At 39.2% G+C, this 123653-nt stretch overlaps 7 protein-coding genes across 16 annotated transcripts; 4 read left to right on the top strand and 3 right to left on the bottom strand.

Annotated features, from left to right (window-relative positions):
• Positions 1 to 16530: 16530 nt before the first annotated feature.
• On the top strand, positions 16531 to 66492 carry LOC139935734 (cytoplasmic FMR1-interacting protein 2-like). Of its 4 annotated transcripts, XR_011785846.1 has the most exons (6): positions 16531 to 16906; positions 17168 to 17276; positions 18416 to 19820; positions 20005 to 20257; positions 25699 to 25762; positions 66357 to 66492. XR_011785846.1 is itself a non-coding variant. In XM_071930287.1 (3 exons), the coding sequence occupies exons 1-3, from the start codon at positions 17061 to 17063 to the stop codon at positions 19689 to 19691; spliced, it is 372 nt and encodes a 123-aa protein (XP_071786388.1). In that variant the 5' UTR covers positions 17006 to 17060; the 3' UTR covers positions 19692 to 20679. The 4 variants fall into 4 exon arrangements, 1 of the variants encoding a protein (XP_071786388.1); XR_011785845.1 differs by lacking the exons at positions 25699 to 25762; positions 66357 to 66492 and having other exon boundaries at positions 20005 to 20679; XR_011785844.1 differs by lacking the exons at positions 16531 to 16906; positions 25699 to 25762; positions 66357 to 66492 and having other exon boundaries at positions 17006 to 17276; positions 18416 to 18535; positions 19656 to 19820; positions 20005 to 20679.
• LOC139935733 (uncharacterized) lies at positions 20729 to 22634 on the bottom strand. Its single transcript, XM_071930286.1, is given in 3 exon segments — positions 20729 to 22154; positions 22156 to 22375; positions 22512 to 22634. Coding segments are annotated over 2 exon segments (891 nt in total). The 5' UTR covers positions 22353 to 22375; positions 22512 to 22634; the 3' UTR covers positions 20729 to 21460.
• On the top strand, positions 29161 to 30925 carry LOC139936413 (melatonin receptor type 1B-A-like). The gene has a single exon (XM_071931235.1). The coding sequence runs from the start codon at positions 29319 to 29321 to the stop codon at positions 30432 to 30434; it is 1116 nt and encodes a 371-aa protein (XP_071787336.1). The 5' UTR covers positions 29161 to 29318; the 3' UTR covers positions 30435 to 30925.
• On the bottom strand, positions 49450 to 71467 carry LOC139935732 (uncharacterized). 2 transcript variants are annotated; one of them, XM_071930285.1, is made up of 17 exons: positions 71306 to 71467; positions 70303 to 70390; positions 68585 to 68628; positions 67281 to 67440; positions 66335 to 66564; positions 63583 to 65159; positions 62766 to 62972; positions 62217 to 62285; positions 60997 to 61128; positions 60217 to 60396; positions 59870 to 59910; positions 59106 to 59326; positions 57634 to 57695; positions 57153 to 57296; positions 55929 to 56109; positions 55126 to 55214; positions 49450 to 54484 (listed from the first exon to the last, which is right to left on the bottom strand). In XM_071930285.1, the coding sequence occupies exons 1-17, from the start codon at positions 71376 to 71378 to the stop codon at positions 54377 to 54379; spliced, it is 3606 nt and encodes a 1201-aa protein (XP_071786386.1). In that variant the 5' UTR covers positions 71379 to 71467; the 3' UTR covers positions 49450 to 54376. The 2 variants fall into 2 exon arrangements, with proteins under 2 accessions (XP_071786386.1, XP_071786385.1); XM_071930284.1 differs by having other exon boundaries at positions 59106 to 59329.
• Positions 71468 to 71827: 360 nt separating this feature from the next.
• On the top strand, positions 71828 to 91558 carry LOC139936257 (protein Jade-3-like). 3 transcript variants are annotated; one of them, XM_071931047.1, is made up of 15 exons: positions 71828 to 72195; positions 73401 to 73533; positions 74871 to 75064; positions 76640 to 76794; positions 77464 to 77522; positions 77852 to 77941; positions 78891 to 78953; positions 79986 to 80104; positions 80536 to 80641; positions 81915 to 81980; positions 82395 to 82493; positions 82950 to 83083; positions 83853 to 83979; positions 84726 to 84845; positions 86795 to 91558. In XM_071931047.1, exons 2-15 carry the CDS (start codon positions 73477 to 73479, stop codon positions 88214 to 88216), a joined length of 2811 nt encoding a protein of 936 aa, XP_071787148.1. In that variant the 5' UTR covers positions 71828 to 72195; positions 73401 to 73476; the 3' UTR covers positions 88217 to 91558. The 3 variants fall into 3 exon arrangements, with proteins under 3 accessions (XP_071787148.1, XP_071787147.1, XP_071787149.1); XM_071931046.1 differs by having other exon boundaries at positions 71828 to 72186; XM_071931048.1 differs by lacking the exon at positions 71828 to 72195 and adding an exon at positions 72224 to 72304.
• An 860-nt stretch (positions 91559 to 92418) lies between these two features.
• LOC139935719 (kynurenine/alpha-aminoadipate aminotransferase, mitochondrial-like) lies at positions 92419 to 110208 on the top strand. Of its 2 annotated transcripts, none has more exons than XM_071930265.1 (13): positions 92419 to 92522; positions 95184 to 95333; positions 95827 to 95926; positions 96900 to 96968; positions 97784 to 97916; positions 99044 to 99118; positions 99800 to 99915; positions 100941 to 101100; positions 101982 to 102064; positions 102986 to 103082; positions 104346 to 104472; positions 105651 to 105859; positions 108153 to 110208. In XM_071930265.1, exons 2-13 carry the CDS (start codon positions 95267 to 95269, stop codon positions 108207 to 108209), a joined length of 1293 nt encoding a protein of 430 aa, XP_071786366.1. In that variant the 5' UTR covers positions 92419 to 92522; positions 95184 to 95266; the 3' UTR covers positions 108210 to 110208. The 2 variants fall into 2 exon arrangements, with proteins under 2 accessions (XP_071786366.1, XP_071786365.1); XM_071930264.1 differs by having other exon boundaries at positions 95188 to 95333.
• A 191-nt stretch (positions 110209 to 110399) lies between these two features.
• LOC139935720 (methyltransferase-like protein 27) lies at positions 110400 to 120188 on the bottom strand. 3 transcript variants are annotated; one of them, XM_071930267.1, is made up of 6 exons: positions 119726 to 120188; positions 119371 to 119550; positions 118510 to 118632; positions 118011 to 118149; positions 117683 to 117775; positions 110400 to 115853 (listed from the first exon to the last, which is right to left on the bottom strand). In XM_071930267.1, exons 2-6 carry the CDS (start codon positions 119497 to 119499, stop codon positions 115660 to 115662), a joined length of 678 nt encoding a protein of 225 aa, XP_071786368.1. In that variant the 5' UTR covers positions 119500 to 119550; positions 119726 to 120188; the 3' UTR covers positions 110400 to 115659. The 3 variants fall into 3 exon arrangements, with proteins under 3 accessions (XP_071786368.1, XP_071786369.1, XP_071786367.1); XM_071930268.1 differs by having other exon boundaries at positions 110401 to 115853; positions 119919 to 120187; XM_071930266.1 differs by having other exon boundaries at positions 110401 to 115853; positions 119371 to 120187.
• Positions 120189 to 123653: the final 3465 nt, after the last annotated feature.

The following is a 123653-nucleotide window of genomic DNA, read 5'->3' on the forward strand; positions in this document are numbered from 1 at the left end:
CTGGAAGCCGCTCTAAAACTTTGAAATCTGAATTGGGGGACATGCCAGAATGACGCAGGTACAAACTGCGTCTCTCTATCGTTTTTAGTTCCAGAATAATTCAAAAGTATAGCTGAAAGTTTTTATAAGTCCGGGCTTTTTTTCAACGCATATATTTGTTTTCTCCAATAATCACCACATGCCGTGTGTATCATGCGTTAAATATCAACAATTTACGGTGTGTGTCGGGTCTACTCCCCGGCCTCTAGCTTCACTTTGAAAATCCCCATAGCAGTAATTTTTGTACGAGAGGAAAGCCCTTGAAATTGTCCATCCAATGGTGCTAAACTTGTTTAGATTGAGCAATGATTTTGGGTCAAATTGACCCGTTGTACTTTTGATTTTCTCTGTGCACAAAAATGTTTCGGAGCACAGCCGCCTACTTTTAATTTTCGGTATCAAGAAGTCTGGAAGCCGCTCTAAAACTTTGAAATCTGAATTGGGGGACATGCCAGAATGACGCAGGTACAAACTGCGTCTCTCTATCGTTTTTAGTTCCAGAATAATTCAAAAGTATAGCTGAAAGTTTTTATAAGTCCGGGCTTTTTTTCAACGCATATATTTGTTTTCTCCAATAATCACCACATGCCGTGTGTATCATGCGTTAAATATCCACAATTTACGGTGTGTGTCGGGTCTACTCCCCGGCCTCTAGCTTCACTTTGAAAATCCCCATAGCAGTAATTTTTGTACGAGAGGAAAGCCCTTGAAATTGTCCATCCAATGGTGCTAAACTTGTTTAGATTGAGCAATGATTTTGGGTCAAATTGACCCGTTGTAATTTTGATTTTCTCTGTGCACAAAAATGGTTCGGAGCAAAGCCGCCTACTTTTAATTTTCGGTATCAAGAAGTCTGGAAGCCGCTCTAAAACTTTGAAATCTGAATTGGGGGACATGCCAGAATGACGCAGGTACAAACTGCGTCTCTCTATCGTTTTTAGTTCCAGAATAATTCAAAAGTATAGCTGAAAGTTTTTATAAGTCCGGGCTTTTTTTCAACGCATATATTTGTTTTCTCCAATAATCACCACATGCCGTGTGTATCATGCGTTAAATATCCACAATTTACGGTGTGTGTCGGGTCTACTCCCCGGCCTCTAGCTTCACTTTGAAAATCCCCATAGCAGTAATTTTAGTACGAGAGGAAAGCCCTTGAAATTGTCCATCCAATGGTGCTAAACTTGTTTAGATTGAGCAATGATTTTGGGTCAAATTGACCCGTTGTACTTTTGATTTTCTCTGTGCACAAAAATGTTTCGGAGCACAGCCGCCTACTTTTAATTTTCGGTATCAAGAAGTCTGGAAGCCGCTCTAAAACTTTGAAATCTGAATTGGGGGACATGCCAGAATGACGCAGGTACAAACTGCGTCTCTCTATCGTTTTTAGTTCCAGAATAATTCAAAAGTATAGCTGAAAGTTTTTATAAGTCCGGGCTTTTTTTCAACGCATATATTTGTTTTCTCCAATAATCACCACATGCCGTGTGTATCATGCGTTAAATATCCACAATTTACGGTGTGTGTCGGGTCTACTCCCCGGCCTCTAGCTTCACTTTGAAAATCCCCATAGCAGTAATTTTAGTACGAGAGGAAAGCCCTTGAAATTGTCCATCCAATGGTGCTAAACTTGTTTAGATTGAGCAATGATTTTGGGTCAAATTGACCCGTTGTACTTTTGATTTTCTCTGTGCACAAAAATGTTTCGGAGCACAGCCGCCTACTTTTAATTTTCGGTATCAAGAAGTCTGGAAGCCGCTCTAAAACTTTGAAATCTGAATTGGGGGACATGCCAGAATGACGCAGGTACAAACTGCGTCTCTCTATCGTTTTTAGTTCCAGAATAATTCAAAAGTATAGCTGAAAGTTTTTATAAGTCCGGGCTTTTTTTCAACGCATATATTTGTTTTCTCCAATAATCACCACATGCCGTGTGTATCATGCGTTAAATATCCACAATTTACGGTGTGTGTCGGGTCTACTCCCCGGCCTCTAGCTTCACTTTGAAAATCCCCATAGCAGTAATTTTAGTACGAGAGGAAAGCCCTTGAAATTGTCCATCCAATGGTGCTAAACTTGTTTAGATTGAGCAATGATTTTGGGTCAAATTGACCCGTTGTACTTTTGATTTTCTCTGTGCACAAAAATGTTTCGGAGCACAGCCGCCTACTTTTAATTTTCGGTATCAAGAAGTCTGGAAGCCGCTCTAAAACTTTGAAATCTGAATTGGGGGACATGCCAGAATGACGCAGGTACAAACTGCGTCTCTATCGTTTTTAGTTCCAGAATAATTCAAAAGTATAGCTGAAAGTTTTTATATAAGTCCGGGCTTTTTTTCAACGCATATATTTGTTTTCTCCAATAATCACCACATGCCGTGTGTATCATGCGTTAAATATCCACAATTTACGGTGTGTGTCGGGTCTACTCCCCGGCCTCTAGCTTCACTTTGAAAATCCCCATAGCAGGAATTTTAGTACGAGAGGAAAGCCCTTGAAATTGTCCATCCAATGGTGCTAAACTTGTTTAGATTGAGCAATGATTTTGAGTCAAATTGACCCGTTGTACTTTTGATTTTCTCTGTGCACAAAAATGTTTCGGAGCACAGCCGCCTACTTTTAATTTTCGGTATCAAGAAGTCTGGAAGCCGCTCTAAAACTTTGAAATCTGAATTGGGGGACATGCCAGAATGACGCAGGTACAAACTGCGTCTCTCTATCGTTTTTAGTTCCAGAATAATTCAAAAGTATAGCTGAAAGTTTTTATAAGTCCGGGCTTTTTTTCAACGCATATATTTGTTTTCTCCAATAATCACCACATGCCGTGTGTATCATGCGTTAAATATCCACAATTTACGGTGTGTGTCGGGTCTACTCCCCGGCCTCTAGCTTCACTTTGAAAATCCCCATAGCAGTAATTTTAGTACGAGAGGAAAGCCCTTGAAATTGTCCATCCAATGGTGCTAAACTTGTTTAGATTGAGCAATGATTTCTGGGTCAAATTGACCCGTTGTACTTTTGATTTTCTCTGTGCACAAAAATGTTTCGGAGCACAGCCGCCTACTTTTAATTTTCGGTATCAAGAAGTCTGGAAGCCGCTCTAAAACTTTGAAATCTGAATTGGGGGACATGCCAGAATGACGCAGGTACAAACTGCGTCTCTCTATCGTTTTTAGTTCCAGAATAATTCAAAAGTATAGCTGAAAGTTTTTATAAGTCCGGGCTTTTTTTCAACGCATATATTTGTTTTCTCCAATAATCACCACATGCCGTGTGTATCATGCGTTAAATATCCACAATTTACGGTGTGTGTCGGGTCTACTCCCCGGCCTCTAGCTCCACTTTGAAAATCCCCATAGCAGTAATTTTTGTACGAGAGGAAAGCCCTTGAAATTGTCCATCCACTGGTGCTAAACTTGTTTAGATTGAGCAATGATTTTGGGTCAAATTGACCCGTTGTAATTTTGATTTTCTCTGTGCACAAAAATGGTTCGGAGCACAGCCGCCTACTTTTAATTTTCGGTATCAAGAAGTCTGGAAGCCGCTCTAAAACTTTGAAATCTGAATTGGGGGACATGCCAGAATGACGCAGGTACAAACTGCGTCTCTCTATCGTTTTTAATTCCAGAATAATTCAAAAGTATAGCTGAAAGTTTTTATAAGTCCGGGCTTTTTTTCAACGCATATATTTGTTTTCTCCAATAATCACCACATGCCGTGTGTATCATGCGTTAAATATCCACAATTTACGGTGTGTGTCGGGTCTACTCCCCGGCCTCTAGCTTCACTTTGAAAATCCCCATAGCAGTAATTTTTGTACGAGAGGAAAGCCCTTGAAATTGTCCATCCAATGGTGCTAAACTTGTTTAGATTGAGCAATGATTTTGGGTCAAATTGACCCGTTGTAATTTTGATTTTCTCTGTGCACAAAAATGGTTCGGAGCAAAGCCGCCTACTTTTAATTTTCGGTATCAAGAAGTCTGGAAGCCGCTCTAAAACTTTGAAATCTGAATTGGGGGACATGCCAGAATGACGCAGGTACAAACTGCGTCTCTCTATCGTTTTTAGTTCCAGAATAATTCAAAAGTATAGCTGAAAGTTTTTATAAGTCCGGGCTTTTTTTCAACGCATATATTTGTTTTCTCCAATAATCACCACATGCCGTGTGTATCATGCGTTAAATATCCACAATTTACGGTGTGTGTCGGGTCTACTCCCCGGCCTCTAGCTTCACTTTGAAAATCCCCATAGCAGTAATTTTAGTACGAGAGGAAAGCCCTTGAAATTGTCCATCCAATGGTGCTAAACTTGTTTAGATTGAGCAATGATTTTGGGTCAAATTGACCCGTTGTACTTTTGATTTTCTCTGTGCACAAAAATGTTTCGGAGCACAGCCGCCTACTTTTAATTTTCGGTATCAAGAAGTCTGGAAGCCGCTCTAAAACTTTGAAATCTGAATTGGGGGACATGCCAGAATGACGCAGGTACAAACTGCGTCTCTCTATCGTTTTTAGTTCCAGAATAATTCAAAAGTATAGCTGAAAGTTTTTATAAGTCCGGGCTTTTTTTCAACGCATATATTTGTTTTCTCCAATAATCACCACATGCCGTGTGTATCATGCGTTAAATATCCACAATTTACGGTGTGTGTCGGGTCTACTCCCCGGCCTCTAGCTTCACTTTGAAAATCCCCATAGCAGTAATTTTTGTACGAGAGGAAAGCCCTTGAAATTGTCCATCCAATGGTGCTAAACTTGTTTAGATTGAGCAATGATTTTGGGTCAAATTGACCCGTTGTAATTTTGATTTTCTCTGTGCACAAAAATGGTTCGGAGCACAGCCGCCTACTTTTAATTTTCGGTATCAAGAAGTCTGGAAGCCGCTCTAAAACTTTGAAATCTGAATTGGGGGACATGCCAGAATGACGCAGGTACAAACTGCGTCTCTCTATCGTTTTTAGTTCCAGAATAATTCAAAAGTATAGCTGAAAGTTTTTATAAGTCCGGGCTTTTTTTCAACGCATATATTTGTTTTCTCCAATAATCACCACATGCCGTGTGTATCATGCGTTAAATATCCACAATTTACGGTGTGTGTCGGGTCTACTCCCCGGCCTCTAGCTTCACTTTGAAAATCCCCATAGCAGTAATTTTAGTACGAGAGGAAAGCCCTTGAAATTGTCCATCCAATGGTGCTAAACTTGTTTAGATTGAGCAATGATTTTGGGTCAAATTGACCCGTTGTACTTTTGATTTTCTCTGTGCACAAAAATGTTTCGGAGCACAGCCGCCTACTTTTAATTTTCGGTATCAAGAAGTCTGGAAGCCGCTCTAAAACTTTGAAATCTGAATTGGGGGACATGCCAGAATGACGCAGGTACAAACTGCGTCTCTCTGTCGTTTTTAGTTCCAGAATAATTCAAAAGTATAGCTGAAAGTTTTTATAAGTCCGGGCTTTTTTTCAACGCATATATTTGTTTTCTCCAATAATCACCACATGCCGTGTGTATCATGCGTTAAATATCCACAATTTACGGTGTGTGTCGGGTCTACTCCCCGGCCTCTAGCTTCACTTTGAAAATCCCCATAGCAGTAATTTTAGTACGAGAGGAAAGCCCTTGAAATTGTCCATCCAATGGTGCTAAACTTGTTTAGATTGAGCAATGATTTTGGGTCAAATTGACCCGTTGTACTTTTGATTTTCTCTGTGCACAAAAATGTTTCGGAGCACAGCCGCCTACTTTTAATTTTCGGTATCAAGAAGTCTGGAAGCCGCTCTAAAACTTTGAAATCTGAATTGGGGGACATGCCAGAATGACGCAGGTACAAACTGCGTCTCTCTATCGTTTTTAGTTCCAGAATAATTCAAAAGTATAGCTGAAAGTTTTTATATAAGTCCGGGCTTTTTTTCAACGCATATATTTGTTTTCTCCAATAATCACCACATGCCGTGTGTATCATGCGTTAAATATCCACAATTTACGGTGTGTGTCGGGTCTACTCCCCGGCCTCTAGCTTCACTTTGAAAATCCCCATAGCAGGAATTTTAGTACGAGAGGAAAGCCCTTGAAATTGTCCATCCAATGGTGCTAAACTTGTTTAGATTGAGCAATGATTTTGAGTCAAATTGACCCGTTGTACTTTTGATTTTCTCTGTGCACAAAAATGGTTCGGAGCAAAGCCGCCTACTTTTAATTTTCGGTATCAAGAAGTCTGGAAGCCGCTCTAAAACTTTGAAATCTGAATTGGGGGACATGCCAGAATGACGCAGGTACAAACTGCGTCTCTCTATCGTTTTTAATTCCAGAATAATTCAAAAGTATAGCTGAAAGTTTTTATAAGTCCGGGCTTTTTTTCAACGCATATATTTGTTTTCTCCAATAATCACCACATGCCGTGTGTATCATGCGTTAAATATCCACAATTTACGGTGTGTGTCGGGTCTACTCCCCGGCCTCTAGCTTCACTTTGAAAATCCCCATAGCAGTAATTTTTGTACGAGAGGAAAGCCCTTGAAATTGTCCATCCAATGGTGCTAAACTTGTTTAGATTGAGCAATGATTTTGGGTCAAATTGACCCGTTGTAATTTTGATTTTCTCTGTGCACAAAAATGGTTCGGAGCAAAGCCGCCTACTTTTAATTTTCGGTATCAAGAAGTCTGGAAGCCGCTCTAAAACTTTGAAATCTGAATTGGGGGACATGCCAGAATGACGCAGGTACAAACTGCGTCTCTCTATCGTTTTTAGTTCCAGAATAATTCAAAAGTATAGCTGAAAGTTTTTATAAGTCCGGGCTTTTTTTCAACGCATATATTTGTTTTCTCCAATAATCACCACATGCCGTGTGTATCATGCGTTAAATATCCACAATTTACGGTGTGTGTCGGGTCTACTCCCCGGCCTCTAGCTTCACTTTGAAAATCCCCATAGCAGTAATTTTAGTACGAGAGGAAAGCCCTTGAAATTGTCCATCCAATGGTGCTAAACTTGTTTAGATTGAGCAATGATTTTGGGTCAAATTGACCCGTTGTACTTTTGATTTTCTCTGTGCACAAAAATGTTTCGGAGCACAGCCGCCTACTTTTAATTTTCGGTATCAAGAAGTCTGGAAGCCGCTCTAAAACTTTGAAATCTGAATTGGGGGACATGCCAGAATGACGCAGGTACAAACTGCGTCTCTCTATCGTTTTTAGTTCCAGAATAATTCAAAAGTATAGCTGAAAGTTTTTATAAGTCCGGGCTTTTTTTCAACGCATATATTTGTTTTCTCCAATAATCACCACATGCCGTGTGTATCATGCGTTAAATATCCACAATTTACGGTGTGTGTCGGGTCTACTCCCCGGCCTCTAGCTTCACTTTGAAAATCCCCATAGCAGTAATTTTAGTACGAGAGGAAAGCCCTTGAAATTGTCCATCCAATGGTGCTAAACTTGTTTAGATTGAGCAATGATTTTGGGTCAAATTGACCCGTTGTACTTTTGATTTTCTCTGTGCACAAAAATGTTTCGGAGCACAGCCGCCTACTTTTAATTTTCGGTATCAAGAAGTCTGGAAGCCGCTCTAAAACTTTGAAATCTGAATTGGGGGACATGCCAGAATGACGCAGGTACAAACTGCGTCTCTCTATCGTTTTTAGTTCCAGAATAATTCAAAAGTATAGCTGAAAGTTTTTATAAGTCCGGGCTTTTTTTCAACGCATATATTTGTTTTCTCCAATAATCACCACATGCCGTGTGTATCATGCGTTAAATATCCACAATTTACGGTGTGTGTCGGGTCTACTCCCCGGCCTCTAGCTTCACTTTGAAAATCCCCATAGCAGTAATTTTAGTACGAGAGGAAAGCCCTTGAAATTGTCCATCCAATGGTGCTAAACTTGTTTAGATTGAGCAATGATTTTGGGTCAAATTGACCCGTTGTACTTTTGATTTTCTCTGTGCACAAAAATGTTTCGGAGCACAGCCGCCTACTTTTAATTTTCGGTATCAAGAAGTCTGGAAGCCGCTCTAAAACTTTGAAATCTGAATTGGGGGACATGCCAGAATGACGCAGGTACAAACTGCGTCTCTCTATCGTTTTTAGTTCCAGAATAATTCAAAAGTATAGCTGAAAGTTTTTATAAGTCCGGGCTTTTTTTCAACGCATATATTTGTTTTCTCCAATAATCACCACATGCCGTGTGTATCATGCGTTAAATATCCACAATTTACGGTGTGTGTCGGGTCTACTCCCCGGCCTCTAGCTTCACTTTGAAAATCCCCATAGCAGTAATTTTAGTACGAGAGGAAAGCCCTTGAAATTGTCCATCCAATGGTGCTAAACTTGTTTAGATTGAGCAATGATTTTGGGTCAAATTGACCCGTTGTACTTTTGATTTTCTCTGTGCACAAAAATGTTTCGGAGCACAGCCGCCTACTTTTAATTTTCGGTATCAAGAAGTCTGGAAGCCGCTCTAAAACTTTGAAATCTGAATTGGGGGACATGCCAGAATGACGCAGGTACAAACTGCGTCTCTCTATCGTTTTTAGTTCCAGAATAATTCAAAAGTATAGCTGAAAGTTTTTATATAAGTCCGGGCTTTTTTTCAACGCATATATTTGTTTTCTCCAATAATCACCACATGCCGTGTGTATCATGCGTTAAATATCCACAATTTACGGTGTGTGTCGGGTCTACTCCCCGGCCTCTAGCTTCACTTTGAAAATCCCCATAGCAGGAATTTTAGTACGAGAGGAAAGCCCTTGAAATTGTCCATCCAATGGTGCTAAACTTGTTTAGATTGAGCAATGATTTTGAGTCAAATTGACCCGTTGTACTTTTGATTTTCTCTGTGCACAAAAATGTTTCGGAGCACAGCCGCCTACTTTTAATTTTCGGTATCAAGAAGTCTGGAAGCCGCTCTAAAACTTTGAAATCTGAATTGGGGGACATGCCAGAATGACGCAGGTACAAACTGCGTCTCTCTATCGTTTTTAGTTCCAGAATAATTCAAAAGTATAGCTGAAAGTTTTTATAAGTCCGGGCTTTTTTTCAACGCATATATTTGTTTTCTCCAATAATCACCACATGCCGTGTGTATCATGCGTTAAATATCCACAATTTACGGTGTGTGTCGGGTCTACTCCCCGGCCTCTAGCTTCACTTTGAAAATCCCCATAGCAGTAATTTTAGTACGAGAGGAAAGCCCTTGAAATTGTCCATCCAATGGTGCTAAACTTGTTTAGATTGAGCAATGATTTCTGGGTCAAATTGACCCGTTGTACTTTTGATTTTCTCTGTGCACAAAAATGTTTCGGAGCACAGCCGCCTACTTTTAATTTTCGGTATCAAGAAGTCTGGAAGCCGCTCTAAAACTTTGAAATCTGAATTGGGGGACATGCCAGAATGACGCAGGTACAAACTGCGTCTCTCTATCGTTTTTAGTTCCAGAATAATTCAAAAGTATAGCTGAAAGTTTTTATAAGTCCGGGCTTTTTTTCAACGCATATATTTGTTTTCTCCAATAATCACCACATGCCGTGTGTATCATGCGTTAAATATCCACAATTTACGGTGTGTGTCGGGTCTACTCCCCGGCCTCTAGCTCCACTTTGAAAATCCCCATAGCAGTAATTTTTGTACGAGAGGAAAGCCCTTGAAATTGTCCATCCACTGGTGCTAAACTTGTTTAGATTGAGCAATGATTTTGGGTCAAATTGACCCGTTGTAATTTTGATTTTCTCTGTGCACAAAAATGGTTCGGAGCACAGCCGCCTACTTTTAATTTTCGGTATCAAGAAGTCTGGAAGCCGCTCTAAAACTTTGAAATCTGAATTGGGGGACATGCCAGAATGACGCAGGTACAAACTGCGTCTCTCTATCGTTTTTAATTCCAGAATAATTCAAAAGTATAGCTGAAAGTTTTTATAAGTCCGGGCTTTTTTTCAACGCATATATTTGTTTTCTCCAATAATCACCACATGCCGTGTGTATCATGCGTTAAATATCCACAATTTACGGTGTGTGTCGGGTCTACTCCCTGGCCTCTAGCTTCACTTTGAAAATCCCCATAGCAGTAATTTTTGTACGAGAGGAAAGCCCTTGAAATTGTCCATCCAATGGTGCTAAACTTGTTTAGATTGAGCAATGATTTTGGGTCAAATTGACCCGTTGTAATTTTGATTTTCTCTGTGCACAAAAATGGTTCGGAGCAAAGCCGCCTACTTTTAATTTTCGGTATCAAGAAGTCTGGAAGCCGCTCTAAAACTTTGAAATCTGAATTGGGGGACATGCCAGAATGACGCAGGTACAAACTGCGTCTCTCTATCGTTTTTAGTTCCAGAATAATTCAAAAGTATAGCTGAAAGTTTTTTTAAGTCCGGGCTTTTTTTCAACGCATATATTTGTTTTCTCCAATAATCACCACATGCCGTGTGTATCATGCGTTAAATATCCACAATTTACGGTGTGTGTCGGGTCTACTCCCCGGCCTCTAGCTTCACTTTGAAAATCCCCATAGCAGTAATTTTAGTACGAGAGGAAAGCCCTTGAAATTGTCCATCCAATGGTGCTAAACTTGTTTAGATTGAGCAATGATTTTGGGTCAAATTGACCCGTTGTACTTTTGATTTTCTCTGTGCACAAAAATGTTTCGGAGCACAGCCGCCTACTTTTAATTTTCGGTATCAAGAAGTCTAGAAGCCGCTCTAAAACTTTGAAATCTGAATTGGGGGACATGCCAGAATGACGCAGGTACAAACTGCGTCTCTCTATCGTTTTTAGTTCCAGAATAATTCAAAAGTATAGCTGAAAGTTTTTATAAGTCCGGGCTTTTTTTCAACGCATATATTTGTTTTCTCCAATAATCACCACATGCCGTGTGTATCATGCGTTAAATATCCACAATTTACGGTGTGTGTCGGGTCTACTCCCCGGCCTCTAGCTTCACTTTGAAAATCCCCATAGCAGTAATTTTAGTACGAGAGGAAAGCCCTTGAAATTGTCCATCCAATGGTGCTAAACTTGTTTAGATTGAGCAATGATTTTGGGTCAAATTGACCCGTTGTACTTTTGATTTTCTCTGTGCACAAAAATGTTTCGGAGCACAGCCGCCTACTTTTAATTTTCGGTATCAAGAAGTCTGGAAGCCGCTCTAAAACTTTGAAATCTGAATTGGGGGACATGCCAGAATGACGCAGGTACAAACTGCGTCTCTCTATCGTTTTTAGTTCCAGAATAATTCAAAAGTATAGCTGAAAGTTTTTATAAGTCCGGGCTTTTTTTCAACGCATATATTTGTTTTCTCCAATAATCACCACATGCCGTGTGTATCATGCGTTAAATATCCACAATTTACGGTGTGTGTCGGGTCTACTCCCCGGCCTCTAGCTTCACTTTGAAAATCCCCAGAGCAGTAATTTTTGTACGAGAGGAAAGCCCTTGAAATTGTCCATCCAATGGTGCTAAACTTGTTTAGATTGAGCAATGATTTTGGGTCAAATTGACCCGTTGTACTTTTGATTTTCTCTGTGCACAAAAATGTTTCGGAGCACAGCCGCCTACTTTAAATTTTCGGTATCAAGAAGTCTGGAAGCCGCTCTAAAACTTTGAAATCTGAATTGGGGGACATGCCAGAATGACGCAGGTACAAACTGCGTCTCTCTATCGTTTTTAATTCCAGAATAATTCAAAAGTATAGCTGAAAGTTTTTATAAGTCCGGGCTTTTTTTCAACGCATATATTTGTTTTCTCCAATAATCACCACATGCCGTGTGTATCATGCGTTAAATATCCACAATTTACGGTGTGTGTCGGGTCTACTCCCTGGCCTCTAGCTTCACTTTGAAAATCCCCATAGCAGTAATTTTTGTACGAGAGGAAAGCCCTTGAAATTGTCCATCCAATGGTGCTAAACTTGTTTAGATTGAGCAATGATTTTGGGTCAAATTGACCCGTTGTAATTTTGATTTTCTCTGTGCACAAAAATGGTTCGGAGCAAAGCCGCCTACTTTTAATTTTCGGTATCAAGAAGTCTGGAAGCCGCTCTAAAACTTTGAAATCTGAATTGGGGGACATGCCAGAATGACGCAGGTACAAACTGCGTCTCTCTATCGTTTTTAGTTCCAGAATAATTCAAAAGTATAGCTGAAAGTTTTTTTAAGTCCGGGCTTTTTTTCAACGCATATATTTGTTTTCTCCAATAATCACCACATGCCGTGTGTATCATGCGTTAAATATCCACAATTTACGGTGTGTGTCGGGTCTACTCCCCGGCCTCTAGCTTCACTTTGAAAATCCCCATAGCAGTAATTTTAGTACGAGAGGAAAGCCCTTGAAATTGTCCATCCAATGGTGCTAAACTTGTTTAGATTGAGCAATGATTTTGGGTCAAATTGACCCGTTGTACTTTTGATTTTCTCTGTGCACAAAAATGTTTCGGAGCACAGCCGCCTACTTTTAATTTTCGGTATCAAGAAGTCTAGAAGCCGCTCTAAAACTTTGAAATCTGAATTGGGGGACATGCCAGAATGACGCAGGTACAAACTGCGTCTCTCTATCGTTTTTAGTTCCAGAATAATTCAAAAGTATAGCTGAAAGTTTTTATAAGTCCGGGCTTTTTTTCAACGCATATATTTGTTTTCTCCAATAATCACCACATGCCGTGTGTATCATGCGTTAAATATCCACAATTTACGGTGTGTGTCGGGTCTACTCCCCGGCCTCTAGCTTCACTTTGAAAATCCCCATAGCAGTAATTTTAGTACGAGAGGAAAGCCCTTGAAATTGTCCATCCAATGGTGCTAAACTTGTTTAGATTGAGCAATGATTTTGGGTCAAATTGACCCGTTGTACTTTTGATTTTCTCTGTGCACAAAAATGTTTCGGAGCACAGCCGCCTACTTTTAATTTTCGGTATCAAGAAGTCTGGAAGCCGCTCTAAAACTTTGAAATCTGAATTGGGGGACATGCCAGAATGACGCAGGTACAAACTGCGTCTCTCTATCGTTTTTAGTTCCAGAATAATTCAAAAGTATAGCTGAAAGTTTTTATAAGTCCGGGCTTTTTTTCAACGCATATATTTGTTTTCTCCAATAATCACCACATGCCGTGTGTATCATGCGTTAAATATCCACAATTTACGGTGTGTGTCGGGTCTACTCCCCGGCCTCTAGCTTCACTTTGAAAATCCCCAGAGCAGTAATTTTTGTACGAGAGGAAAGCCCTTGAAATTGTCCATCCAATGGTGCTAAACTTGTTTAGATTGAGCAATGATTTTGGGTCAAATTGACCCGTTGTACTTTTGATTTTCTCTGTGCACAAAAATGTTTCGGAGCACAGCCGCCTACTTTAAATTTTCGGTATCAAGAAGTCTGGAAGCCGCTCTAAAACTTTGAAATCTGAATTGGGGGACATGCCAGAATGACGCAGGTACAAACTGCGTCTCTCTATCGTTTTTAGTTCCAGAATAATTCAAAAGTATAGCTGAAAGTTTTTATAAGTCCGGGCTTTTTTTCAACGCATATATTTGTTTTCTCCAATAACCACCACATGCCGTGTGTATCATGCGTTAAATATCCACAATTTACGGTGTGTGTCGGGTCTACTCCCCGGCCTCTAGCTTCACTTTGAAAATCCCCATAGCAGTAATTTTAGTACGAGAGGAAAGCCCTTGAAATTGTCCATCCAATGGTGCTAAACTTGTTTAGATTGAGCAATGATTTTGGGTCAAATTGACCCGTTGTAATTTTGATTTTCTCTGTGCACAAAAATGGTTCGGAGCACAGCCGCCTACTTTTAATTTTCGGTATCAAGAAGTCTGGAAGCCGCTCTAAAACTTTGAAATCTGAATTGGGGGACATGCCAGAATGACGCAGGTACAAACTGCGTCTCTCTATCGTTTTTAATTCCAGAATAATTCAAAAGTATAGCTGAAAGTTTTTATAAGTCCGGGCTTTTTTTCAACGCATATATTTGTTTTCTCCAATAATCACCACATGCCGTGTGTATCATGCGTTAAATATCCACAATTTACGGTGTGTGTCGGGTCTACTCCCCGGCCTCTAGCTTCACTTTGAAAATCCCCATAGCAGTAATTTTTGTACGAGAGGAAAGCCCTTGAAATTGTCCATCCAATGGTGCTAAACTTGTTTAGATTGAGCAATGATTTTGGGTCAAATTGACCCGTTGTAATTTTGATTTTCTCTGTGCACAAAAATGGTTCGGAGCAAAGCCGCCTACTTTTAATTTTCGGTATCAAGAAGTCTGGAAGCCGCTCTAAAACTTTGAAATCTGAATTGGGGGACATGCCAGAATGACGCAGGTACAAACTGCGTCTCTCTATCGTTTTTAGTTCCAGAATAATTCAAAAGTATAGCTGAAAGTTTTTTTAAGTCCGGGCTTTTTTTCAACGCATATATTTGTTTTCTCCAATAATCACCACATGCCGTGTGTATCATGCGTTAAATATCCACAATTTACGGTGTGTGTCGGGTCTACTCCCCGGCCTCTAGCTTCACTTTGAAAATCCCCATAGCAGTAATTTTAGTACGAGAGGAAAGCCCTTGAAATTGTCCATCCAATGGTGCTAAACTTGTTTAGATTGAGCAATGATTTTGGGTCAAATTGACCCGTTGTAATTTTGATTTTCTCTGTGCACAAAAATGGTTCGGAGCACAGCCGCCTACTTTTAATTTTCGGTATCAAGAAGTCTGGAAGCCGCTCTAAAACTTTGAAATCTGAATTGGGGGACATGCCAGAATGACGCAGGTACAAACTGCGTCTCTCTATCGTTTTTAATTCCAGAATAATTCAAAAGTATAGCTGAAAGTTTTTATAAGTCCGGGCTTTTTTTCAACGCATATATTTGTTTTCTCCAATAATCACCACATGCCGTGTGTATCATGCGTTAAATATCCACAATTTACGGTGTGTGTCGGGTCTACTCCCCGGCCTCTAGCTTCACTTTGAAAATCCCCATAGCAGTAATTTTTGTACGAGAGGAAAGCCCTTGAAATTGTCCATCCAATGGTGCTAAACTTGTTTAGATTGAGCAATGATTTTGGGTCAAATTGACCCGTTGTAATTTTGATTTTCTCTGTGCACAAAAATGGTTCGGAGCAAAGCCGCCTACTTTTAATTTTCGGTATCAAGAAGTCTGGAAGCCGCTCTAAAACTTTGAAATCTGAATTGGGGGACATGCCAGAATGACGCAGGTACAAACTGCGTCTCTCTATCGTTTTTAGTTCCAGAATAATTCAAAAGTATAGCTGAAAGTTTTTTTAAGTCCGGGCTTTTTTTCAACGCATATATTTGTTTTCTCCAATAATCACCACATGCCGTGTGTATCATGCGTTAAATATCCACAATTTACGGTGTGTGTCGGGTCTACTCCCCGGCCTCTAGCTTCACTTTGAAAATCCCCATAGCAGTAATTTTAGTACGAGAGGAAAGCCCTTGAAATTGTCCATCCAATGGTGCTAAACTTGTTTAGATTGAGCAATGATTTTGGGTCAAATTGACCCGTTGTACTTTTGATTTTCTCTGGTGTGTTCGTTTCGGAGCACAGCCGCCTACTTTTAATTTTCGGTATTTTGAAGTCTGGAAGCCGCTCTGAAAGTTTTTTTAACGCCCAACCTTGCACTAAATTGACCGAAGATGGCTCCCTCTATTGCCGGCTTGCATCGGCTAGGTCTAGGCCCATAAATTCAAACAAATACATGAAATTGTAGCCCTTGATTGGGGCTCTCCGGTGGTGTATAGTATGTGCCAATCTAAAATTGTCTCGGGTATGAAAAGGGCCTCCGTGTGTTGTCATTATTTCCAGAAAAACTTACACTTTGGTCAATGTTGTCGCTTGGGGTGAGGGGTAGCTCTTTCGCCGCCCTCGTCGCGCAGACTTGTGCCACATACACACAACATTTTCTCTCTGGCATGCCAAGTTCAGGAGTTATGGTCAAGTGCACAGCGAACTTGTTCTGCCGACCATAATGTTGACGTCCGGGTTGCAATCTTCATAAAATTTGTTAATAGTCTACATAAATTGTTAATAACTGCAAATTGATATAGAAAGTTTTCGTTTTTTAAGGAAAGATTTCACGAAAATTTTATTATCCTTTCAGACCACTAAAGCATAATATTTCTGTTTAGTTAATGTGCACGACAGCCGTTTTGATTTTTTGCCAAAACAAAACAAACACGAAAACACTTTCCCGAACCGACTTGCCGCCAGTTTTCATGAATAAATTCCCAACGTAAATAGGACCCACTTTGAAGGCCTAATTAGTCAAACCTCCTCTTAAGTTGAAGCCCAGAACATCTGGTTGTGATGGATCATCATAATTAAACAATCTATTAGCTGCATGACCTCCAAAACGTCCTAACTAAAAAAAAGTTGTGGGTTTACAAATTATGATAATGAGCTCGGCGCATGAATAATTTGCGATGGTCGATTTACAATAGTGCACCCCCTCTATCGACGACCTAAGGACGTCCTCCTTAGTCCATGTTGTGTTTTGATGGTGGTTAGTTTTAACATAAGATCAAGAAGTTGGCTTGAACACACCATCTGATAGTACCCTTCAACACAGCTGTCGTCGATAAACCAGTGCTGTGGATACTAAACGCCCATATTATGTGAACGAAGGGTAGACATCTACAATTAATTTCATGTGTTGGAGGGATCAAAAATTAAATAACCGGAGATAATTTGTGTGTCTCTATGGACTATCTGACGGAGGCTAAAGGAAGGATCGAGTGTGGTTTGCTTTTCTTGAGTCGAGCAAGCGACCGCGAAAACAACTACTGACTGAAGAAACAACCACAGCCACGAGAGCAGCCATTACACAAGCCTAACTGTGATTTGACGTCGTTTTCCGTTGCACTGTCACTGTGGTAAGCATCTTTCATTTCTTCATTAATTCTTTTGGATAAAAAGGCAATTACAAAAACTTGTGTTAGCATTTATTTCTTTATTTATTTACTTGTAACCATTATTCCTGTAATTTTGTTGTCGTTCAAATGGAATTAAAACAAACAAACAAACAATATGGAACCAGACTATTTTCCCCATCTACCTCAATTTGAACTTATATATTTGATAGGAGGGGATTATTTGTTCATTTTACGAAAAGTATTGATGCCTTCTTTTTACAGCATTTTGTTGAATGAGCCTTTCCGTACTGAGTGTGAGATCTACGGTATTGGCATAGCCTACCCTCCTGCTAACAGATATGAGACTCTATTCAGACAGAGACATATACAGGTAGGCCCCTAATTAGTCATTCTATAAACATCAATATAAACCACAAGGGAAACTGACTGGGTAAATTTTGTAAATGATTTTTGGGGTTGAACAAAGAATTGACTAGAGTGGGATTCGAACCAACGACCTCCGGATTAACGTGCCGGCGCTCTACCAACTGAGCTATCTAGTCAATTCTTTGTTCAACCCCCAAAATCATTTACAAAATGATCATTTACAAAATTTACCCAGTCAGTTTCCCTTGTGGTTTATATTGATATCTGAAACAAAAAGTCGCATCCCCTTAAGGTGATCCCCTAGCTGCCGCTTCCCAGGTTGTATCGTAATTTGGGTGTGATCCCTGGCTACACGGCAGTTAACGGTTGTATGGCTTCTGACTGGCACCCCCGAACAAAGATATTGACAAAATAGGGACACCGCCAATATAGGGCTAGATAGCTCAGTTGGTAGAGCGCCGTCACATTAATCCGGAGGTCGTTGGTTCGAATCCCACTCTAGTCAATTCTTTGTTCAACCCCCAAAATCATTCTATAAACAGTTACATTTTGACTAATGTCTGATACAGTGGCTTGATCGGTCATATTAAGAGAGCACTCAAATTGGATTCCTCAGACTAAATACAGTGCTGCTGCATCTCATGGTTGAAGGCAGGCATTCTGTAAAGCAGCCTTCAGAATCGTACATTAGGTGTTCACCGTCTCTATGCAAAAAGTTGAGCTGAACCATGTGTCATAGTAACTGTCTCTAGTCTGGGGAACTTAAATGATGTGTAAGCGCTCACTTTTGGCTGAGTACCCAAGGCCATTTCCATTTTCCAAAGGACACTACCATTGTCTTAAAGTGAATGGGAAACATTTGGAGGGCATCAAGGCCAAGAGCGTGGGCAACAGAGGCCATGCCCTACTTGGCCTGCCTGTGCGTAATCACACGCGTGCAAATGGCTTACTATATCCCTATTGTGAATATATAGGTATGAGGTTTTCCACACCTTTAAGAAATTGTGCTGGATGTAACCTTTGATTTAAAAGGCAAACATCCTCTGTATCACATTGTTTTTTGGTGCCCTTTTAGACAAAAACTGTCAACCGTACATGCTTTGTCTGAGTTCTTACACTCTTGAATTGTTGTTTGTTTCCTAGCTGTTGGGTCGCTCAATTGATTTGAATCGTCTGATCACTCAAAGAATCAGCACAGCTATGTACAAGAGTCTGGCGATTGCCATTATTGGCTTTGAGAGCAGTGATCTTACAGGCATTGTGGTAAATACCTTTTTTAAAGATAGTGTTGTTTTAAGTCTTGTCTAAATCAAATACAAGGCATTTTAGCTAATAATTATAAGAATTGCCTTATGTTGATACAAACTAAGGTAGGCTTTATAAGAAATACTATGTTTTTAAACTTTGCATAACAATACAGTTTGTAGCTGCTTTACATTATGTGGGAGCCAAAATTTTTGCGACAATTGGACACTCTCAAGGTTAATTTACACAGTCTAAAGCCTGGTTCATGCTTCCTGCAAATGCAAAGCGCATTTTAATGTCACATTGCTGTTTTTCGCAGCAATTATTTTGCAGGAATTTAACACGATTCAACTGTTTTGTATCATTGTGTATTTGTGACGTCACAATTTGTTTCGCATTCGCAGGAATTATGATCTGGGCTGAACCCTCCTATTCATTTATAATTGAATCAGTTTTGAAACGTATTTGGGAGGGCAGTTGCACCCTGCTAGCCTGTGGCAGTTTTACAAACATTCTGCCTTTTGATAGCAAAAACTGTACTTTACCCATGAACCAAGTAATTGACTATCCCATTACATCAAATGTAGGGCCTACTAATATTACCCATAGCAACAGCAGCTTCTTGGTACTTTGCAAAGATTTGCGTCAAATTGGTATGAGGGCGCACTCCTGGAGTCGCCACCATCACCTGTTCTCTTTCAATCGCTGCTCTTCTCAGCTCATCTACACTTCTACCACTCCACTTTGTCACGTCCAGCGCAGCTTAGGGTGACCTCTGCCTAGAATTGAAGTCTGGGCACAAATTATGTACGGGGTTGTTATACAGTAGGTATTGACTGCTTTTACTTCTGCTATGGTAAAACCACTTCTCCTTTGGTGCTCCGCGGAGCTGTCTAGTTTCTCTTGACTTCATCTTATAGGTAAACAAAACAAGCGCAGCATGACTTTGGGAATCACAGTTTTAACCATGGCTCTTAAACCAGTCAATATTTGTATTCTAGTCAATATATGCCTAAGCTATAGTGTTAAGGGAGTGGCCTGGGCGTTCTCCACCGCATCAAACCCTAGTCATTTTCTCAAGACTTGTTTGATATATCTACCTCCATGATATTATGAATTCCCATCTTTGCTCCTACAGTGTGAAAACCCAGGGAGAGCTATGGTGAAGGGCTGAACTGGGCCGGCTGTGCCTTGATCACTCTGCTTGGACAACAGAAACGCTTTGAAGCACTGGATTTCTGCTACCACATCCTACGAGTGCAGAAAGTGGATGCATGGTGCAGATGCATACATTAATGGCATGGTAAGTTTTATTTCAACATACAGTCATTGAGATGGCCTGTAATAATGATAACATCAATAAAACACAGTTATACTTAATGAGGTTATAGATTTCATAATGTTGCTAAAAATATGTAAATGAGATTATAAGAGTTACTGCTGTCTTTGAATCATTGTCTAACTTTCTTGATGATTTTCTTTTATAGCCCTTTGGCATCTGCAAGTACCAGATTCTGAACAACCAAATCTTCTCTGTCCTGAACAAGTACCTGAAGGCAAACGAGAGTGACACCACGCCTGTAGAGAAAATCCGTTGCTATCAGCCACCAATTCATCAGTCCGTCATTGATGGAGGAATGTAAAAACAGAAATGATGGAAGACTGAAGAGACATGAGGGAAGTAGGATTTGGAAACGAAGCTTCCAAACAGGATTTAAACTGAAAAACAAGGCATCTTAGGTAAGATATATTGAAGAATGTGTCCATAAGACACACACATTTATATGTCCATCTGGCAAATGCCTTTATATGAAGTATGGCGGGGAAAGTTCATAGTTCAATTTATTTCCACTCAAGCATTTATAATAACAAAATAATATTGCAGGACCGAAAACTAAATAGATTAGGTAGGGGGGGGGGTCTCCTAACAGCAAGCTTGTTGGTTTAATGGAGACTCCCCAAGTTTGCGTACATACATACGTATCTATGAGAAAGAACAATGCAAGAATAGTCTGAGATAATATTGAAAACATACAAACTAGTAACACATGAAAAGACAAGGACAAAACACTCTATTTATAGTGAATGTTTGAAAAAAATCAGAGATACTGTCCTCAAATCTTATACTCCTCAGCTCAGGATTGGAAGAAGAAAAAACACCAACACCCCCCCCCCCCCCCATCCATACCCCCCCCCCCCCCCAACAAAAAAACAACCACAAACATAGCAGTCCTAATTTACACAGGAAAAAAACAGATGATAAAGGTGGCGTTGCATTAAGTAAATTCTTATTTCCAATGGTTGCTTTGTGTGATAGAAGGAAGAACCTATAAATAAATAGTAAGCTTGCGGGTACAACCATGTGTAAATCTCTGTTGTGTGAGGGTTTGTATAGTAGGTGTGGTCCTTAGTAATATTTGCTACAGTATACAGTGCTTACAGTGTACATTGTACAGTGCTAATAATTATCACACACCAGTTTGTATGGGTGAAACCAAAATGAGTATTTCTTATCCCTGATGCAAATTTAACATCTATAAATCGTTACAGTATGCCTACCCTCTGCATAGGATTTGAACCGCATCTAGCCATCGGGCAATCTCGGTGGTCTAGCTGGTAGGACACTGCTCTAGAATTGCAAAGGTCGTGGGTTCGAATCCAAGTCAAGTAATATGCCTGTGATTTTTTTTCACAGAACTCGGGGAATGTATTGAGTATACAGTGCTAACACACAACAGTGTATATGGGTGAAACCGAAAATGAATAACTATTTTCTACATACTTAGCATGTTGAATGTATAAAGACATTAAAGAGAAAATGATATCAAAAAGTTGTCGTTTACTTAGTTGTTATTTCAGCCTGGATCTGACACGTTCGTTGTGGGTGGGGTGTTCAAATGTAGTGTAGTCTTTTCCCTGAGATTGACTGAACAGGTCGTTGGTTCACAGTCCCACTTCAGACAGAGGTCTGATTCGTCTGGTGCGAAGCTTTTCGTAGTATCCCATCGAAGCTCTTACACAAGTCTGCACATCTGCAGACAGGCTGTCCGGAGCAGGGGGAGGTTGTGGACTAAAAAATCCACTGCTACTAAATGCGTTATCAAAATATCCAGCTCTTTTGTTTGACCGTTTGAGTGTCTTAGATGTTACCCACTTGTCCATGACTTCACCTCCTGCTTCCCAAGACAGAAGCTCTGGTTTGTAGGGAATACCCATCTTGAGGCAATAGGCAGACAAGATGCCAGGTGGGTCAGCTAAGAGGTCATCGATATCGAGGATGACGGGCTCTTGATGGAGTTCATTTTCCACGTACTCTATCAACTCGTAAAGCTCCTTGAACTTATACCCGGCAGGAAACAATGAAACTGGTAACTTGAGCAAATCAACTTCTTCGCCGTATGCTTTGGAAAACATTTTTTTGCATGATACGAAAACCTTGGCCGGATGGCGAATCAAGAAGCTGTATCTGAATCCTTTGGGAAGCATGTGATACTTAGCATCGAGATAGTGAACCAAATCCTTGCAGAGTAAGATCTTGAAATCTGCATAAGATGCTGATAAGAGATCATCTCTGACAAAGCCATAAGTGCAGACTGACGCTTCAAAACCTTGGACACCGTCGTCGACGGGCTGATGGAGTCTCCCCGAAGCGCTTCTCATATGGGTCAAATGAGTCTGGATTCTGATTTTTTCTCTCTGGTCCTGAATTGAAGGCACATCCGTAAGGCTCGAGAACCACCTGAAGCCCTTCAACACAGCTGAGACATTTGACCAGTGCTGTGGATACTGAGCGCCCTGTGCACCACAAAAAGATTCGATTCATTTCATCAGCCATAATCGTTGATTGCCGATGAGGTCCTGTAACAAAAACGAAAAGAGCAATGTAATATAATAAAATCAACCGTTAAAGTGAAGACTTACATAATAACAAACAAAGCATAGATAGATACAGCAACTGCTGCATGTTTGACTGGAAAAGCCTTTGAAAACTCACAGTTATTCTGCAATGAAACAGCCTCTACCGTTTTCCCCGAAGTTGCTGGTTTTCCCCAGCGCTTTTGGCATTACCTAACTACCAGTGTAGTAGTATAGGCGCGTTTACAGTGTAAAGAAATGCCTTTTGAAAAATCACAGTTTTACAATGAAACAGTACCGTAGCCTAAAGTCCATCTGAAATTCCACAACGTTTTTTGCTTTACACGATCTGTGCCGATAAGCAGCGTTCCAATTGACTGACTAGTCTTGTCACGATAAGGTCACCATTACCGAGTTTCCAGGCACCAATGGCCATGAGCCATCGGCTGTGGGGATAAATTTCACCATTAAGATGCAAATCACCTGTGAGCCGTCAGCTTTATATGGGGGAAATAATTCATCAATAAGCTTCTTCAGTTATGGGGGTTACAGGTCATTTTCGAACTTCCAGGCACTATTGAGCCGTCAGCTACTGTTGTCTTGGTTCCAGAATTATGTCCGAAGATTTAAAATAAGACATTCGCAAGTTTTATTTCCCAGCCTCGCTACCATGCATGAGCGGCGCGCCGTGTCGCCCGCTAGCTTTATGCAAGTCTATTCTTGGGCAGCGTATTGAGAACAAAGACTGAAGGCCCATTATGTGGAAAAATGGTGCATTAATAGTTATGGGCGATAAAGTTTGTAAACGAACTTCAAGGCACCCCTGAGCTATGGGGGATTAGCGCGGGTGCAACTTTGTGTGATATTGTATTCTGTAACATAGCTTTTTCAACCTCAGAAAATAATTATAATTAATAATTACAGTTAAAACTAGCTTTGTTCGTAGAAACCGTCAGTCACGCCCCTAAGAAAGACTCGCGATGAGTTGATGGCATATTTGTTGCCCTTTGTACACCAAGCTTGTGCTTTAAACACTCTACCAAAGTGCCAAGAGATTTGGTGTGCCCCCCCCCCCCTTTCCCATGAGGTGAATTGTGTTTATAGCGCCCTCTTTTGAACCCCAGTCCTCCTTGTAATAATTTGCCGAAATATCCCCAAAATGGCTCGAATCTACCTACAGAGGGCAAACAACAGGCAAGCCTTGAATCAAGACTATTTTGTTGTTTGTTCTTTGCACCAACTCGTGATTGGAAAATGTAATAACGCCCCAGCGGCAATGTTGTATCTTGCGTTGGTAGGAACATTACATTGTATTTAAACAATAACCAGTGACATGCTGGTTGCATAAACGAATTGCTTCTATGCTGACAAAGTTTCCATTAAGATAATGTTGGCACTACGGTCTGTCCTCAGTAGTTTTTTTTTATGAGATAACTAACAAACAATTTATTTTTATTTTTATTGTAACAGCATTTGTTTGTCGTGCAGTACCACCCCCCCCCCCCCCTCCCCAGACAATTATTAGAAGTCATGCCTGCCTTCCGGATTGCAAACGAGCTTGTCTCCTTGTGCAATAGAATGCTTTATTGGACTCTTAAGACTCGTTGTGTAATCTTAAGAAGCATGGGCCTTGAATAATGATTGGGGTCCATCATAGAGTCAAGTACTTGAAGGCAGTGGACACTATTGGTAATTGTCAAAGACTAGTCTTCACAGTTGGTGTATCTCGACATATGCATAAAATAACAAACCTGTGATCAATTTGAGCTCAATCGGTCATCGAACTTGCGAGATAATAATGGGGAAAAAAACACCCTTGTCACACGAAGTTGTTTGCGTTTAGATGGTTGATTTCGAGACCTTAAGTTCTAAATCTGAGGTCTCGAAATCAAATTCGTGGAAAATTACTTCTTTCTCGAAAACTATGGCACTTCAGAGGGAGCCGTTTCTAACAATGTTTTATACCGTCAACCTCTCCCCATTACTCGTCACCAAGAAAGGTTTTATGCTAATAATTATTTTGAGTAATTACCAATAGTGTCCACTGCCTTTAAGCTGCCATAATAGACTTTTGGTTAAAAGATAGTGAGCACGATTGGAAACACGCATATTTTATATTGTTATCTTGTATTGTATACATGGCCTGACTGGGCGTGTATGGATTTTATTCTTAAAATCCTTGTGTGTTGTTTCTTGTGCAATATTTTGCAGATATATACCATTTTTGTATTTTCTAAAAAAGACGTGTTTAAATCAGCTTGATTTAAACAAGCAAATGAGTTTAACAAATAGATTTGAATATTATCTGCATGACTTGTCGCATAAATTTGAATTCCCTGGACTAAAAGAGACAGTTCGGCCATGTCACTCGAGGCAAGCTTTTGCGTAGTGACGTAAGAGACTACGAACGCACGTTCAATTCTGAATGAAGTGTATGGCACCAGGACTAGCGATCAGGAGGTTGCTATACAAAAAGCTCGCCCGGAACCATTTGGCATAGCAACTGTCTCCATAGTTTGGTAATTCAAATTAAATGCGACAAGTCATGCAGATAATATTCAAATCAAACGCATGGCTTATTGAATTCAACAATTCTATACATTGCAAAAAATTGCATAATATGCAGTAACTATTTGAAGGCGTAAAGAAACTACACTGTTATTTTGATGAAATAAAATTAATATTTTGTTTAAAAAACAAATTTTAAAAACGCATTCTGATGATATTTTATTATCCTTGTTTATGCAGAACTCTTTACAGCTGTTCGGTGACCTATTAATCATGATTCTTTGACAGGATTGACCGTACTGTTTCAAAATAGCAAAGTTTACCATCCTCTAAACACGCCATTTTAAGTCATAATAATTATTCAAATCAAACACAATGGCTTATTGAATTCAACAATTCTAAACATTGCAAAAAATGGCCTAATATGCAGTTACTATATGAAGACATAAAGAAACTATCCTGTTATTTTGATGAAATAAAATTAATATTTTGTTTTAAAAAACAAATTTTTAAAACGCATTCTGATGATATTTTATAATCCTTGTTTATGCAGAACTCTTTACAGCTGTTCGCTGACCTATTAATCATGATTCTTTGACAGGATTGACCGTTCTGTTTCAAAATAGCAAAGTTTACCATCCTCTAAATATAAAGACGCCATTTTGAGTCGAGGGAGCCATTATATACAATCCTTTAGTTGTCCACTGCATTTTCATCTAATTGCCCCCCTCCTTTAGAGCTGGAATTTCTTCCCTTCTGTACAAAGACATGATTGCTTTGGTTAATTGTTTCTTGTGTTCTTTTACTTACCAATGTAGCTTGGGATATGCAGGGAGTTGTTGGAACCTTGTATAAAGCTCGTCAGTACGGTCAAGATACAACGTGAGTAAAAACAAAACAATACTTTTTCCGAAGGAAATTTTATTTTTATTCAAACCTTAAACAACCCCTCACTTTAAGTATACAACAATACCGAAAAGCAATGGCACAAGACTAAAACACAGTTTCTAAACCAGTATATCTCGGAAGCAAGTCTTCAAGTAAAAAAAAAGCACTTTATTTAGTAATCTCTTTACTTGTTGTAGTGGTTTCGGGAAAACGGGGATTTTAAAATTCGACGTTTCGATATGTGACGTTTTGATTGTCTTCAATATATAGCTGGAGCCTAATGCTATATAAAGTATTGGGTTCTGGATCCCGTGGGCCCTGGCCATAATGTGGGTCAGTATGACCCGAGAATGGTGTCAAACTGACCCATAAATGGGTCAACTGACGCTGAAGTTTAAATCCCATTGCTAACCAGTTTCGCGATATATATTAGGCCCTCCTGGAACGTGAAATCGAGCTCAATTTCGAACCGTTAATTGTTTCATTTAATCGACGGGTGGTTTTCGATATTGATAGTTCCTGGCACAATCATTGATACATTCTTTGACATCTCACATCGTTCCTTGATATCTTACATCACCATCTAAGGAACGGGAATCTCATCAAATGAGGTTTCATATGAATTCCGTTATCGTGATCAACAAAGACCGAAAACAATTACACAAAAGGTCACGTTTGTCCTTAAAACAAGGCAGAACCCGTAAGAGTTAAAGTGGATGCGAAGTATCTATACGCAGTCCACTCAACAAACCCCGAAGGCGGTTGTTGTTTGTTATGATTTAGCGCTCCTTAAGCACTTATGCTCCGCACAAACGTACATGCAGGCAGTTTCTTCCCCTGAGAGGAAACTGTGTTGATCTATAGGGTTGCTTGTTACCTCTTGCTTACATATCATGATCCACGAAGGCAGCTTTGCAATGACATGTTTTAAAATTGTGACTCCCACTGCACTTGCGGTGTCAAATTAATCTCCTATATCAATTAAATTGTGGATATTCATACTTAAATGCCGAATCAATTATTAGAATGTGTATGTTTATCGGTGAGATGTGCCACTTAAAACATTTTGTGTGGCAGATATGTTTGTCCAGAAACGGCTTTATTTTTTACCATGTCCGGTATGTGACATTCCCTTATATTCGCACTCTATTATACAACACCATTTATTTTTGTACAGAGGACCCCCCCCCCCCCGCCCCCACCCCCTCACACTGAACACTGAACTTAATGTGACATGTCATTTTATGCTATATATTAATTATGTAATCTTTACTCAACTGGCCTAAAAGGAGATTATCATATCAATATAGCATGCCTATATTGGCGTATTTATTAATTCAAGTCGAAGGAGAACTTCAAACGCACTTTTCCTGCATTTTGAAAACTAACATATTGAGGTATTATTGTGATAGCAGTAATCCCAACCGAACGAAAACATTCTGAAACCCCTGGGACAGAGTAGGGTAAAAATGTCAAATTTTGCAGTTTCTTCAAACAGGTTGAATGCATGTTCACAGAATAGCTGCAGGGTGACACTTAGCAATAAGAAATCAAAAATTTCCCACCCATAAGGCCGTAAACCATAATTGAATTAAACAAACGGTTTTGTTTTTGCATTTTGGCGAGGCTAAGCTTTTAAAATCTTAACTACAAACCAGTTTTAAGACCCACACATTTGGCCAAGATGTCAATAATAAAAAGTGTGTTGTTACTATGGCAACGGGCAACGTATGGATTTGGCGAGTCTATTTTGTTTACTTGCACACTTAGGTCCTTTCATTTTGTACAAAGAATGTCAATGTCTTGGGTTTTCAAACTAAGAGCTATGAAGATATCCATTAGTATCTAAATTTGATCCAAGGTTTTAAAAATTAAGTATTATTAAACAAAAATAGTCACACCTCTTTCATTGCTTGTACAGAACAAAAATAGCAGTCCATATAGCCCACGACCGTTTGGCTTAAAATATCTGTCTCGCATAAAATGATGAATGTCTTGTAGACAAATGAAATGTGTAGGGTACTGCTTGGACCAATCGGTATGATGGGTGAAATGGTCTACCGGTGTGATCTGCATTAATAATTCACGGAGGCAACGAAGGCGATTGCCTCCATGCCCCCTGGTTACTGCCTTGCTGCCCTGAAAATGCCCCAGCAGAAAATGTACATGGGTGTCCTTTATACCGAGGAGAAAATGTCTTGGTGCCATCCACACTATAAAGGGGCAATAGGCACTACCACACTAATGATTTTGAGGTGTGTAAAATTATCACGTACAATTGTTGACAGTTAATGTTAAGGCATACCTTTGGTTTTAGGAAAAATTATAATAATTCAATCCTCACGAAAATAAGCATAATATACAGCAAAACTAACCCAAGTTTGCGTTTGTTGAGAAATCACCGATAATCCGGCGCGAATAATGTCCACGCAGGAAGAATAATAAACCCTAATACGAAAGACATAATCTTCGAGAAGCGTTACCGCGGTAACGTTCATTCCATTACAATTTCGGGGGGGGGGGAATGTCTCACAAAATGCGTTATATACTATACAAAGCAGCCGTATAGGCCTACTACCATGTATATTTGTATTGGCAATAATTGTCAGAGTCATGGCCAAACGTTTATACATACCCTTTAAATTATGTGTGCAACTTGTCCTTCGGAAGAACTTGACAACACATTGGGTTTACGTAAAGCTTAACCAAACCATATCTTTATACTGTTCAATGTCTGTAGAATTTAATTAAGGACTAATCGATATTCATTAAAGGCACTGTACACTACTGGTAATTACTCAAAATATTCTGATTATGGGAACTTTTTTCCCTTTGTTGATTGAATTCGAAATATCTTTCTGATACAAAACTCATTGATTGCACAATATAAATATTGACAACTCTGGTTTATAACAAAGTAAACCATATGCATTATGTAAATGTCTTGGTAAATTATGTTGTGTTGCGTGCGCATTTCGTGTCACTGACATTGCTACCAAGCTCTACACGTGTGTTGATTGTGGCATGGATCGACTTGTTTAGCAATGCAGACCTGCAAGCCGTTATAATGACTACGTCTTGGCAAAGAGTGGGTTTTCTTTTTATCAACAGAACTCATCTTCATTCTGTTTGACGCCTCCTCCGGTTTGCCTGACTGCAACGAGTTTTTTTTTATAATTGCAAATCACGAACTCTCATTATTTACATCACCACAACACGGGTTTTGTATCTCTCTTGTCACGGCCGGACCTCTGATGCGGCTACCTTCACCAATCATGAAGCTCTAGTGTTTGACGAGTGCTTTAATTGCCACTCTATTGTTAAGTACATGTTTACCTCATTTAGTAGTTGTCAGTGCTGCTGATTGAAGTTGACGCTGTGTAAGACAAAAATAAACGGACCGTACAGTGCTATTTAATGACTGTTTATGTGGACATGTAGAATGAAAACGGTTTGAACATGATGAGCTGTCGATATGTGTCCAGTTTGAGCGTAAGAAACTCCAACAAGTAATTGACTGCGTTGGATTGTTGTTCGAGATTTTAAAACAATGGGGTTGAATTCTACTTTCAATGACGAAACGGAGGGATCAGGATTTTCCGAGATGCCGTCGGCAGTGCCGTCTCCCACCTCGATCCTCACCCCGGTGCAACGAGTGATTTTGTCCGGCATCATGATCTTCATCAGCATCAGTGGATGCGTGGGGAACATTGTGGTCATCTGCGCCGTGGCACTCTCCAAGAAACTCCGCTGCATTACTAACGTCTTCGTTGTGAACCTAGCCGTTGCCGACTTGATGACCTGTCTGAATATTCCATGGATGGTGGTGGCTATCCTAAGCGTGGATGGCTGGCCCTTGCCGGACTGGATCTGCAGCTCGTGTGGGTTCACCTTGATTGTTTGTATCGGTAGTAGCATCTACACCCTAGCCTGCATCGCAACCATCCGCTATGTGGTTATAACAGGCACCCCAGGACGATGCCAGACTCTATACACAATACCCAAGCTATGCACTATCATCACCTTGATCTGGACAGTGCCCTTGCTGCTTGCCTTTGTGCCCATCGTCTTTGATCTTGGCAAACTTGGATATGACTTTAAGTATAGCTCATGCACATGGGATACTGGCCACCATAACTCGGAGAATCTCAGTAAAATATTAGCTGCCACTTATTACCCGCTGCCTTTCATCGTCATCACCTACAGCTACCTGAAGATATTCTTCCACGTACGCCGGCACTCCCGGACCGTTGGAGTGTTGTTGACCGTCAGCTCGACCGTTCGCCCCGTTGGTGCCATCACCGCCTCAGCGGCCGCAGGAAGCCTACCCGGAAACCCTCCGAGCGCACGGCAAATTAGCTCACAGTCTCACAACCCGAGGGAAAACAATCCACCACGAGAACACAATAACGTCCGGGCAAAAATAAACAGGAGACAAGTTGAAGTGACTAAGAACATGTTCTACATTGTGTGTGTATTTTTGTTGTGCATTTCTCCCTTTGGGTTTAGTCTGTTTTACGAGAAGAGTGACCCTGTTATACCATACGCCGGCATGTTAATATTCTGTAACAGTTGCATCAACCCGTTTGTCTACGCCACTAAACACCCTGTTTTCAAGAAAGTTATCTGGTTGATTCTGAAGTGTAAATTCTCTAAAATATCCTAACACACTGCAGCATGGAGTTTTATTTCTTAAAACTATTTTTTTTTTTCATTTGCTCGAGGCTGATTTTTTTTAAGATGTATGATAACGTTCAGTGTGTATATCAAACAACTGTAATCTGCCATGAATAAGAAAATGTCAGGTTTACTGCATCGAGCTGATCATAGTTTGTGGCCTTAACCCATGTTCATATAGCCAGGTACTAAATGAAGTGTAAAACCATGAAAAATATAGGCCAGGAAAAAATGCAGCCTTAACCCATGTTTATATAGTCTGATACTAAATAAATTATAACATGTAAATATAGGCTAGGACTGAATGCAGCGTAAAGCCATATTTATAGATTCTGGTACTAAATGAATTTTAAAACAATGTAAATATAGGCTAGGACTTAATGCAGCATAAACCCATGTTCAAATAGTCGGGTACGTGTAAATATAGGCTGGGAATAAATGCAGCCTAAACCCATTTTCATAGTCCGGTACTAAATGAAGTATACAACCATGTAAATATAGGCTGGGACTAAATGCAGTTTAAACACATTCCGGTAACAACATCCATGTAAAAATATTATTTACAATATCTGCATTTACGTCAAGGAAGCACTTTACGCAGCGCAGACGTCTCTACGTCATAACCAAAATTATGAAAAAGGGAACAATTAACTGCGCTCCTTTTCACTGTTGATAAGTTAACTTAATTTATATTCTTCTATCATAAATTAACAGGGTACCTGTCGTGCAATACATAATCACACTGGTTACATACAGCGTGCTTATCTTAAAGTCACCTGGAAGCAGATTTTTTTCTTTCTTTCAAACATAAGAGTATATGCTTACGAACAATAAAACAATTTAGTAATTGTTTGTCACGATTTATATGTTTAAAAAATATATAAAGTTGTTTAGGGGCTGACTCCGCCTACCCCTTTTGTGACGTCAATCGAGGCAGACTTTGCCTGCAATGCGTATGGTAAACACACGTGCAAAGTACATGTACGTCCAAGTCGTGAGTTGGTACATTTCAAAAAGTGTTTTTCTGCAATCAGCAGCAATACACCTGGTCGGCATTGCCGGAATTTTTTTTTAAACAATTGACACTTACAAACTCACGGACGGTCCGTACATGTACTTTGCAATTGTGTTTACTCTACGCATTACAGGCAAAGTCTGCCTCGATTGACGTCACGAACAGCGCCCTCTTGGGTCGGGGTCTACTCTAACATTTGTAAATAACATAAGAACTGATTTTTTAAAACCTTAGTTAACTGTTTATTCACATTCCACTCATCAAAACACATATATTAGTGACAAAAGCTTTATTTTGAAAAAATACCACTTCCAGGTGACTTTAAGCTAGGCTTATCTATGGTGCAAAGCTTATCATCTTAAGATACGCTTAACATGTTGCACTTAAGTTTGTGTAGTAGGCCCTATGTATTGAATCATATATGTAGTATAGTGCAGACATCTTTGTAAAGTTTCTTGTCTGTAAGAGTGTCAGATTTACGTATACAAAAAGATGCTTTCTAGCCTCAGTTTTTGGTAACGTGACCTTGGACTGGAGAAAAACAAACAAAGTTTGACTGTTAAAGGCAGTGGACACTATTGGTAATTACTCAAAATAATTATTGGCATAAAACCTTACTTGGAAAAGAGTAATGGGGAGAGACTGATGGTATAAAACATTGTGAGAAACAGCTCCCTCTGAAGTGGCCTAGTTTTGGAGAGAGAAGTAATTTTTCACGAATTTGATTTCGAGACCTCAAGTTTAGAACTTGAGGTCTCGAAATCAAGCATCTGAAAGCACACAACTTCGTGTGACAAGGGTGTTTTTTCTTTCAAAGTTCTCTCGCAACTCCGACGACCGATCGAGCTCAAATTTTCACAGGTTTGTCATTTTATGCATATGTTGAGATACACCAAGTGTGAAGACTGGTCTTTGACAATTACCAATAGTGTACACTGTCTTTAAGCCCGGTTCATACTTCCTGCGAATGTGATACGATTTTTGACGTCACAAATTCACAACGATTAATTCGCATCAGTTAATATTACCAAAACTTGTATAGAGCCCTAATCATGTAAACATGCTCTAGGGCGCTGAACATGGACAAATAGACAAACTAAAAAATAAGAAAATACGGAACTATAGCAACGGGAGTAAACATTCTTAAAAACATTCAACAACAACTTAATCAATAGAAATCGTGAAGTATTAAAAGTGCAATTAGGTCTAAAATCTCAAATACAAATTGACTTGTGATGAACTCCTGCGAAACAATCGCTGCGAAAACAGAGCTTCAAAATTCGTATCGCGTAATTAGCATGAACCGGGCTTTACCCAATTTTATCGTTTTGCATATAAATAATGTCAAGAGGCTTTTATATAAATGTTTTCAATATCGTGATAAGTTTTATAATGTTCTTGTTTTACTCATAATCAAATCTTTTGATATTTGCTAACAGCATACATTAGGTATGTATTGAAGAGATCACAGTGCACTCTTTTACAACTCGCCAACACAAGGGGCACTTATCTATGCGTAAACTTTGGGGTACAACCTAGCCCTATATAGGACTCTTCCTCTGTACATGGTCACTGTAGTACAATACGAAAGTGTAAGGCCGCCAGGGCTAGGGTACAACCTACAAACTAGATTGTTAATAGCAAAGCACATTTTTTGTTATTTAAAAAAAAAAAGTGAAGTTAAGTGTCAATAATAATCACATCATGGTCAACTAATTTTTTTAATGTCTCAACCGTGTCATTTTAAAGTAGTTGATTTTTATCCGTCCCACTTACACAAGTATCATATGGACAGGGTCTAAATATAGAGCATCCCCAAAAAGAGTGAATTAAACCTTAAAGTGCCTCTGACGAATAACAGAGACAAAAATTAACGCTATATTTGTTTTACTAAAATAATGAAAGATAGAGCTAATAACAATGGCTTACTGCACAAAAAGAAAACACCTACAGAGTTGAAGCTTAATAAAATAAAAAATAGGGTTTTTTAGCTGTTTCGTAGCGAAGCGCAGCGAAACAGCTCTTGTTTTTGTTAAAGTTTTTTTTATTATTATTATTATTATTATTATTATTATTATTATTTTTTTTTTTATTTGTCATCTTCAGAAAAATTTCATATAAGTGCTGATTTGCAATGTTCCCAAAGAGCAATTGCAATGAAATTTTCAGGGATGAAAGGTATTGGTGCAATGATCATTGCGAAACAAGGATGTCATTATGACATAATCAGAAGTCACGTGACGTCATCTTAAAGGTGTTGTATTTTAAATGTTTGAAAATTTATAACAAATCAGCCACAAGAGACCGTAGGTTTCTGTTTGCGGGATTGGGGAGGGATAAATAAGGTCTTCATTTTGTTTCGTGTGCGTGACCTCACATGACCTCTACATCCGGTCGAAACCGGAAGTCGCCCTCTAATTCAAAATTGGAAAAAGATATGAAGTTGCTTTTAACGATGTTAGTGCGTGGCAAGGGTGGGCAGTTCAAAAAAAATACCAATGACGTCACATAATGCAACAGCGCCCTCTAGCGGCAGGTTAAAAACTCTTCAAAATGGACTTTTTGAAGATGTGTGTGGTGAAGTTTTTTGTAATCACTTTAAATTTTACACACACGTTAACTGTCAGGCAGCCATCATATGTGTGAAGTTTCAGATCAATGACGTCATCGGGGGTCACGTGACGCGGCCTTAAAGGTGCACTTTTTGAACTAATATAACTCCCTAAGTAATTATGCGATCATGTTGAAACTTGGTAGGTTGTTGGATATTGACAAGTTCTTATGCAATATTAAAGGACGTCATGATGACGTCATCACATGATTTTTTATGATTTTTTCAATTTTTGCACCTTTAACACATAAATTGCTATCTGAATATGGTATAATCCAAATTATTTTTTATTTATGCCACATTGGGCAAAATTGCTTTGAATACCCAACAAATTTAAAACTCAGTTGAGAAATTTTAAATTTTTGTTGACGAAACAGCTCTGCATTTGTGCACAAATGCAATTTAGCTCTAGTTTATTTTATATTTTCATCAATACTCAATGCTAATATAGAATACCGAAGTAGGAGTTAAGCATGTGTACTTTTATCTTTGTGTAGGCCTATGTCACGGTATCTTTAAAACTGTGCGCTTGTGAACTACGAGTAGGCCCACGCAAACAACATATAACGAGAACTCGAATGTCTTCCCTGTGGTTTATTACTTGATAATAATGTTCAATGCATAACATGATAACAAAATCGGCGACCCAACAACTACAACTATTACCGGTAATAGCACATAATACCAATTATAACACCCCTTGCAAGTATTCTGCCTGCTCATTGGTTTAGAGCGCGTCACATGACATGTCTTAGTTTTGCTAGACGACGGCCGTCGGTTTGCCATGCGCTAGTCCGAAGACTAGCACATGGCGCCGTGCGCTAGTCCGACAGACTAGCACACGGCGTGCAGTACCCAGACGTCCGTTGCGTGTACGAGTATGACAAATTAATAGTCTGTAACCATTTCCGATTGCACGACACTACATGCAACACATTCAGTAAAAGTGTTTGCAATCTGTATTCGCGTCGTCCGTGGATTGTAGCATTTAGGTCTGTAACTTAATAATAATAGTACAGTATTTAGAAATGTTTGGAGTGTTATAAAACAAATATTGACTGCTTTTACTCGTGCAATGGTTAAAAACTATGACTCCCGAGGTGATCCCCGGAGCGTTCTATTTTCCCGAGGCGAAGCCGAGGGAAAATAGAACGCTCCGGGGATCACCGAGGGAGTCATAGTTTTAACCATAGCACTCGAAGCAGTCAATATTTGTATACTATAAGCATGATAGGAAAAATCCTACAAAGTCCTACAAAACTGTAATGTGAACTAACTTAATAAAGATAAGGCCTAGTCACTACTGATTTCGTCAAGAACACATTATCTAGGCCTACTACTCCATATAAGAGTGCATTCAAATCAAGTAATTCCCATTCTGCTCCTTGGGAAAAAAATTGACGTATCGGCCCCATAGGCCCTAGTGAGGGATCGCTTCCTGAGTTACGAGACGACCGCGTAGGCTTATGGTTTGATTTCAGTTTTAAGGTGCAACCAGGCGTCAAAGTGTTCGTGACCACAGTCCTCTCAGTGTTCATTTATCTCACCATTGACTTGCGCCTTAAAATTAGCCGATTCACTAAAAAGTGTTTCCTAATACTCCAAAAATGAATGACCATACAAATTTGATGGCAACAAATAGGCTCAAACCTCAGTATCACCCTGACATGACAGTTTATGAAGTTATCATTATATTGATGGCCACTGATCAATATTGGGATGGCCCTAGACTGGTCCCATGTCCTTATCCTTTGAAGGGACCAATGTTGGGTAGGTCCTAGACTGGTGTCATGTCCTTATCCTTTGAAGGGACCAATATTGGGTAGGTCCTAGACTGGTGCCATGACCTTATCCTTTGAGGGGACCAATATTGGGTAGGTCCTAGACTGGTCCTTTACAGGGACCAATATTGGGTAGGTCCTAGACTGGTGCCATGACCTTATCCTTTGAAGGGACCCAATATTGGGTAGGTCCTAGACTGGTCCTTTATACAGGGACCAATATTGGGTAGGTCCTAGACTGGTGCCATGTCCTTATCCTTTGAAGGGACCAACATTGGGTAGGTCCTAGACTGGTTCCGTGTCCTTATCCTTTGAAGGGACCAATATTGGGTAGGTCTTAGACTGGCCCCATTCCCTTATCTTTTGAATGGACCAGTATTGGGTAGGTCCTAGACTGGTGCCATGTCATTACCCTTTGAATGGACCAATATTGGGTAGGTCCTAGACTGGTGCCATGTCCTTATCTTTTGAAGGGATCAATTTTGGTAGGTCCTAGACTGGTGCCACGTCCTTATCCTTTACAGGGACCAATATTGGGTAGGTCCTAGACTGGTGCCATGTCCTTATCCTTTGAAGGGACCGATATTGGGTAGGTCCTCGACTGGTGCCATGTCATTATCCTTTGAAGGGACCAATATTGGGTAGGTCCTAGACTGGTGCCATGTCATTACCCTTTGAATGGACCAACATTGTGTAGGTCCTAGACTGGTGCCATGTCATTATCTTTTGAAGGGATCAATTTTGGTAGGTCCTAGACTGGTGCCACGTCCTTATCCTTTACAGGGATCAATATTGGGTAGGTCCTAGACTGGTGCCATGTCCTTATCTTTTGAAGGGACCAATTTGGGTAGGTCCTAGACTGGGACCACGTCCTTACCCTTTACAGGGACCAATATTGGGTAGGTCCTAGACTGGTCCCATATCCTTATTCTTTGAAGGGACCAATGTTGGGTAGGTCCTAGACTGGTGCCATGTCCTTATCCCGTGAAGGGACTAATATTGGATAGGTCCTAGACTGGCCCCATGTCCTTATCCTTTGCAAGGACCATTATTGTGTAGGCCCTATACTGCACCCTGTCCTTATTTGCAAGGATAAAGACAGGTGTTGGGTTTTCGTATACACTTGTAGGCCTTAAGTTGGATGTAACTGCGAATCTCATGAAGACCACGTGTAATGATGCAAGGTCAAATGTAATTGTGTACAGTAGCTCTTTATAGCGTTATTCACGATTCTCGAAGTTAGTGTGACGTCAGATGTTCAGGCTAGGTAGGCCTAACCCATTTGGAAAAGGCTTCAGGCCGCGCCTGAAATCTTTTAATATTTGAGTCAGAAACTACCTACTGTCTGAAAATCTACGTACTTCATCAGAGGGAGCCGTTCTCTCACAATGTTTTTCCAACAGCTCTCCATTGCTCGCTAAGCAAGTTTTTATGCATGCTAATATGAGTCATAACCAGTAGTGTCCAGTGCCTTTTAAGGCCATTTTCCACTTAAAGGTATATGGTTTTAATTTCCGATTAGGCCTAATTATGAGAGACACGTCACTTACGGTTGATGGATATATGAAATATTGTTTGTTGCTGTAGACCCGCAGTAATTGGTGCATTAGGCATGGTTTTGTGTTTTTAGGTTGACCTGTCATTTTACGTCAACATGGCGGTGCATCTGGCTATAAAGTCTTGTGGCCTTGTAAGAGGCTTGGGCTGGATCAATAACATTGAAATTCATTCATAACCGCGGATTTCTCTTGAAATTGTAATAACAATGAATAAGATCGTGGTGTGTAGGTTCTTTAAAGTGAAGGTCTACATTATTGGTATAACTCTCAAAATTAATTGCACAAAAAAATGGGTGAGAGGCCTACAGCATCTTTCTATAGCTAAAACCATTTAAAAAAATAATTCACTTCAAAGAAATCTAGTTATGTAAAAAAACAAGTAATATAGGTTTTCTCGGTCAAATTCGGCAAATGAGCAGTCAATTTCATTTTCATGCGTTCGAATTAAAGCTGTTTTGCCTCTCCGGTTGTTACTGCGTTTCAAATTCAGAACTCGGCCATTCAATCTCGTTTTGAGTCGAGACAAATTCCTTTAGCACTCTGTTCAATTTAGCGTATCGTCATTCTTTTTCGTGACACACACGCCCAAAAAGAAGCGACTGCGAATTTGAATGTTTCTTTGATTAATTGTTAAATTGAATGATTATTTTGTTAAATCAAATGATGCAACATTACATTTGACTAATCATAAAACGAAATCGAATTACCCTTTTTTAGTAGCATTCGATTTCGCGCTTGGAGGTTAAATTGGCTGCCCATTTACCGAAATTGACCGAGAAAACCTATAATAATAGTAATAATCTATGCCCAAAATATGAATCTGAAAAGAACAAAAAATAGAAACTATTCTTTTTGCATGGACATATGCCTATCTCAAGAAAATCACCACATTTTTTTAAAGCATGTTCACATGTTAGTTTTATTGTATATTTAGGATTAAAACAACCGAACGGTTCCAAATACCAAACGTAGACTTTGCCTTTAAGATTGGATTAAAATGGCCTTAACTGTTTGTCACAAGGGGTACGGTGGCATGCGGGGACAGAGACATCGGAATAATTAATGTATCGAACTTTTGGTGATCTCTAATACGCGTCAGCCATTTTTCAAAATGGCCGTCAATTCTTATTTAAAACTACCTAACTCAATACTAAGTAAGGACGAATTTTCATCTATGCTATATAAGATGGAAGAGGGTGCTTGTCCCCGCACATTGTTCAGTTTAACACACTCGTTTTCCTACTAGTACGTAAGTAAAGGCCGAGCCACACTGCAGCGATAACGAAAACGATAACGATCACGACGCAAAGAACACGCATTCTATTGGTTGAACGAGCGTGTGCGTATTCTGCGTGGAGCAATTCAACCAATAAAATGCGTTCTCTTTGCTTCGTGATCGTTATCGTTTTCGTTATCGGTGCAGTGTGACTCGGTCTTAAGGCCCGGTCACACAGGCCCCGATAACGAGAACGAAAACGATAACGATAAAAATGCACACACTCGATTGGTTGAATGGGCGTGGGCGTATTCTGCGTGGAGCAATTCAACCAATCGCGAGCGTGCATTTTTATCGTTCTCGTTTTCGTTCTCGTTATCGGGGCCTGTGTGACCGGGCGCTAACCCCTTATACATTACATGCTCACACAGGGAATCAAACACTAATGTTCGCAACTTGAGACGCTGTTGATAAGTCTTAGCATAAGTTAGCAGCTCATTCTGAAAGGCAATATGTTTTATTCATGTGGTCCATGTAACCCGAGTTAACCGCGAATTCCTACAGACGGTTCGAGTGTTCAAAAAAATCAATGATTGCTGAATGTTCCTCCAAAAACAACTTATTGTTTTTTTTATCAAAAGTTGGTAAATTAATCCACGATTTTTCGATCAATAGAATATAAATGAGGTTGTGTATTTTACTCTTACAGAATTCAATATCGTTTAAAGGAACACGTTGCCTTGGATCGGACGAGTTGGTCTATAAAAAGCGTTTGAAACCGTTTGTTATGAAATATATACGGTTAGAAAGATGTTTTAAAAGTAGAATATAATGATCCACACAAGTATCACTCAAAATTGCACGGTTTTCGTTTTATGTCACGAACTATCACGGTCGGCCATTTATGGGAGTCAAAATTTTGACTCCCATAAATGGCCGACCATGTTATTGGACGAGGTAAAAAGAAAACCACGCAATTTCGAGGCATATTTGTGTAGATTATTGTATTCTACTTTTAAATCATCTTTCTAACCATATGCATTTTATAACAAACGGTCACAAAACGCTTTTCAAAGACCAACTCGACCGATCCAAAGCAACGTGTTCATTTAACCCCTTATATCAAAAGGTCCACACAACCATAACATACTTCAAAATGCAATTTAAAACGTTCTCCATTGATACCGCACAAAATTGCATTGAATAGGATTTTGTGACCAACAAAATATATTCTAATCGACTTAATGTTGTAATGCTCCACCGAATGCTCACATACAGAATTGCGTCAGTTGTTATTAATACAGAAATTTCATAGCAACTGCAGTTTTTTAATCAAATTAAATTCTGGTTGAAGTGCACTTTACAAGGGCGCTGTACGATCGTAAAAGGACTAATTTGAGGTTCGTTACCGGTCGGTAATAGAGAGCGAGTAACAGACACTGTCAGGCTTTTGCCTTTCCCGAGAAACATAGCTCTATGATTATAGGCCAACGCCATTGAGCTGAGTTTGTTCGTTTTTTAGAAACGAACAAATTGCTTAGTTTGTTTAGTTTTTGGTTTGGTTTATGTATTTCTTTATTGTTTGCTTCCTTTACGACTTCGATAGTTCGTTATGTGATCTTGTTTTTCTTGAAATTGTGTTCGTTATTTTATTATTTTGTTCTTTGTTTCTGAAGGCTGGAAGGACAACTGCCTGTAATTTATTTGGTTTTAGTGGTTCAATTTTCATGTTGTTTGGGACCGCGTCCACATAATCTATGAGGAAAAGGTTTAAGGCTGCTTAAAAATTTATAGCAATTAATGGACTTTCTCAAACCATTGGAATCGTTGCATGAATAATGAAAAGCAATAATAGCAATAAGGATGTGTTTGGTGTCATAGTAATTAATCTAGTGTTAAAAAAAAACATGCCAAATACTTAAACACACCTAAGGGATGTAATGTAAATGTAATTTCCCGCTTCCCAGTGCAATGTATTCAAACCACTGCAGCCGTCGATTTCACCAAACTCTTCCTAACTTAGGAATCATCTTGTTAATTCTCGTTATTGTCTCGAGCCAAAAGGTCAGCCACTTTGAAAGTGACTTTTTGTCGCTATTTTTGTCGCTATTTTGTCTTTTGTTTCGTCTGTAGTGTTTTGTGTTCCACCCCCACTGGAGGTGTTTCCTACACGGCCAGGCCAGGTTTCTCAGTAATTTGCTTGTGTTTTTGCATATTTTTTGCTGTTCTCTTTTTACAACCATTGTAATATTGCTTTTTCTTGTAAATCTTTGATGTGCAATTTGTTAATACATGTTTGTGTTTTTTCATGTTTGCTGGCAAATAAAATGAAATGGAATGAAATGAAATGAAATCTTAGAACTTAGGACGGGTTCAGTTCTGTATCCAAATACGTAGGACGCATTGGACCCATCCTAACTCGAGTAAGAATTAATCCTAAGCGTTTCGTGAAATCGGCTGCAGTGCTGAGGGAGGACACTAAATGTTGATTTAGTGCTAATCACTTTCAAATCACCTTTCAAGGACCGTGATGACACAGGGACCGTATACAGCAAGATGGGGCTCTATAATTCCCCACGCAATCCTCTCTCCCTTTAAAGGAACACGTTGCCTTGGATCGGTCGAGTTGGTCTTTGAAAAGCGTTTGTAACCGTTTTTTATAAAATGCATATGGGTAGAAAGATGTTGTAAAAGTAGAATACAATGATCCACACAAACATGCCTCAAAATTGCGTGGTTTTCCTTTTACCTCGTCGACTAACACGTCGGCCATTTATGGGGGTCAAAATTTTGACTCCCATAAATGGCCGACCATGTTAGTTCGCACAGTAGAAGGAAAACCACGCAATTTCGAGGCAAACTTGTGTGGATCATTGTATTCTATTTTTAAAACATCTTTCCAACCATATGCATTTTATAACCAACGGTTACAAACGCTTTTGTTTTAACCAACTCGTCCGATCCAAGGCAACGTGTTCCTTTAAGACATTGCATGTTTAAAATTTGGGTTGCTAAAACTGCCCGGGCAGAAAAACGCACGGTTATAACCAAGTGTGTAACATTGCCCCCCAAAAAACTAAGCACAAGGTCTGATGTAGTTTGGGAAATGTACATATGCAACATTTATCTTTGGTCATCAGTGCACAAAGTCAGTAAAACATTTCGCCTGCTCAGAAAAAGTCATGAATGGCAATAATCCAAAGGTCCTTCATGAAAATAATTCGTATAAATTTGAAGGAAATCAAAATAAATTTAAAAGTCGAACGTTTCTTTTTGGCAAACAAACACTGGTGACTACTCTTAAACAATTGAGTCCATTTACCGACCGCTCCGAAATATGTTAAAGCAGTTTTTCAATATCCACACAAACCGCACTAAGGGCCTTATGGTTCTGAACAGACGATTTCACGTTGTATTCTAACTTTAAGGAATTTACAAAGTGAATTGCAAAAAAGCTGACCATGGATATTGAGTTTATTGCCGCTGCAGGATAAAGCACGTTTATCAAGAGTTCTAGAATCGAATTGACAAAAAGGGGGTTTGCATCAGAATTGCCTTTTATTAGCTCGGGCGAGACATTCCGATATAGCTGCCTGGCACTGTGAGGGAATTGATGTTTTTCCACCGTGCGGCCAATAATCAAGTTCGAATTAAATGTCGGTCTCTGAGTACACGGAATCCGCACTTCTTTCTTCGTTTCCTCGAAAAAGCGGCTCTTCACAAAAGAATGCCTTCATCTTAAAAGAGAGGTTCCAAAAAAAAATATTCTACAATTCCTAAATAAAACCTTTGTTCAGTTTAGTTAGACTGGAGTTAAGAATTATAAGCTGTAACTGTACACGGAATCCGCACTGCTTTCTTCGATTCCACAAAAAGGGCTCCAACAAAAATGGTTCCATCTTAAAAAAAGAGAGGTTCCAAAGAAATAAAACCCTCGTTTAGTTTAGTTACACTGGAATTAAGTATTAAAAGCTTTAACTGTACACGACACGGCATCCGCACTGCTTTTTTCGTTTCCACTAAAAAAGGGCTGTAGCACTAATGCCCCCCCATCTTTAAAAGGGGGGGTTTCTAAAGAAATACACTATAATCCTTTAATACAACCTTCGTGCGGTTCAGTTGGACTGGAGATAAGTGGAATTTGAATGGTGGAAATATAATCTGGGTTATTTAAAAGGTTTGCGGTAATACCACAACGTAGGAATTGAAACTTTGCACGGATGAAATGTAATTGTTTTAATTAGTAGGCTATTGCAGTAGGGTTTGTGTAGTAACATCATGTAGGCCTACATGTGGGAAGCATTTGAAACTTTGTGTTAAAAAATGTTTCGCCATATCGTTCACGAAACTGAATAACATTATGTCATTAGTAAATGAAACTTGTCCAACTTCAAATTCAGCTGAAACAGGAGAAGTGTCACTTCTATTAAGGATGCACACAGTTTTCAGTAGCTAAAAACCTAGTTCCATCTTCATCCGTGAATAGTTCTGCAGACAATATAATTTATGTCAATTTTAAAATGTCCCATATGGCTTACTTAATTTCACTCAGATAAGGAAGGTCTTTCGACAACTTGAAGTGGAACTACTTTTTTTTAATCTTCATTTATCTGTGCTGCATGTTACGATTACTTCCGTTTTGCAGGACTCAGAAATAATCAGTACAGTGAAGTGGCGACGTCCGATAATATCTTGAGTTTGTTTGTGTTCACAAGGTTGTTCTCTGTGATTTAACCTTGCGAATAATTTGAAATTATTCTACAATTAAATATTTGTCAGAACTAATTTCATGAATGGATAAGTGGGAGAGGTGGGAGGGGTGAGTGATGGGTGGGGGGTGTGACGGTGAGTTTTCAGACATGTAAGCCCACAATCTTGCCAACAATAAAAAAGTATTGCTTAAGAGAAACAAATTACCAGCAAAAATTACATGAAGCTGATATAAGTGGAACCGGTCCCCCTCTCAATATTTGCTTAGCAAAGAAATGTGTCAAGCAGTAGTTTTTGCTTAACAGCTCGATAAGAATAATTTGGTCATGCACGCAGTTTGTCAAAAACAAAAGAGGTTTGTTATGGCAGCCTCACTTTCAAATCAACCGCTAATAACCACTGGCAAACAGCGTACATCCATTAGTTGCAAATTTTATATAATGCTATCGTTGCTTCCAACTATAAACAAACTGAGTTATATTTGGCATAGGCCTAATTATACGGTTTAATATTAAATTTTCAGCACACTTGATGAAAACGTATTAACATGGAATTGAAGTTTAGATATGATTCTACTGAGTAACGACCAGGGGCCAATTTCATAGAGCTGCTTAAGCAAATATTTTGCTTAAGCACGAAAATAGCTTGCTTGTTTTACACATGTTACTGGCCAAAATGTCATGCCATATTCATTGCTTATGACTGGTATTTAGCTGTTGCTTACTTAGCATAACAATTAAGTAGAGTCTTGGCCGGTAATCTGATTTTACTAAGCAAGGATTTTTTTGCTTAAGCAAAATTTTGTGCTTAAGCAGCTCTATGAAATCGGGCCCAGCTGACTGAGTTGCTAATGACAATATGATAAACAGTTTCGACTGCAAGACAAAGAAATTAATGTTGTTATTCATCCTAGAATCAAAAGAAAGAACAACAATTAAACTGACAAAGCATAAATGTGACAGTTCATTAAATATTGAGCCTACCCGCATACCAAAACGTTCTGATTCACTATTAAGTCAAATAAACCTATTAAGCACACACGTGCACGGAATTCTGTAACGAACGTCTGAAACTCGTCTTTGTCTCGTAAACATGACCGTCCCCTACCTATGTTATGGAAACGTCGTGATGAGACGTCCCCGGAAGAGTGAGGATATCATAACTGCATTACGTCTTTCCATCACCAGTGGGGACAAACAAATCCGTCTTTCACGACTCATGTACCGAACACTATAATTACTTTTTCCATGTACGGCTGTGGAAACAAAACTCAATAATGATTTCACAAATTACTTTTGATGATTGCAAAGGTTAACATTGCATAATCAGCGTTCTTGCTTTGAAGAATTAAAGATGAATATATTGATGTTTTTTTAAGACAACCTTGCCAGAGGCGGATGTCACGAATACAATGCCCTAACCTTCAGACCAGTGTATTTTGCCCTATTTCTTTCTAATGTAAATCTAATAAGAAAAAACAGCCGTCAAGCATGCTAATGAATTCTTCTATGAGACTTAAACCGAATTCCGAATCGTGTTTCTTTCCAGCCATGATTAAACCAGCGTAGCATACATTGTCAGCACTTCTATAGTCATAATCAGATAACCATTTTATTAAAATACATTTTATGTGTTATTCTTGCATGCTAACCAATTCTTCTAGGGACTATGAGAGTTTTCTGTGTTTATCCCTTGCATATATCTAAGGCAAGCCAATGATATAAATCAGCTTAGCATTCAATAGGCACAATCAGATAACCATACTCTAAAGACATGCTATGTGACTGTGTTACTTTTGCATGGTAACCAGTTCTTCTGTGAGATTTGTATGTGTTTTGAAATATATCCCTTGACACCAAATTGTATAAATCAGCTTAGCTTACATGCACTATCTAAGTGCACAATCAGAAGCCATACTCTATGGACAAGTTGAGCCAACCTAGGATGACATTTTCCCCGAACAAAATCATCGGTCATCGCTAGCTCTGCGTGTTGTGCTCAGCCGCGCAAGAATGTAAACAATTTTTCTTCGGGTGGCTTAAACTTGTTTAATGTAAAGAGTAGTAGCAAATACAGACCAATTCTGTAGGAATGTTAACCAAAATGTAGCCAACAAGTTTATAGAAGTAAAACAATGTTGAATGAAAGCTCTTGCTCTTTTGTGTTGGCAACCTCCCTGCATCTCGAGAGGTTTACGTTTTTGGCAACCTCCGTGCATCTTTAAAGGTTAATGTTCTTGGCAACCTCCCTGCATCTCGAGAGGTTCAAGTTTTTGGCAACCTCCCTGCCTCTCGAGAGGTTCATGTTCTTGGCAACCTCCCTGCATCTCGAGAGGTTCATGTTCTTGGCAACCTCCCTGCATCTCGAGTGGTTCATGTTCTTGGCAACCTCCCAGCATCTCGAGTCTTCATGTTCTTGGCAACCTCCCTATATATCGAGAGGTTCATGTCATTGGCTACCTCCCTGCATCTCCAAAGGTTCATTTGCTCTGCAACCTCCCTGCACCACGAGAGGTTCATGTTCTTGGCAATCTCCCCGCATCCCGAGAGGTTCATGTTATTGGCTACCTCCCTGCATCTCGAGAGGTTCATTTGCTCTGCAACCTCCCTGCACCACGAGAGGTTCATGTTCTTGGCAACCTCCCTGCATCCCGAGAGGTTCATGTTCTTGGCAACCTCCCTGCATCTCGAGAGGTTCATGTTCTTTGCAACCTCCCTGCGCCTCGAGAGGTTCACGTTCTTGGCAACCTCCCTGCGTCTCAAGAGACAGCGGGGTCATCCGATGTGGGTCTTGTGTTTGGAACTGCATGGCCTGCTCTGAATTGCCTACACTGTCATTTTGACACAGATTCTGGGTCATACTGACACAGAAACGGGTCAGGCCCCGCAGAATTGACCCAAATCCGGGTCAATTATGACCAATGAGGTTTAAGGGTCTATACGTAAATAGTTAATTTGCAGTCTTAAAGGCTATTGGTAATGTAATTATCAGCATAAAACCTCACTTGGTAACGAGTAATGGGGAGCTGTTGATGGTATAAAACATTGTGGTAAACGGCTGCCTCTGAAGTAGTAACGGTAGTTTTCGAGAAAGAAGTAATTTTCAAAGAATTTGATTTCGAGTAGACCTTAGAATTAGATTTTTAGGTCTCGAAATCCAGCGTCTGAAAGCACAAAACTTCGTGTGACGATGGTGTTTTTTCTTTCATTCTTATCTCGCAACTTCGACGACCAATTGAGCTCAAATTTTAATAGGTCTGTTATTTTATGGACATGTTGAGATACACCAAGTGAAGAGACTGGTCTTTGACAATTAACAATAATAAGTGACCAGCCATTGGACACTTTCGGAACAGAAAAAAAAGAGTAAACAGATTTACAAATAACCTACTACAGGGTTTTCAGAAGGTAATGGTGAAAGACTTCCCTTGAAATATTATTCCATGAAATGCTTTACTTTATTTTCAATTCTCGATATCGAGAAATACGGATTTATTTAAAACACATTTTGCCTAAATTTTCACAGGTTTGTTATATTTTATATAAGTTATGATACACGAAGTGTTGGCCTTTGGACAATACTGTTTACCGAAAGTTTCAAATGGCTTCTTTGTGACTGCGTGGGGTGGTATGACAATAGACCAATGTTATTACCATTTAACACAATCAGTGGGGACAGTTCGATCTACTCTCGATCAGAATGGACCGATCCGGCCTATCAATCAAACTGTGCGCGTTCACCTATTTGACCAATCACAGCAATGATTGTGGTCGGACAAACTCGGTCATGCGTGCGCGTATATTTGGCACGCGCGGCAGAGTCGTGCAGAATAGACCTTTTCGCAAATACTGGGGCGCGCGCGTAAAGCTTGGAATTAGGTGCATTGTGGTCTAGCTGGTAGCAAAATTTGATTCATATATATCCCACAATGCACCTCATTCAACAGTCTGCGCTTGCGCATTGGTATTTGCGATAAGGTCTATGTCATTGGGAGTGTTCGTACACGTGTCTTGCTCACGTGCGCGGTGGTGGGCGGAGCTTTTATTTTATTTATTTATTTATTTATTTATTTATTTATTTATTTATTTATTTCCAGGCAAACAGTACATACAAAGAATAGGCAATAAAAATAAGACTACACAGAGAACAAGCCTGCGGATAACCAAAAAGCAAAAATAATCACTATCTAAAGGCGATCCAGACAATAAAAATAACAAAGGCACAAAAGGGCACAAGGACAAAAACCGACATAAAAATTGCACATCAAAGAGCTTAGTGGAAAGCCGGAACGATCCATTAAAACAAAATCGTGACTGTTTTTTGTGCTTCACTGGTACAAGTTATTAGCAGCAATTCATGTGGCTGGGATGGGGGAGTGGAATAACAATGACAATGATAATTTACAGGAAGATAGAAGATTGAGGAATACAATTGGAACTCATTAAATTACTTAATGTGGCCATCAGGTTGATTACACTATTTCGTCATTGTGAAAATTGGTACGTCGTAAATAATGTATTGACCCAAATTAATGGTTTTAAAACACCCGAAGAATATGAATTTGCAATAAAAAATATGAAGAAAAAAATATGAAGGAAAAAAATCGGCTTTTGCGTCGAACAACCTGTTTCCAGAATTAACAATACATGATAGTAAACTTGCGGGTATCTAATAAAACCACCCAACTGTGTTGATTGAGTGTTGGCTTTGAAAAGAGTTTTATTTGTGACTTCATGTGCACACACTGCGTCAATAAACGTGCTCACGTGGTATGAAGTATACAAGTATGATGATGGGTTCTACCTCGTAAATTGCAGCTGTCACTTTGCGACATTATAACAAGCAACTATTGAATAAGTAGAAGCAGTAACATCATTTACTATATACAGTCCTTGCTCAAAATGCTCAAATTAAAACCTTGCCGCTAAAAATATTTGAGTTTAGAGAGAAAGTCCAAGGCTGTAGAAGAATGATTGTAAAGCGAAAACGTGTTTCGAATCCAACAGTATATCGATTTTCAGTATGGGGGCTCGTCATAATTTATTCAAGTTGTCAGTGTCTGGCTGGGGGGGGTTAAAGACACTGGACACTATTGGTAGTTGTCAAAGACTAGTCTTCACAGTCGGTGTATCTCAACATATGCATACAATAACAAACCTGTGAAAATTTGAGCTCAAACAGTCGTTGAAGTTACGAGATATTAATGAAAGAAAAAACACCCTTGTCGCACCATGATCACATGAAGTTGTGTGCTTTCAGATGCTTGACTTCGATACCTCAAATTCTTAATCTGAGGTCTCGAAATCAAATTCGTGGAAAATTACTTCTAGGGAGATGTTTCTTACAATGTTTTTTACTATCAACCTCTCCCCATTACTCGTAATCAAGAAAGGTTTTATGATAACAATTATTATTTTTAATAATTACCAATAGTGTCCACTGCCTTTAAGAAAGACACTTTTGAAAGGTTGGTTTCCCCGTTGTGAACCAGAGTCTTTGCAGTTCTGTTTGTAAAGGATTTACCTGGCAATTTAGAAAGAAACAACACTGGTCTGAAGGTTAGGGCATTGTATTCGTGACATCCGCCTCTGGCAAGGTTGTCGTTAAAAAAAACTTCAATATATTCATCTTTAAAGCCATTGGACCCTTTCGGTACAGAAAAAAAAAAAAAAGTTCACAGATTTACAAATAACTTACAGGGTTTACAGAAGGTAGTGGTGAAATACTTCTCTTGAAATATTATTCCATGAAATGCTTTACTTTTTGAGAAAACAGTAAAACAATATCAATTCTCGTTAACGAGAATTACGGATTTATTTTAAACACATGTCATGACACGGCGAAACGCGCGGATACAAGGGTGGGTTTTCCCGTTATTTTCTCCCGACTCCGATTTGAGCCTAAATTTTCACAGGTTTGTTATTTGATATACAAGTTGTGATACACAAAGTGTGGGCCTGGGACAATACTGTTTACCGAAAGGGTCCAATGGCTTTAATTCTTCAAAGCAAGCTATTGATGATATTATATTTCCATAATCAAACAAAACAAATGAGTAGGAGTTAATATTAAGGATCAAACGAGTTTAATAAATAACAATATTAGCCGGAGGTACTTTGATATTATACAGACTTTTATTGGGTTCTTTTGTAAAGCAAGAATAAACAACCTGGTCTTAAGTTACATTTCCATTTAAATATGCACGTCTAGTTACATGATAGTTAGTGATAGTGTTTCAAAAATGAATAATGAAAACACAACATTTTAATTACAAAAACACGCAAGTGCAACCGAACACACTTCCACTATCAGTGCATACTGGCTCTCTACTTCATTTAAAGTGATTAGGGGATTACAGTAAAAGTTTAAAAACAAATTAATTGTAGAGAATAAATTAACCCTGTGTGTGAATTTAGTGAAACAGATTAAACAACAATTTAAAACCTCAAAGGAAACACACACTATCTATCAAATATTGTGATTAGTGTTTTCGACCATTCAATTCAACGTTGTGGTAAAATAAATTTTCTTATTTTCTAACAAATGTCTGGCATTGAAATACTGAACATTAGTGTTAAACAAAAACCTACCATAATATAAAATATAAAAGTAAAATGATATTTCAAAAAGTTTTCTTAACAACTATTTTTCCCATTCTGGTTATAGGGAAGTCTAATTGATAAGGTACATCATTTTAACAAATGACCAAAGCCTTACTTCTGGTCTGCTAACTCTGCATACTCTTTTAAGTCAATAGAAGTTGCATTGTTAAGACTGAAAAAACTGCTGCAACCAGTAATTTACTTTCTTTTGATTTAAGATAAAAAAAAAATTGTGTAATAAGCAAACCCAATTCTCGTTAGTTTTCAAAATCAAAATATGCTACATATCCGACTCCTAGCATCACTGCTGTAACCAGTAGTTTATTCAAGTCTATATGGAGGTAGAAACTACCTCCATGTTTGAATCAAGATATGGAACATATTTGTACCATGAAAGAAGTTCATTTGTACCACTAGCATCACTGCTGTAACAATAGTAGTTTATTCAAGTCTCTTTGAATCAAGATAAGGAACATATTTGTACCACTAGCATCACTGACGTAACCAGTAGTTTATTCAAGTCTCTTTGAATCAAGATATGGAACATATTTGTACCACTAGCCAACTGTTGTAACCAGTAGTTTATTCAAGTCTCTTTGAATCAAGATATGGAACATATTTGTACCACTAGCCAACTGTTGTAACCAGTAGTTTATTCAAGTCTCTTTGAATCAAGATATGGAACATATTTGTACCACTAGCCAACTGTTGTAACCAGTAGTTTATTCAAGTCTCTTTGAATCAAGATATGGAACATATTTGTACCACTAGCCAACTTTTGTAACCAGTAGTTTATTCAAGTCTCTTTGAATCAAGATATGGAACATATTTGTACCACTAGCCAACTGTTGTAACCAGTATTTTATTCAAGTCTCTTTGAATCAAGATATGGTACATGTTTTGCATGGTACATGTACTACTAGATAAAGTGCTGCAACCGGTAGTTTTCTCTCTTTGAATCAAGATAAGGTACACAATATTGTAATGCAAACAGAACTGCTGCTTTATGTTGGCTTACTCTCTATGAAACACGATACATACATTATGAATACTTGTAAATATTCTGGGAAACCTCTACAACATTTGTACAGGTGTTTTAACATGTGTAAATTTTGACAAATTGTAGAATAGCTTGTTTTATAATTAACTCATACACAAGGAAGTTGTGGAAGCAAGCAGGGTCAACTCAAACTGGTATTTGGGCCAGCAACCTTATTCTATTATGCATCATTCTGTTGTGCTCAGCTATGTTTTCGTGTAAAATTTGCATCAGGGATGAAGAATATTCATATCCCAGATGCAAATTTCAATCTACTAAATTTCAATCTATGTAAACAGTGAGTATACAATGCTGACACACATCAGTGTAATGGGTAAAAAAGAACAAAAATTAATATGTTTGTGTGCTTGATCAGCTCTATAAAATTGGGCCCAGTGAAGTAAATCGCCCCAGCACATGACGTTCATGAAAATGCAATTTAAAAGTCAAATTACAGTATGCCTCAACTGCTCCAGCAATGCCTGCATGATTGGAATCACCGTTTGCCTGTGGTAACATTTATGACCCAATTTCACACAGCTGCTGAAGCAGAAAAGTATGGCTTACCAGATTTCCTCTAAGCAAAACTGAGCAGGGTACCAAGCACAAATGGTACATATGTGGCATGGTGTTTTGGCTGGTGACCTAAATCTGGTTTAGTATAAATGGTTCATGGCTTAGCTCTATGAAATTGGACCCAGGAGAAAGGCTTTCTAAAGTAAGCTCCTCCAAAGACAAAGTAGTTATTTTAAAGGTATATTCCCTCAGTGTTTTTTTTTTTTTTTTAAAGAAAAACAGCGCTCCGCACTGATAGAAGCTCTGCTGAAAATAGAAGCCAAGAACTCAGCAAGCATGTGAAATTTGCAAGCTTACATGTCCATGTTTTATGTGCGTGTAGTGTGTAGTTTGGCATGTCCATCCAAACTATAAAACTTCACCATAAAGCGTAGGGGGGGGAACACACACACAAACATAAACCACAAAATGTGGTTTGTCAGGGACTTTGTGTATCTACACAGGAAAAAAGTATCAATGTAATGTAATTTAATGATACTAACTTCCTTGACTTTAACACTACATTTCATGTTTGTGTTCTGGAAAAACCATTCCAGTGTTTTGTCTGTAAAATTTACCAAAAATACATAATGAAGCAATAGTGCTGGGATGAACTTAAACAAGTGAGCTTTTAGACGGTTGTTTTCTTCTTTTGTATTTGGTACAGTAGTTACTAATCATGTAATTAAAATTAAACGGCGCACTTAAATAGGAGCCCATTTTGAGACAAACCTTTCAGCTTAACTATGCAGCTTTGTGCTTACAGCTTAATGAGCTTTCAAATTGGACTTAAATTTTCTTTTCTTCTTCTGTGTTTGGTAGTTACTAGGTCGTACTTCCACTTTAAATTGCGCAAAGAAATAGGAGCCCTTTTGAGACAAACCATTCAGCTAAATTATGCTGCTTAGTGCTTACATAGCTTTTATTCTATAGCTCTCTGCTCAATGTAAGTTAAAGACACTAGACACTATTGGTAATTGTCAAAGACTAGTCTTCTCTTTTGGTGTATATCAACATATGCATAAAATAACAGACCTGTTCAAATTTGGGCTCAATCGGTTGTCGAAGTTGCGAGATATTAACACGGAGTTGTGTGCTTTCAGATGCTTGATTTCGAGACCTCAAATTCTAAATCTGAGGTCTCGAAATCAAATTCGTGGAAAATTACTACGTCACTTCAGAGGGCAGCCGTTTCTCACAATGTTTTATACTATCAACCTCTCCCCATTACTCAAATTCAAGAAAGGTTTAATGCTAATAATTATTTTCAATAATTACCAATATTGTCCACAGCCTTTAAAGGGTCTATGTAACTTTTGCAGGACAAAAAACACAATGTCCACAGATTTACACTAAACTTACACAGTTTGAAGATAATGATAGTAGAAAGCTTCCCTGAAAATATTACGTGCTGAGGTGCTGTAGTTTTGGGGAAATGAGTAAAACAATGTCATGAAAATAATTTTTGTCTCATGAGACGAAAATTATTTTAATCATTTACAAATGTATTTTCATGACATTGTTTTACTCATTTCTCAAAAAACTACAGCACCTCAGTAAGTAAAATTTGAAGGGAAACTTTCCACTATCATTATCTTCAAGCCCTGTAAGTTTAATGTAAATCTACGGACATTTTGAAAAGGTACCCAAATCCTTTAAGCAAGGTGTGGATTACTTAGAATGGCATTTGGCAAGCAAAAAAAGGACACAGCGATTCACACTTCATCTTGAATTCAGTTTTCCCAAGAAACTTTTCCTCTAGTTTATGCATTTTTAACATTTTCTACAGAGATACATAATTTTGTGGTCATCTATATCGGAAAACTCATTTGTTTAAAGCTGTTTTTTGTAAGTTGCTTATTTGTAATTTGTATCTTTCTCTCATTGTACATTTGATTGTTCTCTTTATGCCATTAGAGGCTTATCGCATTAGGCGCTTTACAAATGTCTTTTCTTCATTATTATTATTTTTATTATTATATTTAAAGTAATACTTAATTTTAATAAATTGTTTTACATTAAATAGTGAGTATCCTAACCAAAGCCCATGCAATGCAGTGTTTACCAATAGACCGTGCTTGGGATCAGTTTAAGTGTGCAAGTTTGTTTCCTACATGAGTTTAAACAAGCCAGTGCAAGAGTTCTTAACACCTCCATAAGGCTGCAGCCATTTTATGTCATCTTCAAGTTCAAATCAACAGCGCTTTTTCTAAACCATGGCTCGGGGCTTTTTAGATAACATGCACTTTCCTTACGGAGCTTTCATCAGGCAGACAGAGCCTGAGCCCAAAGCCCAAACCAAAACCGCAGTTTCAAAAACACCCCATGTATCACCAAACCAAGGCTGCAAAACAAAATAGCCTGGCTCCTGCTTTGGTGCAACGAGGAGTATCATTGACACAGTCAGGGTTGTAGACAAAGATAGCTGCAGCATCATCTGGGCCAAATTTCATAAGCGCAAAAACTTACTAATCAGAAACAGGTTACCAGCCAAGATGCCAATGTCATATGATCACTTTAGTGACTGGTTTCCTGCTAACTTTTGCTAAGCAGCAATTCTTAAAGCAGAAAAAATTGGGTCAAAATGTAACAGGTGCCAAACTGTAACTCATAAAGTAAGTACAGTGTTTGCGCGCAGTGCATAAAAAGGAAAATAAATAAACAATTAACACCTTGCTTGGTAAGTTAGTATTTTTAAGTATTACTGGTTATTCTTCAGAAACATGCACGTTAATTATTCATCACAAAATACTCAGCAGGAATGGGGTAAAAATATATGATAAATAAATTGCTATTTTGCATATTAAAAAATGTACATAACCATGACGATTCAGATGATGACATCATCTGATATCGACGAATGCTTTGGGGAACTTGCCCGTCTTTCCTTTCAGTCGTCCCTTCAACCAATCAGCACTCACATGCTCCAAGATCTCAATCACATCACCATTCTGTGAATAAAAAAAATAAAAGTGATTTTTCATTGAAGGGTTTGGGTACTTTTTGTCCGACACAAAACACAATGTCCACTGACTTTCATTAAACTTAAACGATTTAAAGATAATGAAAGTAGCATTATTCATTGCTTAGGTGCTGCAGATTTTGAAAAATGAGTAAAACAATTTCACTAACATTATTTTTTTTCCCAGTGAGAAAAAATTATTTAAGAATGTACAATGGGTTTTATTTATGATAAAACATTGCTCTGTGATTGTGATTTCTTCACTTTATCTTGAAGCTAGGATAATTCTAGTTCTTAATCTGATATTATGATTGTCTCGATCCATGAAAACTAAAGGGTCTAAAAATGCCTTGAACTTGGATATAACTTAATATTGTATAATCTTGATCTGGGATGTTCTTAACCTAATAATGGTCTCAACTTATGACAACTAATAGTTCTTAAAATGTCTTGGTCTGGGATATTCATAACTTAATCTTATATAATCTTGATATGAGATGTTCTTAATCTGATATGGTCTCATCCCATGAAAACTAAAGGGTCTAAAAAGAATAATATTAAATTAATATTTTATAATCTTGATCTGGGATGTTCTTAATCTGATATAATCTTGATTAGAAAAAGTCTTACAACAATAGTGAGCTCATCCGCCTCTTCAGCATAGAAGTCATACAAGGCCTTGCATGTAGGATTGCTCAATGCTGTGCCAGATGCATTACCTGTATATTAAACAAAATGTAATAAATATTATATTTTTATTTGTTGACCAAATCTGAAAAAAAAACAATAATCTGCAGTTTCGGTCGGTCAGGTTGATGTAGTGGTGTCTTGCCTTGCCTTCCTCCTCTGGGACCCCGGTTCTAATCCCATTGAGGGCACTATGTGGATTGGGTTTTCAGTCCCTACTTAACTGCATGTTTTTTTCCAAATAATAATTCTCTGGGGTTTTCCCTCCATATCTAACACTGAAATTTCTTCACTGGCTTCTATCTTTTTGTTAGCTGGTTCTAACAAGAGCGTTGAGAATATATATCCAAATCAAAAATGCAGTTCTTATATTGCACTTAATCACACCTGACTTGCGCCTTCAAGTCGTCATCAATTTGGAGATCATTAATATAAACATAAATATCTTCCATCTCATTTTAAAATTTATTTAACTCAGATCTTTTTCCTCTTGAGAAAAAAAATCTTGTGCACAATTGATGAACCACTATTTCTGTAGTAGTCCTGAGGGCCGGATTAACCGAGTATTTGAAAACTGGTATTCGCAACTTGACTAGGCACTAGTAGCCCAAGCTTAGAGTGGATTATGCTGTTTGTTTAACCGGAATTACGACAGAACATTGGAGTTCCCGTGTTTATGCTTTTTGTGAATTACCAGAAAAACAGGCGGCCTCTTGTCATGGAGAGATATACTGATAAGAACTTACCCATCTGCTTCCCCACAATGTCCACGAATGACTTTGGGAAGATACCATCCCTAAGACCCAAGCGCCCTCTCAGCCAATCATCACCGATGTACTCTAAAAGGGTGATACGATCCCCAACCTTCAGGGCTAGCTCACCCTCTGCAGCAGGCTCAAAGTCAAACTTTGCAATGCATTCGCCAATCTGTCAGATCACATACAATAGACTCGTAAGCTTGTATTTGTTAATGGGAAACTTTGCATGGTTTAGAAGCTTTTTAGAACTGTACACGGCAGCCGCACTGCTTTCTTTGTGTCCACCAAAAAAAGGGCTCTATCAATAATGCCTCCAGAATTCTTTAAAAGGGAGGTTGTAACGCAATACACCAAAGTCCTTAAATACAATTTTGTTTCAGCTTAGTAAGACTGGAGATAAGTATAGTTGGTATGGTAGGGATTTAATCTAGTTTTATCATTAAGTTTGTGGTAACACAATGTAATGAGTAGGATTTGAAACTTTGCAAGGTGGGGATACAATCTAGTAAGGTTTGCAGTAACACCATGTACATGGGTAGGATTTGAAACTTTGCAAGGTGGGGATACAATCTAGTAAGGTTTGCAGTAACACCATGTACATGGGTAGGATTTGAAACTGTGCATGGTGTAGATACAATCTAGTAAGGTTTGCAGTAACACCATGTACATGAGTAGGATTTGAAACCTTACATGGTGGGGATACAATCTAGTAAGGTTTGCGGTAACACCATGTACATGAGTAGGATTTGAAACCTTACATGGTGGGGATACAATCTAGTATGGTTTGCAGTAACACCATGTACATGAGTAGGATTTGAAACTTTGAATGGTGGAGATACAGTCTAGTAAGGTTTGCGGTAACACCATGTACATGAGTAGGATTTGAAACTTTGCATGGTGGAGATACAATCTAGTATGGTTTGTGGTAACACCATGTACATGAGTAGGATTTGAAACTTTGCATGGTGGAGATACAATCTAGTATGGTTTGCAGTAACACCATGTACATGAGTAGGATTTGAAACTTTGAATGGTGGAGATACAGTCTAGTAAGGTTTGCGGTAACACCATGTACATGAGTAGGATTTGAAACTTTGCATGGTGGAGATACAATCTAGTATGGTTTGCGGTAACACCATGTACATGAGTAGGATTTGTAACTTTACATAGTGGAGATAAGGTCTAGTAAGGTGGGATAGTTGGCTACATTACCTCTGATGGACTATCAGTGAAGGCAGGTAGATTGGCCGGGATGTGATCCACAAATCCTGAAGGGAAGTTCCCCTTGGAGCCTCTGACTTCCCCATGAAGCCACTCAGCGTTGACTTGCCCAAGAATGGTGATCCGATCGCCTTCCTATTCATGTAAAAATAGTGGCATGTACTTGAGATTGTAGTAATAATAATAATTACATGTATTTGTATAGCGCTTTATACACTAGAAGAACGTCTCAAGCGCTCAAACATGCAGTATTTTATGCAAGGTACGGGACTACATTTTGAACTGTGAGATTTACTCCTACAAAAGGACACTCCTATTGTTTTTCAATAAAGAAACTGTTCAACCAAGTTTGAATATTTCATCGCAATCTGTGATGGCATACTCTAGAAAACAACAATGTAATCAAATGTAATAATTAAATCAAGGTTAAGAACATTGTTTTTCTTTGCTCCTTCGGGACATTTTAACTCACCTTTAAACTTATCTCGTTGCTTTCAGCGGCTTCGAAGTCATACAGAGCGGTCGCTACATTCCCTGCCAGAATGAAAAGTCGGTCAAATTAGTCTAGGGGTTACATACCACAGAGAAAAATTGCCTTGGTTTTTGCCCTTTCAAAAACAAAGCATACAGACCTGTGCTATAATATTGGTTTAGTTTCCGATGCTTCTGACTCTTTTTAATATTGTAAAGCGCTCTCTGTGACTGGTTTGATGTTGGACGCTATATAAATCCTACGTATTATTATTATTATTAAGGACTCGGTTAATTACACTTTGACTTTTAAGGCCAGTCATAACACTATATTAAGACCCCCAACAGTTTGAGAGTTTAATTAAAATGTAGCATTGGACACTTTTAGAGTGAAGAAAGATCTTAGCCGATAACTCTATTGAGGATATATGATTTGAGGCATTGCATGGTGGGGTATCAATATATATTTGGTTTGCGGTAACACCATGTGTGTATCTACTTGCCAGGTAGAGTTGTTCTTAGGGAACTGTCTTGCTTTATTCTACTGCCGCGGAGTAGATAATCGGACGTTCGGGAGACTTCTCAGTTCTGAAAAGAACTGTCCTGCTGTATAACTATTACCAGGGCGGATGGTATAGAAATTTGACTGGACTACTACTTTAGCTTATAGGATCGTAATAACTGTACTGCCGCGGAGTCAGTTTGGAATTGGTCTCAACATTTCGACTAGCTTGCTCTAGTCATCGTCACTCTATTGAGGTTGTGTTTATACTTCCAAACCTAAGTACATAGAAAATGCATTAACTCAAAAAGCAAATTTACTTTTCTCCTCCCTCTAAAAATAATTAATAAATATCGAACAAACAAAATAATGCCTGTGTGTGGAGGTCAATAATTGTTGACATATAGAAAGCTTTGTCTTGTGTAAATTTGCAAAGTCCATTGAATGCTGCTGGTGTGTTTGTAGCCATGCATCAATCTTTTCCTTGACTGTGAACTGAATTTAAAATGAATGAAGGAACTTCAATGCATTGAAGAGGGGCTCCAAGACCAAATACAGTTTTGTGGTCAGGGTTGTTGCCACAGCGGGCAGCGCTGGGCGGACCTGCCCAGGACTCACAACCTTCGCCCAGAACTCATGAGCAAAATAGATAGTGCCGCCCAGGACAGATTAAAAAATATTGTCCACTGTGCATTGATCTGAGACACAGCTAATGGGACGTAAATCTGTTGGTCCCGTAATGTGTAATTCACGTAAAAGATCCCAGTAACACTTAGGATGAGGGGTTCGCCCGGTGTTCCTGGCAGTGGCTGCTGAATGCGCCATGACACCTTTTCAAACCTTGGAAGGTGCTACATAATTGGGTCTCAGAATTTCATAACTTTTTCAAGAATTTCATATACTAAGCGCCTTGAGAACCTTGTTGGTAGATCATTAGATATGTGCGCTATATAAGACTTCAGTATTATTACCTGAGTTGCCGTTCATGATGCTGGTTGGCTTCTTGGTAGAGGGAAGAGCTTCAATGATGTCAACATACGAATCTGGGAAGATCCCCGTCTTGCCTTTGTGTTGTCCCTTCAGCCATTGAGGGCCCGCGTTATCTAGTAGCTTGATCACAGAGCCCTCTTTGAATGTGAGATCGCTCGGATTAACGCTGTCGTAATCGTACTTTGCTATGCATCTGGGTCCACTACTACCAATTAGAACAAACAACCAAGTAAAAATAGGTATTAATGCATTGAAAGAAGACCTACAAGTAGCAGCTTCCCCTCTTTCCACCCACCCCCTGAAATAGTGGATTGTGTCAGGTCTGGCCGAGCGGTCAAGCACATCGGACTCTGGTGTTTCTGGTGTTTCTGACCAACAGAGTGTGGGTTCGAGTCCCAGTCATGACACTTGTGTCCTTAAGCAATGCACTTAGTCATTATTGCTTCGTCCTACGATTTGGACGTAAAGCTGATGTTTGTCCCACGTGTTGTGTAATGCACGAAAAAGAACCCAGTTCACTTAAGAGAAGGGGTTCACCCTGGTGTTTCTAGCAGTGGCTGTTGAGTGCGCCGCAGAACCTTGTAAACCCTTGTTAGGTGAACACTTCATAACCTGTGCTTAAAACAAGTGTATTGAGCAACTAAGAGGGGGATATGTGCGCTATATTAAAGACTACATTATTATCATTATCCAATACTGAAGGAACTTATACATTTAAATACTAATGATGTGAACAAGAATATACCTGACAACATCACTTTTCGTTGACTTTGCCGGAAGGTCCACCTTATAGATGATGAAAAATAAGGAAAAGAACAGATGTTTAAGAAATGAGGTGCCACACAACATTCGATCAGCCTAAGGAAAATCTGGCCTTTGAACATTTGTATGAAAATATGTAAAACATTTCACAAATTCTTATCATTTTCACCAGTTTTTCTTTGAAAGGTATTAAATAGTAGCAATAACAGTGTGATGACAATGGTAGTGACCTTGGCTCGATACATTCGCAGCAGCCATCCACCACCCCGGTCATTACCACACAGTAAAGACCGGGTCATCACACAGTTCTTCCCTAAATAAAGCACTTACAATGACTTTGACGTGGTTAGCGGGGAAGATGCCCGTAGATCCTCTACACTGTCCTTTCAACCACTGGTCTCCAACTCTGTCTAGCAGTATGATGTTTTCTCCTTCATTAAATCGTAGCTCGTCAGAAGCCGCGCCCTCAAAGCTGAAAACGGCTACTGCATTCGGCTCATCAGATTTGGACTGTAGGAGGGTTGGATTGTGTAAAGAAATCTATTGTAAAATATTACTCAGATTTTCAGCACAGAACATGTCCTCTATTGGTATGTTGAACGACAATACAGCACATGTTCTGTATACAATGTCCAGCAACTTTGCATAGCAAAAATTTTAGACTGAACTTGTTATGTACAAACTGAATGCTAATACTGAGTAGCAATCATTGTTTTTGTGTATACAAGGGAAATCATTTACAGTACTACCAATCCATCAAGATCACAGCGGTTTGTGATGATACAATCTGAGCAAGGGCAATACAAATCTATATGAAAATGTATGCAAACAGCAAACAATTAATATGGGAAAATCGTGTGTTTTCAAGTTTTTCTTTAAGACCGTACATAATATTTCTATGATACATGTATGAAAAAATAAACAAGATTTACAATGAATTCTACGGGCAAACTAAGCTTGGAGAAATCGTCCATCTAAGATTAATAAACCTTTCTGTAATACCACAAAAATTATGGCTGCAATTTATCAACCCCCCCCCCCCACAATGACAAAGACCTACACAATACGAAACAGCCCGGCTGAAACATAACATGCAAAGAGATAACGTACTTTACTCCCCGTCTGTGGAATGTCTTTGATGATTTTCAGGAAGGCCGCTGGGATTAGACCTTCCGAACTGCCGCAGCGACCCTTCAGCCAATCAGCATCAATACGCTTCAATAGGAGGATCATATCGTTTGTCTGCGCAACAAAATTTGGGGGAAAAAATGTTTACAAATTTAGTCGCCAATTTCAACTTTTGTTTTTGCTTAGTTACATTTTTAGTTGCATTATAGATCCAGGTCCTATTTCTGTCCAATTTGACCAGAACATTTTAGATTTGTTTTTTGTTCATCGTTCAGGAAAGTAAGGTATTTTTTTCAAAAACATCTGCCATTGATTAAGTGGTAGTGAATTAAAAACTAAAAATTAACTATTGTCTGGATCCCGGAATTATGTACTTTGTGCATATATTTATTGGGGCATTATGCCAGCCTTTTTTAATGTTTTGTTTAGAAATGGTAATAGCTGTCAAAATTCGTTCAGAGAAAGGTAAATTTTGTCTTTAATGTAGCACCTTGTGAGGGTTTACAAGATGAAGTTGTGCAAACTCCAACCAATCATGCCAGAAACACCAAAGTGAATCCTTTCTCAAAGTGTTTTCAAATTGATAAGTATTCTCTCATGTGCATTACACAGCACATGGCACCTTCTGCTTCATGTCTCATCCAAAGGAGGCCAAAGCAATTACAATTACTGTGGAGTGTCTTGCTCAAAGACACTTGAAGTTCCTTCAACAGGACTCAAACCCACACTCGTGACCTTGTGACAAAAGCAGAGCTTAAAGCCACTGCAGTAAACTGTTTAGCCATGACACCCTAATGATGGCAAACTACAATGCACAATCCTTGCTTGCCATCACAATATTCATTAGTATAATATTTTTATGTTGGTATACCTGCTAATCCACCAATCAGATGCTCGAACTGGAGGGGGATAAAAACCTACTACTCCCTCTTTTTTTATTACACAATGCGTATTGCCAGTGTCAATGCGTCACTTTAAGTATACGGACAGTGCAATAAATACATTCTAGTTTTTGTGTGCGTGCATGCTGTTCGTCGCGAAATAACGTTCTGAAATTTTAAATTTTGCGCGTTGCACCTGAAGATAAATTCGTTATAACAAGCGCGCTCATGGAATACGAAAAAAAAAAAACACATCTGTACTATATTTTTCCGTATTCCACTCGCTCTTGTTTGTAAATGTAAATTCAATAAACTTTTTACCTTAAATCCTAGTTCATCCGGTTGGATTGGTTTGTAATCGTACAAGGCAATCCCATGAGGTTCTGAAACCTACAAGGAAGAAATAATCAAAAAGTATACAAGTTAAAAAAAAAATGATAATAACTTATCTATTTAGCTTGTATTGAACAGTTAGGTGGGTCACTGATCTGTAAGGTTAACGAGGGTCAATTTCATGGCTCTGCTTACCGCAAACATCTTCGCTTATGATCACCATTCTCCGCTTGCAGGACAAGCGCCAAATTTCTAAGCAAACTGTGTAAGTGAAAATGCCTAGTAACATGAAGTACGCATGGGCACAAGCCAAACTTCCCTGCTAAGCCGTGAAATAAGCTTGACATAAGCACAGAATTCCTTGCTTCCGCAAGCGCTGATTCTTTGCATACGGTAAGCAGAGCCATGAACTTGGGCCCTGGTGATGTCAGGTAATCACTTTAACCATGTACGGACAAGCAAAGTATTTACCATTAAACGTTTAGTGATGTCAGGTAATGACTTTACCGTGTACGGTCAAGTAAACCGTTTACCTACCATGTATTTATTATACAGTGGATGGCCAGGTCCTGGTCTTGGTGGAAGTGTGTCAGACGGGGAGGGTTTCTTGCCTTGTGGGGCCCCTGGCTTGGCAGGGGCCTTCCTCTTGGGTTTCTGGCTGGAGGAGGAGGACTTCAACTGGTTACTTGGGGCGTTGGGTCTGGTCGGGGCAGCGCCTTTAGTTTTCCCTGGTCCAGCGGAGGGCTAAGTGGAAAATAAAACATCATGTTAGCACGCTGCTGTGATTTTTATATTATTTTGCTGAACTGTAAATCGTCATGGTTGTTTCCCGATATCAAGATTTTTGTTTTTTTATGGTTCTTGCTTTGCCGGTGTGGCAAGAGATTCTGTACCCCCTGGAGATCCTACCTCCCTGTGTGGCGATTTGTTTATAAATTCGTCTGAATTTTGAATCACCTTCCTGTAATAATTAAACTGTACGGGAGGTACACACCGCTGGGCAAGTTTCTCTGTGACCAGTAGAGAAAAAGTTGTGGCCCTGGTGATGTAGTAATAAAAAACCTTCAAAGCATGACATGCAGAAGGTTTCAATTTTGTTAAAACAGGATATAAGATATACAGAGTATGAAGGCAACTATTGGGAAGTCTTGGGTTCCCAAGAATGTTAAATTGATGTTCAAGGAAGAAATAACATTGCACACTTAATGGTATTCAAACTTGTGACTATGCGCCACATTTGCCCAGTTTATTTTGAATGATAGTCTGTCTGTAATGGCAGTAGATATTTTGTGCACATGTGTTTATAACTGTGAACATTTTTGTTAAGGCAAACTTGGTCAATGGCAAAACTCACCCTGGGTGGTGGCACCTTGCGTTTGACATCAGGTGAACTGGTCCGACTGTTGGGTTTGGACACTGGCTTGTCAGCTCCTGGTCTGATGATAGTTGGTTTGGAGCGAGGCCCACCTTCTGCCTTTACCGGCTCAGTAGATATCTTAAACTTTGGCACTGGTGCTGGTCTATGCCCACTTGCTGTGGCTGGCTTTGGCGTTGGTTGCACGGGTGTCTTAGGAGGTGGCATAAGACCCATCAGGCTGTTCATGCTGAATCCTGACCCGCTTTGCTGCCCCTGGTTTTTTGGTCTTGCCCTTGCGGAAGGGTTTTGCGCAGCGGAATTTTTTTGCGATTCGTTCACTTGGTTCATACTTGATTTGGCGATACTGAAGATCGACGAGGCTGCTTTGCGCCCTTGCTCGGATTTTGCCACGGCCATACCAGCCTTGCCTACATTCTTAGCGTCATCAGCGGTGACGTTTTTTGCAGCTGAACTGGCTACCTGCCATTTGAGGTCACCAGATGACGAGTCGGATGATCTAACATCAGATGCTGTGCTTTTGGCTATACGTGAGAAAGAGCTCACAGCCTTGTGACCATCTTCGGATTTCCTCAACTCCTCCATAGCTCCGCCAATGTTATTCACGTCCTCGGCTGTTGTGTTCTGCGCAACCGCACCAGCATACTGAAATGCCTGCGCCTCATTCTTTGATCTAGTTCCATCGGAAGCAGCTGCATTTGCAGCCAGACCGCCAAACTTGAGGGCACTCTCAGTGTTTGCATTTTTTGCAGCAGCACCACTAGTAGTTTTGTTCTCTGGTTTGGAATTCTTTTGAAAAGTGTTGTCGAACAAGGACAGTATGTCTGATCTGGAGTACTTGTTACCAGCAGCGGGGGGTTTGAGAGGCATAGTTGGTCTTGGGGGTTGACTCACAGAGTGTTTATGTGAATCTGCAGCAGGTTGGTTGTCAGTAGAAGCCTCTGAATTGTTCACAGATCGCTGTGACGGTTTGGGAGGTGCAATGGGATGAGGTAGTGAAGGTTTTTCTGCAGGCTTCAGAGCCACCACAGGGTGTTGGGGCACAGCTGGTTTCTCCGCAGGTTTTGGACGAACAGATAGATTGGGCACATGCGATTTGAACTGACTCACTCCTGGCTGGCTAGGCACTGCTGATACGTCATGGGGTTTGTTTACAGGCTCAAGTTTAGGAGCAACTGGTACAGGGGGAAGCACTTTCACAGGCTTTTCACTGTTGGGTACAACAGGCTTTGATGACTGAACCGAGGTATGATTCACAGGTTGTGGAGGTCGGCTCGGAACTGCCTGGCTACTACCATGGCGTACTTCCTCAGGGCCTGATTTGACTTTCTGAAGCCTTGGCTTAGCAAATGTTTCAGAGCTCGGCTGACTGGGATCAGGATTATTGGAGCCCCCTTCTGTAATTGAACTAGAGGACACCGACCCAGGATGAACGTAAGCTGCTTTGGGCCTTGAGCTTGGCAGGGGAGGGGGGATATAGGGGCCTTTCGGCCTGTTTGATGGGAGTGGTGGGGGTGGACCAGACATGTTGGTTGCACCAGTAACACCAGGTGGCTCTGAGAGGTTAACAGTGAAAGGAAAAGAAAATCATAAACACAGGGCGTACAACAGCATGCTTACAACATATCAAACGTACACACAAAAGAAAGCTGCAAAAAAATAGTTAATGTCCTGAAGTTAGCAGTCTTTCTCGTCATGAAGCATTCGAGAAAGCCTCTGCTAGGGTCAAAAACGTCAGGCCATTAACTATTTTTTCCGGTTATACCATAGGTCCTTCCGGTTGGTAAGCAGTTTGCAATTGTTTTCTCACAAAAGAAAGCCGACAGCTCAAACTAAAAATCCCTTCATGCAGGCAACTTCCATTGAAAATAACATTAATTTTAATGTTATCACACTGTTATGACATAACTCAAACATTTAGGATGCAATGCATGCAACTACAAGCCACTGACACATCCCCTTCTCTGTATACTACAAGGTTCTCCCCAGGATCTTTTCTAGGGTCGATTTTCAAAGTATAGTCCTAACTTAGGCCTTCGAGTTATTGAAAACTTAAAGGAACACATTGCCTTGGATCGCTCGAGTTGGTCTTTGAAAATGGTTTGTTATAAAATGCATATGATTGGAAAGATATTTTAAAAGTAGAATATCTTGATCCACATAAGTATCACTTGAAATTGCCTGGTTTTCCTTTTACCTCGTCGACAAACACGGTAGGACATTTATGGGAGTCAAATTTTTGACTCCCATAAATGGCCTACCGTGTGAGTTCGCCAAGTAAAAGGAAAACCGTGCAATTCCGAGGCATGTGTGGATCATTGTACATGTATTCTACTTTTACAACATCTTTCTACCCATATGCATTTTATAACAAACGGCTACAAACGCTTTTCAAAGACCGACTCGACCAATCCAAGGCAACATGTTCTTTTAAGGCTAGTCCTACCACACAAGTTAGGACAAGTAACTCATCCTTAACTCGAGATAAGACTAGTCTCAACTCTTTGTGAAATCCACCCCTAGACCTAAATTTGTGGATGTTTGGCCAAAGCATGCTAAATTGAAACAAGGTCTTTGAAATGTTTTCCACCAGATGGTTTTCTCTTGATAATTTCTTTTCTCCCTTTTGTTATTTTAAAGCAAAAGCCCATGCACTGAATGTTTATTTGTTTCTATAAAACTCATAGCATTTTAACCGAAACTTGGGAGCACAGCACTTGATTAAACTGACCTGATCTGTTTTCTACCGACAGTGGGTTCGATCCCGAAGCTTCTACATCCAAGTTTGCAGCACGTCTTGGAGCGGCAACAGGATGATTTGAGGTACTGTCTACAGCAGATGGCTCTTTGGGAGCTGCAGGGGTTTTCAGGGCAGGTGAAGGGACTGAGTAAGATGTGTCTTTAGAGAACCCACCAACCTCACTGAGTGGTCTGGCAGCGAGGATGGTTATTTCAGGTCGTCTGGTGGTGGAATTAAAATGATATTTTAGCATTTGAGAAAGAGTCTGCTAGGGGCGAATTGTCAGGCAATTAGTTATTTTTATTTGCATACGTGTATATACCATATGTCCTTTTGGTTGGTAAGCAGTTTGCAACTGTCTATTCTATTTTCTCATATGATATATGTTACACATTACTGTACAAGTTTCTAGGATCTTCTTTAATAATCAAAAATGTAAGAATATATTCAATAGTTTGGGGTACACCATCTATGTTTAAGATGATATTTAATAGATATTAAATTTGCTTCGTAGATAAAGAATATTCGTTTTGGTTCTACCAGCCGAAAATTGTACATGTGACATGTTAGTTTGGCTGGTAACCTTATTCTAGTAAGCAACATTGAATGTTCATTTTGGCTCTACCAGTCGAAAATTGAACATGTGACATGTTAGTTTGGCTGGTAACCTTATTTTAGTAAGCAACATTGAATATTCATTTTGGTTCTACCAGTAGAAAAATTTTACATGTGACATGTTAGTTTGGCTGGTAACCTTATTCTAGTAAGCAACATTGAATATTCATTTTGGTTCTACCAGTCGAAAATTGTACATGTGACATATTAGTTTGGCTGGTAACCTTATTCTATAAGCAACATTTGGTTGTGCTTGCTTTTAAGCAGCTCAATTAAAATTGGGCTCAAAATTAGGAGTCTTTAAATCTATTTCCGATCCTACTTTTTCTGGGTTGTGCTTCCAGTGGATGGTTTATCCTTGATGCTAGGCGCCTGGGACAGCGGGAGATGTACGCTGGCTGGTCTGGTGTTTCTCTTGACCTCGGGTCTCAAGTGAACACTAGCCGGTCGAGGTTTGACTTGGACTGGAGGTCTTCCGGGGCCTGTACAAGGGGATGGTCAATTCAATAGTTAATCAAATAATGAATACAGCGCTTGAGAGATGTTTCCAATTTTGTTTCCATTATTTCTTGAAGTAATGGGAAATGCTGAGGTCATAGCATAGCCAGAGGGTGTCTTGTATTTTATGTATTAAGGTAATTGAACAATTTGGACACCAAATTTTTTAACTACCAGCAAATTCGTACACCCTTTTACCAGATCCTGGCTAAAACCTTGACTGAGGCCATGTCCTGATAGGCACTGTCCTGGAAATGTGCCGCACTCTACCTTTAAAGGTAATTGGTAATTACTCAAAATAATTAATAGCATAAAACCTTATTTGGTGACAAGTAACGGGGAGAGGTTGGTGGTCTAAAACATTGTGAGAAACGGCCCCCTCTAAGGGCACATAGTTTTCGAGAAAGAAGTAAATTTCCACGAATTTGATTTTGAGACCTCAGATTTAGAATTTGAGGTCTCGAAATCAAGCATCTGAAAGCACACAACTTCGTGTGACAAGGGTGCGTTTTTTCTTTCATTATTATCTCGCAACTTAGACGACCAATTGAGTTCAATTTTCACAGGTTTGGTATGTGACAATAACCAATAGTGTCCAGTGTCTTTAAAGAATTTTACATTTTATTTTTTACAGGGACTAAGGAGTTTAGACCATAAGCAACAATCTGTTTAATTAGGACCCCACCCCACTATTGCCTGTGATCTTTGTTTCACAGAGCTTGGGCAAAGTACTGAGTATGCAGTGATAACACACATCGTTGTACACGGGTAAAACCAAAATTAATAATCTGTTTATTGCTCTCTGAAAAGGTGACCTCAACTTCTTCCAAGAAGTGTGGATAATAATAATAACACCGAGCTGCCAATTTTTATGCATCTTGTTATCAGGGGGATTGTGTCCAATAATCAGGGAGATATATTAGAATTGCATTCAACGTAATAGGGAAAAAAGTTTCCATATTACAGAGATTTTCAAATTCACTCCTCAGAACATGGAAAGATTGCTTTATTTTTAAGGAACTTTCTGCAGAATCAGGGAGAGGTGGCAGCTCTGGAAACATCATGCACTTTAATAGATTGCACCATCTAGTGGCATCCTGAGGCGCATGATGAAGGAAGATACATTACCGGCAGATGGTCTTGCTGGAGGCTGGCGTCGAATCACAACACCACTGTGGAAACAAATTGAAAAACAAAAAAAATTAGAAGTATTCAGGTCAACCCTTTCCTACAGCAATCACAAACCTTACCCAATGTTAATTTGTAACTCAGTGAAAGCATCTCTTTTATCTCGTTCTGAAACGAACCAGTGGTTAACGACTCAAAGTTTTTGATCAGTATGCTCTGATCGTCTTCAGGAGAATGTTAATTTGTTAATTTTTAAAAAACAATTCAGCAATGAACAATTATAATCTAGATTTATCTCTACATTTTTAGACCTTCATATTATGTTTATTATGCCATTTTGTTTGTTGCCACTCAAATAAATGAAATAAGACCAAGACTGGTTAGTGGTAGCCTGATGCCTTGGTAGCCTGATGTCTTTTTGATAAAGCAAAAAATAGTAATCATTACTTTTAAGTGAAGACAGGGAATTTGAGCATCATGACAAATGTTTACAAGTGAGGAGATTATGAAGTATGCATTGCACTCTCAGTTAAACCCAAAGTGCATTCTTCAAATGTCTCAGCATCTTCATACGCTATATGCCAAGACACAAGCAATATTCTGCAAGAAAAAGATGTTCATTTAGGGGCCATTCTGAAAACCACTGTAAAATATTTGGATTTGTTTTTGCTTTTGGTTTGACCCAATGACACGCCCCGAATTCTGGTTTAAAAAGTATTGACCGACTACTCAATACGTGTATATCCTGATTGACAAAGTGATGCCTCAAATGAATTAAGATATTAAGATTATCTCTATCCAAGCTCATTACATTCAACAGATTCTCTAGGCTTTCAGCAAGAGTTTTTTAGATTACAACCAAAAATGCAACTTTGTCAAATCACCAAAAAAACAGGAACCTGTCAAAAACAAAAAAACTGAATTACCCTTCTGTAACCAATGGTTTTTCTGAATAGCCCCCTTCATGCAAGTACATTGGTAACATTGGCTGCATCAACATGCTACTTTTAAATACAAAGGTTTTAGAAGGAAACAACGGAAAACATCTGCAAATTCTAAGGTAATTTGGGGATTCCTCCCACAATATAGTTAAAAGCAAACGTTTGCAAGTTGTTAAAGAGTAGGCTACTGTTTAAATTCAAAACAGCCTATCGAACAAAACAAACATGTAAACAGAAAGTGTGGTACTTATGTGTGTATATTTTTGTACTAGAGAACATTCAGATGGCATTGCTGTGATAGTATGATTATTCAAAGCGGAGAGCAACTTTGATTGTTATGTACTTATGTGCAAGAAAGGGTAGTTCTATGAACTTTGGTCCAGGGTCCAATTTCATAGAGCCAATTGAAAAGCGAAACAAAAATACTTTTCTGCTTAGCGGAAATGAGCAGGATACAGTCACAAATGGTAAATTAAACATGCCACATTGGTTGGTCAGGTAACCATATTATAGTAAGCATACTTTTCTGGTGCTTAGTACTACTTTTTCTGTGAAAAAACATTGGACCAGGTCTTTTAGCTCATAACTTTTACTTGACCATTGTATTGTTTATGTCCACTTCTGCGGGGAGCTTCAGTCTGCAAATTCAACAGGGTCTACAAAATACAAAGGTGAAAGGTAGGGAGGAAACCACAGAGATAACCTGACTGTTTCTACAAAGAAGGAATAGGGCCGAGTGTTTACTTGTTGAGAGTCACACAAACTTGAACTATGTACCTGTTATCAGCAGGCTGCGAAATTGGATCTCCCTCAGGTGCCGAGTTAGAACTCTGGTTAGAAATTTCCTCGTCAATGTTAGTAGATCCTACACATGCATATGAAACTAATGTTTAATCAATACTGCGCATGCAAACCAAATGGGTGTGGTGGTGTAAACACACAAAAAAAAGAAAACAACAAACTCAAAACTGGGCCGAGCCAAAAAAATTTCATGTCATGCGTTTTGCTATATGCGATATTGTAACACTCCTCCCGCTGTCGGGATAACGTAACACTCCTCCCGCCGTTAGGAGGAGGGTTACATGTACGTTATCGCAACTACAAACTAGCGTTTAACCAGGTACTTTCGGTTTGACTTGAGCAAAAAATACAAAACACCAATTGCCACTTTTTGCTCATTACAACCAACAACATAATCTTGGGTTAAAATGAGCTATTTTTGGTCGAAATAAGTGAAAAGGGGGAAATCGGATCAACATGATTTACACATTCAACTTGAATTTCAAGAGGAAAAAGACAATATTTCTCACAATGGTACAGGGTACAGCATGAATACAACATGTAAAACAACAAACTTATTGCTTCAAATTTCAAAAGTTCGCAACCCCTAACCCCCTAATAAAACTTGATTAAAAATTTACTTATTTTAAGTATTTATTATTTGGTAGCTGGGATGGGAGGTGAATTACCAAAATTTAAAAAGTAGAACAAACTTTTTTAGTATAAAAAAAATAGCCTCTGTTATATAGGTTTAAAAGGTCTGGAACTGTTTGGAAAGTAAAACTTAAAGCTCCATGAAGATGGTGAAAATGACCCAAAATACACATTCCATTACGGCATCTGATTATTTAAAACGTCGTTGACCTTAATGTTGATATGTCGGAAATAGACGTAAAATAATAACAACACTTGATGTTTATCTGATCAAAAGGGTGTAGCGTAACCGTTTGCGTAGTTTACTTTTTGACCGATCAAATAATAATAAATTGATTAAATTTACCAGATTTTGTTCCAGCACGTATGATTGTAGGCCTCTTAACTGGGACAGAATTTCCAGTTGGTTGCTCACTCATCGCTGACAAGGAAAGGTTTTGAAGCTAGTTTAGATTGTTTTTTTGTACAGGATTTTGTCGTGATCGTTTGTCGTTGAATCGCACGCAGAGCGAAATCGCTTCCGCATCGGTCAAATACGGCAAAGAATAAGACTTGTGTCAGTCCTTTGTTGTCATCATGAACATGTGTAATTTTCAATGGTTTACAATTCCACTGACTTGTGGTAAGCAGTGGGTGCTTTCAAAAGGTACCATGGAATGTTGGAATCTGCTTTTATTTGTTCGGGTGCAATCTTTTTGCTGCAACCTTGTTTTGTTTACACCTGTTACTAAAATGCTTGGTCGACTTTACCATGTTTAGGTTCAAGGCACTTTCGTAGTCTGTTTCCGGTACACACATTCTTTCACACACAACATACGCGTGGGGGATGCGCACACATGCGAGGCCAATACCAGACTTCTGAAAAAAAGGCTATTTCAAACCATATGCAACTCAGACAGCGTAAGCTAAATCTATTGTTTTCGTCTTAATTTTTAAATTATTCGAGTTCAGGTATGCTTTCTAGAGAACCATAGACCAGTGGTAAACTTCCACTGACATTTAATGGGCAACAAATTGGAGTTTGGAATAATTTCAACCAGTTTGACCTAAATTCACTTTGTCGCTGGTGCCCCACGCACTGCAACCCTCTGACTTTACAAAGCAAGAATCCGTCAGTGATACGACCAGTCGGATACCAGTGTGAAAATCCACCAACACGATGATGGCGCCAAATACCTAGGGAGTGCTCATTGCAGAAAAAGCCGTGGTTTTTGACCAAATGATACCGTGAGTATGGTACGATTTGCTAGAATCTAGCAAGCTAGAAAGAAGAGTAGAGTGCAGTTGTTTGAGAATGTGTCATTTCAGACGTAATTGGAAGCCATTAAAGTGAAGAAATCAGCCGGTGAATATTTAATTAGAATTAGAAACTCGCTTGCTAAACGAGCGTGGTTTGTGTGTATTTACACGGATCAGTTCAATATGAACTTTACAACACAGATTCAGTTCGGGCCTACATGTTTTACATTGTGTGTGGATAAATTTGCAAATCATGTCATAATAAGTCTTCTGTGCATGTATTGCTTAGTGTGTTCTTGCTGTTTTTGTAAATTATATGTTGCACTATCCTGCTGCATTTGTTTGTTATAAAATATATGTTGATAAATGATAGTGTTTGTTTAAACAAAAAATATAATTAAATCAAACTAGTAGGAAAAAAGGTATACAACCAGAAAACAATTCAACAAATTATTTCTGTTTCAAACAAGCATCTGTCTGAGTGTCTGTATTGTTATTTATACCTAAATTTTGAAATTATATTCAGATTGTTACTGTATTTTTTGTAAACGACAAAGTATAGACTACATAAACAAGTTTCTCTGTAGCGAGAGAAATGTTTGATTGAACCATCAATTGCCTTAAATAGTTGACACACTGACAGACAACTGTTCTCCAGCAGGCCTATTTTTATCTATCTTAATTGAAGTAATTTAGATTCCTAGATATAGGACAAAATACTTGTTAAAATGGAAAGATACTTGAAAGATTTTTTTTAAATAGATAAAATAAGAAAGCCGCACTTTGTTGCAAAGATTTTCCCCACCACAGTTTTCACTCGGTTACTATTGCTCAACACTTTATTAAAACAAAACTTTTTTATAAAACATCTCTCAGCCCAGCTGACAATCACTCAATTAAAAACATCAGTTACTCAGTTAGTAGGGATGTCACATTGTCAGACAACTTGGCCAGCGGACAACTTGATGGTTTGGACAATTCAATGGTTGAGACAACTCAATGGTTCGGACAAATCGAGAGACTCGATAGTTTGTCCGTTCAACCGTCAGACAACTCGACTCATGGCCAAGACAAGTCAACAGATGTCCGAACCGTTGAGTTGTCCAACGGACAAGTTTTCTGAACTTCATCCATTAGTAGAAAAATAGTGGTATCGATTGTCATCTTTTCCTAATATTTCATAACCATTATTTGATTTCCAGATGCTGTACCTAAGTGCAATTGTCAACCTACTCCACAAGGTGTGAGCTTGTTCACATCAAGTCACACACGACCATCATGTTTAGTCCAACCATGGCGGGAACCAGTGCAAATCATGGGCACCAGCCTGCGGAGGTAGGACCCCAACAAAATAGATTTTAAAGACACTGGACACTATTAGTAATTGTCAAAGACCATTCTTTTCACTTTGTGTATCTCAAGATATGCATAAAATAACAAACCTGTGAAAATTTGAGCTCAGTCGGTCGTTGCAGTTGCAAGAAAACAATGAAATTAAAAGCAACCTTGTCACTCGAAGTTGTGTGCTTTCAGATGGTTGATTTCAAAACCTCAAACTCTAAATCTAAGGTTCCGAAATCAAATTCATGGAAAATTACTTTCTCGAAAACTGCACTTCAGAGGGAGCCGTTTCTCACAGTGTATTATACTATCAACAGCTCCCCATTACTCTTTACCAAATAAGGTGTTATGCTAATAATTATTTTGAGTAATTACCAATAGTATCCACTGCCTTTAAGCATTATGTATAAAGTGTTTGAGCTTTTCCCAACACTTCTTTGTCCCGGCCATACCCCTAGTTGTAGGGTTTTCCCGGGTGTTTCCAGCAGCAGCTTCTAAATGTGCCGCAGCACCTTGTAAACCCTTACAAGGTACTCAATAATTGGGTCTAATAGTTATTATGGGTGCATTCGATTAGCTTCCCTGGGTCTACCCCGCTGTGCTCACTACCCCTAAGTGACCCACTCTGCAAGCAGGGCACTGGGGGCTGACCTGAGTGAGCCCCTGGAACGATGTCAAAGCTATTCGAACGCACCGGGGTAGACCCAGGGAAGCTAAATGAACGCACCCAATGATAAGTGCTTTGAGACGCCCATAGATATAGTACTAGATACAAAATCGTTATTATTAACACGAAACACTTGGTGATGATTTTGGCTTTGGAAGAAGGTATCTAACTTGTGGCCCTTGGCACTTTTTCAGCTGGTTCTATTTTATTATGAGTACATTCCTTGCCAACTAATCTAGACCTTGTGGCTACGCTTTTTGTAAAGTATTCCACCTAGTAAAATCTGTATTTTTCCTTGCCTCCAGGAAGATTTAGTAGCCCATATTTTGAACAATGATCACGAGGAAGTACCCCTAAAACTTTCAAGCGAGAACAAGTTTTATCAGGTTTTATTGGAATGGGAAATTCAACTCCTCGAAAAGCCCAACCCCTTGCAAGCAACCTGTTTGTAATCGTTCGTGATCACTCGATCCACATAGCCGTAGAAATTACAGCAAACCAAGGAGTTTCGAGGGCTCTTCGGGGATCACTTACCCGTGAAGACAAAGTTGATTTCTAATTGACGATCAACCCAATGGAAGACAGTGCCACACAGCTGCTCTGGATGTTTTATCCAAATTCTGCTCTCTCATTTGTTGTGAAATCGTCATGTTTGTATCCGTAGGTTTTCCGCAAGGATCTGATCAGTGCCATGAAGCTGCCTGACTCCTACCAGCTTCTGCAAGACGAGTACATGGTCATCACGGACACATGGAAACAAGAATGGGAAAAAGGGGTCCAGGTACCGGTTAACCCTAGTAGCATCCCGTCAGTGACATGTGAACAGAGCAAGGAATGGCAACCAGTGAACTTTAAACTGTAAGCACACCTTGAGTCTATCGTTATGGCCGAGCGGTTAAGAGCACCGGATTCAAGCTCTGGTGTTTGATCAGCAGAGTGTGGGTTCGAATCCTGGTCATTACACTTGCTACTTAAAATTAGGGAGGTAGTGCTCTCTGCTCTACCGGCCAGGCTTCGGACTGATGATACCCAACCCTACATCCATATGGACTGAAAAAGGGGTAACCCAGGTTCAGTCCTAGGAGTAGGTTGCAACGGCCTCTGGGATAAAATAAATGTAGCCCACACCTTAAAGTGGCCTTCTGGCCTTGTGTGTCTGGCGACTTTGTATAATAAGTTTCAGGCATGGAATGACATGCAGGCAATGGAGGCCAAGGTCTTGGTGCCCTCTCAAAAATTTCCCATTGACTTTCACATTTTCAAATGGAAGTGCCCTTTGCAAAATGAAAACCGCCTTGCCCTTTCAATGATGAAATTCCAGGTATGAAGTTTAGAGTTATATTTTTGAAAGGGCAAGGTCTTTTTCTTAAAAAGGGGGAAAGAGCGCTAATTGTTTGACAAAACGTAGTATGTCTGAAGGAATATTTTGAAGGAGCACCAAGGCCAAGACTAGACCACAAGAAGCAATGGTCTTGGTGACCTCAATTTAATTCTATGCCTTTTGATTATCCCTTTTTTCACATATTGTGTTGTCCAAGCAATTATTGGGTCTAATTTAGCGCTATGGATTACTCTACATCTGTTGAAATATTTGCAATTTTTTGCACAATTGATGACAGTAGAGACACAAATTTATGGCTATTTCCCTCGATAGAGCGGCGTGTAGGTACACAAAGAGATAAATATTTCCCAAACCAGAATGAACCTAGCTGATACAAACAAAATGTTGTCAGTGAACCCTATATTATCACTCTAATCATTGAGCAGGCCTGTATGCTTCGTTTTGAAAGGGCTGGGGCACCAAGGCATTTTCTCCTTGGTAAAGGGCACCCTATGATGAAACTGTCAATTTATACTGGGCACCAAGGAAATCACCAGGTGGCACGGAGGTATTATCACTCTAATCATTGAGCAGGCCTGTATGCTTCGTTTTGAAAGGGCTGGGGCACCAAGGCATTTTCTCCTTGGTAAAGGGCACCCTATGATGAAACTGTCAATTTATACTGGGCACCAAGGAAATCACCAGGTGGCACGGAGGTATTATCACTCTAATCATTGAGCAGGCCTGTAAGCTTCGTTTTGAAAGGGCTGGGGCAATGTGGCATTTTCTCCTTGGTAAAGGGCACCCTATTGGGGAATTGTCAATTTCTACTGGGCACCAAGGAAATCACCAGGGGGCACGGAGGCAATACGTGTAATTGCCTTCATTGCCTGTGTGAAGTATCAGGCCTAATTGGTCGTGTAATTTTCTTCAGAATTTCAATCTGTTTTTCTTAGATTGGTCTGTATATTTTCTTAATTTGCTTAATATTTTTAACCTCTGTGAAGCGCCTCGGACCCTTTTGGGGTTTATGGCGCTATATAAAAACCATTTATTACTATTATTATTTTTTATTGATAGAGAATAACTTTACACTACATTGTGACTCGCAGGCCAAGAAAGTTGATCTGTATGTCAGGAGGTACAGCTGAGCAGGAGGATTTTGCCGATGCCCACCTCAAGAAGCTGGAGTCGGTTTGTCTTTATGACCTGGATGAGGTTGATGAGCAGTGGCTAGAGATTGTCAATCAAGAGAGAGATGAGATGGGTAAGGAGATTGCCAAAAATATTAGATTTGGTTTTTACAGATGTGTGATAGCACCGTATACTCAGTGCTTTCCCTGAGTACTGTGAAAATATCACAGGCATGTTACTCGGGTGGGATTTGAACCCATGCCCCTTGCAATTCTAGAGCAGTGTCTTACCAACTAGACTACCAAGATTGTCCGGTAGCTAGAGGCAATTTGAATCCTATGTTTTGGCAGTGAGTTGAGATTGCCAAGGTTGAAAAACAACATCCTTCAATACAGTGTCAAGTTTGAACAAAGACCTATGCTTAAAGCCCAGTTCGACTTAATGTGAATGTGAAGCTAATTTTTACATCTCATGGCTGTTTTCACAGCGAATGTTTCTTATGAGTTGAAAAACACATGACAACTGTTGTGAATTGTGTTGTCAAAATTTGTATCGCATTCTCAGGAAATATGAACCAGGCTTTACAAGTGCATGCGCACAGACGAAGCAACTCTAGTCATGTTGTCCACTGAACCGGCTATTTTCGCATGTTATCATTTTCGGCAATAGCCCAAATCAGCTAGTGTAGACCTCATCCTAGAAGTTGTCGTCTGGCATTATGATGTAAGGCAATTTCTCATTATTATATTTTGTCTGTCTGTTCATTGTAGCTATATATTAATTATGCATACGTTTCTCTCAGGCGATCCGCCTATTGATGAGTTTACCATGGAACAGATCATTGAAGAGTGCGAGATGCAGGTGAGTACGTGTTGTGTATCTCTGTTTGGTTGTAAAGAAGAAATCAGTGAAAGATTGCTCGTAAATTAACTCATCTTAAAGGCACTGGACACTATTGGTAAATTAATCAAAATATCTGTTATCATAACAACTTACCTGGAAACAGGCAATGGAGAGCTGTTGATAGTATAAAACATTGTGCGAAACAGCTCCCTCTGAAGTATTTTTTTAGAAAGAGGTAATTTCTTACTCAAATAATAATGTCGGGCCTGAAGCCTTTTCGATTCTTAATTCTAATTCTAAAGCAAATTTTTTCATTCAATCGTCTGTTTGTTTTTGTGACTCTACAGTGCCATAAGAACATGGATCATGCCATGCAGACCGAGGAAGGACTGGGTATTGAGTATGATGATGATGTCATCTGTGATGTATGCAGAGCGGTAAGTGCCGAATTGTCAGTGTTATTGTTTGTAGTTGTTTATTAGCGGCACTGAACACTACTGGTATTAACTCAGTGTCAGCATACAATCTTAACTTGGTAACGAGCAATGTAGAGCTGTTGATAGGATACAAATATTGACTGCTTCGAGTGCTATGGTTAAAACTAAGACTCTCGAGGTGATCCCGGGAGCGTGAGCGTTCGACCTTAACGCTGGTCCGCTGGCCAAATGCCAGTAGAAATCGCGGCGGACCAGCTGAAACACCTTGCCAACTGGTCCGGCTGACCAGTCAAAAATATCGGCAGCGGTACTACAGAACTATGACCATTTTTAAAATGTTTTCAGTCTCGAATAAAACATAACAATATTCACTCAAGGTTTGGATAAAACGTAAAAAAATCACTCGAAGTGCCGCTGAATGCTGGCAAACTTCCGACGAACACACAATACACAGCGCAACAGCCCATCATGCAACGCAAAGGCTTGTTGTCTTCGTATTAGTTCACGTGTAAGAAACATTGAACGCTAGTGGGCATTTCAGAATATTCGATAGCGTGAGAATAGACGCCCTCTATTGGTGAAAGTACGCGATAGCTTACGAAACTAGCTTCAATGGCCTTGACAAAAGACCACAAAGCAAAACACATTCTGTCGGCAGCATGGTCGTCAACGGAGCAGATTTCCGTGGGTCCTTTCCGTGTGGGAATAAGAGTCTAGCGTGTTTACGGAAAACAAGGCGTTGAGGCTTCATTCTACAAAAATTACCAAGTTGGGAAACTCTGGATGAGCAAAAAGGAGTATTTAATTGTGTTTCTTAAGGTTCTTCCATACTGATTTTGTTTAATTTTTTTTTGGACATTGTGTTTTGTGTTACAAAAGCTACTAAAATCCATTAAAATGTTTAAATACAAAATTTCAAGAAGTTGACTGGTATCTTGTTTCTTTACAGCCGGACTGTGAGGAGGGTAATGAGATGGTCTTCTGTGATAAGTGCGACATTTGTGTACACCAGGTAAGTTTTCTGAATCCAAATTGTTAGATGTCAGTGTTTGGCGATTGTGGGGTACTTGATTTGAAGGGTTATTTGGTTTGTTGTTCCAAGAAGCCTTAGTAGCATTGCCAGAACTGTGGACTGGTTGTCCTTAGCTGTCAGGTCTGGAATCTTTGAGAGGGCAAGGCCATCTTCATTTTGCAAAGGCCACTTCCATTTGAAAATCTCAAAAGTCTAGACGAAACTTTTGAAGGGGCACCAAGGCCAAGACCAGGGCATGGGAGACTATAACTTTTGTACCACCATATATTTCCAGACCTGTAGTATTCTAATATTAAAAGCATGTGAGGGCATTGACACAATGTGATTATAGGGTGAAATCTGGACTATTTGTAGAGTGAAATGGAAAATCCAGCTTGCTGCATGTATCCCTATCAATGTCACTTAAGTTTGTTCTGTGTTTAAATAATATTAACCTCATGCCCAGGGGTGATGGATCTCGCTGCGCCATTTTTTTCCCAGCATGCGTTGCTCGATCATAACCCCTGGAAGTGTAACTCGAAAATATCAAAACATAAGGGATATTACAATTAGTCCTGTGGTTGATCCGTTCTGTGTTGGGCATAAGTTGCGCATACGCTGGATGCGCTGTGTGTAATTAAAGTCATAAACTTGCCTTGGCGTTCAGCGTTGCATGACAAAAAAAGTGAATACAGACATCTTTGTACGCACGCGTTCGGAGTATAGAGCTTTTTGGAGACGCACGGCATTGCAAATTTTTCGTGTATATGATAGCCAATCAAAGACACGGATCGGAGTTTCCCTCCCAGGGGTTAGAGACGTACGCAGAGCTAGCATGATACGGCGCGCTGCCCATGGTAGCGAGGTTGGGTTAACATAACCAGACAAGTATTGTCATGTTTTGTGTTCTTTTATTTTTATACATTTAGGCATGCTACGGCATTGTGAATGGTGGTGACAAGAGTAGATGGGTTCTTATATTAATCAAACTAGTAGTGTGATATGTTGTGTTCCTTATTTGTACACTTTCAGGCATGCTATGGCATTGTGAAGGTACCTGAGGGGTGCTGGATGTGCCGTACCTGTGCTCTTGGGATTCAACCCATTTGCTTACTGTGTGGTGTCAAAGGCGGAGCCATGAAAAGTACAAGGTGAGGTTTGATTCTCAATGTCTTTCTTTCTTTTGTTTTGATGACATTCCATTCGAGGAAACTTTGCAAACTCCCACAAGGGGATTTAAATGCCAAGCTGGCACAGCCAGTCTCTCTCATAGAAGCGTTGGTTTGTTAACCATTGGTTTATCGTCTATGATTATTCAGGCATGACATTCTTCCTTCCTAGCTTGAAAATATATTCAACCATGCACATTATACAAGAAAGTCGGGCCCTCGTGCTCAAAAATTATTTTCCTGCTTTTTTTTCCCAAGGACCAAAAGTTGTGCCTGGGTTATTGTTCTATGTTATTATGTACTCTCCAAAACGCAATGTGAAAAGCAATAATAGAATCTCTCAACGTTAAAATGTCAATGTATCTTTGAGAAAGTAAAAGAATATGTTTTGGGTTTTTGTTTCTGTTGAACAGGAGTGGGACGAAGTGGGCCCATGTAAGCTGTGCTCTGTGGATCCCTGAGGTTAGCATAGGATGTGTAGAAAGAATGGAACCCATCACTAAGATATCACAGATACCGGTAAGATTATAATACTGAGTATATGTATATATATATATTTTTTAAATGATTTAGGATTGAACAAAGAAAAATTGACTAGAGCGGGATTTGAACCAACGACCTCCGGTTTAACGTGCCGGCGCTCTACCAACTGGGCTATCTAGCCCAATGTTGGTGGTCTCCCAATTTTGTCAATATCTTTGTTCGGGGGTGCCTGTCAGAAGCCATTAAACCGCAAACTGTGGTGTAGCCAGGGATCACACCCGGGTAACGATACAATCTGGGAAGCGGCAGACAGGGGATCACCTTAAGGGGATGCAACTTTTTATATCAGATATCAAATAATAAACCACAAGGGAAACTGACTGGGTACATTTTTACATGATTTAGGATTGAACAAAGAAAAATTGACTAGAGCGGGATTTGAACCAACGACCTACGGTTTAACGTGCCTGCGCTCTACCAACTGAGCTATCTAGCCCTATGTTGGTGGTCTCCCACCAACATATATATATATATGTTAATTTTTTTATGCCAGTCGCCAGACACACAAAGCCTGAAGGCCACTTCAAGGTATGGGCTACAATTATTTTTATTCCAGAGGTCGTTGCCACCTGCTCCTGGGGTTGAAACAGGGTTACCCCTTGTACAGTCCATACGGACATAGGCTTGGGTATCTCCAGTTGGAAGCCTGGTCGGTAGAGTACAAAGCACTACCTCCCCAATTTTACGCAGCAAGTGTCACGACCAGAATTCGAACCCACACTCTGCTGATCAAACATCAGAGCTTGAAGCCGGTGCTCTTAACCGCACGGCCATGACATGATGGTACAATTTATGGAAAGTAGCCATTGTGTGACGGTCTAGCTCGATCAGGGACTGAACACTAGGGCCACTGTGATAAGGTACAGTCAGTGGTGATGTGGGCAGCTGTTTGGAGGGCAGCTCCACACTCACAGACTGGACTTGCAATCTGGAGCATGTCTGCCTGACCATGACTAGTACGAGGACTTGGTCACTACTCTTTTTTTTGTTCCTATTCTTAAATGTGTTTAGATTTTTTTAATGGCATATTGGGAACATCACAAGGCCACGCAGAAAGGTTTCTCAGATTGAAATGTATATTGCACAGGTTATCAGAAATAATTGCTTGTTCGCATGTGATGCTACTCCACGGTTCTAGCGTAGAAATTAAGGGCGTGCCCTGCAAGCAGAGAATGGTGAGCGTAAGGGCAGAATAAACCGTGCCAGGCATCGCATTTATTAATATGTTTTCAACACGCTTTTTTTCCAGGGAAGTCGATGGGCGTTGATATGCAATCTATGTAGGGTCAGAACCGGCGCATGTATACAGTGTTCGGTAGGTAGACATTTCAGTGTTGAGTTTAAATTTTTAATAATGTTCGACGCTTTGCATGGTGTGAATAATAAGATCTAACTATAAATTAATATTTTATTAGATGTTAAATTTGCAGAATGATAATTTTGGTTTTACCCTTACACCGATGTGTTAGACCACTGTATACTCAGTACTTTCCCAATTACTGTTGAACAAAAATCACAGGCATATTACTCGGGTGGGATTCTAACCCACGACCTTTGCAATTCTAGAGCAATGTCTTGCCAACAAGAGAAGAACAGATGTAGTCCTGGCGATTCCAACATTGTTTTCTGCTCTTCTTCGTGTAACAGTTGTGTAAAAAAGAAACTTAGATTGTTTTCATTGGATTATGACTTAAGCTCTTACCAATATTTTTCATATTCTACTCTATAGGTTAAAACCTGCAAAACCGCTTATCACGTCACGTGTGGTTTTCAGAACAACTTAGACATGAAGACGTATCTTGATGACGAGGTTGAAGTTCGATTCAGAGTAAGTGTTAGGCAGCGTTGTAGCCACGTTGGGCAGGCAGGCCTGCTCGGCACTGCCCAGAACTAACACATTTCGCCCAGCACTCTGATCAAAATACACTGTGCCGCCCTGCACAGATTTCCCCCAGATTGCAATTCAGCAATGACAGACCATTATCTAAACATGAATGTTTTTGTTGTTCCGCTCATCCTTGGTGGATTTAGAGCCCCCCACTATAATTTGGGATAGGAAGACAAATATCTGACGGAAAGTAAAGTGCCCCCTATGAGGAAAATGTAATTTTCCACTTGAGCATGCCAAGGCCACGACCATGGGGCATGGAGACAAATGCCTTTTCATTCATTCGAATGTATATTTATTTCCATACTTCATTGCCTCCATGAAGTATCCGGCCTGTGGTCAATTTGTGGAACCTGTTATGAATATATTATTACTTTTTGTCTCTCTCTCTTGAAGTCGTTCTGTTTGAAGCACAGCAAGAAACGGAACCCTGATTCAGATACTGACGGTACGCCCCAAAAGAACTCGGCAACGGGAACCCCAAAGAAAGAGAAATCTTTAGAAGAGAAAGACAATGAGCGTGCAATAAGGTAAGCAATACCTTTCATAGAGCTGCTTAATTAAGCATAAGAGTTGCTAAGTAGTAATTAACAGGGTACCAGTAAAAAATGTACATAAGACATGGTAGTTTTGGCTGGTAACCTTATTCTGGTGAGCATAATTTGATTGCACTTAGCTACTTTTTGTGCCTAAGCAGATCAATGAAACTGGGCCCAAATTAACTTGTTTAAGTTATCTTATTATGGAGTATTAAAAACACCGGTCCTTAATGCCATTGGACCCTTTCGGTTCAGAAAAAAATAGAAGTTCACAGATTTTCAAATAACTTACAGGGTTTACAGAAGGCAGTGGTGAAAGACTTCTCTTGAAATATTAGTCCATGAAATGCTTTACTCTTTGAGAAAACAGCAAAACAATATAAATTCTCGTTAACGAGAATTACGGATTTATTTTTATACATGTCATGACACGGCGAAACGCGCGGAAACAAGGGTGGGGTTTTCCGTTGTTTTCTCCCGACTCCGATGACCGATTGAGCCTAAATTTTCACAGGTTTGTTATTTGATATAGAAGTTATGGTACACAAAGTGTGGGCCTTGGAAAACACTGTTTACCGAAAGGGTCCAATGGCTTTAAAGTAAAACTGCTTATCACAGTGCCATACAAATTTTGTCCAAGTCCAAACATTTTGGCATGGAGTGACCATCCACAGGGTCGACGCAGTAAAGATTAAGGTTATCGGAGGGTAAATCGTGCTAGTAGTCATTTTATTTTTACATGTGCCTCTGTCTTCTTCAGAATTCAAAATGTGACGGAAGATTTCTACAAGTACGCCAAAGTAAAAGAGGTTTGCACAAACCTTAGCATGAAGGACGACATTGACGTTGTGGATCTTGTGTTTGAGTACTGGAAGCTTAAAAGAAAGGTTAGACAATTTTGAATTAACTAATGATTTTGATTTCAATCATGATAATATTTGAGTGTTGTTCCTAGAAAGGAGCTGTTCAATTATTCCATCAAGATCAATAATAACATGTAGCGGCCAGATATATTGTTGGTACCTTCTGTCGCTTGCTTAAGTGGATAGGTTCGACGTTCTTGTGAAAATACCCAGAGAGCTTTTTGCTTTCATCTCGGCAAGAAGACACTATAGTCATTTAAAACAGTGACTTTTATTGTATGTTTCTTTCTAATTTTGCCTAAAAAAAAAATAAGCATTTTATTTGTCAAAAACTAGTGTATGACCCTGCCCTTAAAGCAGACCCTTTCGGTACAGGGAAAAAAAAAAAAAGTTCACAGATTTACCAATAACTTACAGGGTTTACAGAAGGTAGTAGTGAAATACTTTTCTTGAAATATTGTTCCATGAAATGCTTTACTTTTTGAGAAAACAGTAAAACAATATCAATTCTTGTTAAAGAGAATTACGGATTTATTTTAAACACATGTCATGACACGGCGAGACGCGCGGATACAAGGGTGGGTTTTCCCGTTATTTTGACCGATTAAGCCCAAATTTCCACAGGTTTGTTATTTGATTTAGAAGTTGTGATACACGAAGTGAGGGCCTTGGACAATACTGTTTACCAGAAAGGGTCCAATGGCTTTAACTCAATGGTGATATTTTTATGAAAGGAATTTAAAACTTATCTTTTTTTGATTTGATATCAGTCTTGTTTCAACAAGCCGCTGGTTGTTCTTCAGAAAGAGGAATCGCCGAGTTCCAATGAGGAATACAACCTCCACGCTAGGATGAGAATGTTTGTTCATCTACGTCAAGACTTAGAGAGGGTAAGATGTTGCCTTGGTCTGAGGGGATAGGGGTTGGGGGTGAGGGTTTGTACAACCTCCATGCTAGGATGAGGATGTTTGTGCATCTACGTCAAGACTTAGAGAGGGTAAGATGTAGGCTTGGTCTGAGGGGATAGGGGTTGGGGGTGAGGGTTTGTACAACCTCCATGCTAGGATGAGGATGTTTGTTCATCTACGTCAAGACTTAGAGAGGGTAAGATGAAGGCTTGGTCTGAGGGGGATAGGGGTTGGGGGTGGGGGTTTGTACAACCTCCATGCTAGGATGAGGATGAGGATGTTTGTTCATCTACATCAAGACTTAGAGAGGGTAAGATGTAGGCTTGGTCTGAGGGGATAGGGGTTGGGGGTGGGGGTTTGTACAACCTCCATGCTAGGATGAGGATGTTTGTGCATCTACGTCAAGACTTAGAGAGGGTAAGATGTAGGCTTGATCTGAGGGGGATAGGGGTTGGGGGTGGGGGTTTGTACAACCTCCATGCTAGGATGAGGATGTTTGTTCATCTACGTCAAGACTTGGAGAGGGTAAGATGTAGGCTTGGTCTGAGGGGGATAGGGGTTGGGGGTGGGGGTTTGTACAACCTCCATGCTAGGATGAGGATGTTTGTGCATCTACGTCAAGACTTAGAGAGGGTAAGATGTAGGCTTGGTCTGAGGGGATAGGGGTTGGGGGTGGGGGTTTGTACAACCTCCATGCTAGGATGAGGATGTTTGTTCATCTACGTCAAGACTTGGAGAGGGTAAGATGTAGGCTTGGTCTGAGGGGGATAGGGGTTGGGGGTGGGGGTTTGTACAACCTCCATGCTAGGATGAGGATGTTTGTTCATCTATGTCAAGACTTGGAGAGGGTAAGATGTAGGCTTGGTCTGAGGGAATTGGGGTTGGGGATGGGGGTTTGTACAACCTCCATTCTAGGATGAGGATGTTTGTTCATCTACGTCAAGACTTAGAGAGGGTAAGATGTAGGCTTGGTCTGAGGGGGATAGGGGTTGTGGGTGGGGGTTTGTACAACCTCCATGCTAGGATGAGGATGTTTGTTCATCTACGTCAAGACTTGGAGAGGGTAAGATGTAGGCTTGGTCTGAGGGGGATAGGGGTTGGGGGTGGGGGTTTGTACAACCTCCATGCTAGGATGAGGATGAGGATGTTTGTTCATCTAGGTCAAGACTTGGAGAGGGTAAGATGTAGGCTTGGTCTGAGGGGATAGGGGTTGGGGGTGGGGTTTGTACAACCTCCATGCTAGGATGAGGATGTTTGTTCATCTACGTCAAGACTTAGAGAGGGTAAGATGTAGGCTTGGTCGTTGGGGATAGGGGTTGGGGATGGGGGTTTGTACAACCTCCATGCTAGGATGGGGATGTTTGTTCATCTACGTCAAGACTTGGAGAGGGTAAGATGTAGGCTTGGTCTGAGGGGATAGGGGTTGGGGGTGGGGGTTTGTACAACCTCCATGCTAGGATGGGGATGTTTGTTCATCTTTGTCAAGACTTGGAGAGGGTAAGATGTAGGCTTGGTCTGAGGGGATAGGGGTTGGGGTGGGGGTTTGTACAACCTCCATGCTAGGATGAGAATGTTTGTTCATCTACGTCAAGACTTAGAGAGGGTAAGTGATGTCCCTTCAAGAGTTAAACCTCTCTTTTATGTGAGGAATTTTGTATATACACATATATTGTTGCAAGTCCTAGAAATAGTGTGATGAACTTCACCCGAGCCAGTCCCAACCAAGCCTGATGCAATTGCCTCAATGCCCCTGGTCATTGCCTTGGTGCTTGGAATGTTCCCAGCGTAAGTTGTATTTTCCCCAAACAGGTGCACCTGTGAAGACCGAAGCATCGGGATGTCAAACTCTTCACAATCCAACTGCATGCTATGTTTATAATTGAGTTGGACTGCACTAATTAACGTTTAATTCTCTGCCTCTGATCTTGCAGGTGCGGAATCTCTGCTACATGGTCCAAAAACGCGAGAAACTAAGTCGTCAAATGGGTACACTGCGAGAGGAAATCTTTTTGAAGCAGAAACAGATCTTCAATAGTGATACGTCGAGTTTCTCACAAGAGGATCTGGATTTCGCAGAACAAGCCGCTGCCCTTAGTTCTCAAGTCACTGAGAAATCTGAATCCACGTTTGACCTTTTTTCAGAAGTCAGTGTCGACGAGGATAAAGTAACTGAAGAGGTTAAACTTGTGGAGGACCTCGTGATGAGTAGCAGTGTCGTCAAACCTAAGAAATATTTTGAATCCAGCGAGAGTTCGTCTTCGGAGACGGAGAGCTACAGCGAATCGAGGAGTAGCTCCAGAACGGAGTATTCAAAGATTTCCTCGGAGTCGGACCAGAAGCCATTGAATCTACTCGCTGATTTGGACTTCAATGCTGCGAATGCTGACAGGGACGTTAAGCGAAGTGTAGTGGTTGAAGGGAGCGATCAAAGGTTGACGGTGGAAAGTAGTGAACCAAAGATTGCTCAAACGCCGTCTGGCAGTACCCTAGAACACAATGTCAACCATTCTGTGAACCTGAATAATAACAGTTTATTAAGGCAGAGACAACGAGGCAGTCAGTTAAAACGAACTGCATCTGATGTTGACCAAATCGATCATATACAAACGAAACGCATCTCCAGAAACGGTAGACACACGCAAAATTCATTAGTGAAATCAAAAATAGCTTCTTACCTCAAATCGTCAAAGTTAGACTTGCCGAAGCAAGACGTCAAACCTACACAGGGAAAGTTTATAAATAGTCCGGAATCAGCGGAGAAGCCACGGTACCCACGTCCGTCGCTGTCGCCAAGACAACTTCAGATGCAGGAGGAGGCAGCTCGTCTCCGAGAGCAGATGTTTGCCTCCAGTCCCGCATCCCGATCCCTCCTCAGTGGCTACCGCATCCCTAAGAAGAAATCCATCCCATCAAGCGAATCCTCACCCCCCGCTATCGAGGCAGACATCGCCACGACGTCGTCACAACCTGATAGGGAGGACCGCATCCTAACTGCGACCCCGGAAACGCGCAGCGTGCGTCGGAGAATCGAAGATGAACTCGACCGGGAGAGCAACTGTAGCGACCGACAGTTCGAGAATATCGACTCGGAGGTCAGTATTTGTCTCAAGGGGAAAGAGTCACCCGGTTCGGGCGACTCTGAGGATGACATCATCATCGTCGACGACGACCACCAGGAACAAGTAACGAAGCAGCTGCTATCCCAGGGCCTGAGCAGCTCAGGCGCAAAACTCACCAAAAGCCAAAGTGTAGATAGACCGGACGTGAATAACAGAGTGAATGACAACAAACCGGTTACTACAAGGTTATACGACGCAGCGTATCGTTTGCTCAACAGTGCTATTCCACTCTAGTCCAGTTAGTTCACCTAGTGTCCTTCTTCGCTGTGTCTGACAAACTGTCATAGGGTTTTATTAATATTTTTTTTTTCCGGTGGAGGTAACTATTTGTTATTCAGGGTTTTTGTACTGATCATGTTTTGTTCAAATACTCCCCAAGAGTTGGAGCCACTTTTGTGTTTCTCGTTTGCTCTTAAAAGAGAAATTATGTCATAAAAAATACTAGTTCCTAACATTCTAAAAACAGCTATAGAAAAATCAATTTGGAGTTGTTGGTAATCTCAAAATGTCCACATATTCGGCTTCAAATGATGTAGCATGTACATGTAATAGGGAGAAATAGACAAAAATGTCACACACAAAAATTGTTGTCTCTAGAGAACTATTTTGGCATGTACAATGTATTTACGCGACTCTCCTGAAAACATGGCTCTGTGATTTCACTTTTTTCCCTCAAAAACTTGATGACTAATAAAGCTGAAACTTCTATGGGTAAATTATATTACATACATCTTCATTCACAGTGAGTAAGGATTTATGTCATTGCTATCTACAAAAGTATCAAAACCCTTTAAAAGCCCTCAAAAAGTAAAATTTGCAAATGTGGGACAATGACTTAAGATCAACCAAATTGCTGCACTGTCATGCTGCAAATGGTCAAAAGCAAATTTGTTTGTTTTTTTCTTTTTGTGCGAAATACTTGATTGGTTTTGTATACTACAATGGACCGTTCTGGCTTTTCACCAAGCTCCGCCCACCGCGCACGTGAGCAAGACACGTGTACAAGCACTCCCAATGACATTCTGCACGATTCTGTCGCGCGTGCCAAATATACGCGCATGACCGAGTTTGTCCGACCACAATCATTGCTGTGATTGGTTAAGAGGATGAACGCGCACAGTTTGATTGACAGGCCGGATCGGTCCATTGGCCCAAACCCTAGCCCCGCCTAATTATGAACGCCTAATTATGAATGGCAACCATATTATAACACTTGCTAACATTTGACTGAAATACATTATTTGACTATAAAGTAGATTCATTCACCAGAGTCATTCCAAACCACAGTGAATGATATTACAGAGGTCGAACAGTAGGAGGGTTGATTGTGTATAACAAGATTTATCCTTTAGTAGGCTTGAATCCTTGATTCTGATTTGTCGGTCCATAGCAACAAGGAGTGTGATATAAACCTATATTGCACGGCACATATCACTCCCTGCGTCTTGTGTGTTCTAGCTGGCGTCAAGTTTGCTTGAAGATAAATACGTAATCACACATGCTCTCAAGGAATACAAAAAAATAAAGCGCTCTGCGTCCAATATCCAACTCAGTCTTCGTCCTTGTTGGATATGGTACACAGAGGGCTATATATATTTTTTTAGTATTCCACTCGCGCTTGTGTGATAACTTATAACATTGGCATCTGGTATATTTAATCTATCATTCAAAACCACAATTAATTCTGTTGAAAGGTCAGACAGTAGGAGGGTTGACTGTACAGTGAACATGCATTTATCACATGGTTTCACATTGGAGGCTGAAACAGTTTATCCTTAGTGGATAATTTCGGCCTACAATTGGACCATGACATGATGAAAGGTTGGGTACTGTGTACATGTAGATATGTATTCCCCACATGGTTGTTGTGGGCTTGATTCAAAACAACTGCATGGTATTGAATGGTCAGACAGTAGGAGGGTTACAAATTGTGTAATTTTGGTTTTTGGAAGGAAAATACATACAAGGTCCATGCACAAAATCTCTTATCGGGTATGCTTTGTAGGTTCTCTAACAGTATGTTCGCCAATTTTCTGGCTTTGTAACATTCATAGGCCAGTAAAGTTTGAAGCGTAGCATGATGTAGGAAGTAACTGAGTACGCTTAAAGGAACACAGTGCCTTGGATCCATCGAGTTGGTCTTTAAAAAGCATTTGTGATTGTTTGTTATAAAATGCATATGATTAGAATGATATTTTAAAAGTAGAATGTAATGATCCACACAAGTATCACTCGTAATTGCGTGGTTTTCTTTTACCTCGTCGACTAATACAGTCGGCCATTTGTGGGAGTAAAATTTTTTACTCCCATTAATGGCCGACCATGTTAGCTCGCAGAGTAAAAGGAAAACCAGACAATTTCGAGGCAAACTTGTGCGGATCATTGTATTCTACTTTTAAAACATCTTTCCAACCATATGCATTTTTTAACAAACGAATAGTACAAATGCTTTGTATAGATCAAGCTGTCCGATCCAAGGCAACATGTTCCTTTAAAGCCATGGTCATAGATACTCCAAAAAAGTAATGATGATAATTTATCAAATTTACTTGGTGAGTAGGACTGCAGCTGTTGATGGTATAAACTATTTTGAGACACAATTCCCTTCAAACTAATGTGGTTTGGTTTATCTGTCACCCCAAAACTATTAAAATCGTTTCTCAGATTTCTGTTGGTTGGTGTCCATTCATAAGTGCTGTGGCCAGAGATGCAGTTGGTACTTCGCTCAACGTGGATGGATGTGGCTTAACATGGATTTGACGTTCTTGTGAAAAAAACATAATAATTTTTTTTTTGCTGTTTGCTCAGCAAGCAGGACACTGTATTCAGCTGTGATTTTTTTTGTATCTTTCCTTACACATGTAATTGTGCTTACAAAAAATAAGCATAATATAATGTTGACAAAAACCAATGTATGACCCCTACTTCATCGCTCTTATGTGACCAAACAACTTTGTAACCAAACAAAGTACTGCACCAGACCTTGATCAAATCTTACTCGCAAGGATAGACCTTTTCAGGGTCCAATTTTATGGCTCTGCTTACCGCCGAATTCTGCGCTTACGATCACCATGCTCTGCTTGCACGGCCAGTGCTGAATTTCTGAGCTAGCTGTGTAAGCGTAGAATGCCTAAGAACATGGAGTATGGCTGGGTACGCACAAGCCAAAATTTCCAGCTAACCCATGAACAACACTTGACGTAAGCGCAAACTCATCACTGCTTCCGCAAGTGCTTATTCTTTGCTTGCAGTAGGAAAAGCCATGAAGTTGGCCCCAGAATAATAATCAATGAAAATAAAACTTTATGGAAATTTGATTTATTGTTTTCCGGTTGATTCTCAAACTCTTATTATGGGCTTATTTTTGTGTGTTTTGTTTTTGTCTTTTTCATTTGCTTATGATCTCATCGCTAACTGCTTTTATTTTATTCAATTTTTTCGCAAAGTTGATTTGTACATGTGGTGTTTACATCATTGCTGATCTGACTATGAATGTGTAGATATCCTTTAAATAGTTCCTCCTTTTGCAATTTCTTTGTTCCTGAATAAATTTGGACTTGTATATAACGGAAATGATGACTGGTGTAACAAATTTATTCTCTTCATACAAACTGCAGTGTAATTTGTTTAGAACTTATATACCTGTTTACATTTGTTGTCTTGTCATTTAACCTTTCAAGAAAGACTCTGCTAGGGTCGAAACGTCAGCACATTATATTTTTTTGTTTATTCGCATTGCCAGGAAGTTGAACCAGAAAATCCCCTTTCAATCCCCTTTTTTTTTTTAAAGATATTCTGCTTTGGGGGCACAATATTCATCAAATATAGGCACAAATATATCCCCCGAGGATAAATAATTTTAAATGCCTCGAAAATATAACATACAATCTCAAAAAATTAAATGTTTTTCTTCTGGTTACTTTTAATCTCAAAACTCCAGATTCCAAATGGGGGGTGGGGGGGGCGAGGAATCATATACAAAATGGAGACGAAAACATTGCTTTGAAAAAGAGAAAAACCATTACAAGGGTGCTGGCACGTTAATCCGGAGGTCAATGGTTCGAATCCCACTCTAGTCAATTCTTTGTTCAACCCCAAAAATTTTTTACAAATTTACCCAGTAAGTTTCCCTTGTGGTTAATATTGATATACCCAGTAATAAATATAAATAACATTTTTTAAGAAGTAAAAGCTAAATGTAAAATGGGACATAAACAAACAAATAACACAATTTAAATCTACAAGTATACTTCAACAACCACGTAGGAACAAACCACGCAAAATTGAAAGCTAAGCATTTTAAAATGTATTTCAAAATTATTTATTTCCAATTTTTATTGCATTTTTTAGGCAACAGAGGGCGCCATATAATGACACCGTTAAATACTGCGCGTCCCGTTACCATTCATGCCAATGGGGGTGTGTGGTGGGTGTGCGCATTCCTATAGCTCTGAGACAACTCGACCTTCGTTCGGTGAACTTGTTTTCTCGTCCGTGGAGAGTAAAACTCAGCAGAGAACTTTGGCAAATACATTGAATGGTAAGACACCAATTTTTCTTGCAAACTTAATTCAGCATGACTATCGGGTTTCCCTGCCAGTTCAGCAGAACCTTTTTTCTTGAAAAGTTTAATGTTTAATGGTCAAACAATTCATTCGACATTATTTTTGTAAGAATAAGACTGTGTTTATAAAATTATAGTATCACTTCACTGTGTTATCAGGTTAATAAATGCTATTCATGTGCTGACTACAGTACAGACGTCCATGAGAAGTGAGTCTGGCACTTCTTTTCTAGTGAGTAGTACTAGTAGGCCTACGATACATTCTTGTCAAAGCCTTTTAGAAGTGGGAGGAAACCCCAGAGAATTTTTCTAGGGAAAACCCACCAAGTCAAGGAAGTAGGGACTGAAAAACCCAATCCACATGTGACATAATAATAGTGCCCCGGTAGGATTCAAGCCGAAGGAAGGCGAGGCAAGACCAAGATACCATTGTGCCAACCTGACTTCTTATCTTAGGTTTCTTTTTAGGAACCCCACCCCACTAATTCACTTTCAAGTATCAGTGGAAAGAGAATGCTGCTAAAATCTGTTTGATAGCTGAAAAGGGATGTCGGACACTTCGTACCTTTGCCACTTCGTACCTTCGGGACACTTCGTACTGAACCAAATTGGTCACTTCGTACCGTGGGCGGGGTACGAAGTGACCATCAGCTGAGTCACTGCGTACCTTCATTAAAGTGTGTATTCCTCAATAATTTAATGTTCGTTGAGATAAAATTAATAATACATAATGAATTTAATTTTTTGTTTATATATGTGAATGTCATTTTTAATGTAAAATTAATATTTTGTATTTAAGTTAATTATTACCGCCACGAGGACAACATCTTCCGCCAAAGTCAAACAATCACGCAATCGTCAAAATGGATCCTTGCATGGTTCCAACAAAATAGTAACATTTGGTTTGATTTGCTTAAATTATTTCATAATCTTCCGATCACAAAGCACAAAATAATCATAAACAATGCAGAAATCCCGACTTTTTAGTACGAAGGTAGGAAGTGTCTTGTGAGAAGGTACGAAGTGTCCAAGGTACGAAGTGTCCAAAGTCACTTTGTACCTTGAAAAGGTACGAAGTGTCCAGGGTACGAAGTGGCAAAGGTACGAAGTGTCCAAAGTAATTTCGTACCTTGAAAAGGTACGAAGTGTCCAGGGTACGAAGTGGCAAAGGTACGAAGTGTCCTGACACCGCTGAAACTATAGGGATGTTATGGTGAAAAGCCTCAATCAAATTAGGCGTTTTCTGTCTGTAGCCTATGCTGTAAAGTGTAAGTTTTCACTGGTGTTCAATATTACAAAACTTTATATTATATTGGGTGGCCATTGTTAATCAACAGCGTGTAGTGCAAAACTTGTTTAGGAAAACTAATATAGATTCGGACCAATATATCTCATAAATAGTGCCAAATATGCTTCTTGGCACTACGCCTATCTCTCTCAAGAGTCGAGGAGGTGAAATGTTTTTAAATGCCGATATTTTCCCCCGGGAGGCGCGCCCAGTTGTAGGGCAGTTGTGGAGAGCTTAATATTTTAAAATTGAAAACCCTTGGCAATTGGAATTACTGAGGTGCCACTTTTGCTGTGGCGTCCTCTGCAAGTGCAAAGCCAAAGTACCAATCCAATTTTATCACTTTTATATTTTCCTCATAAAGAAAGAAGTGCTCCGCACCAGAGGAAAATTGCTGTGCTTCTTCAAAACAAAATTCAAGGCCTGGTGGCATGGAGTTGTTTTCTCGAGCTTGAAAAAACTATGGCCCGATTTCATTTAATCATAAAGCTGCTTGTTCAAATGTCACTTACTTGTTGTAAGCAGACAATTTGACTTACTTTTTGCTAAGCATTATTTTAAGCAGACAAATGAAATGGTGTACCATATTAATCTATAGGGTGTTTTACCTCACTCTGGTTTAGCATTTTGTAGTTTAAGCAGCCCTCTGAAACTGGGCCTACATTTAGGTGTCATCCAGGTATTTGTGTTCATTCCACGCACTACAATTCCTCCACAATCTCTGTACACAATTTAATACGATTTCTTTTTAATAAGTAATCACTGAAGTGTGGAACAACTGGTTTGGCCTTGTCCATTTTGAATCAACCAAAACTGTGCATTGTCATTGAGTATCAAAAGAGACTTTGGATGAAAGGACTTTACTTTTCAAAAATGAGTATTTCTGCATACGTATACTTTTTGGGTTCAGTTTCAAAATAGTACTGGAAAAGCCAGTACAAGCAGACGATGACTGCTCAATATTCTGACACCCCAACATGTATGTTTTGTGGGGGAAAAAACCTTATAATTTATATTTTTGGGTTAGGGTTAGAAAACGGAAAATTTACTAGGGGTGTCGCTACATGTATTAGGGGTTTGGGTGTCAAAAAGTACAAAAGTAGCTGTAAACCCAAGCAGATTGGGTGCCTGTCTAACGCGGGCGTTAATTACATTTTTTGAGAAGGTGTTTTTTTAATTATAATTTATTTCCTGTTGTATGGTAAACATATTAAAGCTGTATTTACCAAGGGAATTTGTCAACTACAGCCCCAGTTACAACCTGTTCACTTTTTTTAAAGTGTGTTAGCTCAATTCTATTACATTTTGAAGACTTTTGTTCATTTTATTTGTCTGTCTTTCTTTTTGAGGTAGCATATCCGCAGTACTGTACTCCACCCACCTGAACACCAAGGGAGATTCTGATAGGGGAAGTAAGCAATAAGCATTCAACATGAACTACGCTCGCTTCTTGAACGCTGTCAGTAGAGCAAGACGACCGTCCCCCTTAAGGGGTCTGAGTAAGTTGTCTCACTCTGGCTGTCTCACTCTGGCTGTTAGTCTTGGTTCAAGACCGTCCTTATTAATAATTTCTCCTCATGACCCGTCACCACAAGAGGGCGTGCTCTAACCCTAGCTCGCTGTCACTGGAGTCTGCTATCGCAGGAGGTAGCTCATGTGATGGTGGTTTTTGAGGTGATACATGTAGAACCAGGAGTAGATCTTACTGGATAATAAACAACAGGAGCGTCTTGAATCAAGACTATATGTGTGTGTGTTAGTGACTCATGAGACAAATGTATACGTGAACAAGGTCACATACAACTCTGCACTTTACACTTGAGGTTCTCTGTTTCAAGACAAGACAATACTGTACTTCTGTAGTAGCCCAAAGTTTCCCCCATGCCCAAGGTTTGTTTTTAAAACACAATGCTGATTAACTCTGTATTCACAAAAGCTGTCTTTTCTCTGTCTATTGAAAGTTTGATTTTTAAACTTTGCTTTGTTTTGAAGCCGAGATCCTCCAGCAGAGTCCACCTGGCACCATCTCTATGGCAACAGGTCTTCCCAATGTTGAACAATTCCCATTTGAAGATGCTACTTTCAAGCTGAGGTATGTCGATATTAGTCAGGGAATTAACTGCTTTTCAGTGGCGCGTTGTGTCCTAGCAGAGGTAAGAGCACCGGACTCAAGCTCTGGTGTTTCTGACCCAACGAGTGTTGGATCGAGTCCCAGTCGTGACACCTGTGTCTTAAGCAAGACACTTGACCATGATGCTTTGTCCTTCGGATGGGACGTTATGCCGTTGCTCCCGTGTGTTGTGTCATCTGTGTCCTTTAATAGCAAGGCACTTAACCATGATGCTTCATCCTTCAGATGGGACATTATGTCAATGGTCCCGTGTGTTCTGTAACACACACAAAATTAAACAAGTGCGCTTATCATAAAGAGAAGGGGTTTGCCCCTGGTGTACCTTTGAAGACCAGTGTTCGATATGATCCATCCAATAATTGGGGTGGGGTCCGTTGACAATTATACATTTTTTCAGAAGTGTACAAACCATACACTTTTTTCAATACCCCCTCACTCCCCCTTAAAAGTATACAAAGACAAATGTTGGATTTTGATTAAAGGCAGTGGACACTATTGGTAATTACTCAAAATAATGATGATTAGCATAAAATCTTACTTGGTAACGAGTAATGGGTAGCTGTTGATGGTATAATAGACTGTGACAAACGGCTCCCTCTGTTGTGATGTAGTTTTTGAGAAAGAACTAGTTCCACAAATTTGATTTCAAGACCTCAGATTTAAATTTGAGGTCTAGAAATCAAGCATCTGAAAGCACACAACTTTGTGTGGCAAGGGTGGCTTTTCTTTCATTATTATCTCGCAACTTAGATGACTGATTGAGCTCAAATGTTCACAGGTTTGTTATTTTATGTATATGTTGAGATACAGCAAGTGAGAAGACTAGTCTATTACAATTACCAATAGTGTCCAGTGTCTTTAAACAACTGATTGAACAAAACATCTTCAGTAACTTTACTTCTTTTTTTGTTCTTCTCCTTTTTGTTTGCTGTAGAGATAACACCAGCATGCATGTCAATGCACGAGACATGAAGAAGGCATTACAGTACACAGCAACACCAGGGTAAGTCCCGGAGAAAAATACAGAGAATTAGACAAATTTGCAATTAATTTTTCATCAAATCAAATTTGTAGGCCAATTTACGTACATCAATTTATTGGTTGTAAACTATCCAGCTTTTCTGCTCTTTATTGCTGTGATAAGTGTTCACTTAGAACTGCCATTTGTTTTACTGCAATATTTTATCATCAATAGCTCTGTAATACTTTTGTGATATTGTAGTTGTGGTGAAATCTATTTACTATTTTAAAGAAACACGTTTGTTTTGGTACACTTGGAACTGTGATTATTACACTGGAATTTATCCTCCATAGCTCTGTGTGATATTTTGTTCGTGGTTATAACCTAATTGTTGACATTTCTGTAATTATTCAAATATGTTTTAAGTCTGTGTTTTGTTTAGGTACTATTGTTGGTATTTCTCTAATAATTCTGTTATTGGGTTCTTTCATTAAAATGTCATACTTCTTTTTCACATTGCTGTATATTGCTGAAGCCACTTGGCTCTTGTTTTAGTTTATTTGTAATTATGTGTATCTTTTAACTTTGTATGTTGAAGCGATTTTGGCCTTCGGCCACCTGTTTCAATTAATGTGTTGATAATATTATTTCATGCAAAAAAGTAGCTATGAAATTCATGTATCTTATAATACTTTTTGAAATACTTTTTGTAATACTTATTGTAATACTTCTTGTAACACTTCTTGTAGTACTTCTTGTAATACTTCTTGAAGTACTTATTGAAAAGTTTTGAGTTGAAACACATACTTCTTGAATATTTTCATAATCCTTGTTGCATACAATTCTCTTGTACTCAGTCTTCCCGAGCTAAGGGATTGGCTGATTGATATGCAAATACAGCTTCACAATCCTCCGACGTTGGACAGTAGCGATCCAGACACCCAGATGGATCTGCTTGTATCTACAGGAAGTCAGCACGCCCTCAGCACGGTAAGCGCAAACCTTCCATCGAAGATCTGTCCAATTTGTGGGTGATTTTCACTGAAAATGTAAAGTTAATTTTGAAAACTTATTTTTTTTAGATTCCAGAATGGGGCTCCGGTTCTCCAATCTTTAATTATACATAAACTTTCACTTATTGCACGAAAGATCTTTCACCATTAAAGGCACTGTACCTGTTTGTTAATTAATCAAAATACAAACTAGCATAAAAACTTATTTGGTAACGAGCAACGGAGAGCTGTTGATAGTATAAAACATTGTGAGAAATGACTCCCTCTGAAGTAACGCAGTTTTTGAGAAAGTGATAATTTCTCACTGAAATAATAAAAGACTTCTGACCAGAAGCCTTTTATTACTGTCTGAAACCACACTTATTTGTACAAAAAGGGTGTTTTTTCTTTCAGCATTTTCTTGCAACTTCAATGACCAACTGAGTCCAAATTTTCACAGGCTTGTTATTTTATGCTTATGTTGGGATACACCAAGTGAGATTACTGGTCTTTGATAATTACCCAACGTGTTCAGAGCCTTTAAGCGATAAGTGGTCTACACATTGTTTCATGTAAAGACGTCTTTTGGCAAACAATTTGGTCATGCAACTTTAGCTTTTGTCCTAAATCTACCTTAAAGGCAGTGGACACTATTGGTAATTGCTCAAAATAATTATTGGCATAAAACCTTTCTTTGTGACAAGTAATGGGGAGAGGTTGGTGGTATAAAACATTGTGAGAAACGGCTCCCTCTGAAGTGCCATAGTTTTCGAGAAAGAAGTAATTTTCCATGAATTTGATTTCGAGACCTCAAGTTTAGAACTTGAGGTCTCAAAATCAACCATCTAAACGCACACAACTTTGTGTTGCAATGGTTATTTTTCTTTCATTATTATCTCGCAAGTTTGATGACCGATTGAGCTCAAATTTTCACAGGTTTGCTGTTTTATGCATATGTTGAGATACACCAATTGTGAAGGCTAGTGTCCACTGCCTTTAATCCATTTCTTCTTTCAGGATTTTATTATTGTAACCTTTTATCTTAATTTGCATGCTTGTAATTATACAGGGTTTACAAAGACATTTTTATCAATTAATCTAGTATTTTTGACTTTCTTTTTGCAGTCTTGTGAAATGTTACTATCAAAAAACGACAATGTCTTGACATCAAGCCCTCTGTATCCAGGCACAGTGGCAATCGTAAGTCAAGATTTATCAATTTATTATCTCTGCCCCTTGAATCGGTAAAGAAATTGTGGTGATTCAGAAACCCAGATGATTTGTCATAACTCAAAAGCTACAGTGACCCAGGCTTACAAAAGCCTGATTCATACTTCCTGCGAATGTGAATGCGATACAAGTTTTGATGTCACAAATTTGCAAGGAATAATGGACCCTTCTCATGAAATATACTAATTACATTCACGCATGCGTACAGACCCTGTTGGTTGGCAAACGCCATAAAGTTGTGCACTAAGCAGACGCGCAATCGCGTCTGCGTGACGCACCCATTACCCAGGTACAAAACAGCGCGATGTTCCCACAAGTTGCCAACCAAAACGTTAGTGCGCACACGCTGTGTGCAATTTACATATTTCATGGGAAGGGTTTATTGGCATCAGTTGAAGTGTGCTCAACTCCTGTGAAACATTCACAGCGAAACGGGGCTGTGTTCAAAATTTGTATTACATTCGCAACATTGCCATACCTCAAAAAGGCTAATTGCTGTGGTGCCCTCACTTTTGCTGTGGTTAATTTTCTTTTTAAAGTTCCAATACAAATTTACATTTTCCTCATAGAACTGTCCCTTGTTGGAGGGAAATTCAAAGTTCAACGCCTTTATTTAATGTCTGACTTCGATGTTATTATTTTTCCCTGCAGCTCCGTCCCATAGGAACCAAGTTTCTGACCATTGAGGTAGACGGGGATGGAATGAAAGTCGAACAGATAAAGGAAATCATGTCACATTGGGACCCAGCGGACGGCCAGAGTGAAAGGTAAGATTCTAGGTAGACTGGGCTCCTGTTTCATCCGCAAGGATAAAGACAGGTCCCTGCTACTTAGATCCAGTGATTCCATTGGACACAATGATATCATTGGATAAACGTGCAGTGACATGAGCTTTCCATAGATGCCCAAACAGACACTCCTATTACGTCCGCCATAGAATTTCACTGCGTATCTCTATTTGAAATGAATGTAGGTCAAAGATGAAGTGAACATGCCAGCTACAGGCCAGTCTCTGGCATTATTCCTGAGCCTCGAAGTGCGACGTCAGATGTTCAGGCTAGATTCTAGGGTGTCATGGCCGCATTTTTTACAGTGTGAGGACGCTCTCAATAGTATTTTTATCTATCACATCCGAGGGTATACGCGATTTGGCTTGCACAGTTTTAACAGGGGTTCTGTCACATAGTTTTAAGTTGCTTTGGAGGTGGATTATAACCGTTACTTTAAAGGTCTTATTTCCGCGATGGATAATTATACGATGTCTGTGGTGGGTAATGTATTCCAGTCTTTAATAACTGTCTTGGGTATGAATGAATATACCCCACCGGAAGTGATACAAATCTGTAGAAAATAGGGTGCATTCAAGGTCTGTAGGCACAAAAACTCGCTAAGCACAGAATAGTATTGCTTAGCATAAACTAGATACCCAGCCCTTCTCAAATTTGCTTAGCAAAGAAATTTGTCAAGCAGTATTCTCTGCGCACCAGCTTTTTAAAATCGGGCCCTGGTGGTTGAAGGGTTTGGGTATGTTTTGTACTACACAAAACACAAATATCCACTTTACACAGTTTAAATTATGAAAGTAGAAAGCTTCCCTTGAAATATTAGTTGCTCAGGTGCTGTTGACTTTGAGAAATGAGTAAAACAAAAAATAATTTTCATCTCACTGCAAAAAAAATATATTTTAGCATGTACAACAGCTTTACACAACTCTCCTGAAAATATTGACCTGTGAAATTATATTATAGATTTACAATCGTATATGACCACAATATTTTTTTGCCCTACCCAGTTCCGACATTCCTCGGGTTTTGTGTGTTGTGCCAAACGGTGATAATCCCTCTGGTGCCGGGCTATCGCTAGAACGGAAGAAAGAGATCTATGCAATAGCGCAGAAATATAACATGATCATCATGGAGGACGATCCCTATTTCTTTATCCAATTCAACAAGGTGAGAGGTCATGACATATACGTGTGTCCCCTTATTGACTTTACGCAAATGCATTTATAACTGCTTGGGGTGTCGTGGCCGAGAGGTTCATAATAGAAAAACAAATTCTTGTATGTATAAACACAATACACCAACGAGCTACCGTGGCACTCTGAAGGCTTGTTCATTCACTACAGTATAACAACCTCTACACTCGCAGGTACCCATTTATGCCCCTGGGTAAAGAGAAGCAATTATAGTAAAGTATCTCGCTCAAGGACAAAAGTGCCATGACTGGAGTTCGAACCCACCACCAGTGTGACTTAACCTCCGGAACTTGAATTGGATGCTCTTAACCACTTGTCCACGACACGCTAATAGAGTTCACATCACTAGACTCAAGCTCTGGTGTTTCTGATCAGCAGAGTATGGGTTAAAGAATCGTGACACTTATGTCCTGAAGCATGTTAAGCTTTGTCCTTAGGATTGGACGTAAATGCGTTGGTCCTGTGCTTTGTGTAATGCACAAAAAAAATCCCTGTTCCTGGCATTGTCTGCTGAATGTGCCGTAGCACCTTGTAAACCCTTATAAGGTGCTATACTTGGGTCTCAGAATTCATCACTTCAATAACCTATCTTTCTGAGAAAACAAATTATATATACTAAGCACCTTCGGAGTACCTAGTTGGTAGATCCGTGCACTATTATCATATATTATTATAGTTGATGTAACTGCAGGTTTTCTAAAAGTTGTTGTCACTTTCAAGTTCTGCAGAAAACAAATTAATAATAATGGTGGTTTGTGTTGAAAGTATTTCCACAGGACTTTCTCAGTAAAGTTTGAAAACTAAAAACGTTAAACTTGTGTATGAATTATCTTTTTTTTATATTTCCTCTTGTAGCCAAAGGTACCAAGCTTTCTCTCATTAGACATTGACGGTCGTGTTCTTCGGTTTGACTCTTTCTCCAAAATTCTTTCAGCAGGGTAAGAATATGTTCCTTGTTTCACTCTTTATGTTTATTTTGTTAATCTCTCCACACTGATCATTTGGCTCAGTGTATGTAAGCTCCTGTAGGGAAATACTTCTCATCAATTTAATAATTATTATTATAATAATAATAATAATAATTGTGTCTTCTTATAAAGCGCACATGTCAGTCACCCAGTGACGCTCCTGGCGCTGTAACATTCAGTATTTCCTGCCAGATGTGAGACTACGTTTGAGTTATGAGACCTAATTCTGATAGCATCATGTAATGTTTTACAAAGTGCTGTGGTGCAATTTGCTGCCGATTAGACCAGGAACACCGGGGCAAACCCTCTCTCTTTTCGATAAGTGCACTGGGTTCTATGCATTACATTGTTGTTACTTTCACATTGTTTCATTTCTTACTAATGCATTTAACTGAATCTATTGTTTCTTCTATTTTCACATTGTTTTCGTTTCTTATCTCTTTGTTATTTCCACCTTGTTTAGTTTCTTTCTAGTGCAATTAACTGAATCTACATGTATTGTTTCTAAATCTCTTTGTTATTTCCACATTGTTTCATTTTGTGCTGGTGCAATTACTTAAATCTTTATTGTTTCTATGTGACCAACCTCTTTGTTATTTCCACATTGTTTCATTTCGTGCTGGGCAATTACTTGAATCTTTATTGTTTCTATGTGACCAATCTCTTTGTTATTTCCACATTGTTTCAATTCGTACCGGTGCAATAACTTAAATCTTTATTGTTTCTATGTGACCAACCTCTTTGTTATTTCCACATTGTTTCGTTTTGTACCGGTGCAAATGCTTAAATCTCTATTGTTTCTATGTGACCAACCTCTTTGTTATTTCCTCCATGTTTTTTCACTTTTTGCAGGTGAATTGAAATATAAATTTCATGCTTTGTATGATACAGGATGCGTGTTGGGTTTGTGACGGGGCCTAAGTACCTTTTATCAAAGGTCAACATGCACATGCAGTCTTCTGTACTACACACCGGTGGGATGTCACAGGTAGGGATTAACACATTCCCTTTTTTGCATCCCTGTGAAGACATCTTTTGTTCTTTCCATTGTCCCTTTACTGTAGATCTTCCCATAGACTGTGTACGCAAAACTCCTTGTGGAGCACCCGGGCCTAATTTCATAGAGCTGCTAAGCACAAAAATTTGCTTAGCATGAAATTTCTTCTTTGATAAAAACAGGATTACCAATCAAATTTCCGTTTTGTTGCATATTGCTTGTTACCTGATGATCGGCTGTTGTTTGCTCGGCCTGAAAACCATGTGGAAATTTGGTTGGTAATCCTGTTTTTATCCAGGCAGAAATTTCATGCTAAGCAAGTATGTTTGCTTAGCAGCTCTATGAAATTGGGCCCAGGTCTTCAGAATTTCCATATGGAGTGCTTTATTTCCCCCTTTTTTTGTTTTGTCCCTGGTCTCCATAAGGCAGTGAAAATGAAAGCACACACTCAGAGCTTTAAAAAGACCACCGATCACCATTGTCAAGTGGTTAGACTTGCAGTCACAAGGTTGTGGGTTCGAATCCCACAGCTAACCGCTGATTACACAATGACTAGAATAAGTATTGCTGTTTAGTTAGTGAATCACAGTTTCTTGATTTTAGCAATTCATAATCATAGATGTTAAACCTATGTTTGTATGAGAGAGATTGGTTGTTGCCAGCTTGGTGTTTATATCCCCTTGTGGGAGTTTTCTGAGTTCCCTTGATGGGAAGATCATCAAAACAAACAAACAAACAAAACAGACCCCTTGTATGTGACATCTCAGTCTAAAAATTGCCCTCACTGGGGTCAAAAATCGCCCTTACTGGGGTCAAAAATCGCCCTCACTGGCGTCAAAAATCACCCTCACTGGGGTCAAAAATCGCCCTCACTGGGGTCAAAAAACCGCCCTCACTGGGGTCAAAAATCACCCTCACTGGGGTCAAAAATTGCCCTCACTGGGGTCAAAAATCACCCTCACTGGGGTCAAAAATCGCCCTCACTGGGGTGGGGTCAAAAAGTCCCCTCACTGGCCTGGGGTCAAATTAGGCAAATGATTGGACAATAGCTGTTGTGCATAAACACATGTCCATGAGGTCAGCGTTCCTGTAGCATTTCACGCTATGGAGAGGTCTACGCCAACAGAGTCATTAAAATTATAATTTTAAATAGTAATTTTAAATAGTTGTTTTAAATAGTTACTTATTGATTGAGCTTGCACCCACTTTGATTCAGTAAATGACATCTGCTTTGATTGATTCCTCTAAACACAGATGTTGATTTTCAAGTTACTAGAAAAGTGGGGCATGGACGGTTTCTTAAGTCACACGGATAAAGTGGCAGCGTTTTATGAAGAGAGACGTGACATTTTAATGGAATCTGCAGATCGATGGCTGAGAGGTGAGCGTAATAATAATAATAATACTCAACCAATTTTATATAGCCCCTTGGTTTACAAGGTGCTTGCTGCCTTTGAGAAAGGCCCCTGGTAAGTTACGAGACACAAATTAATCCAAGTGCGAACAGCTGCTAAATCGAGTGATAAAACATGTTCCTATGTATGCACCGTGGAGGAAATAAAGACAATGAAATACGCAAGATGTGCAAATAAAAGATACTTGAGATGTACTGGGTTTAAAACAAAAATGCAAATGAAACTGGTGGAATAACTTATTAGAACAAAGATTTATAGATTAGATGGTTTGTAAAATTTCAACAATTATTTCAAATAAGATGGCAAAAAATTACAAAAACATTTGTATGCCAACAGCAACATATTTAATGAAATGCAAGAGTGACTCGGTAGCCAATGTAAAGCTGCGTCCGCATTGGACTGTTGAGTCTGGTAACTAAACAGCCCGGTAAGTTAACTTACCGGGCTGGTAAGTTTAGTTAACAGCTGTTCAGTTCACACTTGGATTAATTTGTGTCCGGTAAACTTACCAGGGGACCTTCTACAAGGCAGCACCTTGTAAACCATTACATGGGTCTAAGGATTAGGTCTCATAATTCAAAACATAGTCCCACATACCTTGCAGGAAATGTTGAATGTATGTTATAGCGCCAGGAGCATCACTGAGTGACGGATAAGTGCGCTATAGACCGTAATGATTAACCCTTTTTGCTATGAAAAGTCGCCATCTTGTAGGGCAAACCGTATGCGCGTTCAAACGCCTACATCATCAAAGCACACAGCACGCAACATTCCCGGTTTGATTTTTACGGCAAGTGCACGCACGCACACGCGCACAGACGCCGTCTTGTAGGTCAGATATTTGAACGGTGACGTCATATTCAATACGGTCTATAGAAATGTGACCTATGTTTACATTCAAACCGCCCTCTACTGACAAAATACTGGATACGTCATGTTTCGCCAGGCAAAAAGACGCGTAGTCATGGTAAGATTGCATACACTTTCTAGCTGGCTGCCAAAACACAAAGGTTTTGCCCGGCGGTATGCGCGCGAATCATGTTATGGTTTTCGAGTGACGTCAGAGGTCACTTCGTCTATATAAGAAGCCACTTTTATTTCTTATTCATTATAATGATCCTCTTTGTCTACATTTACCTCCCAGGCATGGCTGAATGGCATGAGCCTCGTGGTGGCATGTTCCTCTGGATGAAACTCCTAGGTATTGAAGACACTACCCCACTCATCATGAAGAGGGCTAGAGACAAGGGGGTACTCTTCGTACCGGGAGGCGTCTTCTACCCAGAGAGTGATAAGAAGTCTTCTCATATCAGAGCGGCTTACTCACTCTGTACGCCAGAGGAAATGGATAAGGTGAGACACTATCGATTTCTAGAGGTTTTGTTATTGACATAGGGATAAGCTGCAATATTGAACTCTGTAGATATTGTGCTTTATTTACTATGCTTTCGTGTGTGTGTGTGTATTTGATGTATGCTTTTACCCGTTTTTTTTGTTAGTTTATATTTTCTTAACATTGTGAAACTTTGTAAATTTGAATGATGTCAACCTCTTGGTTGCTTTTTTTTTGGTCAAATGAATTAGCCATTTATTTTACAAATAATTTTATGAGTCATGGCGTGTCGTGGTTGAGTGCACTGGACTTGAGCACAAAAAACTTGCTGAACACAGGAGAATATTGCTTAGCAAAACCAGGTTACCAGTCATCATTCCATTAAGTTTACATTGTTGTGGCTAATAATAGTGGCTTCTCATAAAGCGCTCATACCCGTCTTTCAGTGATGCTCAAGGCGCTTCAACATTCATGCCTAAAGGCTGGGTCCCACTGGAGCAATAACCAGAAGGATAACGATAACAACGCTAAGAGAACGTGTTCTATTGGTTGAATTACTCCGCGCAGATTACGCGCACGCTCAATCAACCAATAGAGAGCGTTCTCTTTGCGTCATGATCGTTATCTTTCTCTTAATCGCTGCAGTGGGACCGGGCCGTAAGGACGTAGTTGTCAGGACCATGACTTGAACCCACACTCAGCTGTTCAGAAACGCCAGAGTTTGAGTCCGGTACTCAAAACCGCTCGACCACGACACGCCATTTGAAATATTCTATTGAAAGCTCTCTCTTAATATTTTTTTTTGATTCATTGTGTTTCAATTGCATTGTGTAAGACACTGCTCTAGAATTGCAAGGGTGGTGTGTGTGAATCCCACCTGAGTAATATGCCTGTTATATGTTTTCACAGGACTCGGGAAAAGTACTGAGTATACAGTGCTAACACGACAAGTTTATATGCATTATGTTTGTTTCTCCTTTTAAATAATACACTTAATTGTTTAACATTTCTTGTACATGTAGTTCTTTATTTACAACCACAAGCTCATTATTTTCCATAATTTTTAGATCTTGCACTTCATCTGATTTGTGTATCTTTCTTTTCCACATTTCACATTTTTATTTTATGCATCTGTGGCAGGATTTATTATATTTTGAACCCTATGGGTTTAATGTCATATTCCTTGTGCTATTTGTGATGAATGTTGTCAGCTAATCACTGTTTTTATCACTACTAGTTAATAGATTTGCATCAGGGATATAGAATATTCATTTTGCTGTCCATAATTATAATCAATTATAGCTAACCATTATTGCTTTGCCCATTAAATGAGACGTAAAGCCATTAAGGTCCTGTGTATTGTGTCAAATTGACATTCACTCTATCGCTTTTATTATTATTATTGCTATATCTGTATAAAATTAGCCTGGTTTTCGTATTTCTTGCTCAATAAATTTATTTACTATAACACTGGTATTAAAACGTGCATACAGTACATGATATGTTACTACAGGCCTGATTCTTTGTTTTTGGGCAACCAGTTTTCTCCTTTGTAAAGATGTTAAAGCGAAGACGTTGTAAACGTTGGAAACATCTCAAGGGGCACAGAGGCGATGAGTAGGGACAATGGAGACAATTTCCTCTGTTGCCTCTTTGAAGTATCAGGCCTTATACTTAATGTTTTTGTACTTAATAATAATAATAATAACTTTCGATTTATATAGCGCCTAATAACTAACACTTAATTCTCTAAGCGCTTTACATTAGTGCCCTGGTCATAGAGCCAATAACATCCCTTTTTAATGTTTCTCAGCTCCCTTGGGAGTATACAACCTGGGCAACAGTTTATATCGCTCCAAAGGCTTTTTCATTCACAATATCAACCTCTACCCTCGCAGGTACCCATTTATTCCCCTGGGTGAAGAGAAGCAATTATAGTAAAGTATCTTGCTCAAGGACACGAGTGTCACGACCGGGATTCGAACCCACACTCCGGTGAATTAGCACCAGAACTTGAATTCGATGCTCTTAACCACTCGGCCATGACACTCTTCTTAGTATCTAGGTCTTATATAGATGCTGGCCTCTGTAAAGTATATAGCCTGTTACTACTTTTTTGTATTATAATTTGTATTTTATTTAGTATAGGCCTAATAATAATAAATGTGTAGGCATTTTGGCCCTGAATAATTATGTACTTTTAATTGAATTTTTGTTTTCTGTTTTGCAAGACTGAAGTTTTTCTTATCGTCCATGTATTGTCCATTATTTTCATGTAATTATTAATTTTACCTCTGTTTATTTTGTTCGAAGGGTATGGAAAGATTATCAATCATTGTCAAAGAAGAGTTATCCGAGCTGCGGCAGTAGAGGAAGACCGAACGTACTACAGGAATGTTAGTGACCTCCTTGTCTGAAATATTTGTTTATAGCCACCATTAACCCTGGGCGGCTAATGAAATTTACTACTCGACTAGTCACACCTCAAATAGTCTGGTCTTGGTGACTAGTTGTGACTAATTTTTTATATCTCAGGATGCATTGCGGCATAATGTTTACCGCAGGCGCAACGTCGTAAATTTTACGCTGAAAGGATTGAAGGATTGTGTCCATTTATGTCTGATTGTGTTTCGAAAGCAAGTTATGTTGTCGAGAATCGTCGTGAGCGACACACGTGGGAAGTTGCGACTTGTTTTGTTGTAGCCGTGGCGAGAGGATTAACTGAGTAGTTGAAAAACAGAGTCGCGACTTGACTAGGCAATCAATAGTCACTGTTTGACACTAGTCGCACTAGTCGTTCAGACCTAGCCACCATCCATAGATTCACCACAATGGTGTGTCTTTTAACCAGGGTATATTGAAGAGTGAATAGTATACCCCCCCCCCCTGAAATAAATGTACAAGTAACCTACAGATACTTATTATATTGCCAATACAACATAATACATACTTATAAAGTACAAAATGACACATTTATTATATTGTAGTATTTATACTTTGAATGGTAAACAAGTTAGATTAGAAAACTAGTAGTTAATAGTTCTGGTTCAAGGATTACTGCACAGAAAGGGCTTGACCTATTATTACTCAGATTTGAACGAGGGTGTTTTCAACATTGTTTCAGAGTCTGTAGTTACGTAGATGGAGCATTTTGAATTTGGGGAGAGATTGTTCTTTAATTTGGCGGCAGTGATATCAGGGTTGTAGCAGACCAATTTCGGTGGTGGGCTATAAATCCAAGTCGCCTTCAACTCTTAAAGGCAGTGGCGACTATTGGTAATTACTCAAAATAATTATTGTCATATAACCTTCCTTGGTTATGAGTAATAGGGAGAGGTTGATAGTATAAAACATTGTGCGAAACGGCTCCCTCTGATGTGAGGTAGTTTTTCAAGTAATTTTCCACAAATTTTGATTTTGTGACCTCAGAATTAGATGAGGTCTCGTAATCAACATGCATCAGAAAGCATACTACTTCATGTGACAAGGCTGTTTTTTCTTTCATTATTACCTCGCAAATTCGATGACCGATTGAGCTCAAATTTTCACAGGTTTGTCATTTTATGCATATGTTGAGATACACCTACTGTGAAGACTACTGTAGACTACTGTAGGTGTACAGTAGGTGTCCACTGTCTTTAAGCAAAAAAAAATAACAGTTGACGATGCCAGGATTTTTAACTGTTTTTGGTTATGGGAGCAAAAGGTTGAATGGTCTTTTGGCCGAGTTCTTTCTCTGTGACATTTGATACTCCTTATCGTTAGCTGTGTTTCAGCTCAATGCACAGTGGACTATATTTTGATCTTTACTCCTCAGTAAATTGTTGTGGTACCCTCTGCTAGTTACAGGGTTCAAACTGGTCTCTTCTCACCAGTGAATACTTGTTGCTCCATATGTGGCTTGGTGTCCCCCCCACCCCCAAACCAGTTGTGTATTCAAGCTCTGCTGCTTCTGTTCAGCAGAGTGTGGGTTCGAATCCCGGTCGTGGCACTTGTGTCCCTGAGCAAGACACTTTACTATAACTGCTTTTCTCCACCCATGGGTGAATGGGTACCTATGAGGGCAGAGATGGTTCTTGTGGTTGGATTAGCTTAGTGTGCTACATATTTGGCGGCACAGGCTGTATACTCCCCAGGGAGCTGAGATGGTTTAAGGAATGAAATGGCCCAGTGATCAGGGTAATTATGTTGGAAGCGCTTTGAGACTTTATAACGCGCTGTATAAAAGCCAAAAATTATTATTGTGTTGTGGTAATTTCAGGAATTCTGTAGAGGATTTTAGGGTATTTCTGTACAAGATGGTAAACTCAGTCAGGGTTTGCCCTTGACCTTTTTAGTGAATGGCCATTGGGACCTGTTGGCTTGTCGACCATTTCACTCCACCATTGGCCTTTTCACAGGTCAATATTTCAAATGAAATAGGGATGCTTTTCAACACTAAACTAGCTAGCGGGACCACTTAGAATGAATATCTACTGGTCCTCGTTTGTTTTTACTGGCATTTGGCCAGGGAATAACTGTTTTATTGAGAACGCCGGTTAAAGTATGGGAAGAAATTGTGTACGGGGGTTGGGGGGGGCCCTCTTCCTTACATCAGGCATGGTTTAGCAAGCACCCTCAGTGGTCTCGTGGTTGAGGCAACTGCTTTAGAGTGATAGGGTCATGGGTTCAAATCCTAAGTAGGCTGTGGATTTTTTCCAAAAGATTTCAGGGTAGCACCGAGTGAAAGGGTAATGTAAACTATATTAATAGGCTTTGTTTTTTGTGGTGTCTGGAGATGACTTTTTTTTTAGGGAAACTACTTTTGTTTTATTGAACAAGAATTAAACCTCTCTTTTGACAAAAATTCAGTTTATTTTCCATTCAGAACACACAGGGTTGCTTATATGTCTAGCCTGTCTTATATTTATAGGATTTGAGGCATTGCATGGTGAGGTATTAATATGTTGGTTTGTGGTAACACCATGTGTTAATCTGTACTTGCCAGGAAGAGTTTGTTCTTAGCGAACTGTCTTTCTTTATTATACTACCGTACAGTATATTTATCGGGTGATCGGAAGTCTTCTCAGCTCTGAAACGACTGCTTTTTAGCCTCTACTCGTCTTATGTTGTTATATTCCTGTTCAATTGAGTGTCTTATAACTGGCAGTATTGTTTCTTATTTCTCCCTGGTACATTCATGTGGGAATCTGTATTTTGAAGATGTGTTCTGTCTGAGAAGAGCCACGTGTTTTGTACTCAATAATTTGTTCAAAACTACATGTGGGGTGTCGTGGCAGAGCGGATAAGAGCACCAAACTCAAGCTCTGGTGTTTCTGTGCAGCAGAGTGTTGGTCCGAGTCCCAGTCTTGACACTTGTGTCCTTGAGCAAGACACTTTTAAGTCTGTAGTTGCTTCTTTCCACCCAGGGGTAAATGGGTATCTGTGAGGGCAGATATGGTTTTTGTGATTGATTTAGCTGAGCAAATTTGTTGCACTGACTGTACAGTATACTCCCCAGGGAGCTGAGAAGTGTTAAGGAAGGAATTTAATGGCTCAGTGACCAGGCGTGATGTGTAAGCCTAAAACCAAAATTATTATTCTTTATCGCAGATCCAAATGGGCAATTCCAAGCAAACATGGACATTACACCAAAAATCAAAAAATTTTCACAACTTTCTTTCCACTTGGAAGTTATAGCTAACATATGAAACCAATTTATTTTTAGTTGTTGAATGAACCAAATTTTGCCAACTAAGAACTCGGCTTATGGCTTGACTAAATTGACTGGAAAACTGCAGTTCGATTGACCGTAATGCAACTGACAATGGTTTTTTCCATGGATACCTAATAGTTCAAGTTGCTGACCATTTATAAGTATCCTGCTGGATACTCATGTATACAAAACTAAGAGTTGTGTGTTACATGTAGTAAAACTTGCGAAAGTTTTATAGTTTGAGGAAACTTTTGAATTGTGAGTAGTTATATTTTTCCATGTTCTTTATGTGTAATGCGACTGACCGCTTTTTTTACACCCAGAGCACGAAGCCCACAACATTTTTAATATCATCACTTCAAAGCCTCGTGTATTAAGTAGAAATCTATAAACTTAGGGGAAAGAATAACTAACTTAGATTTACTAGCACCAAGATCAAGAAATGACACAGAAAAGTGTAATGCGACTGACCATGAAATTGCCCAAATTTAACATCTATTTAAAAAAAAAATTGAATGCACGTCTTACCATTACAAAAAAGCCTGTGTTAAATATTGATTTTTTCCCCAATTAATTTTGGTGTGTTTGGGTAGGGTATACACACTCAAACCGGGGACCTATTGGTATAGGTCCGTAGGTTGAAAGTGTGTGCAAAAAAAACAATGGAAACTGTTGCCAAAAAGTTACACTACAAACAAAAGGGGGACACTGGAGATCCTCAATTGCAGGTGTTTACACTATGTGTATGAAATTAACTGTCCAAAAAGTCCAAGGGTTAAGATAATCAGGCTGTTTTTGCATGTCCCACACAGTGATGTGATTATTTAGATAATATTATTCAGATAATATGTGCAAAAAAAACAATGGAAACTGTTGCCAAAAAGTTACACTACAAACAAAAGGGGGACACTGGAGATCCTCAATTGCAGGTGTTTACACTGTGTATGAAATTAACTGTCCAAAAAGTCCAAGGGTTAAGATAATCAGGCTGTTTTTGCATGTCCCACACAGTGATGTGATTATTTAGATAATATTATTCAGATAATATGTGCAAAAAAAACAATGGAAACTGTTGCCAAAAAGTTACACTACAAACAAAAGGGGGACACTGGAGATCCTCAATTGCAGGTGTTTACACTGTGTATGAAATTAACTGTCCAAAAAGTCCAAGGGTTAAGATAATCAGGCTGTTTTTGCATGTCCCACACAGTGATGTGATTATTTAGATAATATTATTCAGATAATATGTGCAAAAAAACACAATGGAAACTGTTGCCAAAAAGTTACACTACAAACAAAAGGGGGACACTGGAGATCCTCAATTGCAGGTGTTTACACTGTGTATGAAATTAACTGTCCAAAAAGTCCAAGGGTTAAGATAATCAGGCTGTTTTTGCATGTCCCACACAGTGATGTGACTATTTAGATAATATTGTAGTTATAATAATACAATACAGTTATACGAGGGCATCATGCAGGAGCCTCTATGCGCAATACAAAACAGAGAATGATGAAAACAAATATGTTAAAAGTAATTTGTTACAGTTTGAACTCTTAAGATCCGACTTCATGGTTGGGATAGAATGGCGACAGATTCATTGTAGATAGTTATGTCGGACTATTATTTTTATTTCCTTGGGACGGCTAATGATTTTACTTGATAGAATAGTTGCGGTTTCAATTGGTTGTACTTATTTGTTTAGTTTTTAAGGAAATTGCTAAGAAATACAAGCATGGAGTAAATTCTGTATGCATCAATATATGCTAGTCAGAAAAAAATTCATGAAATGAAAAAAACAAAGATCAAATGACCACAAACTTTTCATAGTAGAAAAAAAAAAGTTGGAAAAAAAAAGCAATTAATTTTTTCATATGATCAATTTATCACTCAAATAAATGGTGCATGACAGGTTTATATTGCTGCAAAATCAATTATGCAAACATACAGAGACAATCTTTATGAGGTGATTTGGCAGTCTTGCTGATTTATTACAATGTATCCATATTTTGTTAAATGTTTATTTGAAATGCTTGATTTAATAATAGTCAGAACATATTATATTGTTTTAAGAATTTATAAAAATGGAATGTTTTGTATGTTTTGCTGACACACAATTTTAATACTGCTAAAAAATTTACAATTTTTTGGTCGGAGTATGTAATGAAATTATTTTTAATTATTTTTTGGATGGAGTATGTAATGAAATTATTTTTAATAAGTACGGAATGTTTAGCTATTTGTGCGCATGGTTTTTATTAGTAGGTCTAAGATAGTACAAGTGTGATAAATATTACAGCTATGCTGCCACTGGTGAGCTTACCCTCTATGAATCAAGATAAGGTACAGCACAGGCAATGTTTGTTGAACTACTATTCCTACCACTTTAAATGAATTTTAATCAATTGTATTCATATAGATCCTTAACGTTTATTCATATCTAAAACAAGAGTCATTTTAAAGGCACTGGACACTTTTGGTAATAACTCAAAATAATTGTTAGCCTAAAAACTTACTTGGTAACAAACAATGGAGCGCTGAGTGAGAACCGGTTAACTCTGTAGTAATGTAGTTTTTGAGAAAGGAGTAATTTCTCACTACAATATTTGAATTGAATAAGAGGTCTCTAATGCAAGGCATCTGAAAGCACACAACTTGTGCGACAAGGGTGCTTTTTCTTCCATTATTCTCTTGCAACTTGCCGACCAATTGAGACTAGATTTTCACTGCTTTGTTATTTTATGCATATATTGAGATACACCAAGTGAGAAGACTGGTCTTTGACAATTACCAATCAGTGCCTTTGACCAAGACAAACTCTTCCCATAAATTAATGGTTCATTAAAACCCTTCAATGAAGTGAGTACAGCCCCGTTCATAAGTACATATTCTCTTAAATACTCTATTACCTACTAAAACTGAATTTAAAAATTTAATTGTTCATTGATTCAACTAGTGTATTATAGGAAGAGTTGTATTAAAATATCTTATCAAGATTGATGTGTTATAACCGTCCTAAAGACCCAGTCCCACTGCAGCGATAACGAGACAATAACGATAACGACGCAAAGAGAACGCACTCTATTGGTTGGATGAGCGTGTGCGTATTCTGCGTGGAGCAATTCAAGCAACACAATGGGTTCCCTTTGCGTCGTTTTCGTTATTGCTGCAGTGTGACTCAGCTTTTAGGCTAGGCAGGGCTCGCAATTACACTAGGCTGGAACACAGACCCGAGGCCAGTGGATTTTGATTCAAGCCAGTGGTCTTGTATTTTTCAATTGAGTAATAATATTCTATCTCATTGTGTAAGAGCTTTGTGGAAATAATTGTTTGACTATGAGTCTGATAGATATCTTTTAAAGGCAGTGGACACTATTGGTAGTTACTCAAAATAATTATTAGCATAAAACCTTTCTTGGTGACGAGTAATGGGGAGAGGTTGATGGTATAAAACATTGTGAGCAACGGCTCCCTCTGAAGTGCCGTAGTTTTCGTGAAAAGAAGTAATTTTCCATGAATTTGATTTCGAGACCTCAGATTTAAAACTTGAGGTCTCGAAATCAACCATCTAAACGTACACAACTTCGTGTGACAAGGGTGTTTTTTTCTTTCATTATTATCTCGCAAGTTCGATGACGGATTGAGCTAAAATTTTCACAGGTTTGTTATTTTATGCATATGATGAGATACACCAACTGTGAAGGCTTGTCATTGACAATTACCAATAGTGTCCACTGCCTTTAAATCTCTTGAGTATCAAAGTACACCTATACTACATGTATAGATTTCCTTGGTGGTTGTTCAGCTCATTTTGATTCTGGTCTTGTTAAAAAAAAAACTGGTCCAGTAAAACCATTTTGAGCTACAAGCTTTTTAGTCTGGTGGATATTTTCCCCAAACCCATTGACATCGGGGCCCAATTTCATAAAGCCTGTTGTTAGCACAAAGAACTGCTAAGCAACGGACAATTTTTCTAAGCAGAAACAGGTTTTCAGCCAACAATCTATCAAGTTTACATTGTTGCAACTGGTGCGCCAATCACCTTTTGCTTATACATGTACTCAAAACAATTTGTCAAGCAGTATTTCTTGCTCAACAGCTTTCTCAAATAGGACCCAAGTCTGTTTTTAAAGCCGGCGAACTGTAAACATATCAGCTTGATGTCCAAACAAGTAGTCCATATCCTTATGTTCCAGCATTTCCCACTGTCCTTGCTCAACCAGATCCTTTATTGCAGCTCGGATTTGATTTTTAATCTCTTTCTGCCGTTCGGGCTCATTCTCAAATGATATTTTGCTGGCACTAAAAACCATAATTCCACCTGTTGTGAAAGACAGAAAACATACAATCAGCATTCTCATATATTTTGTAGAAACATGTGATCTCATAAGTTTACATGAACTATACAGCTTGCATTTTTTTTTATTGTTAATTTTTTGGAGACCGAAAGTTTTTGGATGGAAAAACGCATTTAGCGAATCCACAATCCCCACAACCAAAACCCTGTAATGCTATTTTGTGGCTTTGCCGTATGCTTAATTATTTCCAATAGAGAAACACCACTACCAGTTTATGTGCATATAATATCTTTCAATCAACGATGTTATTTATTTCCATTGATGACAGTTTGTCAAATATGGAAGTTGAACTTGTAACAGCGTTTCATATGAAGTAGACAGCACTGCAAAATTCATTTCTCTGTGTCAAAAGCTTGGCATGGTGTGAATGATAATATTCAACTATAAGGTTGCGGGTACATTGGTTTATAGGATTTGAGGCATTGCATGGGCAGGTATCAATGTATATTTGGTTTGCGGTAACACCATGTGTGTATCTACTTGCCAGGTAGAGTTTGTTCTTAGAGAACTGTCTTGCTTTACTCTACTGCCGCGGAGTAGATAATCGGAGGTTCGGGAGACTTCTCAGTTCTGAAAAGAACTGTCCTGCTTCTATTACCAGGGCGGATGGTATAGAAAATAGACTGGACTACTACTTTAGCTTATAGGATCGTAAATAACTGTATTGCCACGGGTACAATGGTGTACTATTCTTTTGAGGGAGTTTTAGCTCTGAAAAGAGCAGGTTTTGGTAAATAAGTTTATTTTTGGTAATGCTTTGTTGGGAAGTCAGACATGGTTGTAGTTGAATAGTCAATCACACAATGGCGAGGTCAGACTGCATGGTTGATAGCCTTGGTTGGAGGGCACCTTTATAGTAGTGCACTGTTAATACCTTGTGCACGTCTATACAGGGCGAGTCAAAATGAAGCTGACCGAGATGTATGATTTAAAAATTAAGAAAATCAACTGACACTCAAAACCCCGGTGAAGCACATATTTAACCAGCATTCTTTCCTGCTTAACTGATAAAGAAATGATAAGTGATCATTTCTAAGAGAAGTTAAGCCTGTTTTACTGAAGGCACTCGTGTTTGTAGCTGTCCATGGAATGTTAATGCTTGACTGAATCAAAATTTTAGTACACAGCTAAAATGCTTACATTTTGTTTTGTCAAGTATTCCGTGGACAGCTCGCAAAATGAGTGTCTTTATTGAAATAAGCATAACTCCTCTTAGGAATTATCAATTTCATTCATTCTTTTTTATAATAAGCAGGAGAGAGTACTTGCTAAACATGTGCTTACATGAACTTTTAAATGTCTTTTGGTTGTTTTGAAAAACATCACAAATCCTGGTCACAACTTCTTTTTTGGGTGTTTACAGTCCATTTTACCCAAACCCAACAATTTATAGAAATGCAAGAATTAGAAATGAATGGCATTTACATGAGGGCTACACATGAACATCTTACACCGGATGAACACAGCCTAAATGATGATGATGAATACTTTATAGCACAGTGTCCAGCATACCTTAAAATAGCTTAATGTGACATCGCTGTTGGCTTTATCCAGCAGCCAAGCCCAATAGCGTAAAGCTGCTTAAGCGTAACACGGTGCTGAGCAAAAATGAGCAAAATACCAGTCACAGATTCTACATTTACATTCTATTTTGGCCAGTCACCTAACTCTGGTAAGCATAATTTACTTGTGCTTATATAAGCAGCTTGATGAAATTGAGCAGTGAAGAGCCCTTAGTATGGCTATTATTTAATACATGTTGCAGAGCTTAGTGTATTTTTTAGCACTGTACCTTTTTTGACAATTCGATTCCATTCCACAAATGCATCTTCGGCAATATGCCCAACGCCTATGGCTCCTATGCAAGTTAAAGCATCGTAACAACCTAAATGAAGGCAAGGTACCATACATGATTAAATCATCAACATGTGTAACCTTAAAGGCACTTGGTTATTGTCAAAGACCAGTACTCTCACTTGGTGAATCCCAGCATTATGCAAAATCAGAAATCTGTGAAAATTGGAACAGAAAAATGAAAGAAAAAGTACCCTTATTGCACAAGTTTGTGTGCGTTCCAACGCCTAAAAAAGGCTTCAGGCTTGAACAAAAAGGTTTCATACCATCTTCAACTCCTTTGATTTTGTTTTTGCCGAGGCTGTCACAGAAGAGCTTTCTGTAGACTCCCTTGGAGGCGCTAATGTCCAAGGACTTCTGAGACAAATCTACAGCGTCAATATTCTTGAATCCCCGCTTTGCCAACTAGGTAACAAAATAATAAAAATAATATTACTGTATACTCGGTACTTTCCTGACTTCTGTGAAAAAAAATCACAGGCATATTACTCGGGTGGAATTTGAACCCAATGACTTTAGTGGTCCTAGAGCAGTGTCATACCAATTAAGACAACTGAGATTTCCTGATAGCTAGAGGCAATTTGAAACTGCAATGATTTAACAATTTAAAGAATAAGAGTATTGAAGAGCTTTTAGATTAATATCAATGTTAGTTTTTAGTTTACAGATCAGTCAATCTAATGATGTTATCCCTGTTTTTAGTTAGTAGTATGCAATTGAACTTCAAGATGATTATTCACACAATAAATAAAATGTTGTAAATACCTCCACTCCGACCTGCCCAGTACCTGCTGCACAGTCGATAATGAGAGCGTTCTTGTCCTCCACTCGTTTACTCAACTCCTCTGCACCACCCACTGGGGCAACGTACTTTGAGTTTTCCAAATCCTTGAAGAGCAAGTAAAAAGAAAGATGGTTCAGAAGATGGGGTGGAAATCTAAAAATGGGTCATTCATAACCAGTTTTTTTATCGGTGTGTTTTTCTGAGCATCTTCTAGCAAGGAAACCTTTATCTCTAATTCTGGAATGGTTAAGTCATCAGAGTTGGGGGTTCGAATCCCGGTCGCGGCACTTGTGTCCTTTCAAGAGCAAGATACTTTACTGTATTTGCTTTCTCTTCACCCAGGGGTATAATTGGGTACCTGCGAGGGTAGTGGTTGATATTAGTGTATGAAAAAGCCTGCAGTGAAGCGCTAGGGATTTCCCAGGTTGGTCCTGGGGAGCTGGGAAAGATTAAAGGAATGTTATTGGCCTGATCAGGGTACTATAAACTTTATAAAGCACATTGAGTTGTGCACATTGTGAAATGCACTATAAGAACTAGTTATTATTATTTATTTGTAAATCTCAAAACTCCTTCAATACTTGATTAGCATAATATCTTTCAGGGCTTAATATCTAGGATACACTACTCCTGGAACTACGGGGTTTCGTTCTGCTATCATCTCCCGTAACAGGACACGATAGCGGAACGAAGCGACATAGTTCTAGGAGTCAGCCTACACTAGACCGCAGGCCAGAGAGGCCGGTGATTTTAGCCCCAGGCCAGTAACCACACAACAGGCCGACAGTCTGTTTTCTCCCTCTATTTAGTGGTTGCACTCTTGGTATCCAAAGCTGACTTACCTCGTCGTAATGTTCAGCCCATTTGTCATAGAATTGTCCAACGGCTTCCTTGAAGTTAGTCTTGGCAGACATTTGATAAATCACCTTAACATTTTCTGCTGTATCTCTAATTGGAGTGGGCTCGGCCATTCTGGCAGTTGAGTTCTACGCCTTTAACTTTCACAGTATCCAGATATCTAACTAAAAAGACATGATATAGGGTCATTCCGTTTCAAGTAAACCAATATTCTGAAATTGGGGACGAGTGAACTGACTTTATAGGGCTGGGTTTAATAGTGAAGTAAACATTCTGTCTTTGAAAGGGGTGTAATAATTCGCCCCTTTTGACTGAGCTGAGGGAAATTCATGACCTTACTCAATCAACAACGAATATATGGGTCATTCCATTACAACCAGTGCCAACTCAGTAGTTCAGTTCAGTTCAGTTTAGCCCACTTGTTGAACTGTAAATGGCTCTCTTTTAACATCAGTCTGTCAACTGTGTGATGAGACTCGACCGTTGTCAACTGTCAACACGGAGGGCTAAAGTTGAGTTCAGTTCAACTCACGTGAGTACGCTTTTGCTCATGAAATTCAGCCAGTACAATTGCTATGGAAGAAGAAGAAGAAGAACCAACTCAGCTTTCCTGAAGTTAATCTATTTATGGGACCAGCCCCCGATTTCACGAAGCGCTGCGACGCGTCGCAAGTGCAGGTTGCGACCGGTTACACATCGTAAGTTGCGAACTCGTCGCAGCCGCGACGTGTCTTACTAGGTCTGCGACGCATCGCAAACCCTACGATGCGTCGCTACTTGCGATGAGTTTCGTGAAATCGGGGGCGGGGAACTCAGGCCGTGTCCGAAACGGCGACTTCGGCTACAGCTACGGCTAGATCGCGCGCGTCTGCTATTCTTCAACACTGGTAGACGCGCTGATCTAGACGTAGCTGTAGCCGAAGTCGTCGTTTCGGACACGGCCTCAGTTTGCATTGATTGGATGGTAGTTAAGTTGTGAGAGTGTGTACGTGTACGACGTGCGCCCGGCCGGACCCCTGCCCCGCCCCCACCAAAACTCCAGGGCGCCCTCTAATAGTCGCGTATTCAGGAAAAACTAGTATCCATGCAGTAAAAGGCGGTGACGTTTCGGTCTCCCCTTTTTTCAAATTTTAACGAATTTTTTGTTTTTCTGGCTTTATCATTAGTTTTTTTCACAATTCTGAAAAACATATCACTGACCAAACTTAAAGGAGGAACTAGATTTTGTGGCTGCATGATTATTATGTAATTACATTATCCGCCAGTGCTGACCGAGCATAACCCAAAGTGAGCCCACGGAAGTTTCCATTGATCGCCACTATGATGATTAAAACCAGCGCTTTTTTGATTGTTTTATTGTTTTTTGGACGGAGTGATCGCATGCCCCCTTGGCTAATTTGAATGTGAATAACCCAGTTGTCAAAGTATTACAATAGTTTTTCTCCTCAATGCTCTAAGTAAGCACGTGTTTGAGTGGAAATTTCCGTTTACACAGCACGGTCGAGTTGACTCATCGCTATGCTACGGTTGGGAGTGCTTGTGTGCTGGCTGCAGTTTTTAGTCGAGAGTGTTTTGCCGTATTACCCTTTGCAACTTGTGATGTGCTTTGCTGTGCTTTGTGAGTACTGTTTTTTATCCAATATTTCACCATGCTTCCTTAGGACTCCCAGAACTATAAAAAATAATGTCTACAATACAAAGTAAATTCGTTCTGCTACATTTCAATAGCTATCGACCGTCTCATCGCACCTCTAAAACATATTGCCCTGCGTGGTTATGCACTGACCTGGATAGCCCTTTTTTGAAACTGGATCTCGCAAAATTAAGTTCGGAAAGTTATCCATAAGTTCTTTTTATATTGACCTCAGCGTGGGTCCAGAGAATACACCCAGTGAAAAAAAGAAAGAAAACAAAATTGCATAATAAATTCTCGCCGTTATTCAGAATCCTCGCCTTGGAAAAAAACAATGGCCGCCGACCTCAACATGGCCTCACAGCCTCTGCAAAATAAAGGATAAAAGTATCTAGATAAAGTTTACAAAATATGTTAAGTATATTAATTATAAAAAGTTTACAAAATATATAAAGTTTACAAAATAAAGTATAATAGTATATATCGCGTTTACAAAATAAAGTATTAAAGTATATATCAAGTTTACAAAATATGTTAATGCTATTAATTATAAAAAGTTTACAAAATATAAAAAGTTTACAAATTAAAGGATAAAAGTATATATCAAGTACACAAAATATATAAAAAAATATACAAAAATACACAAATTGTACAAACTAAAGTACAAAAGTATAAAGACAGTTTACAAAATATGTTAATTCTACGTATTATAAAAAGTGAACAAAATGTTAAAGGTTTACAAAATAAAGGAAAAGTGTAGATAAAGTTTACAAAATAGGTTAGTTGTATTAATTATAAAAAAAATTGCACAATAAAGTATAAAAGTGTATCATCAATTTACAAAATATGTTAATGCTATTAATTATAAAAAGTTTACAAAATATAAAAAAATTACAAATTAAAGTAAAAACGAATCGATCAAGTTTACAAAATATGTTCAATCTTTTAATTATAAAAAGTTTACAAAATATTACAAATTTACAACAAAAGTATAAAATTATAGATAAATTTTACAAAATGTGTTAATTCTATTATTTTTTAAAAAGTTTACAAAATAAAGTATAAAAGTATAGATTAAGTTAACAAAATAAAGTATAAAAGTATATATCAAGTTTACAAAAAAATATGTTAACTAAATTAATTTTATAAAAGCTTACACAATATGTCAATTCAATTAATTACAAAAAGTTTACAACATATAAATGTTTACAAAATAAAGGATAAAAGTAAAGATAAAGTTTACAAAATATGTTAAAAGTAAGTATTATAACAAATTTACAAAATGTTAAAAGTTTACAAATAAAGTAAAAAAGTATAAATTTTACAAAATATGTTCATTCTATTTTAATTATGAAAAATTTACAAATCATAAAAACTGGTATGAAGTTTAACACTAAAAAAAGTTTACAGATATATAAAGTTTATGAAATAAGGTCAATACAAAGTAAAGTTTACAAAATATAGTTTACAAAACATATAATGTTAAAAAAATTATAAAGTTTACAAATATATAATGTTTACACTAAATAAATAAAGTGTTGGCGAAACTATTGCACAGGGTTGCGCTCTTGTATTTGAGGATGAAACAAAATTTGAATTGGAACTAAATATTTAATGTGTATTTAAAATATTTATGTAAAAAAAAAAAAATTAAAGTGTTGGCAAATTTAAAGTTATGACACAAGATGGCGCTGCGCTAGCTCCCTCTGCATGCATGGGCGTCAAGAAGGTTCGAGCAAACAAAAACCGAAGAAGTCTTGACATTTCCCCTGCATTACTTGTTCAAGCTACCTCCCCGCCCGAGCTTTGGTTGCAGTAGTATAAGTGTGCGCGTGATACGTTGCCTTGGAGGAATTTAGGTGGTCAGGTGACTGTACTACCTGACCAATAAAGGGCCAAGAGGAGGATGCCTGAGGACCACATCCCAGAGGGTGCCTGTCTCCATTGTGGACGAGAAGATGCATTTCTGTCTAAAGGATGAAACAACAGATGTAGCTGGTAAAGTGGAGATTAATTCTATATAAATGTTCAAACATGTTGGTGAAAAGTAGGGATTGAACTCAATTTTTGAGCAAATTTGTTTTATTTTGAATGGAACAAGACTGTTTTGCTCTTCTGAATTTAGTGATTTTAAGAAAAATAAACACTCTGGTACATAAATGTGCCATATAAACCTTGCAACATGAATATTATTCTACATTGAAAAGTATTTGACTAGAATAATAATATTAATGACTTGATTGACATATATTTCAGGAATCTGCAGTTCTGCGTGGGATGTGGTGTACTACCTGACGAAGAACCACTAGGACAACATCCCAGAGGGTGCCTGAAGACGACATCCCAGAGAGTGCCTGAGGACGATATCCCAGAGGGTGCCTGAGGACGACATCCCAGAGGGTGCCTGAGGACAACATCCCAGAGGGTGCCTGAGGACGACATCCCAGAGGGTGCCTGAGGACGACATCCCAGAGGGTGCCTGAGGACGACATCCCAGAGGGTTCCTGAGGACGACATCCCAGAGGATGCTTGAGGACGACATCCCAGAGGGTGCCTGATGAGGACAATTCCCAGAGGGTGCCTGCCTCCATTGTGGATGAGAAGTTGGCGTTTCTGTCTAATGGATGAAACAAC

The sequence above is a fragment of the Asterias amurensis genome, chromosome 4 (genome assembly GCF_032118995.1).
Source record: "Asterias amurensis chromosome 4, ASM3211899v1".
NCBI classification, from domain to species: domain Eukaryota; kingdom Metazoa; phylum Echinodermata; class Asteroidea; order Forcipulatida; family Asteriidae; genus Asterias; species Asterias amurensis.

Excerpts from the sequence above, each read along its gene's own strand:
- LOC139935732 (XM_071930284.1), bottom strand. The coding sequence starts at position 71,378 with ATGAGTGAGCAACCAACTGGAAATTCTGTCCCAGTTAAGAGGCCTACA. Across the intron at positions 57,696-59,105 it reads CATCATGAACGGCAACTCAG|GGAATGTAGCGACCGCTCTG; the intron begins GTAATAATACTG and ends TCATTCTGGCAG. Across the intron at positions 57,297-57,633 it reads GCAACGAGATAAGTTTAAAG|GAAGGCGATCGGATCACCAT; the intron begins GTGAGTTAAAAT and ends TTACATGAATAG.
- LOC139935719 (XM_071930265.1), top strand. The coding sequence starts at position 95,267 with ATGAACTACGCTCGCTTCTTGAACGCTGTCAGTAGAGCAAGACGACCG. Across the intron at positions 95,334-95,826 it reads GTCCCCCTTAAGGGGTCTGA|CCGAGATCCTCCAGCAGAGT; the intron begins GTAAGTTGTCTC and ends TTTGTTTTGAAG. Across the intron at positions 99,916-100,940 it reads GCGGACGGCCAGAGTGAAAG|TTCCGACATTCCTCGGGTTT; the intron begins GTAAGATTCTAG and ends TGCCCTACCCAG.
- LOC139935720 (XM_071930267.1), bottom strand. The coding sequence starts at position 119,499 with ATGGCCGAGCCCACTCCAATTAGAGATACAGCAGAAAATGTTAAGGTG. Across the intron at positions 117,776-118,010 it reads AATCAAAGGAGTTGAAGATG|GTTGTTACGATGCTTTAACT; the intron begins GTATGAAACCTT and ends GCCTTCATTTAG. Across the intron at positions 115,854-117,682 it reads GAATCGAATTGTCAAAAAAG|GTGGAATTATGGTTTTTAGT; the intron begins GTACAGTGCTAA and ends CTTTCACAACAG.
- LOC139936413 (XM_071931235.1), top strand. The coding sequence starts at position 29,319 with ATGGGGTTGAATTCTACTTTCAATGACGAAACGGAGGGATCAGGATTT.
- LOC139935734 (XM_071930287.1), top strand. The coding sequence starts at position 17,061 with ATGGAACCAGACTATTTTCCCCATCTACCTCAATTTGAACTTATATAT. Across the intron at positions 17,277-18,415 it reads TCAGACAGAGACATATACAG|CTGTTGGGTCGCTCAATTGA; the intron begins GTAGGCCCCTAA and ends TTTGTTTCCTAG. Across the intron at positions 18,536-19,655 it reads GTGATCTTACAGGCATTGTG|TGTGAAAACCCAGGGAGAGC; the intron begins GTAAATACCTTT and ends TTGCTCCTACAG.
- LOC139936257 (XM_071931047.1), top strand. The coding sequence starts at position 73,477 with ATGTTTAGTCCAACCATGGCGGGAACCAGTGCAAATCATGGGCACCAG. Across the intron at positions 76,795-77,463 it reads TCAAGAGAGAGATGAGATGG|GCGATCCGCCTATTGATGAG; the intron begins GTAAGGAGATTG and ends CGTTTCTCTCAG. Across the intron at positions 80,642-81,914 it reads CTAAGATATCACAGATACCG|GGAAGTCGATGGGCGTTGAT; the intron begins GTAAGATTATAA and ends CTTTTTTTCCAG.